We start from the raw sequence: 144179 nt of genomic DNA on the forward strand, positions 1-144179 counted from the left end.
TTTTTCTTTCTTATTTGCACCAGCAACAATTTCTATCAACACGGGAAGGAAACAAGTGGAAAATTAGATCCAAATCATGATCAACCCTGATTGTTCTAGCAATATCTTTGCATTTTAAACTCCCAGTTGTACTTATCATTGCAATTTGTTCTGCAGAACAGTTAGGTCTGTCTTCAGTTGGCTGGCCTGTATAAGTTTTTTGATGCTCTTGATACAACATAGATAGTATTCTCTGAAAAGTAAAAATGAGCTTTTCATCTTTATGCAAAAATTGCAGTCGGACATTCTTTGTAAGGCTGCAGCACATTTGCTTCTGGACTCCCCACGACTGATACGAATCTGTCACATTGACTATGAAGCATGACTCCAAGCCAGTGACCTGGATTTCCTGAAACTATGCTTCATTTTTTCCCGGGAAATGTAACTTTGACAAACATATCACCCTGTCCTAACAGGAGCATGCATTAAGCAGCACATGCATATGAAACATTGACAGCAGATTAAATCTGATTCTGCATATCAGCTTTCTTCACTTTTCTCTAGGGAGGAAATTCTCCAGGGAGAAAATGTTTCTCCAGGGAGCACATCAGAACAGAGATATGAAAACATACACGCAAAAGTTGCAGTGGGGGTAACTGCTATGATATTCCCGAGCCAGGTACTGATGTTGCTTCCCCACCCCATCAAAGGCTGCGAAGCCCAACCATCCTTGTTTGAGGTAGCTCACTGCTTGGAGAACCCCAATGAGCTGGCCAACATCAATGTGAAGCTGCTATTTTTTGAAACACTTTTCAGTTCATTATTTTTCAAGGAAATTTAGGGGTTATTTGGGTTTTTGTTCCAGCTCTTGTGCTTTAGAATGGTAATCTGTTTAATCTGTTGAAAAACCTGATTGCTACTAAGTACACCAGGTAGGCCTCTTCAAGGAAACAATTAAACAATTACAATGGATGATATGAAAATAAGGCTTTTGTGATACGTTAGGATTGATTTAAGAGGGTTACAGGAAGCTAAGGCCTGCTGTTCTATTATAAATGATTTCCCTGAGACAACTCAGTAAATGAAACATAATCACAAAATAGAATTGTTCTTGAAATATCACTAGCTCCAGGGTTTGGAATTCAGCAATCCCAAATGACCTTGTATTTAACATCTTTATTCATGATCTAGAGGGGGAAAAAAGTAAACAGCATAAAGAATATATCAGTAGACACAAAGGGATTTCAGCTAAAGTAGACACTGGCAATGCTGGGTTTGTTTAGTCTTCAGGGAACTCAAATGGAAAGAGATCTGATTACAGAATTCAAGCAAGATTTTGTAGGCTATTTTAACAATCAAGTTTGATGAGTTAAGGGCAGAAGAGAAGGGAGAATTAAGGAAAGGGAGAGCAAAGGCAAGCAGAATCAAAGGAAAAAAGGAGTTTACAGATGTGATTTAGGGCCACATGAAAAATGCCCATGGTACCTCAAACCCATCTGAAACTAGGAGGTCTACAAGCCCTTTATTCTGCACTCAGATACCAGCCCAGGCCACTGAGATCAGAAAAACAAGAGTAGGAGTGTGAATTGCGCCTTCACACCCCTTCACCTTGAAAAAGGAGAGCAGTCACTGTTCCCCTCACTAGCCTTTCTCTGGAGCCACTGGCAACGCCAGCCTCAGCCTTCAGATGAAGCCTTTAGGAAATCCTGCTTTCCTCTGTGAAAACCGAAGGCTACACAGGGCCCCAGAAAGCCTGGCAGTGGTTGTAGCTCCAGGGGGGATTAACATCATTCACAAATGAACACGAAGGCTAGGAAATGCCAGGAGCCTGTTCCCTAGGTCAGTCTCTTCATACAAAGAAAGCCATGCCCAGAAGATTGGCAAATCCAAGTGAGTTATGCTGAAATCTTAGGCTTGAATTCTGTAGCCAAAGCTGAAGGGATATCTACTGCACTTAAACCAACTACAAATCCTCTGTGGGTGCTGAATGGTACCCTAGCACACTCGTGCCTCCAAGAGGGAATATGGGCCAGAGTAGGAACCAGCTCTCCCATATGCAGCAGAACAGGGCAATGGTGGAGGAGACCACAGCCTTCCCAGCCATCAGGTCTCCATCTGCATCCCTCCTTGCCGGGGGAAGAACACTGCCCACAAACAGAAACTTCCACCAGGTGAGCAGTAGCCACGGTTTTACAGTGCTGGAGAGATGTCTCACTGGGGGATGCAGAGAGGCGGCTGTTCCCAGCTTTGGCATGTAGAAAAACCCAGACAGGGACAAAATAAATGAAGTCCAGCTGCTTTGGCTTTTCCTGCAAACCTTGCTGGCCTAAGAGCTGCTCCATATTCCCTGTGGAGTGAGACTGGCACCTGGTGGTCAGATCTCCCCATCACCAGTCACAAACTGATTTTTTTGAATGCTGGGTATGATGGAAGTACCTGGTGGCACTTTGCATAATGCAGTCCTGATTAACTAGATAAGTGACAACTGCTGGCTGCAATTATTAATGTTACTGACTCTTTTTTGGAGCCCCTCATCATGCTAGTGGCAACAATTTCAAGTCCCACTTTACAGATCTGAGTGTGAACACAATCTGTCCTTGCAGTATGCCCACTGCATGGTCATCCTTACCCACATCACTATGCTCCTGCCAGTGGGAAGAAAGGAATGAGGACTGGTCTTATCTTGCTGAGAAAAAGTATTATTTTTTCCTGTCTGCTTAAAAAATAATTACCAGGGCCTGCTATGAGGGCAGCAGAGGGGGGAAAAAAAAGCTTGTTTTCCAGTCAGTTACCAAATGCTCATCTCTAGAGATGCCTAGGGCCACCTAAGTCTTGGAAGAAAATGTTACTCCCCTTCTGCCTGTTTCTGCGACATTTGCTGCCTCAGCAGGATTTGATTTGGGTAACTCCGTGTGCTCTGCAGGTGCTGTGCATGCCACGGGTGCTCCAAGGGAGCTTTTCTGCCAGGGGTGCTCCTCACATCACTGCCTTCACTGGCAAACAGCAGTTCTGGTGCAGAAGGGCTCTGCTTGGTAGATGAAGAGAAAAACAAGTCCACACAAAGCACTGAACCTGAGACAATCTGTTTTCCACTGGAGTCGTATCTTGCAGCTAAGTGCTTTTCTTAACCAAGTTGTACACCGGCTGCAGTGTAAGTGCCCCTCTCATTACAGCTTAGAGACCAGGGTGTTGTCCTCTTAGTTTAATGTAAGATAAACATCTTTTAGAAGTTTTTCTGCAACTGGGCCACAGTCTCTGTCCTGGGCAAGGTCTTTGCTGTCTGAGGGGATCTGTCCTCATACTATTGCTCTTCCTGTTTGAGATCTACTTTTCCCAGCTGCCTCCTTTCTCAAAACTCCTGGGAACATATGGTATCAGAGAGCTCTTTCTCTCCACAGATTTGGTAGGAACTGGGCAAAAGGTTCAGAAGGCACCAGGATGGGCACCATGCACACAGTGGTACGGCACCAGTATACAACGTGATAGCATGAGCTGCGCTTCTGCAGGAAATCAGACGGCAAAGTCTGGGGCTGCATGACCCCCAGTCCAGCTTTCCATAGTGGTGTCCTCCCAGCGGAGGTACCTCACTGCGTTCTGCAAAGTGAGATGGACTCACTCGATTAAAAATTAATCTAAACACCATAAATCTAGGTTTTGCTTCAACAGCATTTGAATTAGCATTGCGTAATGTTCAGAATAGGCAAGGCACCCTGAGTTTTCCACAAAAAAACTCTCCTCCTGGAAACAGTAGCTATTGCACCATGACTGTGAAACAGGATCAGTATTCATTTACGTACTATACAAAAGGGAAGCCTTAACAAACTTTAATTTGAAAAAGCTTTTTTGAGTAATGAAATCTGTAGAAATGCAGCTGGCAGTGTTTTAAGTTGATTCACATTCCAGAAGTTTATCTGAGATCTTGCTAGCTGCTTCCTACACAGGCCTTCGTGCACACAAATCCAGGTATAAGACCAAGGACTCATTCTCCTAATTTCCCAGTCATCTGACTTTGTAATGCTTGAATCTAGATTTGAACTACATGAAAAAGGACGTAAGTTTTAGGAGAAAATTGTTTTCTCTACAATCAAAATGTGCCTGTTTCTGAATGAAAATCATCAAAATTGTTGTTAGGACTCAGTGCTGCGAAGAAGAATGGCCTTTCTTGGTGCAGAAATTGTGAAGTTTCCATGATTCAGAAAGTGTTAGGAAAGGCTGGTGTTTTTTCTTAGAAAAGGGTTATTCTGAGATCAAAAAGCAAAATTCTCACGTGCTTCATTACATTTTATACATAAGATTTTCTGTTGAGAAAAAAATGCCCATCTTGCCTCGCCAGGGATGGCTCACAGCGAAATGAGGCTTGTTCAGAAAGCACCAAAGGCAGGAGACACTGATCTTGTCCTCAAGGTGGCTGCTTTGGGGCATGCGAGGCTGCAGCCTCCTTCCGAGCCCCCTGGACAGGGGCGCCCAGCAGGTCTTTCCTGAGGGATTTCTGAATCTGCCCTGCAATCTCTTCCTAGGGAAGGGCATCACACAGGCATTCTCTGCTTATTTGCTTAAAACCAGTAGAAAAACAGTAGCTTTGAAACCTCCAGCTTTCTGTCACCTCCGTTTGAAATTAGCCGATGGTCTAGAAGCAACTGGAAGAGGCTAGAGATATACTTTCCCACACAGCGTGTGATTGCATAAGTATTTCCTTAGGGAAAACAGACTAAAGGCAAATACCAGAAACAGATTTTTAAAAGATGTGTTCATCTACTCGTTGTCAGAAGGAGTAAGACTGAGGAAGTCTTGCTGCATAATCCTATGACCCGTGTAGCAAAGGAACACGATGGTTCCTTCATGCTTAAAATATTTATTCATACAAAAGAGAAAACCTAAAAATAGAAAACTGCTGTTTGGAAGGGATCAGAACCACATTTGACACTTTACGCATGACTTTTTTGTAAAATTTGTCATTTTACGTCTTTTCTGATGAATATGAATTTGTCTATGCTTGTGTTAGGAAAACTAAAGCACTACTTCAAGCGAAGCGCTACACATGTAATTGTAAATGTAAAGGATGAGAGCTGTTTTATCTCACGCACTTGTTGTTGCTTTTCCCTCCAGGTTGCTCGTGGAGAGGCATGTAGCTGCCCTGCTAATGAGATATGGATATAGATATATTGCTTCAGTGGCTTACACATAGGGGAAGCTAGTAATAAGGCCTCCTCCTGTCCCATCTCAGTATTGCAAATATCAAGAGGAAAGAGAGGAAATGCCTCTGTACATGGGCCTGCCAGTCTGCTTGCCTTCATGTACGCATCTTCTCACCTATTATTTTTGTGACTGCTAAGCGTAAACTGCTCACAGCCTCAATGTGTGCCTGCGAGAAGTGTATGCATCCCCAGCATTGCCAGCTGCAGGAAGTTACACTATTTTACTTCTCACTGTCCATATTCAAAATTCATCACTGCTTGCATTTCTCTTGGACATGGCCAGGAGGCTTACAAGAAAAATGCATTAGCTTGAATTTAGCACAGGGACTCTAATCCCCTCAGTTTTAGTACAATAAATTGCAGAATCTACTCACTGAAAATGTCTTCTTCCCTGCAGAGGATGTCTTTTCCTAGGAAGTAACTGTTATTAAATGAAATGTATCCTGCGAGCATTAAAAGTACACGGTTGGCGGGAACCTGTTATCAGAAGCCCCATGGTTTCTGCAGTTTTGCAGAGTGATTCAGCCACAGAGTCCATTCCTGGCAGCTGGACTGCACTCCTGAGCCTCTCCTCGCAAAATGGAAATATATATCATTTCTAGTCTTTGCACTTGCAAGAACAACCTTGAAAATAAGAGCTTCATGTAATACAATGCAATTGCATCAAGCTGAGACTGCAGGGAATTGAAACAACCTTTCATTATAACTTGAAATAAGGAACATGGAAGAAAAAGAGGCCTATGGAGGGCCCGCTGAAATAGTAAGATTGTTTTAATAAAATGTAAAATTTGGAATGTGTTAAATGAACTATTTAAATATATATTTCTATAAATACATATAAATGAAAATTATTTTTATATATATATATAAATATATAAAACCAGGATAGCGCAAAGATAACCTCCCCAGGGACTCTCGCATGGTTTTCAGGGTTCATTGGGAAAGTGCTATAGGCACATGCACGTGAGTTCAACCAAGAGCTCCTCATTTTCGGCATGTGACGTAACACAACGCAATATAACACAACGTTAAAAAATGCACAGCAGTACAAATTATATATAGTACTAATTTATCGTGGACTATACAGATATCGCTGAAAATAATTAAAACCCGAGAGTGCCGCCGATTCCCCGAGGAACCCCCGCAGGCGCCAGCGGGGGGCGCCCCGCGAGCCCGCCGCCATTGTGGCGTCACAGCGCCCGCCGTCGCCACTGTGGCGTCACAGCGCCCCACGTCCGCCGCTACACCCACCGCCCCCACGTGGCGGCGGCCCAGGGCACCCGGCGGAAGTAGCCAACGAGGGCGCGGCCGCGCCCGGCGGGCAGCCAATGGCGGGCGCCTCCGCGCCCGAGGCCCCGCCCCGCGAGCGGGCGCCGGGGAGCGGAGTTAAAGGGGCCGCGGGGCGCGGGGCGGATGGAGCCGGGCGGCGGCGGCGCGGTGGCGGCGGGTGCCGGGGGCCTCCTGTACTTCGCCTATGGCAGCAACCTGCTGCGGGAGCGGCTGCTGCTGAGCAGCCCCTCGGCGGTGCGCGGCGCGGTCGCCCGCTTGCAGGTGCGTGCGCGGGGGAGGCGGCCGCAGGGTCTGTTGCATCCCGAATTCGTCTGCTGGAGGCGGGCTGCGGGCGCTCTCGAAAATGCGTGTACTGCTCCCCCCTCCCCCAGTTATTATTATTGTTATTTTATAGCCTCTGAGACTCTCAGCCAAGGACCTGCACATACAGAGTAATGAAAGTTTTGACTCTTAAAAAAAAAAAAAAAAAAGTAGCAGTTGGGTAAGTTTCCTGCAGTTTTATAACAAAGATGCTATATTAAAAAAAAAACAAATCTCCTTCCCCTGCCCCGCACTGGTTATGCAAAGGAAGCCACCCCAGTGCCGTGTTCCAGGCAGGACACAAGCTTTCTTACTGCACCGTGCAATCAAGATTTCAAAAGACTTGGCGAAATAAGCTGCTGCTTATTTTAATCCGCACTTGGGGGTACTTTGTATATTTACAGCGAAGTCGGGGCAGCGGAGCCAACGCAGTGCGACGGCCCGGCTACTTGTTTTCCCTGCCGCTGTGGCTGCACGCGTGTGGGGTGGCTGCGGACCCCCGGCCGTTCTCGGTGGGGAGATGCGAGGCCTCACTGCTTAACTGTTCAGCTTCTCCCTCAACCAGCCAATGACTTGAAGGAGGTTTGCACATGCATCGCGTAGGGAGCTATAGGTGCATCGTATGGTAGCTTTTTCTAGCTTCCTCCTTTTTCCTTATTTCCTGCTCAGAGGAAGCTTTTTTCCCCTCCTTTTCAGAGGAGAAGCGGCAGGCTTTTCCTTTGAATGAAAAAGCACAAGTGGATTTTTTAATTTTTTTTTTTTGCCTGTGCAGAAAGTCTTCAAGTTGCAGCTGATGCTGTCCTGCAGCCTGGCTGCTGCCATGGTGAGGGGGTTGTTTGCTTGTTTTTGAACAGTTATTAAATGCTACTATATCAATCTGGCTTTAATGTAGACTTGAAAATACAAGGTCCTCGTCATTAAGTAGTATATGTACAGATTTGTACTATTAGAATGATCTTTAGAGGAGCAGAACATTTATTGACACCACTTAAGGACTATTTGCAGGTTCTCTAGGGTAAAATGGGAAGAAAATGTTCAGCACTAGAGAGCAGATGACAAACCACCAAAACCACTTGTGTCTGGTAAACTCCAATGGCCTGATGTCAGGGGTCTCTTGAGACCACCTACCTGGCAATTAGGGCCTGCTCCCCTAAGTGCCTCACACTTTAGAGACACCACTGACAAGCTAAACATGCCAAATGCCCAGCACCCTGCAGGATCAGGCCTTAGAGGTGAAGAGGAAAGTAGCAGAATTGTGCTACTTATTCAAAGGTAAGTGCCTTTGAATAAAAGAGAGCCCCGTGAAGACTTTTGCCTTGCTGCAGCTTTCCTTTTGTTTTTCAGTTAAATTTTCAGGTTACACAGTACGTGTCTCCTCTCTCTCGCATGTTAGCTGTTGAACGAGCTCTGTCACTGGCTTCTCTTACAGACCTTTGAGCGCTTGCTGTGCTCTTTGCTAACACGTGGTGGCTTCAGTCCATTGCTTCAGGATGACTCTTAGAAAATCACAGATATCTGTGAGCAAAGAAGTGCACAAAGGCCGGAGTTGATTTCTATTAATTGCTCTATGGCAAATATGTGGCAGCCTGATAAAATAAAAAATAGCCTATGAATAGGGTATTTTGTATGCTAAACAGGAATAAGAATGTTTACAAGAATATATAATTTACAAGAATATATAATTTTTAAACATTTGTTAATTTTCAGTCCAAAACTGGAGGAAATGGCATGTATAACAAGCACAGAAATCTCATTTCATCAGCATTTAGAAAAAGGGCCGAAGTCCAAGCTCTTGATCTGAGCACCTAGTACGTTTGTTCCCTGTCACCTGCAGTGCTTGCTGAGGTTGCCCACGTGGCATAACACAGCGTTTCCTGCTTACAGTATCTGTGCTAATCTAGTTATTTCTATACAAATTCTGTTGCAGTTCTTGGGTGCTACTGGAAGGGTTTGTGCGCTTCCTTGCAGGTGTTAAATACAGGGCAGGTCCAAGAAAATAAAAATGGAGAAATTGACTAGTTATAATAATAATAGTTGTTATTATTATTATTATTATTAGACTGCTGTGAGTATACTTGGTTCTACAAGAGTGTTTCCTTGGGACAGCCCCCACGTCTATAGTTTCAGGCCTCTACTTGACTGGACTATTTACTTGCCTGCAAATTTTTCATGCTTGACCTGTCTACAGGGTCTAGTCCAGAGTCCTGATCAATGTGCAGTAACCCAGTGACCCAGACACTGCAAAGCCATTTTGCAGCAGCTTGTAGAATGAGTTGATGATTAGTGGGCCTAGGTTAACTTCTGGTTTTTTAGAGAAACTAGTCTAATGAGGGACTCCTTATGAAGAAGGAGGAAGGTGACTCTACTGATGGAGTGTGCTGTGCATCTTTGCCGAGGGGCTGATTATTCTCGTATCACTCACAGACAATCAAATGTGAAGTTCAGCTCTACACTAATGCAGATTATTTTTTAAGCCTCCAAGTGGTCAGCTTCTACAGTCTTTTCCAATCAATCCCATATCTGCTAAGACGCGTTTCAAGAAGGTAAAGCGTCTCAAATGTACACAGGCATATAAGGTAACTTTGACATGAAATATAGCTTATAAGAGATGGAGAACATGAGAAATAACCAAAGCTCTAGGATTTTTATTATTTTTTTAACACTTTGCCTTTCCATTTTTTTCTGTTGTCTTTCAACAGGTTGTCTTCCTCAAACTTCTTTTTCCTTCCCCTTGCCGTCTGTTAGGGAAAGGTCCACAAACTGCCTAACGAGTAGGAGAGGAAACTGAGTCTGTGCAGCATCAGCCATGTAAAGTTTCAGTAGAAAAAGTGCACGAAACTTTTATTGTGTTTTGCGTATTTAGTGGTATTTGGTATTACTTGTGAAAGAGATGATTGATTTTTAAAAGGATGTTTGTACTTGCAGAAGCTGAACAAACTCAGTCAAGGCGGCACATGCCTCGACTTATAAATACCCAGGAATGTTCCACTTGAGTGATTAGATTGCACAAAACACTGGAAAATACATAAGATGGTATTTTTTGCCTGGGCTGTTTCTATTGGCGCATGAGAAAAGAACCCAAACTCACCATCTTGGAGGCTTCTTTAACTTCATTATTTTCCTGGACCTTGCATGGTAGCATTTATGACTTCTGTTAGCACCAAAAGCTGCAAAGGAATGGCCATCAGGCAGGTACAACCTCCTGAGGAGAGAGAAGAAAGCCGCAGTGGGCTCCCTCCTTCACGGCACACCCCAGGCGACGGCCGTGCGTCGGTCCTGTCGCTCTGACTTGGACAGACGTAAAGCTGCCGTTCCCTGAGCGCGGCAGCGCTTCGTGCAGAGGTGGGCACGTGCGCTCGTCTGGGGAACGACCTACATACTCTGTATTCCGTTTTCTTCTCACCACTAGAAATTTTTAGCGAATGTTCAGGCCAGCCTAAGTGAGTTTGGAGGTGGATCCGGGTTTTTGCAGTCCAAGGCTTTTACCAACAGTGCTCTCTGCCAGACGTCTCTTTCCTTTTGTCCCAAGGCCGTTGTTTCTCTTGGGGAGGGTGGAGAAGGCTGACTTCACCCCTTGGCTGGGAACTGGGTCTGATCCTGCGGCTGTGACCTCCTTCTGGGGCGCCATGTGACTTCTTGTGGACTGCTTCATAGCTGCCCATTTCATGTTAAGAATAGTCAACAGCTCTTAAGTGGATACTGATTCTCTGCATTGGTTTCATTTGCAGGATTTTAAACTCGCTTTTGGCCATCATCAAGGCAGAATAAGTCCTCTGTGGCATGGAGGTACAGCTACCATTGTTCAGAGCCCTGGAGACGAAGTATGGGGAGTAGTGTGGAAAATGAACACTAGCAATTTAAGTTCTCTGGATAAGTAGGTGACTTAACTTTGCTGTCTTATATTACTTCAGAGAGCAATTCAAAAGTTAATTTTTAGTAAAAGCCCATGTGGAAGCTTTGGCTGGGATCAAGAAGATGCTTTTGATTTTAACATTTGAATTTTACTCCACAATACATGTGCTGGCTTCTAAAGGATTTGTTATTAAATGGCTTTGTTCTGCAAGCTAAAGCTACTTAGAGTTATTTTAATAAGGTATGAAGCTTGATTTGGAGCTATGTTGTTCAGGTTACATTTTTACCCGCTCCCCACAATGTCCTGTCCCGTATCTGACTCCAAACTCTGTGTTTGATCTGTGAGCTATTTTCCATTGCTCTAGGGAGAGTTTGCTTTGAGATCGACACCAATTTCTGTCTCAGTGCATCTAGACTCTAATTGGAGTGGAAGAGGGAAGGACTGAGAACCTGCCTTTGAGGAAGAGAAGCAGATCTTTAATGTCGGCAAAGAGACCTCTGAGGGAAGCTGCTTTTGCGTGTCTTCCCTTTTAAGGTTTTTAACCTTTGTAGACTTAAGGTAGATCCAAGCAGGGAGCTACGGCAGTCTTGTTTGCTCTTTTCAATGGGTTAGGGTAATAGAGTTAAAAAAATGCTCTGCCTGGGCCTGAGAGTGAAAACAAGTTGAAGACAACCTGAGCAAGTTGTTCCCAGCCTGTACACGGGCTGAAGAGCTCCGGGGGGGCCACCTGGGTAAACAAATCAAGAAGTGTGTAACTTCCTGCAGGGCCCAAGTGAGGACTTGAACCCTCATCTCCAAAACTTTAGCTGGTGTCCTGTGTTTACTGCACTGTGGGCACAGCATAGCGCTTCTGGTACTCAAAAATAGTTTGTTTGGAGCAGCTCAGCAATGTCAGTTAATTCCAGCGGATGTGAGGGCTCGCAACGCTAAGGCAAAAGGCCATATTAAACTAGTGCATTAAACTGGTGCAGTTCTGCTGCACCTGGTACCATAGCAATTTTGGTTATTGCTGCGCTGCGTTGTGCCAACGTGTCCTTATAACCCTGGCCATGAAACTTGAAATTCCAACTTGCTTTTCCTTGCCTGCAGCGAACCCGAAAGGTAACAGAATCTGTTGACCAAGTTGCCATTAGCAATCGTGGGAACGGACGTGTCCAGCACCCTCCCATCCTGGTTGGGAATGTTCGTCGTGAGCAGGAGGCCTCTAACTAGTACCCTTCTGGCTGGGGCGAGCATCACAGGTCCCTACCTTATCTCCTCAGGTCGCCCTCTTTCGCTTGCATGAACACTCAGCCCCTCACCCCCCACTTCTCTTTCTGCTGATTTCTACTAAGTGCTCCTCACTTACCAGGTCACGAAGCTTCAGACTTCACAAGTATAAAGATCCTTCTGACCTGTCAGGCAGCAGCTGCTTTGCTAATAGCACTTTTATTCCTCCATGGGATAGTATTTTGTATTTGACTGTTAGAAATGTAGTTTACATACTGTAGACTTGCAGATCCCTGGCATATTTATCCCCTGACAGGGGATAAACTCTAATGCTAGCTAGGATGCTGGACAGATAGGCTAGAGACCTGAGTGCTGTAACTTCTCCAAAAACTATAGGATGGATACGAGCATTAAAGGTTATTTTTTTCTTCTGAGCCGACTCACTGATGTCATGAAGGTGATCAAGCAACGGGAGGACGATGGATCTGACTTTTCTGTGCTCCTTTAGGATGTATTCTTACAGAAGCAAAACTACTTAATGTAGCGTGATTTGTGCTAAGCCTGAAGGAAGTAACTATGTGCTGAAGGGTTCTACAGGCCAAAAAGTGAAAAATCAGCTCAGTAAATATTTGAGTCCTCTCTGCCTCATCTTTTTATTGCACCAATGACTGGGCACCTGGCAGAATGGTTATAGAAAAACCTGTGAAGTGAGAAGGAATCAGAGGAAAACGTTCCTATAAATACATAAAGAAGTGGTTTCCTCATCTGCGTATGTTCCCTCTAAAACCCCTGGTGATAAATCATTTACCTGTCAACATTTTCCATTGGACTTTTTTAATACTAGTTGCTAGTGTTTTTTAAGGATTGCCTCTAAGTAGTTCCAATGAGCATACCAGTGTCACTGCTGAAGATGTTGAGATTCTTTGGTAGTGCACAAGCAGATTTATCTGGAAGTTCTCAACTGATTTTTTTCTAGTATTTCCACGCATCAGAATAAAGCCCTGTTACCCTGTTTTTCTGTCTGGGTAAAGAAATTGGTGCTGTGTTAATCAGAAACAGAAGTGGGAGTATGTAATTAATGATGTCCATAGTTCAAACACTAGCAAAACAATGTAATATTTAGAATGCAAATATGGAAGAGGAATCTTTGGGTTGGATGATTTTTTTTTATTATTTTTTTGCCTCTGATGGATTTTGTTGCTCTTTTTCACAACCAGACCTGAGGGTGGTTTTTTTTTCTGTCTCCTGTGCATCAGGAATCTATAGATCATCAACTAACGCAAGACTTTTCCTCTTGCGTCCCAGCAGACAGTATTACTTAACTGTAATTTTTTCTTGATCTTAAGCCTCCATGTGACTCTTTTTATTTTGTGTTCTTTTTGTTGGCCTTAATTGTGCACTTAGCTTCTGATTCCTGCCTGCACTTACCTAGTTACTCACGCAACATGGCCTGTGTTATGTACGTTAAGTAACTTGCAGTGGTATTAAGTCTTGAAAAAATGTGTCAAGCATTTGGATATCATTTTGATAAGCACTATTAGAACCCATTTTATCACTCTTATCTGTAGCACATTGAAGAAGTTAATTGTGATATAAAAAGTCTGTCTTGTGTTGCTTTAATTTCTTCTTTATTTCTTGCTATTTCCTCAGACTTTTTTTGCTGGTTAAATGTTGATAGTTAAAGACAGAAGGTAGCCTTTTTTTTCCCCTAAGGTAGCGTGATTTTGCTGTTAAAAGAACAAAGTTGCCCTAATCGAGCTCGTTGCTGCTGTACAAGATGCACAAATCTTGTGCAAATGAAAGGGTGTCCTGGATTACTCACTTGAATGTGCATTGCCAGAGTTATGCAAGCTTCCTCTTATTCAAATGTAACACAACGGGCAAGATAAAACTTTGCGATTGTTTCATTATCTGAGTGGAAGGTAGTGAATGATATGTGCCTGGCTGATTAATTCTGATAGTCTTGGTTGTGTTTCTGTTGCAGGTTATAAATCTTGCACAGTAGTTAACTAATTCACAAGCAACGTTCTCTCTCTAATTCTGAAAGTTAACCACTGGGCTTCTTCTTCATATTACTAAAATGATAAAAGTGAATGCTGCACATTCTTTAGAAGACTTATTTTTGGATTTGAAACCAGTTTTGACAAAAATTACAGGAATTTTTTTTGTTTTAATTTCGTCAATGGTGCAACCCAGTGTTCTGCTTTAAATTGTTATATTAAATGCATGTGTTTCCTTGCACGCTTTGTTTGAAAGATGTGATAGAGTTGTCACCTGTGCATCGGTTGTCTGGCATGAAAAGGTTCTCCTTCACAGGCAGGAGGGAGTCGAAGATGGCATTTATGCCCCAATAGAAGTTAATGTCCACACTCAAGCAGGAGAAGTGCTGACCTGTCGGAGCTACCAGATGCGTGACTGGGTCTGCGGTCCCCCTTCTCCCCAGTATAAAAAGGTGGGTGTTGCGTTGCTGTAGTTCGGGGAGCCTGGGCAGGAGGGCCTGGTGCAGCAGTGCCTCCGTTCAGCGTAAATCGAGCACTTACGTGACAGGGCAGGAGGCGCGAGCAAGTCTGATGTAAGGGCGCAGCTTAATCCTCGTGCGATGAACTAGTGCGGCGCTGCTTACAGACGATTCCTCGCTTCTTGAAGACCTACTAAATCGCTTTTGGCTTTGGCTTTAGTTCTGCTCAAATATGTGGGGGAAAATTACATAAAGGCTCTGTTGTAACACGTGAATTAGTTATAACTGACACGCAGGGATTTCCGAGGGTTGCCAGATGTTTCCATATATGCAGCGATTCTCTGTTTTGGTCTTAAAAAATGAATGTGCTCCAGTAAAAGGACGGAAGGAAGCTTCTGTGTCCTTGCCAGGCACGTGGCCTGGAGCCTCAAGGACACAGATTTTCTCTATCCTTTTATGAAACACTATCTTTAAAATGAGAGGCGTTTGTCACCCTCCGTTGCGCTGCCCGGCGTTTCGCAGGATTTCCAGCCCCGCTGCGGAGCGCTGCGCGTGCTGCCCGGGCAGGCAGAAGACTTTGGCCGCTGTTCGGCAGTCCGCTGGCTGCAGGGACGCGTGGGCCGCTCGCGCAGCGGGCCTGACCTGCGTAGCCCCTGAGATCTGATGGGCGCCTGGCCTCGGGCGGCGCGGCTGCGTGTCTGAAATCGTACGGTTACGAGGAGCTGCAGGTGGACAGCAGCGTCGGCGTGTGTCCGCTTTCTCTACCGACAGCAGGGAAACGGGAGCTTGAGCCTGTCAAATCGCACGGGTGCGTTGCTTCTCTTGACCGAGGGACTCACCCGCGTGGATCGGCTTCCAAGAGCATGGCTGAGGCCTGCTGCTGCAGGATTTGCTAAGAGAAAGCTCGCTTAGGAAGCAAGCTTCGCCACTTCACAAACCTCGTACCCTCCCCTTTCTGCCCAGACGGGTCTTTAAGGCTTTTTTGGGGGGTTAAGGCTACTACACTGACGGTGACTGCACTGCTGTGTGCGGCTCCCGCTAGAGCAGGCTTTCAATATTGGCAGCCTTATCTAGCTAACCGTTCCCTCCTGCTGTTGTCAGGCTCAGCTGTTAGGTTTGGGGTTTTACTTTGTTTTTTTTTCCTCCCTGCTCTTATTTGTTTAACCAAAGATAGCCGGGCAGGAGGGCCAGACTTTAGCTCCGGTGACTGCATCTGCACACAGTGATCCACATCCATCTCACGCTGTGTAGCTTGCTGGCAAAGGTCGTGCCGTTCGAGGCATCTCATCCTTGAATTTCCTGGCTGTTCGATGAATGAAATAATATTTGCAATAGTGTCAGCCTTTAAAATCTGCATATTGATCCGTTTGTTCATTCCTGTATGTGAACTTGCTGGTGTCCTTCCTAGGCTTGGCTCCTACAGCAGCCTCCTCTTTTCCTCTCGCTTTGCCAGTTAGCTCCTTTTGCACTAAAACTTCAGTTTATTTTGTGTAGAAGGAAAGCTGCAGTAACAAACGTTTTATCAGACAGATCTGATATTAGGGCTGGCTGAAGACATAGAAGTCCTCTTCCTCCCTGCAGGAAAGAGTGAAATGACTGAACGGGAGCTTAATCATGCCGCCTTGTGCATGCTAATAGCTTTTGAGGATCCTAGGGCATCTCTCTGGGTAGTACCTGGAATGAACCTCTTCACATTAGTTTTGTTGATAGAGTCTTCAGTAGCCATCCAGAAGCCTTTAGCTCTCTGTGGGTGCAAACAACATTGTTTGTGATTAAGTCTCTTGTTACTGTATGAGCAAAAACGCCTGTAGGGGTCTTTTCTTCCTGACATTATTATTGAGGGCTTTGTTTGTTTTTTCCTCTCCTTTTGACTGTAGGTTATCTGCATGGGTGCAAAACAGAATGGCTTGCCAATGGACTATCAGAAGAAATTAGAAGCTATAGAAACTAATAACTATGCCGGACCAGTGCCAGTCTTGGAAGAAATTGAAGCTGCTACTAAGGCAAAGAAAACAAATTCTGGATAGAATACTTCTGCATTTGCTTGGCCATTCACCATGATTTAGATACTTTTCCTCACTCTGTTGATCTGCAGTTCCTTTATTCCGCAGGAAAAGATGATTTTGGCATACATCTGCAGTAAGCCATTAGATGCAATGTGCATTTTGAAAACACACAGGCACTGGTAACTTCTTCACTTTGTGTGTCTAGTTTGCGTACTTACTCAAGTGTCTGCAGATTTGGAAATGATCTTTCTGTAATTCTCATGCAGTGCTGCATGTGAAATTTGTGCTTCATATTCTTCTGTTTACAGAGCTTTTTAAAAGAAGAAGGCCATCCTGCTAGGAACTTGTATCTATTGCTGTCTGAGGAATGAGGGCTGCAGGATCAGGCCCTTTGTTTTTGAATGCTGTATACACAATTATCAAGAATTTCAAAGGTTTCCTACAGTACAAAGTGGATTCAGAACTCTAATGTTTGTCTTTTCTTTCCTGCTATTCGTCTTCATGGTTTAAAACCCAACTGATCTGAAGCTATGGAGTTTTTGTCTTCATTTAAAAGGTTAATAAAGAAAGCAGAGGGATATGCTTTAAAAACCATTTGCATATTTTTGAGTGTTAGTCTAAAAGGCAACCCAGGCCTGAAACGTTCGGCAAAGCATCTCATGCAAAGCATCACAGCCTGCTCCTTTCCACGTCTAGTAATGCTGGTCTAGGTTAGGTACGACCAGCAGCTTTTAAAGAACTCATTTTAATTAGAGAATTCTAAGGATTTTTTTAATGACTTACTTGGATTTTTTTTTGACTTGGTGTGAAGCTGTGGGTTAGTTCGAGTGCATTTCTTTGGTGTTTGGGGTTTTTATGTGCCCCCGGCCAATGAACAGACCTGACCACCTTCCCCCCACCTCCCCAGCGTTGACAATCTCCTGCAGGACGGGAGGCTCCTGTAGGGTTTGCGATACTTCCCAGTCCGTTGCTGGTCTGGGGGGGGGGGGGGGGGATAGGGGGGGAGATCAGAAGGATTGCCAGCTAGAGGATGCAAAACAGATGAACTTTTGCGGTATCCTCCGTAATGCATGCTTTCCCCTCGACCTAATCAGTGGCACTGTGCGACTGCTCGAGTTGGGGGAAAAAAAATCACAAAGTAACAAAAAAAATCGCAAAGTAACAAACTTGCTTTGTTTTCGCCGCGTAAACTTTTTTTTTTTTTTTTTTTTTGCCCCCCCCCCGTAAGCTGCTGCGCGGTTGCCGCCGCGGCGCGGCGCGGCGCGGCCGCCCGCAGTGCTGCGCTCCGCGTCGGCCGGCGCAGCCGCTCGCCCGCAGTCCGGGCGAAGGAGGCGGCGGGGCGGCGGGGCGCGCCCGGAGCCCCTCGGCGGGAGCGCGGCTCGCCGCGGCGCAGGTACGGCGGGGGCGGCGGGGCGGGAGGTGCCCCCACACGCCTTTTTTTTTACTGTTTATTTATTGATTTGGTCTTGTTTCGGTTTGTTTTTCTGAAGGGGGGGGAGGGGTCGGCCCTTCCTGGGTGGTGGGGGGGGGGAGGGAAAACTGGTGGGTTGGGGGTTTCCGCAGCCGGCCCCCCCCCCTCGCCGGGGCGGCGGCCGGGCCAGCCCCGAGGCCGCGGGGATGTCGCCCGAGGGGCAGCGCGCAGCGCACAGGCGGCGGCCGGGGCCTTGCTCCGGCGGGGCGGGCGGCAGGAGAAAACGGGCAGAGGGCATCTGCGGGCGCTCGGGACGGCTCGGTCCTTCCCTTTCCTCCTTTTTTTTTCCCCCTCCTTCCTTTCCTTGCCGTACAGATTAAAAAAAAAGAAAAAGAAAAAAGGTAAAAAGCCAGGCAAGCAAATTTGTCTGTAAAGCGATGTATACGTAGCCTGGCTTGCACGGAGGTACCGTTTAGGCCACAGGGCTTTGCTTCCTAACATAAATGCGAGTCAGCAAATTACTTTTCCGGCTTTAGTTACAGAATTCAGTGCAAGTGGAAAGCTCAAATCGTAGAAAAGCAGCTCCGTTTTCAGATGCGGTGTTAAATTGTTCCCCTCTGCCTTCTTCTCCAGAAAAAAGCAGAGAGACCCGAGACCTCTCTGATTGAAGGCAGTTTCTTTGTTTTTCAGTAGGGGCTCCTTTCTGTTAAAGTTTTTCCTGAAACCAACAGGAAAGGAGTTATGAGGAAGACGCATGAAATCTTTTAACAGTGATTTGTTCACTTATCCAGATCTGGAACGCAAGGCTGCGTTTGTTCAGAAGTATTCTACTACGAAACGCGGCAGCAAAACCTGCCAGGGAGATGAGTATTTGCTTAAAAGCATGGGCCCTTTATACAAATGCTGCTCAGTCTACCAGGTGCAGGCAGAAAGAGTTTCTTCTGTGCTTTTTTTTTAATACCTGCTTCTCTTCAGACAACTAGGAAGGACTACAAAAGCTTCTGCTACAATCAAAGGAGAGAGAAAAAAAATCACAGCAAGATGCTGATCTGTGTGGCCCCACAGCAACGCAAAACCACGGGAGCTGTAATGGATTTACACTACCATGAAGTTAGTGTATGGCTCCCAGGGCATTTATTGACAGAAGTAGCATTGATTATAATAGTTACACTGAGATTGTAAACTGGGGTACCACTTTAACAGCAGGTACAGAATATTATTTAAGATCATTAAGACATAGAAGGACTCTGTGCAAACTCTACTAATGCACCATTTGTGTTATAAAAATAAAAGGCTATTTTTTTTCTTAGGAAATAGGAGGCTATTTCTCTGGGAAATACATTGCATCACTTCTCATCCAGACATGCGGACTTTTCATGTAGTTAAATGTACCCAATTGCCTCCAGTGTCGGTCTATCATTTTTCTGTTCTTGTGCTGTCTGAAATACTTAAAGTTCTTTTAAAAGTGAGATTACAGTGAGAAACAATAATTCTCAAACTAATGCTGTGGGTAAATACAGTCTCTCTTATTTATTTGCTGTATTAAAGGGCTGGCTGCTGTGGCACAATTTGAATTGGATGCAGAAAATCGGTCTCTCTTCCGTCTCTTCTAGCGATAGCAAAAAGTTGAGTTTAGGCTGGCCTGAGTTTAACCTGCTGTTATTGGTGGAAAAGCACGTCAGGATTTCCAGCTCTGCTCTTGCCGTAATGACCCTGCAGTGGGAGGGTCAGCACGGCAAAATAGCTCGTGTCAGGGAACTAACCTGACCCGGAGGCACGGAGGGCGCAGGATCCGACGCGAAGCGGCGCTGGCTCCGTGTAGCCGCCCCCTCGAGAGGGACGGCGCCTCGATCGCCGCGCCGGGCGCCCGCACCGACAGGCACGGCAGGGCCTCCGAGAGGCCCGCGGCTGGCGCCGAGGTCTGCGCCTCGCGAGAGCGGGCTACGAGGGGCTGCGCAAACCCCGAGGGTACACCAGCTTTAGGCCGATAGCTGGTTGTACGGCACGGGGCGTCTCTTCACCGGGACTCGGAGGAACGGTTTTGTCAGGGCAGAAAGGCAGAGAAGAAGTAATACGGGCTGCATTTTGAGCTTTTCAGAGATAACCTAGTTTGGTCTTAAATCGGATGCTTTAAAGGAGACTTGTTAATTAACTTGCACTTTTTATTGGCTTTGCTGCCTCATCTCACACAGTGTCCCTGGGAGCAGCCAACGCAGCGAGGACTTAATTCGGTAGTTTACCCAAATGCAGAAATATTTTTTAGCTGTCCTAAGATCCTTCTGCCTCTTTATCTGTAGCTTAAACAGTTAGGACCTCAGTAAGACCGCACTGTGATAAATATTAGCACTACCAGTAAATCGTGGTATTCTTCACTGCCAGAAGACTTGCGGCTCTGACAGTTGAACGGAGATAGGAGCCTTGATAGAAGGAGCAGCACAACGACCTTCGCAAAAAGAGGATGTGAGAAGGGCAGGGCCAGAAAGGGTGTGTGTGTGTGTGTATATGATTGCACAACGCTGAGGATTTTAAAATAGAGGGAAGTCAGCAGACCACCAAATAAAAGTGCCGTTGCCTTTTGCCTTCAATGCTTCTGCAGTTTATTGGCACGGATAATACAAAACTTTGCTGTAAGCACTGATACTTTTACAGTACCTCTTACTGTAACAAATTACATTTCCCTTTTTCATTTCCCTCCTTATCCCTGGCCTGATACCATCTTACTTCTTCTTCGTTATTCTCGGTTAGGCAGGCTTATCATATGCCTCTCTTGCCGGTCTTTCGATTGCTTCTCACGTCCTTCACATCCCCACTGACTCTTCACTTTTCCAAGACTTTCTTCTGTCTCCCCTTTGCCTTTACAGTTGCTGGGTGAGCACTCTGCTCTCTAGCTCCTTTTAATTCCTGGTGGTCTGTTTTCTTTCTTCTTCACTTGACTGAAACCGCCCTTCTCAAAGAGATAACCGTATTTCCTCTCCAACACCACTGGCAAGCCCTGGAGTAAGCCGTTATATCTTATTTCTCCCTACATGAACAACATATCTGTGCTGTTCCCAGAGTGGAAGGTTTTCACCATAAGTTTCTGTCCCCTTATCTCCTCATACTACCCTTCTGCTTCACCCAGGTATCGCTTCTCTAGTTCCTCCTTAGGTCTTCTTGCTGTTTCAGCTGCTGTATCACGCTTACGAAATTTTCCCTTTCTCCCCATGTTGCAGCCTGTCAGCTGCATACTCCTCATATGTACCTCAGCACTAATACTCATTTCTACAAATAGATGTATTAACAAGCTGTTGCTGTTAGAGCAGATGCTCTCCCTTTATCTTAACTTAGTGATGTCTTCAGAAGGATCCCCAAAGGCTCAAAATGGCATTTAAAACGTGATTTTATTCACTAGTCCTCTTACAAATGTAACAGTTATTTAAAGAGGCGGTGGTTCTCAACAGTAGATGTTTTTAGACTCCGGTCAGTGCACTTATCTCGCTTTAATGTATGCCCCAGTCTTTTCTACCAGCATTCCCATTACTGGTGTCACATCAAGCACAGGAATTGCACTGGAATTGAATCCAGCAACTGGAGTGGCCAGATAAGAGGAAGAGCATCACCTACACTTCATGGTCCACCAAACAGATGCTTTCAACATGTATTGCTAAGCTGCATAAGCATTTACAAAGCACAGCATGCGTGTAATGTAGCATTGCAAAACGGAGAGATCCTTGTAATAAGAGACTGAGTACATTGTAATCGTGTGATCCATCACTTAAAAGACTCGTGGTAAACCACTCTAGGACTCTTTCCAGAGAAAGAGATGGTGGACAGATGGCTAAGTTAGAGCCCTCGTGATATCAACACATCGGCCTCGTCTTTCGAAAAAAATGAAGCTAGCAAAACCGTATTGTGTGTGTCAGAATCTTCTAGACAATTGCTGCCTTTTTTCGGGCAAATAAGCAAAGCTATCCCTACAGCTTTCTTACACTGAGCGGGATGTTTAGGTGCTGTGGCACCTAGGGTTGCTACTGTAGGAAATTTTTGCATTACTTTAGTCTGAGGAGGACCTGAAGTTTCTTTGTGTGTTGATGCAACTTGCTACAAACATGCATGTACCTGCCTTGCTATTAACTGCAGGTGACGGGAAGTGTTTTTGTTCCAACCCTAGTTAATGTGTTAGACGCTTGTGCAATGTTACTTTTTCTCAGACTGTGGGTGGTGGAAATTTCCCATTTTTCTGTTAAATGAGTGTGAATTACTGTTATCTCCAATACTGAGTGTTCTTTTTTTTTCTCTCAAAGTTAATATTGCCACCGAAAATATCGCTGAGTACATCATTGTGCTCTGACTTCACATTGCCAGCTCTGACTTCCCTGCTCCGCATTTTTGCCCTTTATCCTTCTCTCTCTTGATGCTTAGCCTCACCTTATGTTCTTTTCTGATTCCGCTCTTATTTTGCCACTGTTTTCAGATCACACTGTGCAGAAGAGAACGTGCTCTCTTGCAGTGCGAGTATGCTGCCCCTTCCAAGAGCAACCAAGTTCTCTGCTGACTTGGACTTAGTTAGATGTGGTACAGGCATCTTTGAGACCTTCTGGTCGTCCAATGTTTTTCTTTTTTTTCCTTTTTCCTTTTTTCCTTTTTCCTTTTTCCTTTTCCTTTTTTCTTTTTTTTCCTGTTTGTAGATGGACCTGAAAGAGTAAAGAAAATATTTCCATTTATTTTGTACAGGTGACACCACTTTGGTTCAATACTATGGTTTCCTGGATGTTTGCCTCAGTTTTCCCCACAAACCAGGTAGAAAGAAAAGTATAGTGTGGTCCTAGACCAACAAAAGCAAGTAGGAAAATTGAGTAGACACAGTATCTTGGAAGAAAAGCTTTAATGTTTCTTTTGCATGTGTTTTAAGGTGACCATATCTCTTTAACTAAAAGCTTGCAAAAGCTTTAGAGTAAATGACATTTTCAACATTGTTTTGTCTTCATGATAGAGTTCATTTATGAAATGAGCTTTCTTGAACAAAGAGATGTCCCTGTGCGGCTTCTAGGAAGCTGAGTGACTCAGAAATCAGCCACTTCATCTGGTGGGTCATGTGAATAGCGCAATGAAAGATTGATTTGTCTGAGTACATGCAGTCACTTACTCATGTGATGAGAAAGTCAGGTCACTTGGTTACATTCCATTTGGTTAAAGGAGTTTTGCAGTTTTGGGGTTGGCACTGATCCAAACCGGTTGCACTGGGGATGTGCCTAGTCACAGCCATCTGAAGGCTCATCTCTCAATGCAGCTATCTGTATCTGTGCAGATCAGCAGCTGTGAGTTAGGACCTATTGGTTCCTTGAAATCAGAGGAGCTAGGCTGGTTTGCACTATGGTCATTTGTGTAGACAGGCCGTGTCGCTAAAATGCGATAGCACAAATTGTGTCTTCCTCCAGCTTCAAGCAGCACAAACTACACCGATGTGGACTGCAGCTCCTGGGGTGGAAACCCCATAGCAACGAGTTTGTGCTGCTAGCAGGGCCTCTGAGCTGGAAGGCCATAGCTAAACGTTGTCGGGGGAGTGCTGGAGAGGAGTTGGAAAGTTTGCCACCGCTGTAAATGTCTTGGGAAATTGCAAGCATTTTGAAGCAGCAGAGCTGGCAGCTTTACAGAGTTCTTGAAGAATGGTTTCCTTTTTTTCATATGACTGTAATGCAGAATCTAAGAACGTTCTTCCAAACCGCCCTGGACCTGTTGCGTCAACTGTGCTTTTCACCCTGTTACTGTAGGGAGCCAATAATTCATGTTAATCACGTAAATTTTCAGTTGCTATGTGGAGGTGATCCAGATCTTGTAAAAAGTCTCCTTTGTGCATGGGAAATCATATGTGCAGGGTCTGAACCTTAATAGTAACTAAGTGAACATCATTTTGAATTGTAATTACAATATAACTTCATGCCTACTCTGTGGTTATATTAACTGAAATTCAAAAACCCGTTCAGTAATACACTGATCCTTGTTCCTACTGCTTTATGCCTTCAAAAGAAAAATGACAATAAATGGCCGGCTAAAAAGAGCTCCCAAGAGCTGGTATAGAGAATGAGGGCATACACAGTATATGCATTTGTAGACAGGAAAGGAGCATCCATGCTAACGAGTACTATTTCTAAACAACATTTCTGCAGCTGTCTGCATTAATGATCATGTCGTGTCTCTAGGTGCGCACACATGGGCTGAGTCTAGGCATTCAGGCATAACTGGTTTATTGCACAGATTTCAGATTGATATCTTCATTACGGGCTGTATTGTACACAGTCTCTTGCCTCTATGAAGACTGAGGTGGGTTGGATGCCCAGTCCAGTAATGAACATGAATTGTCGTGCTGTCTTCCAGGCCCAGGTCATCACCAGCTATTCTGTGCAATTCCTGCTTAAGTAGAGGTCCTGATTTTTTTGTGAATCCCTAGAGATGAGACCTTACATATTTAAAATTACTAATTGCAGTCTTTGCCATAGCATTGTTATTCTTCAGATCCAGAAAAGCTGTATTTCTAGCTCTTACTTTGATAAAATTAACCAAATTAAACCATTGTGGGGGCATTTTCCCTGTTTTACATGCTGAGACAGTAGCCATAAGAAGTATGAAGTGCTCTGTGCCTGTAAGTGGCGTTTTAGTTCTGAAATCTACAGCAGTGTTTTCAGTGTTAGCATCATTTTACTCTTGGCCCCCTTAGGATCAGCATGTGATCAGTGGTTTTCCCACTGCTCAAACCTACTCTGAAGCTAAACACTCTTAGTTTAGCTAAAACAGTCTCAGAGTTCACAAGGCCTCACTTGCAGGGACAGTTATCCAGTTGGCAAAATTTGACACAGGCACTGTTGTAATAAACAGCAAAGTGAATTGCTACTATAAATTAGTTCCTACAAAATCAATTGCTAAGAAGTATAATTTTATTCCATGTATTTCCTTGTCCAGATATGTTTGGACAGATGCCCTGTTTTGTCTATTGAAACACGAAAAGCTAATAAAAAACATTCAATTATGCACTAAGAACAGGCAGCTAATAAAGCAGATGCCAATGTTGTTGTTTGAGGTAAGCTGAGCAAAGTATTTGTATTACAGAGGAGACTGCCTGCAGTAGGTATATTTTTTTCCAAAATCTGAAAAAATAAATGGAAGTACCTGAGGAAGAAATCAGATCTTTTTTGAATAAAGTTGGCAATGGTATTATGCAGGGACTGGAATTATCATCTGATTGCTAGTCAAAGGATGTATCTGCACAGGATAATGTCTAACTGAGGTTCCATGCAATTATTTTTTACAGTCTTGGTAATGTGAAGGACAAATTGCTGTTTCACTGGAATTAACTCCAAGCTGATTCCACACTGCAAATGGACAGTTTGTCAAAGATGAGGCTAGACAGAGCAACTTCTTCCTATCTCAGCTATGGAAGGCCAGCCCTGTGCTAACTTGGAGATTTCTGGGGTAAAACCTTCAGCGGCAAGTCCTCCATCCTGCATTGCTTTGCTGAAAGTACACCGAGAACTTCTGGTCGGTAAAATCCGAAACGCGCAGTGTTTGATTGACAACTTGGTTAAGAATGACTACTTCTCCACTGAAGATGCCGAGATCGTTGTGCAGTTTCCAACTCAAGCAGATAAGGTATTTTTGTTTCACCAGCTAGCTGGAGCTTTTTATTACTTTCAACTTGTTCCTGGGTTTTATGGGCTTACCTGGTAATTTGACCTCTAATGTCTTTTTCAGTCTGTGTTATATTGGAGTCTCCCCACCCCGTTCCTTCTGGCAAATGTCACCAGCACAGCTGGCACTGCCTGTAACGCCGGTGGCAGTTGTACTGACGAGCAGGGTGATAATCGCTCTTCTGTCCCCCCAGCTGCAGCTTGGTCCTCTGATAAGGAGGTGACCGTGGTGGCTGTTGGGGTGCAGCTTACTGCATGCATGATCATGCTAAGCGCTGCAAGGAAAGTCTGCTTCAGGATGCCGTGCGACAGATCATCCTGGTTTAGAGCAGGACGTGTTGTCCATCTGCACGCTCTCCATTCTCTTTAAAGACCTGTGTACATTGCAAATGTTTGTTTAGAAACTTGATATATCCTGGCACATTACGGTTTTTGATTTGTCTTCAGACATCATTTCCAGACAACGCTATTTCCTATTCTTCTGATAGGAGAAAATGATCAGATGTACTCAGTTGCTCGTTGCATCATGGCTTACACTCCTCACTGGTCTCCCTGACAAACCAGTTACGCAGCTTCAGAGTAGTGTCACAATTAGAAGCGGACAAACCATAAAAAATTCGAAGACCTTGGACTTTCCAAACAGAGCAGATTTTCATAAAATAATCATTCTTGCTGCTAAGTTGAAATGGCAACACAATACTTACTTTATGAGAGTCAAAGCTGAATTAATGCAAACTGTGTGATGATCTCTGTTTCCTTCTGTTCAGGATAATATAGCTGATTGTAGTAACAAAGCTGGTGGGAGGCCGTGCATTAGAAGTCTAAGCAGGGGCAGAGAGCAGGTCACAGTGATGTGAACTGGATTCTGTAGGAGCTTCTCTGGAAGGCATAAATTTGCTTTTGAGAGCATAGAAATTTTCCAGAAATACTTTCTTTCTTTTCCTGTGCCTTGGGCGCTTCGTCCTGCTTTAAGTTTCCAAGAGACCATAGGCTCTGGAAACCTTTGTCTGCTTCAGAAGTGAATTCTTGATTAATTTGCACCAAGAAGAGAATCCAGCCATTCAAAATAGGTCCCCTAGATGATTGAAATGTCCTGCAAAAGGTTGTCACGTACTAGCTGCACAGAGATCAGACTCTGCCTTGCCTCTAGAGGTAGGCTTGGAGTTAGCTCCAACCTGCTCCAACTACTGTCTGGAGCATTAGTTTTGGTAACGATGGCAAGAAGTAAGTCCATCTTGCTGTGTTAAAAAAAAAAATGTAGATCCAGATTAGGATCCAAGTTAGGATCTGGAGAAGGGACCTTTTGTCTATCCACTCTGGATCTGGGTGGACTCTGAGGTAAACCTGAATGTGACTGGGATACTCACAAGTCAGAGGATGAATTTAGGCTGGGGAAAACCTTTGGGATCCCTACTGAGGAGCAGTATTTTTATTTTATTTTATTTTTTTTTTTTGTGGTTAGCATATGCACTCAGCTACAAGTTCAGATCTTAATATGCAGAAATGACTTTCTTGCAACATTCAAACAAACAAACAGGAAGTGATTTTTATGATGGTTCAAATTCCAAACTAAATTTTGAATTCAATTTTTTTAAAGTGCCAGTTTTGATTCCAGTCCCCTGTTCCAGCCTGAAAATGATCCTAAAGCAGTCTGGAAGTGTAACCATGATAAAATGCTGTGCATCAATGACCTTTCACATGGTGTTTTTTCAGGTTCGCAAAATTCTAGACTTGGTTCAAAGCAAGGGAGAAGAAGTTTCAGAATATTTCATCTATGTCCTGCAGAAAGTCACCGATGCTTACTATGAACTTCAGCCTTGGTTGGATGAAATAGGTTACCAGCCTTCAGAGAATATTCATAGTAAACCTGTGGAAAATACAGATCCAGGTAAGGGCATGCAGCCATATCCCTTTCCTTTGAACTACCTTGCTATGCGGGAAACAGGAGGATAAGAGAGTCTAGACAGGCCCTGCCAGAGAAAATAAATGTGCTTATGCTCTGTCTGCTGACTTTCATAGCCAAATAATTAAAAGGCACATAATCTACTATATAACACAACACTCATGTTGAAATATTATCTTCTGTTTTGCTAAAGTCAAGCCCTTTCTTCATTTATTTGTGGACATAATGGTGTTTCCACTTCGTGCCTGTCATAGTATTGCCTAGAGCTTTACTATGGCATATTAGTGACCCTGTGATGGTTTGGCAACGGAATAGCCAATGTTTCCCCATGAGCACAGTCTAGCAATGAAGCAGGTTGCCCAGAGAGGCTGCGCAGTCTCCATTCTTGGAGGCTTTCAAGACCCGTCCACGTAAAGCCCTGAGTAACCTGATTTGATGTGATAGCTCAGCCTGCTTTGTGCAGGAGGTAGGACTAGAGACCTCTTGAAGTACCTTCCAGACTGAATTATTCTATGCTCCTAGAAGAGATTTTAGGAATTAAAATATTGCAGGAGTACATATCTTTCTCTCAAGAGGATTTTTCATGCTATATTGACACAAGAATCACTTTGCCCAGTCTGAAGTGAGGATTCAGTTGCAGTAAAAGCACATGCTAACATTGCACAATAATGATGACTTTTACTGTCATGCCGCCATAAAAAAAAATCTTTTGAAGGGTCTGGGGCCTGGATTCTAAAACACATGCCTTTTATTTGCAAAAATAAAAATTATCGAGCAAGCCAGGAATCAATAACCACCTACCTCTTAGAAACAGCAGGTAGGCTTTAGCTAGAGCAAGCAGGCAGATGCCACTAACCTGTGGTGCTAATCTGTGGTCTACCTTTGCAGAGAGTAAGACAGAGTCTTTAACAAGGAGGTCAGGGCCTCGGCTTTGAGTCTCATCTGGAACAGAGCAGCTCCTTAATGTAATTCAATGTCTTGAGGTTAGTACTGGCTTCCAGGAAATAGTGACTCACCGGTATCTCTTTCATTAGCACATGAATTTTCCCAGACACTCTCCTGTTAGAACACTTACCATACAAACTTATTTGGTGTATAAGGTTTAGTGATGGCAGGCCAAGTACATAGCAGTAATCTGCCAAAGAGCCAATTTTACATAAGGATTATTTTAGCTTATCATCCCTTTTAGTTTCCGAAGACATGGTCATATGGATAGGCTTTGGTCTCTTTTTAATAGCAGTTCACTGTCTTTTTAGTTAGCAGGTATTGTCAGAAGCTCAGATATGAACTGGGACGGGACTCGAAGTTTGTTATGTCGTATGGACAGAGGGAAGAGATGCTACTTGATGAAATCTACTCTAATAATATTATGGAGCTGGTCAGTTTTACCAATGAGAGTCTAGGCAACGTGTCTCAATTAGAAGCCCTTTTTGATGATACAATTGGGCTAATTAATGAAGATGGAGAAACCATTTATGTCTTCGGTGATGCAGGAATTGGAAAATCCATCTTAACGCAAAAGATACAAAGCCTTTGGGCCAGACAAGAGTTGGATATAGGGACGAAATTTTTTTTCCGTTTCCGATGCAGGATGTTTAGCTGCTTTAAAGAGAATGAGGCCATATGTTTGAAAGACCTGTTGTTCAAATATAACTGCTACCCAGACCAGGACCCCACAGAGGTGTTCCGTCACATCTTGCAGTTCCCTCATACAGTTCTGTTCACATTTGATGGCTTTGATGAGATCCATTCAAACTTTGATCTCAGTAGCATTCCCGAGATGTGCTCACCCAACGAACCGACCCACCCTCTGGTGCTGCTGGTAAGCCTGCTCAGGGGAAAGCTGCTTAAGGGATCCAGGAAAATTCTGACAGCGAGAACAGGAACTGAGATCCAAAGAAACATTATTAGAAAGAAAGTGTTGCTCCGCGGATTCTCCAGCAGTAACCTGAAGGAATACACTGCCATGTTTTTCAAAGATGAGGGGCAACGAACGCTGGTGTTGAACCAGCTGGAAGCTAACCCCAATCTCTGCAGTTTGTGCTCAGTGCCTTTATTTTGTTGGATTATCTTCAAATGCTATGAACACTCCCATTCCATGTTTGACAGCCATGAACTTCCAGACTGTTCTGTTACATTGACGGATGTATTTTTGGTCATGATTGAAGTCCATCTGAACCGATCTGTGAAAATGAGTTTGCTGAAGAACAACACCAGGAGCCAAGCAGAGACATTCAAATCAAGAAAGGACGCTCTTCTGGCGTTGGGTGAGATTGCATACAAAGGGATGGAGAACTCTTTGTTCATCTTCGAGCAGGAGGCGGTCTCATCTGCGAACATCCCTGAAGAGGATTTGCAATTGGGCTTTCTCAGAACAGTTCAAGGTTATAGTGGCTGTGAAGATCAGGCCACTTACGAGTTCTTGCACTTAACCCTTCAGTCTTTTTTCACAGCTTTGTTCCTGATTATTGAAGAGAAAGTGGGTACCAAGCAGTTGCTTAAGTTTTTCAACGAATGCTCTTCCACTGAGACTGCACAGCCTGCTTGCCTTCGTATTCCTTGGCTGAGAAAAAAAATGGCCGGGGAGGATCCTTTCCGAAATAATGAACATTTTCACTTTACCAACCTTTTTGTTTGTGGCCTGCTTTCTAGATCCAAGCAGAAGCTCCTCAGACATTTAGTTCTGCCTGCAGTCATTAAGAGGAAGAGAAAGGTGCTTCTCACATACCTTGGGGAGAGCATGAAATCCCACCTGAAAGGCATAGCCCGGTCCAGGCTTCCAAACTACAATCAGCTTCAGGTGCAGCCCAACTTTGTCTGGATGCTGCGTTACCTTTATGAGACGCAAAGCGAGAAAGTGGGCAAGTTGGCTGCCAGACACATGCATGCCAATTACCTCAAACTCACGTACTGCAATGCCTACTCCGCTGACTGCAGTGCTATTTCTTTTGTTTTGCATCACTTTCGAAAGCGCCTGGCTCTGGATTTGGACAACAACAACATCAATGACTACGGAGTAAAGCAGCTGCTACCCTGTTTCAGCACGCTCGCAGTGATCAGGTAGGATTCTGGGCAAGCAGGTCCTCGCTTGTCCTCGGTTTGTTCCACAGGCTGATTGCTGGACCAGAGGAAGTCAGCCTGAAGCATGAGAGAGATGAGGAGTCTCACTGCTGCTAGGAATTAAAGTGCATTTGGCCTTTAGAGCTGAAACCAAACACTGGAGATAATGATTTGGATTAGAGACTATCCCAGAATCTGCCAGCTTCAAATCTTTTGAAATATTAGTTCATCCAGTCACAGCAGCAGAGACAAGTTTTGAATTCTGAATCCCTGGTGGAGAGGGTGGTAAGACATCCTTAGATGCCTGAACTATTTAGACCTACAGATTTAGTTAGCTCCATTTCAAATTGCTTTGTCTCAAAAGAGGATTTTTATGGGAGAAAAAGCTTAAGGGAAAGGAAAAAACCAAAAATACTTCCTATTTTTCCTGAAGGCTGCCTGAGTCTATCTGTGGCTTTGGACATACAGAGTAAGAGAGGAGCTACCATTCACCGTAACTCCTGGCCAATTTCTTGCTTTTACCTCGTGCCTGGAGGTATGGCTTTGATGGAATAAGGATGCAGCTGAAGTATTAGTTGTGATACTTCCCTGGGCTGGTGTGGAGAGAAGACATGGCCTGGTGTAGTGAGGGAGAGCTAACTCCACTTCTCTTAGGTCAGATTCTTCCACCTACAGTCCTTTGGGGTTTTAGGCCATGTAGCTATACCCTGTTTGTCAAACATTCAAGTGCAAAAGTTCAGAAAATTCAAGTATCTTTTTTTAACTTTATTTTTGAAATACAAAATTTTAAATAAAAATATAATAAAAAACTAATTGTAATTAAAAATTAAAATAGAATTCTAAAATATGAATAAAAATATATTTATAAAAATTTTAAACTTTAAAATTTATTTATTTCATCTCCCTTCATCCTCCCTTTTTAAACTGGACTTAATCCTCCTAATTGGCTCTGCTCTGCTTTTTTTCCTCTACAAGCCTTTCATAAATCACAGCAAGTGACTGTTTTTTTTTCCAGCTGATTGCGAAAACTGACTTTCCGAGAGAGGAATATAGGAACTTGGGAATAAAAGGGCATAAGTATGTAAGATGAGAGAAGGAAAAAAATCATAATCTTTCATTCTCTGTCCATATTACATGATCATGGCATATGTATATGGGCTTAACACCATCTCCAGCACCAAACCAGTCTGTTCCTTTTTTGTCTTTGTCGTTCTTCCTGATGTTAGGACTTTCGTTTTCAAATGACCAATTTCTGCAGGACAGAAAATACTGTTTCTACCAGTTTAACCTAATTTCTCTATCCATCCCTTTCAAAGAAACAAGCTGCTCTGATCTGTGGAAGTTGCCTCTCATTCCTCCTATGTATTAGTGCTTTTCAGGGTGACCAAGTTACTAAACAGAGAGAGCCAGGGAAGTTGCTATTGATAAGGAACTCTCAACTGTGAATGTTCAGCTTTACAGCTTGTGTCAAAACTAAAGCTGGTCAAAATGTTTCCACTGGGACAATTTTTCCTAGAAAATGTGATTCATCAGACTGGAAATGTTTCATGGGAATGTGTCTGTTTAGCCAAGGCGAAAAATCTTTAGAAGTTCATTCTTTTTTTATGCACTCTGAAAAAGAAGTATTTTTATTCTGTGAATGACTGACACATTGATTTGTTTTGTGTCTGATTGGGACAATAAAACTAGAAACATTCAGCACGCCCTTGGGACTGCAGTTCCATTTCCTGGCCAGGGCTTTTTACAACCTTTATCCAGCGGAGCCTGAATGTGTTGTGACCTTCAAGACGCCTGGTTTTCACTAGGTACCCAGAGAGAGGATTGCAAGAAGAGAGGCTTGAAAAACTAGTTTTTGTTAGGATAGTGGTTAGAATTTCTTTCTGCAATCACAGAGGAGGAGCCTGGGAGGAGGATGGGGTTTGTGTCTCTGGTTTCTGACCTATTGCAGCATTTTGTTTTCAGTCCTACGGACGGCTTCCAGAACATTGCGTTGGAGATCTGGGGATTTCTGTTTTGCTTTTAAAGTGAACCATGTGAAACTGAATTCACATTTCCTTTAATGGCTTTTAACATGTGGCATAAGGACCTATTAAAACGTCAGAAGGAAATGCGTAGACGTCCAGTCATTCGTTAACTCACGGGTGATGAGCGCTTGTAATCTGTATTGATTCAAACTCTGTTTTCTTTCCTCTCATTTCAGGCTCAGTGTAAATCAAATCACAGATTCTGGAGTAAGGATCCTGTACGAAGAACTCTCCAAATACAAAATTTTGACCTTCTTGGGGTACGTGCCAATTAGGAACAAAACACTAGATACTATACTAGATGATAAACTACAACGCTAACGGTGCTGTCACAGCAGAGGCAGAGTGGAAACCAAAGTTTTCTGCTCATTTAGTGAGCACAAGCAAGGCAGCGTTTTGTGTCAGACGTGATTCAGCTGCCGCCCTGCAAGAGCTTATCAGGAGCAGGCCCCCAGCTCCCTCTCCCGCGACGCTGGCTCGCAGGATGGTATCCCACTGGCGCCGGGCCCTTCTCTAACACAGGGCAGATCCTTGTCAGGTTGCTGGACTGCGTGGGCATGCTCCGCTTTATAGCTCGAGCCTTCCACTTTCCCTGCTGTAAACTCATTTATTTCAAACTTGCAAAGTCGATACAGCTTGATAGAGACTGAGGATCCAAAACGTGATGTTTCAGGGTGTCATTTTCATGGTTCCCTTTTGTGCAGTCATGATTTTCATGCGTAAAGTAGCAGTTTTTTTGAGACCTGAATGAGCTCTTAATCAAGTAGAAGCTGGTAGGCCTGTTAGCTCTGAATTCTTGGTTAACTGGCTGCATAAAAATGACTTTTGGAAAATTTAGCATGAATGCCAAGAATCGTGTCCTTCTTCCAGTGACATACTGTAAGTGCATGTGCTGGGGTATCTGATCTTCAGTAATATTTACAAAGGGATTTTATGACTTTTAAAAGACTGGAAACATTTTTTTGGTGACTTCTCTCCTGACTTATGCAGTATTATTTCTGCTAACACAAGAATAAAGGAAGCTTTGTTTGCCTGAGGAGACTATTTATTATATATATATATATATATATATATTTTCCCATGAATTGCAGTCTAGTCTCCTTGTATTTTATATCTAGCCCCTCACAGTATTAATTCTGCATCAATATGGAAGTGCAAGCAATTGTGAATATGCACAGAGACATACAAAAAAGATAGATGCTGAGTGTGCATTATAAAAAATTCAGGATGTAAATATTAAAGTAACAGTGTGGATAACCTGCTTTTACCACTATGCTTTTTCTTCAAGCTTATACAACAATCAGATCACTGATGTTGGAGCCAAATACGTTGCAAAGCTAATTGAAGAATGTTCGAGCCTTGAATATGTTAAGTATGTTGGATTTTTTTTCTTTATGCTTCTACAGTATCATAATTAAGGTAAAGCAACTTAAAAGGGGGAGAGAGTGAAAAACGTTATATTTCAAATAAAATATAACATAGGTTGCAGTTACGTACTCTTTTACAGGTATGTGGCAGTGAGGGCCAGGAGTGAAACTCCTCAATCTATAATCTTTAGTAAAGATTGCTTGGACTACGAGTAGAATGCAGTTGTAAGCAAAAGGAGAGTGCGAGACCTGTTCTTCACTTAAATCCAGTCAGACCACTTGAGTGAGCTTTAAATGGTGCATGAACCTTGCAGGCCTTTGTAAAGAGTAGATACACTTGTAATTAATATCAGGCTTATTTATATCCAGCCTTTTGTGAGCAGTTGGAATCAAGCTTTGCCTGTGCAATATCTCACAGGAGATATTCATTTAGGAGTGCCCCAAATTCACTTGGTAACTTGTTCCCATTAATTCCTGGAACTTCCTCCGATTAAAGTGTCCAGCCGTGCACAACACTGGTTTGACATAAAGGTAGATCATTAACCAATGGTTTAATTATGACCACAGAGGTAACTACAGCAATGTCAATTGCTGGTGCAAATGCAGCACCAGCAGCCAGGGACTTTGGGGTTCTGGTCTTTGTATCACTGCTGACTTGCTCTGAAACCCCACGCTAGTCACATCTGTCCCACTTGAAGTATTCATACAGAGTTTTGAAACCCAAGAGTACTCTGGTGGCTCTTTAACTGCTTGGACACAATATTGATGCGTTGTTTAACGTCTCATAACTTTCACAAAAAAAGCCTTATTGGAGGATGGTTACTTTCAGGTTACATATTAAGCCTCAAGATTATTTTGAGACAGGGTGCCTGTGCATGCTTCTGTGGTCAGTTAGACAAGCCGGTTTTGATTTATGTAAAGGTAGTGAGTTGACTGTGGGGGGTTGGTTTTGGTTTGTTCTTTGCACCAACGCAAATGCAATTGAGACTTATCCCGTTCTTGAACATCAGTCATTTGATATCCCCACACAGGCCAAAAAAGAGAAGGTATTCTTCTATACCGTGCCAGCTGGAGACACCACTGCATTGACCTATGTCACCACCTATAGCCTATACGTTGAACAGAAGGACTTGAAATTATTGCAGTCTGTGCTTATCAGATGCAATCTCCTCTGGAGCCACTCTGCCAAAAAATGTTCTGTTCCCCGTGGCATCATGAAACGTGCTGTGTGTAGCTCATGTACTCTGAAGTGGCTGGTGATGTTATAATATAATATAAACGAGGCAGAGTTCCTTGTCCTGAGGATCAATTCCTAAGGCTCATTTCTGACATACTGAGAACCAAAAAACGAGACTCTGCAGTAATACTTCGGATTTGGAGGGCTAATGTGCGTGAAAGCAGATGCCACACAAAATGCATGAAAGGCACCATAAAAGGTCAGATGCCTGCAATGTTTTGTATTCTAGGTTAATATTGGATAACTGTAACTAGCCTCCAGGGCTAACTAGCCTGAAATATTCTGAGCTGGTGTCCTAACAATTGTGCTGTTACAAGTGAGGTACCTCATCAATTCATGTATTTTTTGCAGAATAGGAGCAAACAAAATAACCAGTGAAGGAGGGAAGTGCCTTGCCCAGGCCATACAGAAGAGCAAGAACATGTTTGAAATTGGGTAAGTTCAGTGCTAAGGGGCGGAGCTCAGGGCTTGGTTTTGGCAAGGTGCCTGTAAATCCTTTAGGATTACTTCTTTCATTCTTACCTTCCTTCCCTTTCCTGTTCCTTCCTGCCCACAGTGGCAGTAGAACAAACTGTTGCAGAAGCACAGCCAGATTTTTCACTCACAGGGGAAACTAGGGCTGTTTTACTGTTTTTCTCCAGTTCGCACTGTGATTTTTTTTCTCCTGTTCTGACAGAACATTAAAGGTGAGACAAGCTGCCAAGAGGAGAGAGTGTAAAGGCAGCTATTTTTCTTGAAACACAGCCATTTTAACGATATTTAATCAATTTTTAGAAGTCTGAGTGATTTTTATGACGTAATGTACCTAGTTACTCAGTGTGAGGATAGTCCGATCTCCCTAAGAAGGAATTCCCATTATCCTTCTCTCCAGTCTGCATCAGACTGGAAAGTCTGGTGGCAGAGTTGTTTGAGAGAGCTCTTAACGTCCTCTAAGCCTGTAATCCCTGTCCCCCTTCTTAGGAGAGATGCTGAACTTGAGCGCCTGATGATTTCTTTTTTTTCTCCTGGCAAATCCCTGTCCCTCTTTCTGCTATACATGAGAACATTTTCTCAGAATCTAATACTCAAATACATGTAATTAAAGCCTCTGTTTGGCCATTACGTGTATCACAGGAACCCTTCGACCCCAGAATCAGATTTGAACAATTGGATTTTTTTATCTTTAACTTTTTTTGTTCTATAGCGTTTCACAAGTGTCAAAAGCGTGCAAATTGTCATGCAGTTGGGTCTGCTCTTCCTTTATACTGTAAGCTGTAATTTCCGTGAAGAACTTCTGTTTTCTCCTTTGGAGGAAGCGATCATTCCAAATGGGTTTAGGATAGCTCGGACAGAAGTGTTTACACACACAATGTTCAGTTTTTCTGTAACAAACCGGGTTGGGTCTGAAGGAGAAGGAAATTCTGGGGGACTTACTGGAAATGGATGTTTAGATACCATAAAGCTCAATTGATTTTAGAACAGCTGCCAACTAATTATCCATCAAGCTGAGTGTGGCTCTGAGTCATCAAGACATGATCTCTGCTACCAAAAAAAAAAAAAAAGAAGGGATTTTTTTTTTTTTTCTGCGAATGCAATGCTGAGGGGCAGCAGGGCGCCGGACCTGATGCCTCCTGCTCTCCTCTCTTCACCAGGATGTGGGGTAACCGGGTCGGAGACGAGGGAGCAAAGGCGTTTGCGGAGGCGCTGAGGAACCACCCCAGGTTAACGAACGTGAGGTAAAGCACCGGGCGAGCTGGCCGCGCGCCCTGGAGCGGTGGCGGCTCCTTCGGACGCGGGCCCGCTTGGCACGCCGGCCGGCGTCGCAGCAGCCTTCGCGCGCTCCAGGCCGGGGGTAGATCTGCTTCGAAACGCGGCCGTGAAGCCGGCCAGCGCCGCTCGTCCTCTATGCCGGTGGAGCGGCTCTGCCGCAAACCCAATGGCAACGAGACGTGGTCGGCGCCGGAGTTCAGAGCAGTCGCCTGAAAGCCCTAGAGTGGGTGAAGGCGGCCGCACAGCCCGGGGAGAAGCCAGCGGTGTAACACAAACCATCTCCTGCCAGTTTTTCAAGTCCTGCCTAGGGATTTAAAGACGCGTGCCGCGGCCGCGGCTGTGGAGTCCCTCCACGCAGCGGGAGCGCTGGGCTCACGGTGCTCCTCGCGTTTCGTCTCCCGGTTCCGCTGGACCCCGTCGGGAGGGAGCGGACAGGGCGGCTTGGTTTCCCCGCGAGGTGGCACGTGGCACTAGCTTCTTTAGAAATACGGTGTTTAGGGAGTTTGGGGAATCTCTGGAGACCTTATTGCTGCTGCTTCAGATCCCGGGATTTCAGAGCTGCTGCCTTGTCTTCCGTTCTGCAAGCAGATAACCGGGCTTAAAAAAATAAAAACTGAGCAGGTGCAGTGACCTAGATTTGTTAAAATGTAAAAGCTATCTGAAATAGCCATCCTCCCCTAATTGCAGAATCCAGCTAGATGCATCAGACTTGAAAGAAAATAGTTTGAACCTGAATCAGAGCTGGGTTATGCCTGGGATTTTCAGCCTGCAAAATATGCTGATGAATGTATTTGTAAAAATAAGGAGGGGTAACTGTGCTAGCTAGAGCCAGGTTTTGCTGATGCCTGTGCGGGGCGAATCTTCTTCTGCTCTGCAGCGTACTTGCACTTGAGTTCACCCCTTATCTTCTGCTGGTTCATCTTGCTTCATGATTTGAATGCATAGTTTGCACCAGTGGTAGCTTTATGCAAAGATTAAGGAAAGATAGTCACTGCTCTGTCAGTTTATTTTAGCATGTTTGCCATTTTTAGGCCCAATCACGAGGGACAGAGAATCTCTAGTTTCTGCTGAGGTTTGCAGAGACTTGTGCTAACACATCCTTGTGCCATAGTTAGACAAGCCTTTGTCCCACTCAATTCCCCCCTTTCTGCTTTTTTTCTGAGGCCCTGCACTATTTTCAGGCTCTGGCCTCTTTCCTTCTAAAGGAGAGGTTGCTTTTTGAACTCTCAAAGCCTGGAGTATAACTGGAGGTTTTTGCCACTGCCAATTCAAAGAATGAAGGGCAGACTAGGAAGTGTTTGTGATTTGCAATGGAAGCATGCATTTGCAAGCTCGTCTCCCCATATGCTACAGCGGGGGTTATGGTGGGAAGACGAATGAGGTATTTAGGAGTCTGAACACCCCATCTGAAGGACAAAGTGCTCAGTTTGTATGGGGAGACGGGATGATCAATGCGTGTGCAAACCTGTATACTGATGAACACAACTGCCTCTCCTCATTAAAAGCCAACCGCTTTCAAAATCCCTGGCGGCAACTCTGCTTTCAGTCCCGTGAGCACGACTCATCGATGGCAAACCTTACAGCCTGTGTGGTAGGCTCAGGCTGCAGCCTGTGAACCGTTCTCACTCGTAAAACTCACAAGGACTTAACTGGTTTGCGAAGTATGTGAGCCTTTGAAACACCCAAATGCTGAACCATACAACTGTGGTAGAGATTGTCCCAGATATTCATTAGTATTTGAAACCATGGAAGGACCAAGTCACGCTGGCTATTTCTTACAATTTCCTGTCTGCTGTTTGCTTCACAGTCTCGCATTCAATGGCATCACAACAGAGGGGGGCAGAAGCATTGCTGAAGCTATGCAGCACAACAACTCCGTGAAAATATTCTGGTAATCGCTCTCGGTACCTCCTGCTTCTCCTCTTCTCCTCTAAAGCTGCAGCCTAATTTTACTTCCTCTAAACCCACGTCATCCTCCTCTCCCCTCCTCTTTCTCTCCTTCCCTCCATTCCCTATGCTTTTGCTAGCAGCAGGGCACAAGATATATCCCTTTGGAAGAATGTGGACATGACTAATAGACCAGCAGCACATGTCCCTTAGGACACATCCCCACCTCCCAGCCCAAAAGGAAGAGGGTGTAACACAGAAGCTTTAACTCAGAGCGTCATCACAGCTAATGCAGCAGCACAGATTTCAAGGTAATCAGCACCCTGCACCTTCCTAGGGTCCGTGGAGATTCTGTACAGTAAAGCACCCATTCTCCATGCACTTGGTACTCAGTCACTGCGCTATAACCCCTTGGTTTTGCTGAGGACATCAAGAAGTACCTGATTCGTTCTGAAGGGAAACTGGCAGAGGGCTGGGGTGATTTCCACTTTGGCTGCATCAGGAAGAAAGAGGGTGAAATCAGAAAAGGCAGTAAGCAGGGGGTCCCCAGAGGGGAGAGGAGGAGAAGGTGCTCTTAATTTATTTCTCTCCTTATGGAGCAGGAGTTGGGCAGATCTGGGATGACCCCACATGCTGGAAACTCATAGGTACCAGGGAGCTGCATCTCTCTCAAGAGAGGAGCAGGAGGTGAGCAGATTCTCAGCCAGCAAAGCTGATAGCTTTCCTACTGGTAGGATTAGGGGTACATTTGCTAGCAATGCTGTGGGAAGGTGCATCTGTAACATGGTCTCCTTACATTCCTAGAGGCCTTGTTACGCTGCTGTGGGATACCTTACCATCTGCACTGAGTGTGTTCAGGTGCAGCCAGCTGTAGCTTTGGTGTGCTCCAGTATTGGCAGGGGAGCAGACCATGCACTTCACACAGCGGCTTACAAACTTTACAGCTGCAGACCTTAAGCCTGTGCCCAGTGAGGGTGCAGAGGTCTGGAGAGGGAATTTATGACTCCTGATGATAGCTTATACTTCTCAGTGCTGTTCATAGACCTCTTGATAGGGGTCTGCCTTGCATTTCGAACCTACTTTCCTGTGGCAACCAGAAAAATATACACAGTGGGTTCTGCATATCGCACATACCTTTGGAAAGATTGGTTGATTTTAGACTAATAGGGACAGGGAGTCTCTTAGTGCCTCTGCAGACAGTTGGCTGAAAGCAATGATTTAATCTGTCTGACTCCTCTGCTTTTGTCTTGCACAATATTGCATTTGGGCTTCTCAAATCCCTTTCTGCAGCCCTACCTGTATTTCTGGTTCATGCTTCTTTCTACTCCCTACACCTTGTGTTCCCCATCTTCCCTGACTTCCATCATGTAAAATCAAGTTCTTTGTCCACACAGTTTTTCCACCTCTTTCTTTAGTGCTGTCTCTACCATTGAACACCCTTTCCACCACATTCTGTCCACTTTTAGTCATCTTAACATTGTGGAAAAAGTGTCATTAGATCACTGCTCTGAGAAATAAAGATCTAAAACTCTTGTCTCTCTTACCTCCAGGGCTTCTCTTTAGTGCTTCTTTGTGTCCAGCCTTTAGAAATTGCTCAGGGCAGAAACAGCACATCCCTTTTTGGCTATCTAAAGTTAAGTCACAGACAAGCTGGAAAAATACAGAGCTGTAAAATAATGATAACATCCTAACTGAACATATTCTCTCTCACCTAGGTTGACGAAAAATGACTTGGATGATGAGGCAGCAATGAGTTTTGCAGAGATGCTGAAGGTCAACAAGAAACTGGTGCATTTATGGTGAGTTACGTTCCACAGAGGCACAAGGCTCTTTGGCAGTCACTGCATTAAAACTTCACCTTCCAAGTCTATGTAGGTCACAGTAAGCTTTTTGTGCATGCTCTGGATGCAGCTGACAGTTCAAATGGAAAGTTAATAAAGCTACTCTCTAGCATTTTGAACCTATTTTCATAAAGGGAAAGAGTTTTAAGCTGTTTGTGTGTCCTGGTGACATTTGAACTGCTAGCTGATTTTATCCTCAAAGACACACTTTTCAAAAATGCAAGCAACCAGCTAGAATAGAATAACCTTATTATCACACTTACTACTTATTATCATACCATCAAAGCAGCAAGCTCAACTCTTACTACACAACCAAGAACCTACACATGATGGGCATTTACATACCTGTCCCATTCACAGGAAGTTTTCTTCCAGAGCTAGCACTTTCATTCATGCAAGACACTCAGCTGTGAGGCACAGACCTCAGGAAATCAGACATTATTTCTGGCCTTCACGAAGGGACTTGTTAAACTTTTAAGGAGGCAGCATGGGCTGTTCTAATCCAGAGATTCACAAGCATTTGTCTGTTGACAGGGCTGGGCAGATGCAGGATGTGAAACAACTATCTGTCCATTCATTCCAAGTGACCAGGAAACATAAAAATCGGAGTCCCTTTACGGTTTGCTAACCACATGTTAGCGTTCTCTGTATGGGTCATGTCCCTTAAGCAGCATGCTGGTTGTCAGAGGTGCTGAGTACATGTAGCTTCTTTTGAAAGCAATAGACGCTGTGGTGCCCATCACCCTGAAAATATAAGGTGGGAGTCTTGACTTCTTTGTGCACAGCTGCAGGCATGCTTCACTGGACAATTTGACCTGAGCCCATAATAAACCTTTCCCTATCCAAAGCAGACATAGCACCCTAGATACATGTCTTTTTCTTTACAGTGGCTCAGTGTTGCCCAAGGGTTTCTGGTAGTAGGCAAATTTATATCCTCTTTTCTTGCTTACACCAGTAGGTATCCCCAAAAGGTGATAACCTGTATAGATATTTGCACTTGAGGTAGAGCCAAATATTTTTTCAGTAGGTGAAAGAGCTCACTAGGTCCCTTTGCATTTTGATCTGTTTACCAAGTGCAGAAAGTCCTTTAATGGGAATGCCTCCTTGCCTCCTTCCTTCCCTCCCTTTGTAAGAGCTCATTCAGTTCACTCCAATCTTCAGCCACATCCTGAAGCCTATGGGATTCATCCAGCTGGTCACAGGGAATAGTAAAGATATGGGACACATCATGATAGACTGCAAGGTACATACTGAAGTAGGGTAGGCTGATGAGTATTTTTATACTCATGTAGATGACAGAATGTTCATTTTTTTTTTAGTTAGGGGGATGCTCTACAGTAGTTAATATGAATTACCTACTGATTCCTCAATTGTGCTACTTGAGGATCTTTTGTATCTTTTTTTCTTTAAGCTCGGATTGGGTGTACTTTATAGTTGCTAAATTATCCTCACGGGGACTTGCACCTGCTCATACTAGAGCCAAATTAAATGCATTATTTTTTTCAAAGATCTTGCTGGTCTGATAAACAAGACAGGAGGATTTGGCAGCCTCTGAATCATAACTGCTGAACATTAGGCCTGCACAGGTTCTGTACTCAGAGTTTTCTCTGCATCACTTAGAACTCACTGCTATTCCTCAGTAAGCAGAAATCTGTCAGCTATATCAGTATAAGCTGTATGAGTGTAAGTAAGTCAGCCAGCTATGACCAGTGTCACCAGGATGTAACCACATGGGAGCTTGAAAGGAAGAGGCTGATACTCCAGGCTCTGCCTGGGAAAGTGCGTGTGTGCGGCATTTGTCCAATGCTATGGCCCACCCTCAGAGAGAGCCACCAGACCCATCTTCTCTCGGCAAACAGGCCGCTTTGCTCCTTGTTGTCAGGCTGAACTTAGGTCATGTGCGCGCTGAGTATGCAGTGAAGGGGATGCTGTAAGTAAGATCCAGCATGTTAGTTAGTTTGACATGAAGTGCCTTCTTTCTAGGCTTATCCAGAATCAAATTACAGCCAGAGGGGTGAAGTACCTCTGCGAAGCTCTCAAGGAGAACACAGCCATTAAAGAAGTCTGGTAAGGATCCCCTCCTCGGGGGCTCACTTTGTAAACTTTATTGCCCTTTAAAATGCTTGTGGCATTATTACTTTCCATCGTAAAAAGGAAATCGGAACTAGTTTATGTGAGGCAGGGGTTGTAGTTCAGCTGTGGGTTTCGAACAGGTAAAAACCCTCTGTCATTAAAACACTTCTGTTACGAATGTCGGGCAGTTTTGTTAATTCACATCCATCTTCTGTACCACTGTGTGACTTGCAGAGCATACGTGTTTGCAGAATTGGGCCCTAATTTTACAGACCAAGTTTTGCTTGCCCTGATTTATTTTCAAATTTCTAAACATGTTCATGCTTCTAAGGAGCTAAATCCCAACAAGTAGGAGGTGGTTACATTTAATTAACATTACTAATTTGGTTCATAGAATTTGGGCTTGGGTTTTCTTTAGGCAACGCTCCAAACACCCTGAACGTGCTAAGCTACAAGAAGATTAACTTTCTGTAAGATTTGCTTGTTTTAGATTAGGTAGACATCACATAGTCGTGCATGGGCGTTAGGTGGCACAAAGCCAAATACCACGTTCCTTCCCTCACCTCAGGGAGCATGGGAGTCAGTACAGCTAGGCTGGTTTTAGCACTGCTGCTTCCATTTTATAGATCTTGAAAAAAAAATTTTTTTTAATGTGTTTGTTTTAGTGAAAGGACATTGAATTCTTGCTTAGAAAGATGGTGACTCACTGTCTGACTGCTGTGCTCCCAGGGGATGTGGAAGAGAGGTTTTTTTCAAAGGCCACTGTCTGCAGTCCTCTGTACGGGAGGCATACATCCCCGCTCGGGTCCTTCTGAGCGTTCAGGCCTAGGTCTGTCCTTCGGTTCTTCTTGGCCGGGTTTTCAGAGGTGTTTATGAACTCCTAACAACTTCATAAGTCTGAATGTTTCAATAGTATTCAGCATTTCTGAAAGCTGCATTTATTGGGCTGCTTGAATTTAGGGCTGTAAATATCAGTGTAGTTTAGCTTTATTTAGCCAAGCTTGAAAACTTCGCCTTAAGTCATTTCATATTAATAACGCCCAAGTACGTAACACAATTTTTCTCCCTTGTTGCTATGGAAGACAAAAAACCACTCTGAAGACAGTTTAAATTTCTTTAAATTAGCCTATTACGTGTTCAGAAACTTCGTCTGCTATATGCTGCTTTTCATATTGATCCCATCAGATTTGGCTCCAGGCAGCGCAAGGTTTTTGCACCCCAGTTGCGTATGGCCAAGACTTCCAACACACAGAGGTCAACCCCTCCGCCCATCGGCTTTCAGACATGCTCAAAGCCAGCGTGCAAGCAGCTGGGCACCCGGCACAGCTAGGGAAACGACTTTAGTTTAATGAAGTTTAGGTTGCAGTTCTTTTTTTGGTCTTTAAAGAAGCAGGCTCTTTCGTTACATGCGGAGTGGAAACAGCAGTGCTGCAGCCTGCCCCTTTGAGACTTCTTCCCAAGTTGTGCGCTTGCAAAGGAAGTGTGTAGTTCATGTGGGTTTGGAAAGCTTTGATCTCTGCTCCAAAACCTTGGAAAAACAGAAACTGGGAAGCAGTCACTACCTCACTTTCATATATCTTTTTTTTTTTTTTTTTCCTTCTCCAATAGTTTGAATGGGAACCCAATAAGCCAAGAAGAGGCCAAAGCCTTTGAAAATGAAGCCCGGATCATTTGCTTTTGAACAAGGACTTTTCCATTTTGACAGGCTTTGTGTTACAAAGGTTACTCCTCCACTTGGACTGCAGAGTTTATAACGGCGTAAATCTGCAGTGCTCATGACAGGAGAGAGCTATACGATAAGCTGCCTTTGGGTGAACGTGCTGCACTCCCTCAGCTCCATCCCTTACCCTGCCTGTTACTCTTAATCCTTTTGGTGAGTGGGAAGTTGCCTTGGTAAATAATTCATGTTTGTGTGGTGCTTTGAAGATGAAATGCAAAGTGTGACCAGACCAAACCCGCTGGCAGGTGTATGCATTCTGATAAGCGGGTTTAGGTTTATTCTGTACAGTGATGTAAATAATCTCTAACTTATTTATATATATATGTATGTACAAGAAAGGGTGCAAGATGCACAAACTCCAAAGCTCATAGTATTGTATTTCTCATAACTGAAAAATGAGCGCATATTGCCTTATTAGAAACATAAACTATTTATCTACAATAACGTGTAGCTTTCAATACGAGTACTTTTCTAGTACCTAGAAATTAGGCCCTCATTTCCCCCCTGACTAAAGGCAGACTGTAGGCACTGCATTTATGGAGAAATGAATACCTCGGGCACAGATTACTTTCAGTAATCTTTTTTTCTACACTGAAGCCACTACATTTACTTCTATACCATCAGAAGGCCTCACTCCCGTCACTGTAAAACCATAATATTGGCAGTAAAGCACCTTGGCTTAAAATTTCCTGAGGGCTGCATAGAAACTGCCACCTCCTGTTATCACAGTGTTTATTCTGGGAATGGTCTGGAGACAAATGAGAAAAATTAATTAGCAGGCTGTTCACTGCCTTGGCGCTTGGCCTAGACGCTGTGCTGGTGGCAATACAGCGATACGAAGTTGCCTAGCTTCCGTGGGGAGAAAGGACAAGTGAAAATCTATTGCGCTGAGTTGAAATCCCTTCTCCCAGCAACATGTAAGCACACAGAAACACAAGATTTGCTTGGGAAGCTTTTACTCTGTACTTGAATTAATGGAAAGTGCAAGGCAACATGTAGGTAGCAATGGTAAGAACTGGCAAGGAAGCATTATCCTCCTCAAATAATTAGTTTGGAGACTATAATTTTAGGTGCCTCTAAAAAGAAATCAACTTCTGGAGGAGCGGGGTGTTTGATTTTTTTTCCTGCAAATTAGGCATTCTTCATAAAGGGTAGCTCAAATTCTACCCCACTGCCTACATACAAATAACCCAGAATGGAAAAGCGCAATCCGTTTTCCTTCCTTTACCCACGTTACCCACCAGCTTTGAGAAACGATTCTCCAGTTACTGACCAGCCTATAAAAATCATGGTAGGCTGGAAGAAGAATCTCCCAATAAAAGGCCAAACCAGCAAATCCCCACCTTTCCTCATCCCCAAATTTTCCCAGAAAAGGAAGGAAAGAAAAAAAAAAAAAAAAGAGAGAGAGAGAGAGAGAGAGAAAGGCCTTCTTTGTAGTTTCAGGGACCTCACCTGCCAAAGTGTTTGTCGAAACCAGGCCTTAGAAAATAAATAAATTGGAAAAAAAAAAAAAAAACAGCAACAGCAAAAACTTTTAGTGACTTGAAAAACAGCCCCCCCCCCCCAGACATTCTCTGTATGCAGTATTGTTCGCTCTAATTTTTTTTTCCACTTGTCCACAGTGGTAATAAACAGCTTTTTAAAGCGCTTTTAACAGACTCCCTGCAATTCCTTCGGCGTTGCCGAAGCGCCGCCAAGCCGCCCGCGGGCTCGGGCCGGCCGCGCACGCGCCAGCCCGGCTCGCTCTGGCTGCGGGAGCCGGGGCCGCGCGCGCTCACCGCCGGGGAGGGGGAGCCCACGGCCGCCGCCACCCGCCGGGGCTCCCGCGGCTCCCCGCGTCGCCTCCGGCTGCTAGTTTAAAATCCCGCACGGGAAATGCTCTACCTGCTCGACCGGAATAATTTCCAGCGGGTTTTTCCTGATGCGAAGCCAAGCGCGGGTCTAACCAACTATCGGCTGCTTCCGTAATGCAGCTCTCGTTTCACGTGCCCGAGACGGAAAAGGAAAAAAAAAACATGGGAATTTTTGGCAAGGAAGGAATTCAGGCTTCCCAGAAGCCAAGCCGGGGAAAAAGAGTAAAAAGTCACACTGCCCGAAGATAGGGACGTGTTCCGCAGTAATTATACCCAAATGTCTGTCGGCGCAGACGTAATTCAGCAATTAAAACCGTCTGCTCCCAAGGAGAGCCTTGCAAGGGTTGTAACTGTCCCTGTGCTGTAACGACTGGCTTCGCTACCCGGGGCCCCTGCGAAAGGCTTCTCTCGGAAGAGGAGCGTGCGAGGAAGGCCCTCCCGCCCCGGAGGAAGTCGCGGCGAGCCCCCGCGCGGCAGAGCGCTGGGAGCGGCGCCCCGCTCGCTCGGCTGAGGAGCGGCAGAGGCGGCGGGTCCTGCCTGACGAGCCACAGAGAAGCAAAAGCTTTTCACGGCCCGTGCGCGGCCTTGGCGCGAGGCCCGTCCGCTCCCACTCCGCTCGGAGCGCCGCAGGGGGCGCGCGGAGCGTTGCCCTGCGCGGGCTGGGGGTGGCGACGGCGAAGGGAAGGCTCCAGCTCCCAGCTCTCCTCCCAGCAGGTTTGCCCCATACTTTTGGCCACAAATCTGCACGTGCTCAACAGCGCAGGGCTGGCTTGAGCCACTGCTTTCATCTCACTTGTTTTTAACACAACGGTGCCGGTCCCCCACCACTGCCAGAGCGAACAGGCAGATTTGGAGTAGTAACAAACACTCTCAGGTTTCTGAAGCCCACAGCTACCTACAGCGCTGGTGGGCAACCTGATGAGTTTATCAGCTGCAGCTGCTATCCAGAAGGTATGTTTTCAGGCAGACACCTGTACAAACCCTCCATGCCCTTGCCAGAGAGCTCATTTGTAGGCTGCTTTAACATCACTTGTGGCCCTGGGCAGCAATTAACTCCCTGAGGAGCAAAGGCATCTCTGTAGAAGCTTGTAGAGTAGCCTTCTCCCAGCTTTTCAGGATGAGATGGGAGAGCTTTGGTAACCATCAGGGATGGGGAAATCCACTTGCTGACAAGCCTTGGGTACGCTTTCAGAGAGTCAGTTTTCGAGAGGCAACCACCAAGTGTGTTAGGGCAAACTAGAAGGGTATTTGGGTAGAGACAGAACAAACAAGCAGGATATTAAGCTTATCAGCTTGATGCTTTGATCTGGCTGAGCCTCCTGCTCCTCATCTCTAGAGGACGGGGAAGGAGGTGGTTTGCCTTGTTCAGACCACTCACATGAACTTCCCACCTCTGGATCTGACTGATCATGTATTGACTCTAAATTATGCTAATCCTGAAGGTCATTATATCTGCAAAGGATCCGGAGAGGACACATCAGCCAGCCCCAACCCTCCTCCAACCACCATCTACCCTGGCAAAACAGCAGTGACATCGGCTCTGCTCCGCCAAGACAACCTTTAGCCAGCTGGATAAAAGCCTGTCACATATCTCCTTTGCAGGATATGCAAAGAGCTAAAGGGGCTGTGACAGGGTCCAGAAGCTGGCGTGGAAGTCTGGATTCTTACCTGCAGAATTGCAGACAGCCTAGAGGTCAAGTTGCTTTTACGGCTGTGGCTATAAACCATACACTGCTTTTCCTCTCGCTTAGTTTTGACTTTGGTCTGTAGCATAGATACACAGCATTTTTGCCCCACAGCTGTGCCTCTTTCACCAATACTAATGGAAAAACATACAAACAACAAAACCTCCTGGAGGTGTGATAGAAACTGTGCTTCAAAAGATTTATTACATATATTTGTACATATTTTACAGGAATGGAATGTTAAACATACAACCTAAAAAAAAATCAATAAAAAAATATTTTCATTCATGATTATGTACTGGCAAACCATCGAAAAAAGTACCTTAGAACAACTTAAGTCAACTTGCAATCATACTGCTCAATTAAAAACAAAAAAAATTACAAATGTTTTATATTAGACATTGCAAATTACATTCTGATTTCTGCTTAAAGGGTAATGAAGGAAGACATCTTGTCCATTACCACTACACGTAAATGTAGCATTTCATACGCGATCGCGGAGTTCCAGCTAACGCTTTGTGAGCAGGGTTAGGTTGGTGGAAAGAGGCTGATAAAAAGGGAGATGCACGCGGTGCCCTCTACCAGCAGGTGCACCTGCTAAATGGTACAGAGAGACAAGCCAAGTTAATGCTGGATCACCACTTGTTAAATGTGATGCTGCAGCTTTTAAAAGTAAGTAGTTCATTAAAATGTCCCCTCTACGCCTAAGTTGCCTCCTTTCTTCCTTTAAAGTTACAGGACTTTGGCAATATCAGCTAGAAGAGAATTTTTTAATGTACAATAATGAATACTTGAGCTTCATCTTAATGTATACAGGAAGAACACAGAGTCATGCTTTGATGCCTCTTCCTGTTACGTTTCACTCCTTGAGAGCTTGTGACCACTTCTGCTGAGAAGTGTTTACCATTAAAAATAACAAATTAGGAAAAAAAAATAAAGAAAAAAAAAAGGACAGATCTGAGGGAAAACAAGAGCAACAGGATTCAGCAACTGATTAGGTACTTGCAACATCACGGTACTTACATTTGAAACTCTGCCAGAATCAAGCAAATCCTACTTATCATTGCAAAATCTTTGCCAAAGCACACCCAAGGGCAAAAGTCTCTCAAACAAACATACCTAGATTAACGGCTGCCAGAAAGATCAGCGGGTAGTGGGCTTGCTGCCTGCTAATTACTGTACACTGGCAATTTATTAGGTCAGAGACAGACCCAAGTCCAATCTTCAGGTGCAGCACAATTCTACGATAGTTTATCTGAGCAAGTCTTCAGCGACTAGTAGTGCCCCACAATTAGGTCATGTTACGAGGTATCTCATCATCAGCTCTGATGGACTCATTGAGAAATTACTTTACAGAACACTATGCAGTGCCCTGGGAAGCAAATCAAATCGTAGCACAGGGCTCACAAGATAACCAAATGCAACTGGAGAGAGTCGCCCGACTCTTCTTTTTCAGCAGGCTAAACCACCTTCAATCTGATTTTAGGAGCAAACAGTGCTTCCGTTAATTTACACAGAAAAACACCGCAGAAGGTTTGCATTTAGGAAGCAGACACTGGCTGCAGTTCTGGTGTGAATTTCTCAAATGGAGTATTTGGGATGACAAAAACCTAAGTGGTGGAAGTTGATGACACTGCTACCAGAAAGAAAAGAAAAAAGAAAAAAAAAAAAAATTTTGGCTGGGTGGTAGCAAAACAAGCCCTCCTCTTCCAACTACATTCTTGTACTTTTTTCTTAATGATGCCAATGGAAAACATTTCCAAAGATTAAGGGGATGAGGCCCTAAAAAAGCATCCTTTCTTCAGATGGGAAGAAGCTGATAATAAAATGAGTGTTAAGCTTTGAGGGGTGGAAACTGAAGCACAAAATGTAGCACTAATCAGAAAAACATGAGCTAATCCCCCCCGGCAAAGGTTAAGTTGCAAGATCCTGCAGTGGCATTTCTGCATTCCAGGATATTTGGTAGTTTCTTCTCTGGAAATTCCACTATACATCAGAATCAGCAGATGATACAAAACAGCAATACCAAATTTACACACAAATATTATTTTTTCAGTATGACAAAGCAGCTAAAATTCACAGAAACTCAGAGATATCAGGACCTGCACCAGAACCAATATATGCTTTGTTACTGTTTACTTAAAGATAGCAAGAATATTCAAGTGCCAAGTTCCCTGGTTTTGCTGGAACACAGAAAAAAAATGGAGTGAGTTTCTGAAGCCCTCAAATGGAAAAGAAGGCATACTAAAAACGTCCATAAACACATTTTGTGTATTAGATACTATCCACCTATAAACACCAAGATCCATATTTCTGACTAAAAATGATCTTTTCCACATTCACTGAGATTTTAGTCTTCTGGGAGTCAGGTTTACTAGCTCTCCAGTCTTTCAGCAAAAATTTAATTAAAAAGCCTGTATTCCTAACATTAAGAACCAGGATAAATATATAAATATCAAGATTGTTTAAGTCATAAAACCCCCTTTACATCATAAAGAGGGGGAGCAGAGAGAGAAAAGGTCACAAGTATCCACCCACATCTTTGTACATTACCTACAAATTTTCCATTTAAAAATACTGCAGTACACTTACTCTTGAATATGAAAATTAAGTTGATTACAAACAAGACCATCTGTCTTACACTGTACCCTTCCCAAAAATAAGATACTGCAAGTTTGCAGTGTGCTTCATATTCTTCCTATGTCCCATTGAACTCACCATCTAATGTACATGTTGAAAAAAAATTAGCTGACCACTTCAAAAGAAAAATGTTATTATAGATGTACTGATTTGTAAAAGACAGGATAATCAGTGCCCTGTACTGACAGTAGCATGGCTCTCTTGGTATTATACGGAGTACAGTTATATACAACCCAAATCACAGCCACTTCCACTATTAACTTCAGAACAAAAAAGTTGCTACTCAACATACACAGTTATGTTACAAGCTCAGAAACACCTCACATTTCAAGACAGTGTTGTGGCTACTCTTCCCCTCCTGGCAAGCAGCATGTTAATGGCAGACCTGAGTATGGAAATTGCTTCACACCCTTACATACTTCAAGAAGATATAGGCCAGATGACAGAAAATATTCTGAAACAACACAGAATTGGCAATCTCAATATATTTACAGGCAAAGAAGCATATCGCACCCTAATTTAACTTATTGCTTCTCGTGAACAAGTGTGGTATTTCTCGACTGCAACACAGGACTTGTTTGCTGTTCTTTCCCCCTTTCGAAGTACAATCATTACAGTACAAGGCTCTTTTTAAAATGAAGGTGTTGCCGATGACTAGAGCTACGTATACAGTGTGTTCAGCTCCAACTGAGCAACAGAGCTGGTGATAGAAAGCTTAATGCAGGTGACTTTCCACAGGAGGTTTCAAACCTAAGCACTAGTCTTAGGCATCCAGGATCATTCTAGGCTTGGTCCATATTACAGGTTTTGGTACAAGCCAACTTTCCATAGGCTTCGAAAGGAGATTCATGTATATTGAGAATGCGAAAGTAGGCTCTAAGGCTGACCTTGTATCAAACAATCCAAAGTATTGCTGCTCAGCTGGGCCCGACTCTCGTCTACAAAACTGCAGATTAGAGCAATTGCTAGTGGCACACTTCAAACACTGGCCCTAAGCATAGGACAGCAGTGAGGACTGTTAGGTCTCTGAACCATCTACTTGCATCTGACTGCAGAAAAATCGAGGTTTACAAACCAAAAAAAAAAAAAAAAAAAAAAAAAAAAAAAAAAAAAAAAGAAAGGACCTCCCCCAGCAAATCTACTAAAATATGAACTACTGAAACTGAGCTTAAGTTGTAAACAAATTTATGTTTATAAATATTTATCTACTTAATCCCCAAGCCAAAGATTATCTATGGCCTTGGAGCACGGACACCAAAACACTAACCTACCTCCTTTACACACTACAGATCAGTTCCTGAAGGCATGAAGCCAACAGTAAACATTAAATCAATGCAAATGCTTTACTTTTGGAAGATAGAAAGAATTCAAAACATCAGAAAAGTGGACCTCCAGGCAACATGCCTATTAAAATACCAGAGGTGCTGTAATTTTTCCCCTCTTAATGGTAATACAAGGCAGCACAATGATTCTCTGCTAAAAAGGAACCTGTACAGGAAACTTCTGCACCTTTGATATGACTACAGAATTCAAAGTTTGACAAAATGGTTCTGCTCCCACTGAAAAAGGGAATACGATAGGACCCCATAGTTATAGGTTCAGCTGAAACAAGTTATGCAAGCCAAAAAAAAATGCAGAAACCGCACCATTGATCTTGACTGTTATCTAGATTGGATTCCTTCAGATTTGCAGCACAACAAAGGCATTTCACAGAACAACATTCAGGGGAAAATGTTATCCAGGCAAGAATCACTCTGCAAGCAAGACAGGAGTCTAATAACATGCAATGCACTTGTTTTCCTGGATAGCAGCAGTTGCCACTGTTCTTTGCCCTTTTTGATATGAATCACAGTAGCAACAGAAAAAAAACATGTACTAAACAAAAAAGGAAAATAGAATTATGTATGCACAAAAGAGACATTTAAAATGCTGTGCGATTTATTTTAACTACTGAAACCACTAAAATTTGTCACTAATAAATATTCATAAACTCTTCTCTGTACTGTGAAATTCAGAAACTATGACTTAATTTTTGATATAAAAGGTATCCTTCAAAGACCTGATATTTGTTCCAGTTTTTCCTTTTTTTTTTTCCCTTCGGATTTTGATACTTTATTGGAACTAATACTTATCCACAGTTTGACTTGGTGTACTCTTCCACATACATCCTACATTTCATGGAGCTCTGGTTATACCAATATAACATAGCAAAATACTAATAAATTAAACAAATGCAGGTGCCTTTTTAAAAAAACAAACAAACCACACTGTCAAATGCCAGTCTTCACACGAAGAGATCAATGATTTAGATAAAAACTATTACAGATCCTGCCATGAAAAAATATTAAAATAAGAAAACAAAAAAAAGTTTGTGCATAAGTGTTTTAAAAATTAAACACAAATCCCACCTCGATGTTACCTCACCCATGCCTACAAAAAACTCTTGCTGTGCCCACATTTGCAGTTACTCATTTACACCTCAGGAGGCAGCCTGGAGATGAGAGTAGTACAACAAAATAATTACCTGAAACACTTTTTAAAAAAATACCCGTTAAACAAATTACCTTAACTGGCAGCACTTAAAATTGGTAATTCTTTTTTTTTTTTTCCTATCAAAAAAAAAAAAGTTGCATAGCTGTTAAGATTTTGCTTTGCTGCATTTCTTTTCGGTTTTACTCACAAGCAGTAAAAGAGAAGTTTTAGTTACTTAAATAGCAATACAATGTGCAGATTTCAACAGTCCCTATAGTTTGAGCAATATAAATTAGTTACCTGTCTTGGTTTTACTCTTTGGACTGCATTGTGACAAAGGTTCATTTACAAAACTTTGAAATATAGTATTCCTATGCAGAGAAGTTTATGTTTTCTGTTCTTGAAAAAAGTGAAGAACATACAATAGGGTGTGAATTCAGTAAATAAGGTCACACTGTTATATTATATTATATTTAGTTTGCCATTTACTCTTCTTCAGATAATAAGAAGGTGAAAACGTTCCCTCTCAAAAATGGGGCCATCCTCCTGTACAGGTCTCAGCATGTAGCGAACATCTCAGCTTCCACTTGAGGCAGTAGGAAACGCATCCAATAATCTGCTTCTTCACAGAACCAGAAGTTAGGCTGAAATCAGGAACTTTGGCCTTCCAACACAAATAGCATCAATAACGTCCGTGGGGAGTAGATTGTTAAAGAATGTGCAGCATTTTCAAAATCCCTGTGTGTCCTTTGCATGAGTGTTTGGTATACTGAGCACTACCAGCAAGTTACTGGTCTCTGCAATGCTTATTCCATGTCACTGTCCATATTTGCCTTTTTCAGCCACAAAGAACCTAAGTCTCAAGCCAGGCACGCTGTGTTCAGCGAGGGAACCTCAGGTCTCCTGTGTTTTCTGATCAGTGGAAGCAGCTGTTGAAAAGGCAGAAGACAAAATATCATCGTTTCAGCTATTTCAGTATACAACACTGAGAAACAACACAAAGATGATCACTGTGTTTTCCTTCCCCTTTTCCCTAAGCCTCCGATTATCACTGTCTCTGCTGTGATAAAAAAACAAATTGGATTTAATATGATGTTAGACACCCATGAGCATTTACAGCGACAAATGTATTTCTAAACAGCATATGGACTTCTTCCACAAAGCAGTTGTTGGATACAATAAAGGAAGCGTGACATTTATTTGTTTGCTTATTAGTTTACGCTAACACTGCTCTGTGGTTAAAACAGTCACCCTTGTAGCAGGGTATTTTCCTTTAGGCTTCTCTGCTGCTCCTGCAACAGTCGTATCTACTATCACTGCAATGCAACCCATAGATTCATGAAGCAAAATAAAACAAATTAACAAACAAATTCTAACAATGATTTTTTTTTGAAATTCAACCCACAACAATAAAACACAAACCTCCATCTACTAGCAATGAATGCAGATATCTCTATTGCTATAAGAATTATTATGACTGCTGGTGTGTTTTGCAATGTTTGGGGCCAGTCGTTTAACGCAAGATAAAAGATTTAAAACTTGGCAACCAAAAGAATAAACCTATCCTTTAAACCTTTGACACTGATTGCAGATCTGAAATCATTAACACAAAACATAAGCTGGAAAAATGTGAAACTCTATAGGATGGGATGGATAGGCACAGGTTAGCATTTTTCTTTTCATTCTGGAATGCATTAACATGAAAGTGGTTTTGAAAATACATGGTTTTTAATAAGATTCCAAAAGCTTTCTGTCAAAAAAAAAATACTAGTGCTTATGGAACTATCCAAAGTTACGCAATTACATTATTTTAATTTTGTTTCATTCCCATAGCAAAAATAATCTTTAAAAGTTAATGCTGAAGATTTACTGGCATTGAATTGGTGCTTTCCACTGCTTAGCCTGGAATACATCATTTCAGATCATGTTATACAAGGATGCAGAAGCCTTTTACATATTTAATATACTTCAATATTTATTAATTGATATTGCAATTCTGACACATAGTAGCAAACTCACAAATAACAAAAAAAGGATGACTTATTTCCCATAATCAAAATATTTATTCTAGAAATGTACTTGCCTAAAAATATTACCTAAAAACATGAATCTCGTCTTAATCTGATGGATGCTCAGGGCAAGATCTATTTACTTCAAACCATTCGTCTATGCAGCTGTCGGATGAAAGACAAAAATTAAAAGAATTGCTGGATTAATCTCTTGGTAACATTTAGCAATATGATATGCATATTAATTGATCCATCATTATTTAAATAATTGGAAGGATTTTATGCTATACAAAGAAATACAGGCAGACACAGCATACACACACACATACACACTACAAATCTTTAAATATTCAGATACAAGCAGAAAAGAATGTACTTAAACATCCACTGGTAATTTAAAAACTCTAAGCCACAGTACTATATGGATATTAAATATTATTGAAGACTAAATATCTTAAGTATTAACATTTCCTCTAAGCAACCATTTTACAAATTCCTATCTAGCTTTTACACAGAGGTTACTTGACTACTGACACCATTATCTTGCTTACATCTTTTAACTACAGGAAGTAGAACATTAAACACAAGTGAAAACAAATATGAAACGTGTTTAAGAAGTGAGCAGAATTTTTTCCTAGTCTACCAGAACTTAACAAAACTTTTATTATCTTAGTATACACAATCTAAGATCCATAGCTACGACATTCACTCTTTTCCCACATAGGTGATTACCACTTTTGTTCCTGTAAGGTTTTTCATGCAAGTGTGAGAGACTTCATATACATTAATGGAGACACAAAGATGCTATTTTTAAAATTCTTTTTAGTTGTTTCTTTTAATATAAGAAGTAACTAAGTTTTAGTGCTTCTTTAAGCACCCCTTAGAGGTGATATCCAATAAATACAACCTTCCAAAATCATATATGCAGCATGAGGAATACTTGCCCTTTATGATATATGCAGAGGCAAGGCAGCCGTGCTATAGTATCTCCTTGCTGCAGCTCTTCCAGGCATATTGCACACTCCCCAGCATCTTTACTCAGTACATCCTCTGAAGAAAGAGAAGAAAGTTATTAGTTAGAAGGCAGATCACTCAAAGCAAAACCTTCTTTATTCAGAACATCATGGATGAATCAGAAGATGGTTCTTGTCCTGCGGAAAGCCTTGTCATGGTCACACTCAGTCACACTTGTGCAGGTGACTAAAGATTCCTGATGGGAGACATCTTAGCAGCTCAAATTAAAATACGCTTGTGACTCAGTCTTTTGCCTAAACACAACTGTATCTCCAAACGAAATCCTGTAGGAACACAGCTTTCCACAGTATGTATGGAGAAGATAGGTAGCCCTAATCAACAGCCAGTAACCATTTGAATTAATTTTAATTAACTGATCTCTCCCAGCAGATCACATCCCATCACATTGGCTACTCTGGTCTGAACTGTGAAACCTGTGCTCTGAACTGTGCAACTGCAGCATACACAAGCTGTGCTGCTGATCCTGGAGAAGCTGGACTGGAGAAGTTGGGATTTTCATACAGGTGGTACCTAATGTCACTTGAGTTTCACTAGATGCATGCTTAAGAAAGCATTCAAATTTTGTACCACCCCTAGGGAAAAGCTTCCCTTTCTTAATCAAAAGAAGCCCAAAGGACTGTATATGAGGAGTATGATTCCCAGCTCAGACTTTGAAAGACCATCAGCTCTAAGCAATTTGCCCTCAAAACTCATCACTATGGTACTCAAAACATGCAGCAAGTGACAAGAATACAACTGAAAAGCTTTGTTGTAGAAAAAAGTGAAGTGAAGATGCATAAAATTAAGTCCATCTTGTTTTCCTTACAAGTACAGCAAGCTCTCTTGCAGGTGCTTCAGTTTCCAAGAAAATACTCACTCCAGTCCCTACTACATAGGTTGGTTATGCTAAAAATACTGTGTAATGCCATGTGCATAGCATCTTCATGAGGATACGTGAAGAACATCCAACGTAGATGAACTAATATAAGGTAAAATATTCAAAAAATTAAGGAACAATATACCACAATTAAGAAAATTAAATTTTTAAATTTTACACACGGTAACATTATTTTTAGAGAGCATATTAAGAAATTGCTCCTGATGTTCTATCAGAATTTGGAAGCTTCCATAAATATTAGAGGCATCTATGTGAAAGAGCAGTTTAAAACAATACAAAAGATCTTAGGAACTCCTGTGCATGTCACTGAAACTTCCAGACACTAAGAACTTGCCCAGAAGAGGGTGCTAAGGATAAATACTTCCTTGACCACTTTTGTATAAAAAGATATTTTAATACCTGACACCAGGAGGCAAAGACTCTACAGACAGTATTGTCCTGTTACAGAGATATTGCACTTTTCCTGAGGCTTTCAAGACACTGCTCTCTTAGATTCCCTCTTCGCACAAGCACTCTACTACAAGACCTAAGAACAGATCTACTCTCTTCCCACAGTTGAGTCACAGGAAGAAGTGCCATTAATAATCCAAGCATGTATCATATACACAGAGCACACTTAATAAAAATTATTTTTTCCAGTGAGTTATTTTATCAGGTGAGTAACTGATATCCAAGACAAAATGGCACTAGGATATAATGCACGTAATAAGGATAATGTATAATGTATACGGCAATGTATGTAATTCTCAGATTTTCAACACTCTCTAGAGGGAAGCATTTAATCGAGCTTTGAAGACAAATATTAAGAAGTTGCCAATAAAAATAAAATTCATAAAAGAAAACATTCCTGTGAGCTGCTTTCACATCATTCTTTATTGTATATGTCTGGCTTATCGTGTGCTCCACAGACTGCACAGCACTTGGGTCAAAACTCCCGACAGAGCATTTTTGCAAGATTCTGCACCTTTTGGCTAGCATTAGGGCAAGGTGCCAGCTGAAACGTTTTTATCTCTAACCAGCCCTGGCGTAAGTGTCTGAGACTCTTTTTGTTTTCTCCAATACTCTTTGAATGCAGTTAGTCTCCCTTTGGCCAATGCCTAGGCATCCCCTCTCTCCTTCCTACCACGCAGGTCTTGAGCAAACACCTTGCCTCTCCCTCGACTTCCTCCTAGATTTTCCTCCAGGGATGACAGGGTCAGGTATCCTGTGCTTCGGCTAGCCGTGTCCAAAGGGGCAGGTGGGAACACTGAACATGCCCTCAAAAATACAACAGAGGTCTACTACTACTGAAGTAGGCAGAAAAGATTCTGCACCCTCTTCTGGGCAAGATTCAGTGCTCTTGATCTTCTTTTTAAATAACAAGGAGTTAGCATTCCCTTCTTCTTGTAGCACCTTAACATAGTCTACGCAGGCTCTCATACAAGAGAAAAGTGCAAGCACTAAAGAAATTAGTGGAAAATACCCTACTCCTTGAAATGTCCAAGTGCAATTTGGCACCACTTGTTGCTAGATCCCAAACTGATGCAACCATTCTTACAACTGATCGCATGCGTGGACTGACGACAGCAAAACCAAATGTTGTCAAGGACCTACGACACTTCAGGTTTGATTATATTTTGACCCTTTTTGTGCGATTCAGATTATCGGTCCCAGATAAAGAAAAAGAAGTGAAAAAAAACCTGTTACACCTGCATCTAGTTGGAATTTCTCCTGTACTTGTTTTACACAGCCCTCTCCCATACCAACACTGGCTTATACCAGATGAAAGTCAGTTTAAGGGTCATTTAACAATGACTTTCAAATGTATCTGTTATGGAAAAATGTGTAAACCATTTCATGTTGAACCACTGCAGTCTGAACCATGCTTTTGTTTCTCATATTTTCCGGCAGTGGAGTGATTCAGCAGCTACATATTAAAACAGTTAAAAAAAAAAAAAAAAAAAAAAAAAGAACAGTTGGAGATTTTATCAATGTTTTAATCATAACATTTATATTGGTATATTAGCTAAATGGAAGTGGAGAGAAAGAGGAAATAAGCAGAGGCATCATTTTTTCACTTCGCCCACACGTGCATATATATACAAAGCACGCCACCACACCCCCACATCCATCTGCCTCGCACCAAATAGGAGGTAAACACTCCTCCACCTTCCCGGCTCTGTGAACAAGTACTTACTAGCCAAAGACTGGTGTCAAAGATGAAATCTGGCAAAGCAGCAGAGTATTTCCCTCCTATGTCTGCTCCAATGTTTCCTCCTCCTCTACCTCTGGCTAATGACGTCAGTATTTTAACTATTGGCTGTCAGTCATTTTGCCACCTAAAATCCTGCTTTTATGCTTAATGAAAAGCAAATTCTATTCCAATCCTGTGTTTGTAACAAAATAGGTAGCACTGAATTAAATAGATTTACCCTTATAATTTTGCACATACTTTATCAACTAAAAATAAGAAGTTTTTCTACAACTTTTGAAAAATACTCACAACAACTATCAAAGCCAGAAATTCAGCCACAGTTAAAATTAAAGGCAACACTTGTGCTGGCATAGTCTGTTTTTAAATTAAGAACTGCAAAAGCACATGCAGTTTAGACGATGCAGACCCTATGGATGAAGTCATTAAAGTCTTTGCTGCTCTTTTTTTGTTTTTCCTTTTAAAATGCTGATAAATAATGCCCCGGGCTCAGGAAACCCCTGTGTCATAGATCACGGAGGCTGTGACAGTACTTGTGGAGATACCATTTTAGTGCTGTGATATTTTATTTCTGTCTAGACATTTAGTGGAAACAAACACCAGGCTAGACAGACCTTTGAGTTGATCCGTTATGACATTGTTTTTAAATATCTGTATCGTTTCAAAAATTTAAATGCTTAAATATATGTGGAAGTTGCCATTGCAACTCACTTAGAGAAGAACAACACTAAAACTCACTGTTCTAGGAATACGGCTAAAACTTATCAGAATACATTTTCTGAACAGTATTTTATCAGCATTAAAACTGACCAAATACCACAAAATGAGAGTTGTAAAAGGTTTAAAAATATTGATGGAACTTCATTAAATAGTATGTATTATCATGCATCTGTTCCACATTATTTCTGTATAAAGTACTAACAACTATCATAGGTAAGCACTAGGGACTTGACTCTGTTTGTTTAGAACCCAAAGTATTTTTTCACACGTATGGCATCCATTTATCCACACCACATAACCTATTCTACACTTTCACTGATACTTTGCCTAGGGTAAGCTGAAATTTTTCCTTACATTGTTACAAAAACAAGTAGACAAAGAAAAATATTTACCTTCAGAAAGTGCAAGTTATTAGCCTGCTACTAATTTAATAATTAGTATTAAATACTATTATTACATGTTATTGATTTGATTTATTACATCTTTCTACCTTCTACTTTTCTCCCTCACCATTTCTTCTCAGCTATTTTCTAATATATCTTCCTCTTCTCCTTGTCTTCAGCTCATTTGTCCTCAAAATATCATTCTCTCTAGACCAACTTTTTCTACCCTCTTCCCCATCATCTGATTTCATTTACTGATAAATTTGCAGGTCTATCCGTACCCAATGCAGGTATTTGAGAGATGGAGATTAATGTTATTAGCCACCATCTGATACAAATAATGTGGACAGGCTTCTTATTCAGGGTTAAAATCCTTGTGAGAAATGAACAGGGGAATGGAGGGAAAAGGGAGCAGTTTTTGTAAGGGATGTTTCTTGCATGCTCAGTAACTGTCTTTGTAACTTTGTATCAGCTGCAAGCAAAAGCCTTCTCTCCTAATGCATCCTAAGCACTAGAAAAGCAAGACGTTTCTTTTGATAATCCACCCATACCTCGGTATTCTGGCTGTGACGAGAGGAATACCCTCAATTCAGCTTTCTGCAGCTACAGATCATTTTGGAGTGACTAGGTCAACCCTGCACTACTGCCCACAAGTTGAACCAGGAAGACAAGTAGCAGGACACCTGATTCTTTACTGCCCAAAGGGTCCTAAATAGCAGGAGAAAACTTGAAAAGATCATTCAGTTGTCACTGCAGAAGATGTGGGGTTTTTTGTTTGTTTTTTTTTTTTACTGCTTAGAGCTTTTCCAACTGCTGCTGTCTGCCAAGAGCTTTTGAAAGGCAGAGCTAAAGCTGTAGCTTGGTTCCCCCCCCCATGTGCAGAATGTTCTTCACAGCCACAAGTTAAACTCTGCACTGCCCTCAGTGACGAATGTTCCTTCTGAAGAAACAGTCGGCTCCTGACTAGAAATATTTCTCATTGATCAAAGGCAAGCAACCTTCTGCAGCTCAGATACCAGAGTTAAGGTTTTTAAAGTCCGCTGCTCTTCTTGAACCTCAACTAAGTTGTTGTCAGGATTCACAACACAAGCTGTGCACGTGGAAATTTAAAATTCTGCTTCCTTGAGCACTCTCAGTTCACACTTCCTCCCATATTGCTGAAAAAAAACTAATATCCTAATGCTATTCAAACATGCGCACATTGCACTTTTTATGCATTTCTAATGAGCACAATAGCCCCAAGCACCACTACACAGCTTGTACAATAATACCTAGAATTTACCAAACTAAAACCACCTTCCCACCACAATACACAAACACACAATCTTTCCAAAACAAACTACAACAGATGTGACACCTCCTCATCGAATACTGACATGGTGTTTTGTGGGGGACGAAGGCGGAAGGCTTAGATTTTCTTTCCTTCTTGGCAAGGCATCTCACTCTTCATCCCCTAGCAACACAGTGGCCTGTTACAACTTCCCTTGCAGAGTCCAAACTCTACCCTTGCTCTCCCCTTCCCTCTCACCTTTTGCAGTGTTGGTCCAAGACTGAGATATCTATGTGCAAACAGATACCCATCATGAAAGCCCTCTTGTACAAACACTGCCTCCTCTTCAGCTCTCCCATCTCTTAAAAGAAGTAACACGGAGGCAGCACACGAAAAGGAGAAAGTGAAAGTCACCAGAAAAACATCTGCAACAGCAAATTTGGCCAGTACGCGTGATTTGCAATGTTTGTATTGGAAACTCCTCACTGAGAGAAAAGGAAGTGGCTGTGGAAGTTTTTCATTCTGTTTTTAAGCTAACCAAAATTTTTAAGAAGAATCAGACTTAAAATTCTTGTGCAAGAGTCATCTTTCAGAAGCTAATTCTGAGAAATAACAAGATAGCTCCTCTTCAGTCAGATACTGATGAATGAAAAAATACTTTTCACTGAATAAAGACAAAAAGAGAAACAGTAATGATAAAAATACTTTTTGGAGGAACGAGATGCCTATAGAGTCTATACCTTCCTAGCTCTCTTGACACAATTCTAATTAAGCTATACTAAACAATTTAGAGAGGAGATGTATTTGTACACTCAGGGAAACTATTCTTTGGAAAAAAAAGTTTACCTCAGTGGCTACATTCAAAAGCTACCCGCAACTTTAAGATCCATGTTTTTTAAGATCAAAAAACAGGAGAGTAAAGCTAGTGGCACTATGGAGCAAGCAAAAGGAACAAGATGAGAGGGACTTAAAAAGAGTTGTAGAAGAATTAAGACCCACACAGGTCAACCCAGCAACATTCAGTAATTGTATCCGAAGCCAATGTGTACAGAAAGTCACTTGGGATACACTCCATTCTCCTGATGCCGCCTCTTGCTAGTTCATATGGTAATATATGTTCTTTGTAACGGACACGAAGCTTATCTAGGTAGGTAAGATATTCAGGTTAGTATAGGCAGCCTCTCATTATAAAACAGCATATTCAAAGCAAACTAGTGACTTTCCGTGCCAATGGTCTTCGTAAGAAAACTGACTTTCTAAATTCTTGTGAATTATCCAAATATATTTTTAAGGCTGTGTACCTCTGAAGACCAAATAGCATTTGTTCTCATTCAAGATCAAAGAATAGCCTGGGAAAAAAATCTCTTAGGCCGCAGTCCTACCAAGCAAGCCAGTACTGCTACCAAAAACCTCTTTTTTTTCCTGGTTTAGTTTTAAGCTGGTTCTGTTCCAGTTTGACATATAAACCACTTGCATGGATGTGGGGGAGGACAAGATGAAGGAGAAGACACAACTCATTAGAGGCTGAAGGGCAGATTTTCCTTCTGTAACAAAATGGTAGCTTAAGTCATACCTTAAATTACAGCTTTTCTGGAAGTGAAGAGCACGGAAACAATGCAGAATATAGCCGTAGAAAACTACTTCTTGTAAGTAAAGATAAGAGCAAAGGATCCATATAGCCTTGTATGCCAAAAATACAGTGACTCCTTCCTTATGGTACGGGAGGTAGTACCTGATGTACTTCTTATATGAAGTATTTAGTTAGTTAGAGTAGGAAGGCTATGAATTCAAATGGCATACACATGCAGTTTGGCATGTAGTTATGCGATCTTCCTCTTCTCTCCAGGATCTGACTTGGAATCTCAAACAAAAGCTTGCTTAAGAAACACAAAAATACCAACAGTCACTAGAAAGCATGTAGCTATGTGGTGTCTGTCAATGTCAGTCTGAAGAATGCTCAGGGTAGCTTCTTGCACACTGAAAGGAGTAAGCAAAAGATTTCGGAAATTTACGGTAAGAATAGCTTTTTACTTCATACAACTCCCTCTTAAGAGGTCTGCATTTTGCATGAGTACAAGTTTTACAACAGGATCCAAGGATTGTTGTTGAAGAGGTTACTTACCATCCTTTTCTGAGCCACAAAGCTCAATTAAGACACCTTGCTCACAAAGCCAAGTTTGCATACTAGGGCTTACAATGATGAGCGAGGCTTTGAAAAAGGCCAGGCAGTCACAGCTCCTCACCTCTCAAAAACAACATCCACAGTCACACCTGTGCTATCATGATTAGTGTACCAACCTTCTCAATCAGTATTTACAGTTTTGGTAGAAAGTGCTGGGGTGAAACAGGTATTATACAAGGTTCATTTTATCAGCCCAAATGAACATGAAAAACCTTTTGCTCCTGTTTTGAGTTTTCACTGCCAGATGACTGTGTTTCTCAGTGATTCAAGATTTGCTCTGGACACAAAGGAGACAATTATCTGACTAAGCTACAGTTGTTTCCAACTTCAGTTTAAAATAATCAGTCTGCTCAATTTGTCATGCCCTTGAACATTAAATCTTCTCAGAGTAGTTAAGTAATTTTCTCCTGTTGTACTGACTTGTAAAGATAAGCTCTGTCCACCACATTTCTAAGTATCATGCCTTTAAATCACCAACTTTTAGCCTAGATATTGCCCGAAGAATTGGATCTGTTCACAACAGAACCACAAGTCAACACTCTTGTCCTACAGAACATGATGCAAAGAGATTTTGTCCCAGCCCTATTCATCTGATACAAAGTCCCCATTCCAACTGAACTGATGCATATTTATGTTTTCAATGACTCCAGGGGTAAGCACTTCTTGAGCAGTCTCCTGGGAATACTGTTTGTCCCAAGGCTTTCCCTTCCCTTCAGAAACATTATTACTGAGACAGACTCTTGGCTACTGATGAGAAAACTTCTAAGTATTTTCTCATCAGTAAGAGACTGGATGAAAAGGCCTTGAATGCACCAGTACCAAACTAGCGCTCCACAGTACAGCTCCATCACGAGTAGTGGGCCCAAGCACGTGCTGGGCTGAAAAAGAAGCTTCTCATTGCTATGCACGGAACAAGAAAGCCGTCTGTGGTAGGTTTTTGTTTGTTTGTTTTTAAAAAATCAGTATCATAGGACGTCATAGGTTGTCAGATATTAATCTTGAATTATCAAGAGCTTAATCAAGAACAGCATGTAAACGGGCAAACCCACAGGAAATAAAGCTGCAGCAAAATTAGACTCCTCAAGGAAACAGTGTAAGGAACTATCACTTGGGGAACAACCCCTGCTTTGCTCCTTCGGGTAAGAATGATTTACATTTCTCAAAGCCAAATTTACCATCAAAGAGGATCTTATTCTGCAAATCTGCACAAGTGGTTGAGTAATTGACTAGAGGCAACCAGCACACGTATTGCTGACAAAGAGGCAGTGGCAGCTGGAAAGGACTGTTTCTTATAGAGTTGGATTTCCTTTGTAGAAGTGGTCAAGAAAGTAAGAACAACATTAGTGCAAGATCCGTGCATGCAGATCTTCCATAATTTTTATTATTTCCTATGCAGTGCTTTATATCTTTGAAGAATAAATCAAAGCAAAATATTTAAGCGTTGCTTACATATCCTCGTCAGTTTGCACCAGCATTAAGAAACTTATGACAGATGCCAAAATTGGTTTAGGCCTGTTGACAACTTGGGAGTACAACCCAGAAATCCATTCCAAAAAGCAGCTGGACCATACGGCTCCGCTCAGATCAAGGAGCAGAAAGCTAGCCCTGTTGCGAAGGACGGCACACTCAAGAGAAACAACAGAGGCCTAAAGTGCACTTTGCCTTGTGTTTCAGGTGACTTCTTTACCAAAGGTTAAAACAAAACAAAACAAAACAAACCCATAAGTGTGTGTACCTACAGCAGAAGTTGCTTTTGGTAGTAAATCACTCGGGAATCTTGGTTAATGATTTGATGAGGAAAAGGTATCATTTTGGTCAGGAGGAGAGCAGAAATTTTTTTTCATATAGTATGCATAGACAGTTCTCTTCAATTAAGTCTTGTTCTGACCAAGTTAACTAGGATGCTGTACTTCACTAAAATGAGCATCTTTACCAAATCAAGAATGGATGCTGTTGACAACAATATTTGCAAAGACTGGGAATGGGAAGCAGAGAGTGGATGTAGTGGAGTGAGTAGGATAAAAGATGGTTGTCTCTGACCAAGCTGAAGGAAAGATCTGAGCTGGGAAATAAAACAAATTCTTGCAAGTGTGAAACGTTGTTCTGACCGTGCAAAAGGAGTTCCACCGATGCTAGGAAACCCATTTTTCTTTGGCAGCTTCCCTAAGTGACATTAAGCTTACTATATACCCCCAAAGAAAGGAGACCAAAGGGACTGCAGAAGAGTTTTTCAAATGGTAAGACTTCAATCATTCACTGCTATGAAAACTATGGTCAGAAGTCCACAAAAATTACTTTGAAATTATTCTCAGTTAAGAACTTTCATCCTAGTAATGGTCTGCAAAAAACTTGGAGCATTGATGAGCACGTACTGGCCTAATGAAAATTATCTGTGACAACTCTCATTTAACACAATGCAAGTAAAGCAGGCAGATTAGAAATCTTCATGGAAGGAAAGGGTAGGGAAAAGTACCTCTGAGAATGGGGAGAAAGGGAATGAGTAGAGGTGGTTCGAAAGCGGATAGCTATCTTATTACTCCTGGGCGACATGGGTTACTTCAAGGGTGCCTTACTCTGAAGTTATATGTAGGATTTCAGTCACTCTTCTCTTCACTTTGCCCTTTTTCAATTACCTATTCCAGTCTTCTTACAGGTGCCCTAAGCACAGTGAGTTTTTCCAGGTCTTTTTTCCTGTCTTTTTAACATTTAACATGACTGACTCATTTCTTTGCAAGTTTGGAGCGGAGTTGGGTAGGATCAGATGCAAAACAAGTGCACAGGCAACACTAAGAAAGATGGCATGAAGGATGAGACTATCAGTCTGAGATTAAAATAGGAGCAGGAGAGGAAGAAGAAGAAAAAAAAGTGCATCTGCTTGAGATGTTTTTCTTTGGGAAGGTAAGAGGCATTAGTGAGAAACACATAATGAAAACACTGGTGCCAAAACTCAGTGTGCATAAATTCTCTTATTAACCACAGTACCAGGTGCTAGGCCCATAGGGGGCTTTACTCAGCAGGATTTAAAGCAGTCTTCTCCAAGTAAAAATTGACTGCCTAGTGCCAATGTGTGCACAGAGGACAGAGATGTAAATCACTACACAATGTTTTCTTGGATTTTTTTTCACTGTTCCCAGCAGACAGGCTGTTTTTATAAACGATTTGTATTTTAAATGCTATTTTAATCTTTTCTATATAGATGAAATTCAAAACACACTTGAATGCAAAAAGTCTTAATAACATCAAATACTGACTCAGAGTTTTCAAAGTTCTCTCATTTTTTTCTTCTTCACATTAACCCATAATCCAGAATGATTTATTCCAGTAAGCACTTAGAATATAGTATTTCTGATGCTAACATGTATCTATAGGTTTCTATCATCCCAACAAGACACAGCATATGGGTCTTTGTTTAAGAGAAAAAATTTTTCTTGCATTAGTTTGCATTTTAAAGCAAACTCTCAATTTCAAGATCTTAGCATTTAAGTAGTATAGAAAGAACCCATGCAATTTCAACAGCATTCATGAATCATGAACCACTCATAAATAATAATACAAAGATTAATACATGAGATGTGTTCAGAAAACTTCCCAAAGGCAAAGTCTCCAATAACTGCTCAAAGATTTATTTACATAACCTGGCAATATATTTCTACAATCATATTAAAGTTGCATTTCTCTCTTTACTTGTAAATCTACAAGCAACCAAAACTACCGAACACTATTTTGACAATGAGGTGTTTCAGCTGATAAAGCCATAGATTGACATAGGCTTGCACAGAACTGCAGGAAAAAAAGATAAAAATCTAAACCAAACAATTCTCTCTCCCTTCTCCCCACCTCTCAAAACAAATAAGCACTGTTTATGGGCTGAAGAAATCATTCAATGCTACAGTATAAATGGTTTGCTTTGCTATTCAACATACATGAAGGCTACCTAACTAAACTTTACACAAGAAAAGCAGGGATGAGGAACGTGGTCAAAATGAACAAAATTTGACAAAGCTTTAAAACAGAGATAGCAGGGTTAAAATGCCAGCTATTCTAGGTCACTATAAGGAAACTTTAACAAGGTTTCATAAATGTCCACACAGTTCAGCACCAAATCTAGTAATAATGAAATATTTCATTTATTTCATTACTACCTAGAACTGTGGGTTCAGTGGTGCAGCTGCAGAGATCAATAGCCACCTGAGATGAAGTTATGCCAACTTCAGCGAGGCGAGTTCTTCCAGCGGAGATACAATAGGCCAGTCTAGTACTTCGCAGCTCTGTCACTGTATAATCAGTAGACGCTGTTAGTAGACAATTTACAAGCTGTTCTAGAATCAAACAATTTAACTACAAATACTCATGGTTAAAAAATTTCCTACGTAAACACTGCTGATAATCCCCAATTTAGACGGGAGGCTACCCCGCCACATTAACAGTGTTTTCACTGAGCTTGTTTTGGAAGCAAGAGTTACTCAACCACTGAAATACCCTGCAAAAATTGTACTAATTTCTATTATTGTTGAAGGCTTGAGTCTGCAATTCAGAAGTGTGAGACTACTTAATTAAACAAAAAGTAGCAAGTCTTAAAGCAAGATTTTAATCTGAAGAAAAGTAACACTAATGACATTTCAGACAATGCTCTTCAACTATCTGCTCCAGAGCAGTTTCTCAGCAAGAAGTGCTGCTTATTGCTTTATATTTCTTTAGGATAAAATTCTTGATCTGAGACTAAACTGTTTCAGCGCATTTCCTACAAAACTATGTGGAATTTAGGGAAGGAAATCCCTACACAGGTCACTCAATCTCAATGAGATGCAGTTTGGCATTCATTTTTTAAAAGTCTAACATTTCAAGTATCTTTATTTTGAAATCCAGCCTGTGAAATATATTCTCTAAGACTAGGAAAAGATGTGTATTTTCAAGGATATTGTTTCCACAGAGCAACTACAAAAAATAAGTCAGTTTTTCAGCTAACAAATGAGTATAATCTCAAGGTTTTAGAGATACGAGATTTAAAGACTGTGGAATTACCATACAAGACTAGGGACATCATCTTCCCTGAAGGTAAATTCCCGGCAGTCACAAGACTGCAGCAATTGCAGACACAATTTATGACATCCTCTGAATGACCTCGCAGAGCTAAAGACTGATTAAGTGTAAGACATGGAAGGTAGTTCCTATCTGCCCAGATCACATGATGCAGAATCACAGCATTATGAGTATTTGCTGTTGAGCTAATGATACTGTACTTTGGGTTTCCACTGCATACAGCACTGCACTTCCATTATATAACAGAAGCACAGTGATATACAGCAGGATATCTATGGTTCTCTTCTTACCTCATCTGAATTACTCTGCTCTTCACGTGCAGATACTCTTCGCAGCATTGGTGCATCTACAATTTTCTAGGACACAAATTGTTATTTGACTTTAGCGCTGTTGTCATTACCAAAGCAAGACAATGCCCTGTTTGAGATTAGAAGTAGTTCATAAGGAGAAGAACGAACTTGAGCTATTCAGCACATGAATGATCCTGTTTTCTCTAACGCTTTCAGAAACAACTAGGCCCTTTTTATAATCTGTCAATAGCTTTAATGTATTTGCCCAGCATTGTAGATAAAGTATTCCTGTGGCACATGTGCATGTATAGAAAGGTGATTCCAATATATAGACAAAAAAATTGTTGTCCCATCCTCAAGAATCTAGCGGTAAAATAAGTACAAAGTGGTGTTATAGCTATGTTGACCAAGAGTGACCTTTGATGGCTTCACCACAGGAGGAGCAAGTGGATGTTGGCCTAGATCAAGGGAAAGTATGCAGAGAATCACCCACCAAATATTTTCCTTCCCAAAGGTTCATTAAAGAGAGTCAGTCCCACTCACAACAAATCAAGGAGAGGTGCCAAATATGAGTGGATATGATCTCTGATGTTCCTCAGGGTCTCTGGACTTGTATCCACCTCAGTGGATGGGATGCAAACATGTGGGTTCTCCTTCATTACAGAAATAAAATAGAGTATAATCTATTGAGCATCTTTACAAATCTATGCCTCCCCTTCTCTTACATGAAGAGTAAAATAACAAGCAATGTGGTATTTAAACTACCACCACCGAGCCTCTGAGATGACATCTTACCAGGAATAAATGGAGTAGTCTACAGTCTGTGGAACTCTTGTTCCAGATGTTTGAGGTACTTCCCTCCCAGTTACACTATGTTTCCATTACAGCCGAACTGTTAGAAATATACAACCTTTCCCCCCCCTCTTCTCTTAGCAACAGTAAACAGTTTGTGGTGGAGGGAGAAGGATTAAAGACTGCAGCCTCTAAAAATGCTGCAACTCCACAATGTCACAGACTGACCCAGTTCCTTCACTGACTGGGGCTGAAATGGGGTCACAGAAGCAGGGGTCCCATTAGTACATAGGTCCACACTGCACCACTGCAACTTAGTATGGGCTTATTTAGTAACACTTGTCACCACCATTCTTTAAAATGAAAAATAAAACAAACAAATCCAAAAATCCTCCATCCAAAAATCATATGAAAGGTTAAAATCTTAACAGTCTGTTTTTGCAGCACTGCTCTTCCATGAGGCACCAAAGCTGTTTAAAAGGAGTTTGGCCAGGTTGGAAGGAAATACAGCTTTACTGGACAAAAGAGGGAAGAGTTAGAGTTTGTCAGCCATTCCTCTTGGCAGTCAGCTTTGGACTAACAGCTACCCAAGGCTGACACTGGTGAAAACCAGTGAAAGTTCCCTCCCTGCTCAAATGTCATCAATTCCCAAAGGGAGGAAATATAAACTAATCAAAATACCTGAATCAAGTTCTTCAAACACAATTTTCCCCCTTAAAATTGTAACAATGATTTGCAGGACAAGGTAGGAAAAGACTGAGCTGATATTACAGCAATTCATTGGAATAACAGCTGTGCAAGTAACTGGGATTAAAATTTTATTTACTGTAGCAATGTTCTTCTGTTGTCACCACATTAAAAAAAATCTCCAAGTTCAACAGATGTTGAACAGTTGTTCTAATTATTTTTAAGAAATGCAGAAGAAAATGGTTTTAAAGCATTAGGAAAATTGAGTGAACCTCCTATATACTCTGAAGGGGCATTCACGGATATACAAGATCAAAACAAGAGGAAATGTTACTATTTGAATTGGAAGGACTGGGCAATTGTCTGTCTACTTGTGCATTAAATTATTTTACAGAGTATACTCTTTTTTTCATGAGGACAATGTGAAGCATCAACTAAACCAGAGTGCGAAGCTAGACCTCATAGCCAATAATGTTGTTAAAACTCCAAAATGGAAGAATTAAGAAATTCTATGGAGAATTTTCTCTCTCAGATAAATTGGAACAAAAGAACTGATTTCACTTAGCAAGACTACGTGCTGCTTTGCTGAAAGTCTAGTCCTATTAAAGGATGAGGACAGGGAGCAAGGCTTAAGGTTTTCCAGGCAGACTGGCAAGATGCCCTTTTGCAAGGTCTTTTAGGGTTTGATCTCAGGAATCCCGGTAGAGAAATGAACTTGAAGTTGGCAATTCTCATTCCAGACTGCAGTTCTGAGCGCATCTGTCAGAGCAGTTAGTTAACAGCATCAGCCCTGCTGCTTTCCTCTCCTGGGGTTTTCTGTGTATAGAGAAGCAACCCTAGGAAGCTAAGAAGCAACTCTAAGGAAATCAAGTCACTGCAGTGGACAGCGCTACTGGAATTACGGTCTGGGTCGTCCAAACACTAGGTTAAGGTGCACTCCTGTGCAGTATAAACTGAACATTAATGTTCTCACATAAGTAACTTCCCCTAAGGTCTTACAACAGCCACAAATCAATAATGTTTACACCTTATGTTAGAGAAATACAGGTGAAAGACAAAGAATGTTTTTAAAATATCTTAATTTAGTCCTTTAGGACACTTATGCCATTCTTCAAATCTCTACTGCTGATTAAAATATATACGTTATAATTTTCATATAGATGCTGATAACCTACTTAGCGCGATTATTGCTCATACAGATTCCAGATAGGCTCCTGAAACTCACTACCACGCAGGCCCCAGTGCAACCAAGCATGCAGTACTACTATTTCTCTTTTCTCACAGGGGAAAACTAAGCCTCATACTTTGTACTAATATTAACAGTATGTTTACATCCTCATGCCAGAGCCCTACTCTGCCTCCTTGCTAGTCTAGACCAGTTGCATTGCTGGGCAGAGGCTGCTTCTAATTCTGTTATACAGTGCTGGAATACTGGATTAGCTGCGCACTATACAGCACTCAAGCATCCCCAAAATCAAAGTATATTGCTGGACAGGAAGAACACACCAAGTTTCACTCTTATTTTCCTTCCAGTATATTTTGTTAGTCTTCTACCTTAATTTTCAATATTCTGCCTATAATAGTCTTGCCACATACCAATCCTATTTTCAAAACAGAGCTGAATAAATCCTAAATACAAAACCATATACATAATCACTATTATCTACAAAGTTTGCTCCCCTATCCTTTTTGCTGATAGGATGCAAATTTCATAACTTACAGTAATAATAACAATAATAGCAGCAGAATAGTTACTTTGAATAAGAAAAAAGCCCCAACAGCTCATCCACTAGATATCTTGAGATTTTCTCTTTGAAATTACACTAGCAAAAGCTTTCCCCCTTAAAAGGAATCTCAATCAGTATGTTGGCCAATAATCAGACCCACTGCCATATTTGAATTAAATGCAGTTACAAGGTAGTGTTACCCCTGAGCAAGCAGCTTTAAGGAGAGATGGTTAAAAAGTTTCCAGTAGAACAACGTTCCAACACAAAGTGCTGAGTTGATGAAACCCAAAATATTCCACAGGAATGTGCTAATTCAATCAAAACTTTTGAAAGAGGACGGGCCAGCTTGCCAAGCCAGCTAACCAGTCTAGTGAGCTGACTGGCTCTCTGGGGTCAATGGCTTCCCTACCTGGAGAGGTGCCAGGCTACCAGTTTCTGTTGTCAGAGAGGCCCTTTAATAATATTAATAATAATAGTAATAATAATAATAATGCCTTACAAAGTGTTTTGAGAAACAAAAAAATTCTAAAAGGAAAAAAAGAATTACTTCAGACTGAACCAACTGAACGGTTTAGCCAAAAATGAGCAGGCCGCAAAACATCTAAAATTAGTTCCCCTTAAATCACAGCCAACCCTCCTTTCCTCTCTCTTTCCTGTGCCTTTCTAATTTTTATAAAACATCTTCTTGCAATAAAATATACTCTAAGACTATAAAGAAAAGTGAACACTTACCCTCCCCATCACCAATAATTCAAAATCTAAATTTCACCAGGTAAGTCCGATCTGCTTTTCAGTAGCTATCATTTATGCAAATTAACTTTATACCAAGGAGTTAAATAAAAGCTGCTTCCAAAGTACTAGTGTTATTTAAGTAAATGCCTCTGCTTAATCAAAATAAGGGCTATTTTGTAAACCATGTCTTTCTTTCGTGGAGTAGTCACTAAATGGGCTCTGTGTTTAACTTACCATAGCAAACTTGAAAGACATGGTGCAAGGGACCTCATTAAACACTCTAGAGAAGATAAAAGAAATAGGTAGGGCTACATAATATTTCAGCAGTATTTTTCCAAGAAATCAGTCAACTGGTAAGTAAACCACTTTCTTCATAAAACTGCCTTTTAACACTCTATGGCATGAATGCTAGCAAGGGCATGGGACCTATTCTGGCTTCTCAGCAAGTAACAGCATGAAAAGAGTTTTTAATTGCTAAAAAAAGCAAGTCTATTTAAGACAGCAACACCAAACAACGAAGTGTTTTTGCACAATTTGATTCATTTAAACAGCTTTTGTGTCAAAATGACTAGATACTGGTTCATGTCTGAGCACAAGTAGTTTAAGAGATACTTGGAACAAAGTCCTACAGAAATAAGGAAGAGCTCTTTTTATGTGCCAAAATGAGTAAGCAATGAGATCTCTGTGGGAGGCAAGTCACATGATTTTGAAAGAATAAGGCCAATAAAATGTACCGATTTATTTATATGAAACTCAGCACAGCTTCCAGCATAGAACTGGGGCAAATCTGTGACCAGTCTCTTTCAGAAAACACATGTAAATCAGACAGCTGCCAGAGTTTGCAGTTCACTGAACCTTCCTATTGCCAAATGCAATGCACAAAGGTAGCTCAGAAAGCAATTAGAGATTGGATGTAAGTGAGGACTCATTATTTTTTGTTAAATTTCAGATCACAACTGAATAGTCTTATAAAATTTTCTGGGGAAGACTATATGCTTCAGACTCTTATAAAAAAGAAAGTGCATTTGTCTTCCCAGAACAATATGCAAAAATTGTTCCCAGACATTTCCTAGAAAAAGCAACTAATCTTCATACATTTATAGTATGGGGAAATATATCTAAAACTGAATGAGATGGTCACACAGTTCACTAACTGCACAATTTTTAAACAGTTTACCTCCTGCAAGACTAAGGCCATCTTCAACTACTTGCAGTGTAAGATTCAGAGAGAAAACAAGGAAAAATTGATGTTTTTCCTGTCACTGGTAATAGGACTGGGAAACCACCAGGGACCAACACAAACAAATGGTGTCTGTTCAGCTCTAGTTGACTGTAATTGGCTTAAAGCCAAGACAACAATGAGAAAGTAAAGAAAGCATAGAGAGCTACCTTCCATTTGGGAAAAAGATATCAGAAGTTGTTGGTGGGATCTCTTTTGCCCCTCATGAAAAACCTGAGATACACTTAAGATAACATTCTTCTGGCTTATGGCAAAAAAGCAGATCCATCAGCATTGCAAACAGCACGCATATAGTCATTCGTATCCAATTCTGGGCACATTGTCGCAACAACATTAAGTCGAGTTATCAATCTGCTAGTTAAGTCTCCTGCATTAGCCTGGTTGAAGAGATCACAATCACATCACACAGTAACGACTGAGCACTACTCAACTCTGAAGCTGTATCCTAGATATCTCTGTGCTGTAGTAACTTAAACAACCCTAAAAAAATTCTCATTGAGTTCTATGAGACCTTATTGGCTTTTTCTGAGTACAGAAAAGTTTCAGAAGATGCTGGCAGACTGGCAGCATTTAGATGGGTCTACTCTGCTGAATGTTTACTTCAGCACCTAACTACATGCTATTATTCAAATTTCAATCCACAACTCTAAGAGCTAACCAAGCAGAGTTAAAAGGATCAATGCACACTTTTATTAAGGGTTTATGAGAGTAAGGCCATACTTCTAAGTAAGTGTCTCTCAAGTCAATTTAGTAGTTTTTGCCTTTCAAGCCTTGTAACCACTCCCTAGAATAAGCACCTGAGATTCTGTACTGTACACATACTTCTAAATAAGAGAAATTACATGAGTCAGGTAATACCACATATTGCATTTTCCATGACTGCTTGTGTCCTGCTGTTGATTATCAAGAGTGGCCTCAGCTATCACATTTTTACTTGCTCATTTATATGAAAGTTTTTTTGACTCAAGAGACTGCACAAAGGTTAAAAAAAAAAATGGTGCCCCCAAACTGGTGCTCCACCTAGCAGTGTGCCAGCTGAGAGAAATAATCCAGAGAAAGATTAAACAGGACTCTGCTGTGATAGAGTGATACAGTGAACATCACCATGCTGGAAGGCTATGTTATGTAACCACTGTTTCTTTGAAAAAAGTCAGCCATCTGCGTGTGTACATAGGTACACATGGGAAGCAACAGCAGCGAAAGATTTCACATAGTTAATTTCTGATTTGTGCCCATCCCATCAGCTGGATTACCGCCAGAGCTTCTCTGCCAGCTTGCCTCCTGTTTCCTCTTAAACCAAGTGCGTTATTCCTCCTTGACTGGGGAACTAGCCTACTTCTCCCTGATGTTCAGCATTTCCAAGTACTCAGATTTCTAACAACATGCATTGGAAATTGCTCAGTCCTAATCAACAAAACAAAACAACCTTCTGTTAGACGAAGTCAGCCCTCTTAAAAATATGTGATAATACCAAGAGAAATATATTTTCTTATTTTGATTCCTACAATTCAAAATGAATCTCATATCTAGATGCATACAATTTCAAATTATTTTGGTCACTAAGGCTGTGCCTATAGCCACGCTGTCTTATTGTTCCCAAAACAAATAAGGTGGGCCCAATCATCCTTCAGGACTTGCCCACTATAAAATTCAGACAGCTTAAAATACCATAACAGCAAGGAAGCCAGGAGGGTCAAAGAGTCCATAAGACTACAGGTTATTTACACAACAATTTGTGTTAGAAGGTCTGGAGGACCTCTGAAGGTCAAGTCTTCTGGTCCAGGCTCTCACTCAAAGAAGGGCCAGCTTAGTCTCGGCTTCTCAGGGCCTAATTCCTGATTATCTCCAAGAATGGAGACTGCAGAACCTCTCTGTGCCACTGTTTCCATGTTTCACCACACTCATGAAGTTCTTTATACTGAATCAGAATTTTCCTTGCTACTACTTGTGTTCATTGCCACTGATCCTTTCACTGTGCACCTCCAAAGACACTCTGACTCCACCTTCTCTGTAACTTCTTTCTAACTGTATTCTTTTTTTCATGTATTATATATCTGATGACTGGCGAGCAATAAACTCATTCAGGAGGCACTTACAAGATTTTAACAGCAGGGCAGCTACCAACACAGGCACTAAGATTTCAGTAAAATTTTCTAATTCCTAATTTTATGATTTTTTTCTGTGTGCTTCTGTTAGAACTGAGTGTCAGCCTAAGCAATACTGGCAGAAAGGTTTGATCTCAATAGTGGCAAAAGTCCTGTTTGTCTTGCATCAAAGGATACTTAGGAGGAGAGCTTAGTGTTATGAGAAAAAAGATAAATAAAAAAGAACTACCACAGGTGACTCCTTTGACATTGGTAAAAGTGTCATTAAGAACACAAAAACTAACATACATCTCTACCAGTCTTTTTGAAACATCACATATGCCATCAGCTTGAGAAAGGAGAAATTATTTAGCCCTTCCCTTCCCCCCAAACCACTTTCTTGAATAAGGTGCAAACACACATTTACACTGACCAATATCTGTTCTTGTGGTCCAAAAACGGAATGAACAGACTCTCAGAATCACTTTATATCTGTAGGATGAGTCAACAGTGTAAATTACACTGGCATGCAGTATGTATAAAATAAGTTAATTAGAAATTACTCAGAAAAAACTATAAGCAAAAAGCATACAGAATTTCTCAGTCCAGTCACAAACACTAGATTTAATTACCAGAGCATCTTATTAATAAAGAGTTATTATCATGTTACTGCTTAAAATGGAGAAATACTTATCAGCTTACTTCTTTCTTACCATTGTAGGTTATCCTTGGTTTTGTCAAACACATCACAAGATGTAAATCCATTTCATCAGAAGATACAAATTTCGAACATACTGGGCACTTGAATCCTATGAAAGATAAAAACATATAAGTGTGACTTCACATGATCATGTTGCAAATCTGTATATTTATATTCAAGCCTAAAAACACTTGTTTTGCACACATTAAAAGCCAAAAAAAGCCATAAGGCAGCATTTCAGTTTTGATCTGGCATTTCTTACATAAATATAATTCCCTTGATTTCAAAAGATTTCAAAATGCAAGAATGTTCACATGGACCATTGCATCTGCAAATGAATCTGCTGCCTATCACAAACATGTCTACTGCTGGAAGGCAAACACTTCAACAACAACTCTAAGAACAGCTTAAGACAGAAGCAGGAGGAGAGTATGACTCTACTAAAATAGAAATTAGAAATGTAGAGAGAACATAGCCATTAAAATCTGAACTTGGGCAGGAGCTCTGAATTAACATCTTCACTTTTTCCAAGAATACTACTGAAACTTTAATGAAGGAGCTCAAATTTACATCTCATCCTGCAAGCTGCAGCATCCCTTACCAGTTTGGGGCACAGGGATAACATTAACTCGTGGGTGCCACCTCACCTACTCATTCAGTAATATTTCCTGAAGCACTGAGTTTTTGCTTGGCTTCCCTCATTCTAGCCGTGCATGGCCTTGTCTAGCTTGTGAGGTCACTGCTGGAGGCAATATGGGGTAAAGAATAATTAGAGAGTCTGGATCATGATGCAACTTTGTAACAGTCCATGACAAAACTCTTAATACTTTAATTTCAGTCATTACAAATGACAGTAGCCTTCCAGTTAAAAGACAAGATTGGTTGGATAAGCTTTACAATCCACAGGGAACTCTGAGTGGTAGACTGATTTTGATCTGCTGAATAATTAACACACCAGGAGGAGACAAAAAGCCACTAACAGTGATCTTTATATAACAGTTGTTAAGGATTGTACCTATAGGATAACATACAGCAAAAAGATCTACATGAACATATTCAAAATCCATCCTTAGTCGCAAAGAGAAAAGGTCCTTTTTCTTTGATGTTATTTAAGAGTAATTATGCAGGCATGTACTAGTGGCCATTGCACCTCTGCACCAGCATCCACACGCATGGGCCTGCTCCCATGCTGGTTTGCTTTCTGCCCCTTGGCATTGCACAGCTAACCCTGGGAGCCCGCGGCACAGCTGAGTCAGTCAAGCGACACGATGCCACACTTCAAAGTTACTGATGCTTGAGAGTTTGGGGTTTTGTTGTTAATTATTACGCAGATGTGGATCAAGCAATGTGGATCAAGCAACTGTGGATCAAGCAACTAACTTGAAGCAGTAGCACTTGATAGAAGTAATACACTTCATTTATTGAGACGAATTTCTTGGTCTTTTTATTTTTTATTTATTTGTTTCTATTGATTTATTTATTTGGGGTGCAGCTAGTAGGAAACAGGTCAAAACAAGATAACTGGAGGAACTCCAAATAGCAACTGAATATGTATGCTGAAAACCACTTCCTGGCTTACAGCACCGTTCTGATTCTTCTCATTTTAGTCATAAGCAGTTGGTACCTATTTGTTCTTGTGCCAATGTTACATTTAAGCTTAAACCTCCCTCCTTATTTCTTCCTTATTTTTCCGCCTCTCCCCGTACCCACATATTCACAAACAAGTTACATATACAGGTTAATAAGTATAAAACAAGCAAATATATCTTTGGAAAAACAGGTTGGGAGGATTAATATACTTGTAAAAAGATTTGTCAGCTCATCACTCCACACAAAGTTTCTCTGTCATGCAATTTATAAATAGGTATAAAGCTCACTTCTTCAACCAGTGAACAGTCTGCAAAGGTAGTGTTTCTCTTTCCCTCTTCCCCTCAAACAAACGAACTCATTTCTCTCTCTCTCTCTCTCTTTTTTTTTTTTTTTTTTTTTTTTTGCTGTTATTTTCAAATTCTTCAAATCTTAGTCAACTACTACTAACCTTTCAGCCTCTACACAGCCTTTTTTCCCCAGGCTGCATCTCAACATGACTAAGATCTAGAAACCACTATCTCAGCTCTCCAACCCCTCTAAAAGCCATCCATAACTGTCTTGTATTATTTTGTTATGGTTTTCTTCAAAAACTGACTTAAGGGTGAATTCTCTCTCAACCTTTATCAGCCCAAAGCAGCTAATTACTCTTAAGTCCAGTCATAATCCAAAGCTACTAAGACCCCTGCATTATTCTCATTTATACGCTTCTGTAACTAACAAAATATTTTGTTTTATAAAATAGCACATAGTTTCCTTGTAGACTGCAGACTGGGGAGTGTTGGCATCACAGCAAGTTAACGATTATGTTTATACCTAGTTAAGCAGCAGGACATTAACAGGTTGCCTCTGCTTTTTGGGCAGAAGCCTTTTAGTCTATCTAATAGGGAGCTATGGGAGCAACAGGGAAACGCTTGCTAGGTCTGTAGGACCATTACTAAAGGTAACAGTGAGATTACATAGCCCAGAAAACCTTGGAGAGAGGACCTGAATCGAAATGAAACACTAGGGAGAGTTTGAGTATATATTAAAAATATATATAATAATAATTACAGTCCTCATCAGTGAAAGCAATAAAGCTTTTGCTTAAAACCATGCATATACGTAGGACAGCTATGAGATATCTTTCTGGTTATCCAGTCAGAGTATTCAGCTCACCATGCCTATACTACCATGGGACAGACATCCATTTTTGTATCTGTACTCCTCCCCTAAATCTAGGGAACAATTAACATTTTAACTATATAGTATCTAGTAGTATACTAATACAAAGTATCTTGTAGTTTGCCCAGAATTAAAGGGAATCTGGAGGTAACTAGTGAAAAAATATAAATATCCTTCTAGCACAGTAAATCTGGGGTATTTGACTGTGGCAGCTCTGCTCAGCAACATAACAATGCTCTAAGAAACCCAAGAGGCAGGGGCAACTACTTTGCTAAGCCTTATGCACCAATTTATTAGCTTGGGAGTGAAGGCATCTTTGTGGAAAAGATGTTTTTGCAATTAGCATTAGCTGTATACCTGAGACTAGTAAAACAGCAGAAAAATGCCTTAAAACCTCATACTTGCTGGGGGAAAAGAAAAAGAGATTGAAATACAAGTGAAATCTCACTTCTTATTCCTTTGCAATACTCTGCTGCAGTAACCAGTTTCTGGATTTAGTTATCTTCCCCAACAGATGCACATGCATGTTTTGCAGAAAGGATATTATCATTTCCAACTCCTTTACCATCCCCAAATGACAAATTATTTTGAATATAGGCACAATATTGTTATTTTTAATTGTATTTGAAAAAGATTAATATGTGAGCACTCAACACTGTCCATAAGACAGTTAAAGGTCCTTTAAAAAAAGCTGGTATTTTCCCACCTTTCCTCAAATCAGAGGGCAATAGTTTTATGACCTAGTTTACGATTAAATACTCCAAAAGAACAAAGACTCCATTGTGCTACTGCCCAGCAGGCTAAAAATATTTATAGCATATGTTTGTTCTTACCACCGAACTCAAGGAACAATTTTGATAACTTCACGTTTCACATGACTTCAACAGTCAGTGACAAGTCAACAATAACTTGGTCTCTACAGGACTACAGTTTTGCAGATAAATAATGGATTGGCAGACATTTGGACAACAAAGCTGAAACAGTCATTGCAGGAGGTGGCGTCAGGTGAAGAGTCCTGCAAAAACTGTGAATCCCCATTAACTACTTTCTTACAGAATCGATCAAGCACACGCTGCTAGCTGACTACAAGCGCATGCCTAGGAGACCCTGAGAAACTATTTCTCACATATGCCCATTACTTAGTTTCATAAGCTTGGGTACAATACTGAAAGTAACTTATTACTTAAAACCACAAGCCTGGAAAAAAAGTACAACTACCAGACAAGAAAGACAGAATAGAAAGTAAGGGTAAAGCAACTAGAAAATAACAAGATGGCACAGAAAGCCTGAAATAACTAAATCTGCATAAGTAGTGGGACTTAAGTATTGAGAGGTAAACTAACTTTCCCTGTTCTCTCTTGAATGTATCACTTTTCCCCAGACTCTACTGCAATCTTTTGCAAATGAGTCTTAAGGTAGCCAAGAAATCTCATCTTCTCTCACATCCATTTACAGAATAACTGTTTCATTTCTGATAGGTTTGGAAACTATCTAGAGGAATAAGTTGATTGCTGGCCACCCACCCTATTCATACCAACTTCAACCTTCTTTTTGTTGATATTTTGCTGTGTTTGCTTTGCTTTGCAAACATCAGATTGCTTAACTTGCAATTCAGTTCACAGCAAAGCTAACAATAAAAAAAAATCCAACAAAAATCATAAACTCCCGGACTCTGCATTTTTTGCAGAAACATTTTGGTGATACTCCTGGAATATGTGTATTGCAGTGGGAAGAAAAAGAGCAAAGTACTTGCACACAATACAGTGAAGAGCATCACAGAAAGCACATAAAGGAACATATGAAAGCTTTATTAGAACTGCACAGAATGGATGTTCCTCCCACTACTACTGCTTAACGTTAACCAAACACTGATCAAAACGTAACCCTGAAAAAAATCTGCACTAATTCAAAAGACTGCCTCAGCCTGATCAGAGTAACCTTTCAGCACAAAAAGCCTCAACTAGAACTTCACCAAAACCAAACTAAAAGGATATCAAGACCAAATGTCATTTTAAAAATAATAAAAAAATACATATTAGTACTTCAAGCTTATGCATACTTGTATTATCAAGTAAGATGGATAAATCCAGCTTAGTTTACATTTAAAGAAATCATATACAAGAAGAAAACATTATATACATGTATATTTGTAAAATGTATTTGACAAAAATAAGCTTGACAAAAGTTACTACATAAAGATCCTACTTACACGTGTTCTTTGGTACTTGGAAAAATAAGTAATACAGTCTGAAAGTTCAATATCCAGTCAGTAAATGTGGTATGCAAGATCACTATCACACAAACAAAGTCTGCATAATGATACTAAAAAAATACATATATATATATATATATATATATATAAAGAAACCACAGAAAAGACCTTATAGAGTCAGGAGAAAAGGGTTCAAAGGAACCTCAATAGGTCATTGTGTTTTTCCTATATTGGGAAACTGGGTAAATATACTTAGAGGACTTAAACTGTCCTCAAAAATCGACTAGTGAAAGATTTTACAGCCATCCTAGACAACCTGCTGATCAGCTGCTCCCAGAGAGACTGAAAAATCTTCCCTTATCTCTGATCTAATAGCTTTCACTTAAAAAAAAAAAAAAAAAAAAAAAAAAAAAAGGTTCATATCTTCTTGTATCTTCAGTGGACATAGAAAACAGTTAATAATTGGACTAGTTAATCTTTCCTCACAGGCCCTGATGTCTAAAACTTTTATTCCTATTACTGCCCTCTGCACTGCCTCCAACCTTACTATACTGTATCACCAAAAACTGGACAGAGCTTTCAGACTAAGACTTCAGAAATCCTAGCCAGAAATGAATAGTTACCTATCACATCCTTCCATACACTAGATGTTGCATGAAAAAGATACCTATTACATATACATGTGTGTCTTTCAGTGCACATACACTTAAAACAAAGCAACAGTCTCTTAGCTCATTCCACTTGTGATCTATAACAATCCCCAAATCCTCAGCAAAACTGTGACTAACCAGGTCCCATCTTGTAGTAGTGTGTTTTACTTCTCCTTCTCAAATTTAGTACTTTTCACTTTCATTTTTTCTTCTGTTTCGAACACTCTTCTAACGTGTCACAAGACAATGATGAATTTCAACTTTGCCCTCCACCACGCTTTCAGAACTTTCAAGTTTCGCATTATATCTCCTTCTCTAAAGGGTACTTAAAAAAGACTGCAACCAGACCCAAGGCAGACCACTATGGTACTCCATTTGAATTTGAATTACTCTCCTAGAACAACTACAGGATTTCTTCCAACTATTTCTGCATTCACCTACTTATTCACCTACTTTTTCACCTAGACCATATTTTCCAAACTGGCTAATGTCAAGTGAAATAGCAGGAAAAAAATATTACAGTGAAAATATAATGCCTCTAGTCCTTTTATATTCACTGTGTAGAGGACTATGAAGTGAGATTTTAAGAACAGCAGAAAAAAAGAAGGAAGTATTTCAGGTTCTTGCTGAAGTAACAACATCCTGGTCAAGTTAAACTTCTATTACCCCCTTCTTCTGAAAAGTAATTTGTAAAGCAAAAAAAAACCCCAAAACAAAAACAAACAAACAAAATCAGTAAAGACTACATGGTCTACCAGAGTTATCTAGCCAAACAGTTCAGTTCTTTTTTTCCCATCAGCCAACCGAAATGGAACAACAGAATGAGTAATTCCTTAAAAACAAAACCCCAAAGATTAGCCTGTGAAAGTGAATTTCTTTAATAAAGCTAGCACCTTACCTGGCAACTTTGCCCTTACTATCCAAGGCAATGTGAAGATTAAATTACACTAGATTCAAGAACAGAGAACTGACAATTTTTTAAATGTCTTTAAGAAGTTGGAAGGTCCAAAAAATGTTTTTGGCATTATCAATTTATCGATAGTCTAGAAACAATCTAAATGAGAAATTTTAAATGCTGCAACTCCAAATAAGAAGAAAATTGGAGAAAGGCTTCTGTTGTATATAGAGAAGTTCTTTATTCAAGTAGAAGGATCTCAGTGAAATGATTAGTCTGGTTTCCTCATTGCTATCCTTTCTTATGCTGTCAGAGGTCTAAGCCAGGAGAATACAGCACCATCTGGAAAGACTTCTGGAGACAAAAGAAATACTTCCCTCAATTTGGGAGAGAATAGCAAATCACAAGAACTGAAGAAACAACATAAGCACAAATTATTTCTTCTTCCTTTCTAGACTACAGGGTCTTTTTCCTCCTTTTGTATGTAAACACACATTGAGGGGAGCAAGGGATGCTCTCTTGCATTTTCTCATTCTAAGATTCCCTGGCACTCAGCAGAAAAGCCAGGAAAATAAACAGAATAAAGAAAAACTACTGAAACTTATTTTATGTAAGGACTGAGGACCCCTCAAAGGAGTCCACAGAACAATTAGAGGAGACGTGTTTGGATAATACTTCCTTGCCTAAGCAAAAACTTATAAAAGACAACAGCATTTTACTCTGTAACTTCTTTAACTCCTGTCCTCTGGTTAAATGGGAAAGTGAGATCTTCAGTAGCAATCACTTAAAAGTAATGCAATACAATATCAAGAAGAAAGAGAAGCTGAACATGACACAGTTTCTTATTCAGAAGTAAGCCTTTATCGCTCCACAACTTCAAGTGTCTAATACCAAAGTAATGTGACAAAGATTTTAACCAACAGTGGGACATTTTTAGAAACTGAAGAACAATAAATATAGCTATTAAAAGAGAAGGGGGCAGGGGGAAAAGCTCCACACTAAAATATCCTGCAAGCCAGAAGAGGAAACTGCAGGTGGGAAAGAGCTGTGGAAAGACTGATTTCATCTCTTCATACACAATGAAGAGCAGCTGAAAGAATGATATTTTAGATCAATGCAAGCACCTAAGAAAAAGAAGAAAGACCTTCTTAGCTCCGCATGTGTGCCCGCACACGCATGCACAGGGATCTGTAATAAAGTAGGCAGCTGTTCAAGTCTTTCTTCCATCCAACTCCTGTGGAGTCTATGCACTTTCAAATTGACAAGCACAACGACAAGCATAGTGTTCAAACTGACCTGTAAGCTGTCAATTCACTCTAACTTACTATTTTATTAACTGCACTTCAGACATGCCACATCCCCTATCATAGATCTATAATTTTCAATGACCACAAACTTCTCAATGGAACAGTAACAGCTGATGTCAGTAATTAAAATAAATGTGAAGATCCAGTTTTGCTGGGATTAACATTTGATAGATTTAAAGGTAAGAGCAGGCCTTGGTTTTCTTGTAAAAAAGCTTTCACATGCACTCTAGTCAAAATTATTTCAGATTTTAGCCTACTACGTATGAGAAATATACTTTCAATCAGAAGCTGAAAACTCCATCTATCCACAATAAGTAAACACCTTCCCCAGATGCATATTTTATTTCTATAGCCTATTTCCTAAGGTGGGCACGAAGAACACCCAAAAATCCTCTCTCTTTCTTCCGGGGTGAGGACTCCCTCCCAAAATCTGAGTCAAGCGGAACAAAGGAAGGAAACTCGCCCGGTTCCTCATGTGCACTCATCACCAGATCTTTGGGAGAGAGACAAGCTCAAATAGGTGTAAGGTCCCCAAACAACCACACCGGCAGAGCGAGTGTTACCACTAGCATGAGGGGAAACGGAGAAACTAGCCTGTCATCTTTTAAGAAGCTCCTGTGCAGAAGCTGCATTCTCGCCACTTTGGAGAAATCTTGTGAGAGACATGCGGAGGCTGACGAAGTTATCTAAATATGCAGCTAAGCCAGCTAGACACATTTTTGGAGCTCAGTAAACCATGTTATTAAAAAAGCAGGTAGCCAGAAAGCACGATCAGTGATTTTGGGCACTAATCTATTTACAAATGGCAAGCAGGATTAACTTGGCAAACAAGCTTAGCTCTTGCACTACCAGATGATGCCAAAAAATTCAGAGCAAGTCAGCTTGGAGGTCTGAAAATGCTATACAAATGCCTTATGCTTTTCTTCGGAAAGACATTACACATTTCTGTCACTTTTTTTCTTCTTAACTTACCTATTGTAGTATAAGAAGAGAGAATTCTTCTCTCTCATTACCAGTTTCTCCCAATCCTACAAATTTAATTTTTTCCTTTATTCCTTGGTTTCTCTACTCCCTCAATTTTCTCTCATTTTCAAGAGCAGTATTTCCTCAAACACCTGAAAAAGAAGGTTTCTTTCCAATCATAATTTCATAGGGAAAGTGGCTGGAAGGAAGGAGAGAAGACAGACAGCGTAACACTCTCCTACTGCTAGACATATGCCCTTTTGGAATAACTGACTAATTCGGCAAGACAATTACCTATTTTCGTATAAAGGGAACCAGTTTGTCTATATCTCCCATTCCTCACAGTGTCAATAATGTCAAAAATATACTAGAGTTAAAGAAAACTTTTCCATTAGAAATCACATAATTTACAAGAAAGTACAGAAAGAGCTGCTCCCAGAGCAGAAGAAAGGAGGAAGTCCTACTTTTTAAAAATGCGCAGATGTAAATATCTTGAAAAGTAAACTGTATAAGGCAACAAATCTGATTAAAGTTACATGAAGCATGATAATAAGAGAGGGGAGGGTAGAAATAACATGCTGAGAGTCTAATGATAGCTAAAAGGGAAGAGGTTATGATGTGAAAACAGCTGAATAATGGTTCACAAAGATGATTAAATTGAACATGTGGAACAGACAGCATCTTGCTGGACGTGAAGGAATCTTCAGAGCAAACTGGCCAAATGTTTTAAGGTCTTATGAAAAAAAATAAATAAATGAGAGAGACAAAGAGGACACTGCACTTGAAACTGAGCGGACGGAAACAAGGGAGCGAGCTCCAGGAGAAAGCAGCATCTCCAAAGACAGCACAGATATGGATGCTGCTTGAAGGCATGCAGAAGACAGTCTCTCAGAGAATCTGAAAACTATTATTCTACTACACAAACAAGGCAATAATGAAGACCTGAGAAAGCACAGCATTTATAGACAATTTGTCTGTTGTCTACAAAGTTTTTACCAAAGTAAGTGAGGGTTTAAAAAAAAAGTCCTCACTAGGGCAAAACTTTGTAAAGTCTGATGTAGTTAAAATACTTACCAACAACCTACTTGTTCCTGCAGAAATAGAGGTAGCAGTGATAAAGAAAAAAGGGGAAAACCAATCAATGACAAAAAAGTCAAGAGTACAAAATATTAAAGTGTACAACTAGGAAGAATATATGTAAACAAAAGTTAAATGATTATATAAGATGTTCTCAGGAGTTTAAATATTAATTCTAAATATAACTTCTAGTATTTTAACAGCATCATTAAATTTTATATATATAGTAAGTAGTTATAGTTACATTTACCATTTAGTGTAATAGAAAATTATACCTGTTAAAATACAGTTTCAAGAGAGTCAAGGAAAAATGTTTTAAAGTATACTTATTGTGTTTTTCATCTCTCTTTTTTTTTTACCCACACATATAAGAATTATAGTATCTAAACACAGCAGCAGACTTTTCTGCATTATTATGTATTATATTTTTCCTCTCCACTTCTCAAAATAGCAGTCCTCCCTAGAAGGTACAGTTTCTTAAATCTGCAGGGAAGCCTCTGCCGTAGACTAATTTACTTTCATTCACTTCAAATTGTTGAGAATAACCCGCCTTTTTTCCCCCCCTTCCTTTTCCCCCCTCCTTCCCAAACAAAGCAAAAGTATGATTTATGAGTAAGAGCTGAACTTAGTAGAAAGGTCTGGGTTGGAAAATATCATTCATCCTCAGACCAAAGGAATTTTGCTTTGGAAGTAACTTATTAGAAGTTTTAATGTCTCTACTTATCACAAAGCAACCTTTTTTCTTCCCTTTTTTTTAATGGAAAATTCACCTAACAGAAGTATTGACCTCTCTATTTTCCCAACTTGGAAAATATTTATCTTAGACTATTATATAATAACTATGTGGGTTCATAGGCTGCCAGATTTCAAACAGAATCATTAAGAATCTTACAAAGTAGGGAGAAAGGCAAAGGTAACAAAAAGTCTAACTTCAGAAAGGTGTATATTAGAATTAAATCATTAAATCCCTAAGTTTTAACAGAATTTGAGTGTTTAACATGAGTCATGCACAATTTGTAGCACAACGAGAGAACAGTTTAAGTCTTTAAGTCTGAATGATATGGCATTTATTGTTCTATATTACAAGTTCTGCAAAATTCCTATTTCTAAAACAGAATCCTTTTATAACATTTGTGGAATTATGACAGCGAAGAAAGCATACAAAATGCCTAGTAGAAGAAATAGTAAAGAAGTTACATAACTGATTCAGAACTGAATCAATAAATAACCTCCCCCCAACAAAATTTTCCTATCGTCAAAAAAGCTAAAAAAAAAATCAAGTTGTTGACTGACATGCTGTAAACATCTCAGTCATCATAGATTTGTCTGTATTTCCCATCATTTACCCATTAAGAGAGCGAACATAACACCCCCCGAAGCATATTCTGCAATCTTATGCTAACAGAACATCCATGTATCACAAACCCACTTGCAAATGACATGCCGTATCATTCCTACCTCAGCCACCAAGTCAACAACATAATTCTTGTTTTTCTCATGATGAAGATACCACTATTTGAACAAACCTTGAAGAAATATTTTGTGCATCATTCACATTTTAAGACGACCTTTGCGGAGATCTCTACTGAAAATTTTCTATTTTTCTCCATTTATAACTGCAGCATTGGTCTACCAGTTGAAATTGTCTGATGAGAAATTTGCTATTTTATACACCTATTCTTAGAAAATAAACATCTTGTTTACATTAACTGGATTGTGCTAATAATAAAAAGATGTGCATATGTATCCATATACCATAGACTAAAGTTTTAATAGGAACGTGTACATTTGGAACACATTACTTCAAAAGATGGATATTTTGACTTTTTACCAGTTTGAAAAATGGTATGGTAGCTAAAAGTCTTTTACTTATCCAGTTACGGCTTCTATTTAAATAAATAGATGCTTTCAGTGCTTCACTCATCCATCACACTACCGAGGGTAAGAGAAGCTGTAACTATTTAAGTACAGTTCTGTCTTCATTGTTGAAACAGAATCATGAGCTGTCAACTGATACATACAAGGTTTATACATAAAAAATGGAGACTGTCTTGAGTTTACATTTGAATATTGAGATAAGATTAATTTAAGCATGCTAAAAATCTGCATTTTTAATTTTAAATAACTGATTGAAGACTTACCATAGTTAGTATTTCTATTTCTGGAATGCCCTTATAAGATTAGGGTTACAGTGTGCCAAGTGCTGCAAATATACTTGCAAGTATTGCAACACAAGTAAATACTTGTTTGCATATATGTACTAGTCCCTCCTCTGAAGAGGCAAAAAAAAAGCAAAGGAGAAGATGGGAGCAATGTCTCCGTTACATACTGGAGAAAGGCAATGCCTTTTCTTGCCTTAGCTTACACAGAAAGTCAGACAATTCTCATAAGTCTCTGGGTGTTACTGTTTATAAAAATGCCCACAATGGGCAAGTGTCCCTTGTGACAAGGGTCACAGAAAAAGTAAATGACAACATAAAATTGAACTGCCATCCCTGGCAATTCAGCCTTCTTATCCAGGACCTTATTATACCTAGTGAGGTAGCCAGGCTCTACCAGAAATCTCTAAAACCAGTGATGAGCAGTTAAAGTACAAAGAATAAAAAGCTTGAACAAAAAATGCTATTTTTAAAGACAAAGAAAGCTCTCAAGGACAACTTAAAGAATGTGAAAGTTAGAGCCTGCATTCCTCATGCCTCTTTCACATGTTCACCCCTTCACTTTACTTTTGTCTCTCAACCTTACTATTTCATCTCATATTGCTGTCCTTTCCTGTAGGTTGAACTACTACCATTAGTTTTGACACAGGATAAGCAAGCATGAAGTTAAAATTTTCCAGGGGTACATGAGAGCAGCCTGCAGCACACTGCTGCGTTAGCAGGCCTGCCAACAGCCCTGGATAGAAAAATTCAGAAACCGATAGGATCAAATTGGCAGCTGGAGGGCAAGACACACGGGTTTACTTTTTTTACTCCAGTCAGCCTCTGAGCCTAGGCTAAAAAAAATTCACAGCTTCCCAAAATCTTCTGTGAAAGACACAATTGCTCTGGACAGACACTGCTAATTAAATAAGACATCCTATAAACCAAACAGATTTTGTACTTTGTCAAGTATTTGGCTACAGGATTGTTACACTGTTACTTTTCACAGGCCAGATTTTAAGAATTGCATAGGATGACACTCTTGATGAATAAATATTGCATGTTTAAACTTTGTTACCAATTTTCTAAAAAGTTTTCTTATTTTTGTTTTTAGGGGAAGGAAAGGTCAAAGTAATTTTTCTGCACCAGCTGAAATCCACTCCTTCTGTTGTAGGAAAAGCCCTCAGAAGGCAAGTCAACTCATTGCAATAGCAGCAGTTTTGCTAAACTTCACAGTACAGCCATCAATAAGTTAGTGAGGCTAAGCCAGACATCAGTCACTCAAGTCTGGTGAAAAGACAGACTTGCTCCAATTCTTCCATATTAAGCCCTGTTCAGAAATAAGCCAGAGGTATGCAAGCACAGCCTCTGCCATTTTTGTTCAGCAAGTATCTTGTTTTTTAAATTTGTCCATAACTAACATTTTCAGGAACACCTAATAAAAGTTCACAAAGAAAGTGTAACACTCCTGTAGATTATCACAAAAGCGCACTCCTTCTCTTTCTAGTGGAGGTCTAGGAGATCTGGCCATACCTGCCTTTTACAGCAGTTGTATCAAGTCAGAAATCAGTAAACTGGGAGATCTGCCAATAAAATAAACCTACTTCTATTGTTTTCCTTGAGAAAAGCACAATTCCTGGCTTACATAGGGAGAGTGCCATTTGAACATTTAAAACATTGCACCATTCATTCTTCTAATTCTATAATCTACAACAGCAGTTTCTGTTTTGGAAGACATGTCCCCAGGACAGTATACAGGCTACAGAAGACTAACAGCTGTCTGATTTTTCAGGGACATTCTCCAGCTAAAGTCTGAAGAATAAGTGAATACTGAACTTGTTCTGTGAATAAAAAGACTTTAATCTGAACATACTATCTGCCTGGTACTTTCCACAGACCATGGTAGGATAGATTGAAAGTTTGTTCTTGGTTTAGAACCAGTCTCTAAGTAAAAATTCATCAAAGATGTCAAGAAGGTGGACCAAATATCACCAAAGTAAAAATGGATGCAGTTTGAAGGGTTGTATCACACATACACACACACTTTGAAATACCTTTTCATGTAGAAGTCAATATAAACATGCAAATTGCCCTCCTTCACTGTTGGGTACATAGGACAATTTTTGTCTTGTTATCAGAGACATTCAAAATAACATTAAAAATTAAGCTTTCACTTCAACAAAGTTAGTTCACAGCATTTAACACTGTCTATACAACGACTTTCAGAAAAAAAGAAAAAAACTTCAACTCACTTACTGCTTTCCTATGTGCAAAAAAAAAATCTTTAAAGTTATGAAGTCATCTACAACATAGATGAGATTACAAATCCAGCAGTACGCTATTGCTGTTCTTGACCTACCCTGCTATCTGACAAAGTTGGAAGGATCCAGCAAAATAAGCTAATAAGCCTTTTGGAATAAATTCAAAGTATTAAAAGGACAACACAGTCTTGTATTCTACAAATATTCTGGCAACAAAATGTATACACAAGCCAGAGTCTTTAAGAGTAATTTAGACAAAAGCTCTGATATCAAATGCATTAAAATAGACTGCTACATTTTTTTTTTTAATAGGCAAGCTGCTTGTATACAAGAAATGTATAAAACATATAAAACATACAGGAATGTCTTTTAAAGCCCCAGTTGTGACAACTTTTATGAGTGTTGCAGAGGAAAATTGAAAGAGAGACAAGGAAATAAACCTTCCTATAAAACTACCACTTTTGTCTTCTACCAACTAATCTTTTAAAATAATTTATAATTTAAATAATTTTACATTTATATGGTGGATTCCTCCTTCATCCAAGCAAATGTGAGAAGCATTTCATTCACTATCCCATTATGTATTTCCTCAACTAATCAGTGAGTTGACTGAAACCTAAAAAATCAGAATGCCAGGGAAATAGCTTTTAAAATATGACTTCAATAAAAACCTTAGAGATTTATAAATAAAATCATATTACATATTCATCTCTCCAAATTGAAGTGCAATGAAGCGAGATTAAGGAAAAAAAATCAGAAGAAAAAACCAAAAAAGTGGAAGTCAAGCTCTGCAATTACCCAAAAGCTTGCCACAGTTCGCAAAGATATGTGGCAGATACCCAACCAAAACAAAGCAAAGCTATCCAGGAATTAGAGACAACTGATTTGGAAACGTAACACTTTCAGGACAATGAGATATTCTAATACTAATTTTGTTTAATAATAGTATTTTCATTTTCCATATAAGTTGAAATGTGTATTTGCCAACAACTGAAATAGTAAAATTAGAGTTTCCTTCCCCCTCCCCCCAAAATTGACTGTATTTATTCCAATGAGGAGGGAGAGGAAGAAATGAAAATAGTTGTTTATATATATATATATATATATATATTATAAAAATAATATATTCATAAGATATATTTATATGTATATAATTATACATTACTATATATATTTATATATCATGTATTTTTATATCTGTATGTATATTTTTTTATATATATATATATGTATGTATGTATTTAGGACTAAATAGAATAAAGCTCCCCATGTTCTTTCAGAAGCTAGTGTAGTGACACAGAAATAGACTAAAAGGTCTTCAGCTTAAGAAAAGGATAATATTTACATTAGGATTCCCATCCCCAAAGAAAACCTTGCAAGACATTTGTAAAAAGATAACAGTAAGTAGGGGGAAAAAAGCACACATTATCTTAAATAAACTGCACTTAACAATAGGAAAAAAATATTCAAGCCACATAGCTCTCTGCAGGCAAGGTCAAAAAAAGAAAGGGAAAAGGTCACTGAACTATTTACAAACTCCGTTTCCACACATGAATCCAAGTATTACCGTTTTCCATCTTGGCTTTGAAAGCTATTAAGAGAAATTAAATATTTACATGTTTTTTTCTCTTTCTTCTACACAAGAGATGGAACTTATCTTATTACCTCTGCATTACTGGATGTGAAAACTGTCTTTCTTCATAAGTAAATATTTCAGCTTCTAGATTTTAGCTTGTTGTTAAGATAAACTGATGTTATTTCAAAAGGTTAATCTTTTAGAGAGCTTCTTACTGCTCAAAACTTCTTTCTAACGTTACTTCAAAATGTATCAGATTAATGCTCACCAAAGTTTCTCTAGATTTAGTTTTTGAGGTCTAATATTTTAACCATCTCATTTAAAAAGCTGGCGTCACACAGTGTCAAAGAAAACTGAGCAGATCATGTGATGCAGAAAGATCCTATATAACTTGCTTTTTCTCTTTGTCCTTCCACTTTCTAGGATAAACCAGGCAGAAAAGTCCAATTGAAAGCATAAGATTAACAAAACTGTGGCAGAAAATAACTCACTCCAGAAAATCTTTAAAATACACAAAGAATTAATTAAAAAAAAAAAAAAAAGAGATAAAACTTGGAACAAGAAAGCTAGCATGCCACTATTTTGGAAAGCTATGACAAGGGAATCTATGAATTGGAGACAGAACAAGTAGAAGCAGCCTTTCAGGGAAAGTCCATCCAGTCTACTCTCAGAACTGTCAATGCTGCTTTCTGTACCACACAGAACTGGGGGAAATCAGTCCATTGAAAATTCTTAGTATTTTAAACAACATTCAGAAGTCAAATAAGAATTCTGGGGGAAGAATAGAACATCTTATTCTTAAAGGGCATTTTATTTTTCCTCCAAGCTAACAAATCCAGCGCATCTCCGGCAGCAGCAGTTGGAAGGGCGAGAGACGCCTGCAATAGGCACTTGACTTGAGCTGTCCAGAGCCCGGGTGCTGAATGGGTCTCAGACCTGGGGGGTTACCGGAAGCTTTTTTTTTTTTTTTGGGGGGGGGGGGGAGTTTAACACGTGTGTTAAATGCTGAACAATTTATCTGACAAAGTGAGATTCATTATTAGGCTTTTGTTAATCCTGTTATTAAGTGCAGTTATCCACATACCACAATGATGAGACAAATAGAGATACTAATACATGGTGTAAGTGCTCTGCAGCCTGGCCACAACGAAGTCCTTGTAACGGTTTTTTCTCTCAGTTCCTAGACAGGACTCATGGCTTAAAGATGCAGAGGTAGTACTTTTCTTTCATTTTACAAAAAGGACAATGAGGTATACGCAACTAAAGTCGTTGAGAATCACCTCCATTTGTACTGCACTAGTGCCAGTTTGCATACACACAATCACAATTTTAACTTTTGTCTGTGCTGTGGAAAGTTTTTTGACAGTCCAGCCAGGTGCTCTGAGTTATAAAGAATAATCATGGCTGGCTTCTTTGTTTATACAGGAAGAAGCAGTTTCAAGTTTACTAACACAAATAGTAATGCCAGACAACTCTCCAAGTAAGTCTATTTTAACAAATTCTGTTATCAATCTATCCTCTTGACTCTGGCTAGGCAGACAGCCACTGACAGAAACAGCAACCATGACATGTATTTTAAGACAATTACTTCATTGTTAAATGTTGTCTGCCTCATTGCCACCCTGGTACTTCTTTGTCAGACACACTTAGTAAACAAGTGGATTTGAAAACTGAGATACTAAATCCTAACACAGCAATAAATGCCTTTTCAGTTGTATTTTAAGGCTATATAAATGATTGAAATTCTATTTATTCCAATAGCTAGAAAGAGTCAAGTACAATCAAAAGGAAAACCAGAGACCTTGATACTTGCAATGAAGTTAATACAATGCATCATTTGCAAATTTATGAACTCAAAATTAGGAATCAGTTTTGAAACAGTGAAAGTAATTTGCTTATTAGGAAAAGTCTTCCAATAGTAAAGTTAGTTGCCTAATAAAATACCCAGGGAATGAGTTATAGTTCTATTAAGAAAAAGCAGGTAAACATTATCTGTTTGTAATGGGCTAAATTTAGCTGAATCTGCCTCTCAGTACTTGGATGCAACAGTTACCTTAAGGTTCCATCCAGCCCCATGATCATCAGCAAAAAGATTTTCACCCACTCACATCACTGCTTAGACTTAAATCTACTTTTTTTCCCCAGAGTTTTACACAAAAGGGGTTGCAAGATATAGTATGTCTACTAAGCTAAAAATGAACAGGAAAATTCATTCATAATATCCAGAGCAAGTCCCAAGAAAGTAAACTTGTTTTCCAGCACAAGGTGTGAGAAGAGAGGATGCAATGTTTTAAGTATTGCATACTTGGGGAAACTGACTGTAATAGCTGGCAAAGATTATTTTCACTGTATATTTACCCCTCTACAATCAAGCACTTATAGTGATATTCCTCAGCCTTGATTAGAAGGCTCCTTTTTCTGATCTGCCACTTTTTTGCCACTGACTTTCAGGGTTAGGAAGGCACCACTACAATTTGTTTAGGAGTTTCTACCAAGGACTGTAAATAGAACAATTTAAATTAAGATGTGACTCCTGCGATTACATGGAGAGCGGCTTTCCTCCAGCAAAGGAAGGAATTCTTGGCAGTTCCATATGACAATTTTTGACAAACAGGATTACACTCTTCAGGGCAGATTTGTGAAGAGAGCAGAAGTTTTGCAGGCACAAGACTCGCTGACTTGAGTAAATCCATCCTGATAGTGTTTTAGCTGTTCAGATAGCTTAAAAACATTGTACCAAGTACATTTACCATCATTGACTGAAGGAGCACAAGGCTAAATACCTCAGAGAGAAGCTGTAACAGTAAGGAAAATGCACAAAAAACAAGGTAATGACTTGATGATCTTCTCTCTCCTATTTCTAGATTGTTTAACATTTCTGAAATTCAATTACAGTTATGCAAATCCATAAGCTTACAAATCTGTAAAGCATAGAAAAAAAATGAAAGCTTTAATATATTGACATTTGAATTGAAAGTTTCAATGCTTTGGGCTATATGTACAGCACATTTACTCAGAAAGGTCTTCAAGGAAGTAAGTTTAATCAAAACAGATTGTGCACGGGAAGATCGGCTTCAAAATACTGGTCAAGCAAATAAAAAAGTTACATGTCAATTTTCAGGTTTAGGGAAACGCAAATTAGAAATACTGAAGAGAAAAAAAATCAGATAATTATTAAAAACAGATTCCTAAAAATAACGAATTCCATCAAAAATGACCTCTCTTCTCTTTGATACATAACCAGTTACCTATTTCAGTGCACTTCTCTTCAGCTTTCCTCCTCCAACTATCCTTACAGATATAATTACTACCAGTCAAAACCGGGGGACAAAGTTACAAAATAAATTAAATCTAACAGCCAGAATCCTGTTTTTCTAGGGGAAAAAAATCATGAATTTTAAACATAGGAGTATTTTTAAGATCCAGCTAAATCAGTATTTCTGCAGATTTATTTTTGTTTCCAATAACACTTCAGTTAGTAGTTTTAGTGTTGCGAATGAGATGACTCATCCATGCAGAAAATAGCAATAGGGCAAAGAAGGGAAAGAAAAAATAAAAAATAATTAAAGGGGGAGATTCTCATATACTCAGCTTTAGAGTGCTATAAGATGACAGTTTAAGAGATCAGAAAATATTTATATCAGCACACTCACATCTGTTCATCTTGATTACCTCTAAGAGTAACGTAACAAACAACATTTCCATAGGGACTTTTCTCCCCTCCTCTTGCTTGCTTAAATTATCGGTGCACTTTTTATAGAATTTCCTTTGAGGCTAACATTTATGTTAAAAAACATAAAACATTATGTTTTTTACTCATTTTAATTCTGAATCTTCCTGTACAGCATCAGGCCAGACACACGTTCAATAAAAATGTTTGATCTGAAAAATATTTAAAGAATGCTTGCACACTACAGCTAACAATTTTACAGTTAAGAATAGGTTACTACAGGACACAGCTGTTAAGTAGCATAGAAATAGTTCAAATCCATAAGGGGACAAGGAAAAAAAAACATAAAGTGTCCTTAGAGTTACATCCTACAATTAGCATTTTGCAAAATTTATCATTCTCAAAGCATTTTACAAACTTTACAGCTAAATCAAGCAGAGACGTTTGAAAGTATTAGTCAGCCTTCCTAATGTGGGCAAATTATGTATCACTTCTGCGCACTTAACCTGCATGTTAAGGTATTAGTTGAGCAAAACAAAGTGAAAAACGGAATAACCCCCTAATTTACATCAACTCATCTAGAACAGATTATTTCAGCTTTCCCATTCTCAGCTCAGTATCTTAGAGCTGTCTCTAGAGTAAACTCTGGTAATAACCAAACCAACATGTCTGTACAGCTTTTCAGACAAGAAAAGCCAACACCACTCAAAACCATGCTACACCCTGTGGATATACCTGCCATTTCACCAGTCAACTAATGAACAGCAGAGATGGAGGGAACAACCCGTGGATAACAAACTAGGAGAACCACTTCTCTAATACACTTCAGCAAAGATTCACTTTACTTTTGTTTACTTTTGGCTACTCCTAGTTTTGCTGTTGAGTGCACATTTGTGCCAATAAAATATCAAGATAAAATACGAATTCTGTATGCCAGTATTTTCATCAATAATTTAAAGCTTACCTAAAAGTAGGTCACTGTCATCAACCCACTATTAATCTATCATACTTGCACAAAAAAAAATGCTTTAACCACCTTATTTTTTTTGTTTGTTTGTTTCCAGCAGAACTAGCCCCATCTTTGCAAGGAACATTTCCTCCACTCTCTAGTTTTATGTTGTCACTGGATTTTGGTCTTATCAAGTGTATGAAAACCAAAGTTTATTTTAGCACACGGGGTTTTGCGTGTTGTGTTTTTGTTTGTTTGGTCAACAATGTAGTCTGTATTTCCTTCAAACTGAAAACTGTTTCAGTACTGAAAGGATTTAGACACATTTTCATATCCATAGTTAGAAAGAAGCCTGGTATCATCTAATCTCTAAATGTTACCATTTGTAATATACAAATTCATGGATATGAGACATTATGAGCATATCTAAGGCTGAAACAAAGCAAACAAATAAAACTAATTGAAGAATAATATAGTTTGGTACATAAGAAGTCAAGCAATGCCACTACACTTGTCATCTAATATCTAAATGTTAGGGCAGAAAAATTAGGTATTCAAAGGGTACTTTTTTGATAGCATACAGCCATTTTACACGTGTGAATTTCATGCTATTTTCATTCTCCTACAGTTCCAGTGGATCATTTCTCTTAAACAAACAACAACCTTGTAGTTGTGTTGTGAGAGTGGACTATAGCTTTTGTTGCTTTACAGATGGAAAAGAATGTTAAAAATACGAAAGTGGCTTCACAATTATTTTTAGGTTTTTTTTGAACTGTAATTTGTTTCTAGATTCATTCAGTTTTCATAAAAGTTTTATTTTGTTATTTTAACTCAGGCAAACAATTTATGTGCATTTAGTACTATCGCCAATATAAAAATTAAACATGTACCTATACATTGATTTGACTATAATAACTATATCCTCATATAAAGCACATGGATAAGAAAAAAAAATAAAACAAAACACCCAAGAACCCAGCCTTAATCGGTCATTAAGTCTGCAAAATCAGAATACTGAAAAATTAAAAAACTATAAAAGAAAGTTGCATAGGCAACCTTATGTTCAACCACTTCACACCTAATGCTGTAATACTATCTTTGATGACAGTTCTTCCAATTCTGTTTTGAAAATGAATCACGGTTATCCAGTGCAAGAGACTGCAGGACTCCGGAGGCACTTGCTGCACATGCTTAATGTGCTTTCCAGTATCTGGAATGCAGATATGTGATTTTAAATCCATTCTTTTCAAAGGAAGCAAAATGCCTGTTCTGAGCATCTGCAGAAAGCATTTCCAGGCAAACCTCTTTTGTTGCACATGAAAACCTTTACCAGGTTCAGGAAAGCCACATCTATTGCTGTACACTATGACACGGATTTTATTTTAGCAGTATAGAAAAACTACATTTAGGTTACACTCAATACAGTTCAGCAAGAATCTCTCCTTCAGTTTTATGTCAAATTCAGTACCCTAAGACAGATGCACCTATGTTTTTATGAGGCATGTATACCTCCTACTTTCCCATTGAGCATCTGTAACTCAGTGTGGTAACGATTTAATTCCACTTAATGTAGTAACTACCTTAACCGTATTTCAATTCAAGCTATAGGAAAAACTTCTAGGAGTATTGTAAGCAAAGCACAAGATAGCCTTCATCTATGTTCAGGCAATGTGCTAGCACTAACATAAGAAAGAATGTCATTTACTATCATTAATAATGCTCCAGGTGCTAAACTAACCTCTAAAAATATCTAAAAATTCCATCTTCTTAATCTATAAAATTGTAATGAAATCACAATAAATCTGACACAGGGACTAATAACAATAATCTGACTAGGAATACTAGTGGAATAGTACTAGTTTTAAAAGCCATTTACAAGTTAAGTGCTGTTAAACAATTGCTTTATGTAAACAGTATCTCATATGTAAAAACAAATAAATTGTTACATTTTTTTTCTTGTCACTTTCTTAGGTGAATGTGTTACATGTTACTAGAAGACATGAAAGGTGCATGCCAGATGAGAACTCTGTATTTATAGCACACTAAGTCCATCAGCAAACACAATCTACTAAAAATATCAACAATGGTATGCAGCACACCCGCTCTTTGGGGACTATTCAGTCTATGGTGGTCTGATTTTTAGAGATAACAAACAAGAAAGAAGAAAACGCCCAGGCAGGTCAATCCTTAAAGAAGACTAAGGGTAACACAGTCAGATCTCATGGAGGACTTTGTACTCTGTTTGGCAGGCAGGTAAACATGCCAGGCAGTACAAGATTTGCCTGTGCGCTTCCTGCTCTCTCCACATTAATCCTACGCAATTTCCACAAAGGGAACAGAAGTGTGTGCTGAGTGAGGCTGAGAATAAGCCTCATACTTACCATGGCTTGCCCTCCCATTTTTGAAAGCATCAGGAATTCAAAGCCTGTTAAACAAGAGGCACTGGAGAGCTCTAGGGGACACCAAGCCATCCCATGAAGTCATTATGATTATTTACAGAGGAAAGACTCCCTTGGGAACTTAGGCACTGCTTTAGGAAATAGCTAACATGGACACTCGCAATAAGGGCAGACAACAAAACCCATTTCCTTTATACTTGCATAGTTACCCAAGGTAACTTGGGTTCTCATAAGTTCTAAATAAAACCTCTGAGTGCAGCAATCAAAGGTTTTTCACTCCTTTTCACAGGTTAAACATCTGCAAGAACAACCTGTGCCTTTACCACAGTAAAAGAACACTCTCTGTAGAAATTAATATAGGTCTGTTCTAAAAGAAATTAAACCATTAATGAGAAGTGGAGATATTGAAAAAACTGTTGAAAATAACATAAATTTGGTACACGCATCTGCAAATTGCTGGGAAAACCTGCTTAAAAAATTCACCACTTTGTAACACTAGTCAAAACCTAGAAGTTTCATGCAAGGCTAAGATAACAGACCAAGAACACTTACACGATGAAGTTTTCCGTAAGTAGCTGACAAGAACAGGAGAGGAGAACTTACCTAAATGGATAGGTTGGCAGTGTTTTTTTAAAAAGTAGGTTTGCATTTCTAGCAGCGACAAAAGGCTTTCTTTATAAGACAAAGAAATGACTTGGAAAGTTGTTGGAGACTAGTCTACAATTGTGTGAGAACACAAGGGGAGATACACAGTCAGGATATCAGAGCTGGATGAGGTATTCACCAGAAGTTAAAGAAAGAGGAAGGCCTTGTTTGGACTGGCAGTCTGACAGCTCAATCAGGTATTATCACTGCCTCCACAGCCAAAAGAAATATTTATGTATGCCATTATAATTAAGTTCTTTTCTTCTCTTCAGACTATAAATATTTAAGTTTCTCCAGTAAATGCAGTACTGCCTCTTTTACTATTTGACTTTCCTAACCCCTTGCTTTTATCAGGCGAGAGGAAGAGAAGGGAAAAAAGCCCTCCTAAGATTCTCTGTCACTTGCCTCAATCTCTACTCTGGTGCCACCAGCCTCTTGTCAGCCAGGAGCCCAGGCTCCTCCTTCATCTGAGGGGAACAGCATGTGGCTCCCAGGGACTGTGCTAGCACCACTGGAAGAGCCAGACAGTTCTCCTCTTTTTTCTTTTTCTTTTTTTTTTAAGCCTGTCTGTCCAAACATATTAAGACTAAGATTATTCTCCTGATTGAGCCAATGTTCTTTTCCTTTTTCCTTTCTCCCTTCCACTCCTTTGGAGTGTTTATGTCTCTGTTGCCAGTCAGACTGCCCACTATGTGCAGGAGCAACAGAAGAGCTTGCTATATACAGGAGCAGCAAGACCCTGAACACGAATCAAATTCCTCAAATTCATCTGTCAGAACAGTTCTTCTGAAACTCCTTATCAGATGATTTATCCTTGAAATGCTATCCCAGCATACTGGAGTTTTTATCTGTATTTGGGTAATGCGATGCTAATTCATTTCCAAAGCCTCCTGAATCTGCAGTGAATATTAAAGTGACTCTTCTATTTACACCTCTGTGAGTTGACTGCAAGGTGAACTACAGAGAACCTAAGGCACTCATCTATCTCCCCCTCAATGTGCAGCTGCTGCGAAGGTAGCTGTATGTGTACAGACATGTTAGTATTTCTCTCCACTTCCAAACTAATCTCCATTTTAACCTTCTTCCACAACCAGCAGAATTCAGCCAATCTCTCACTGTTATTACCAACACTCTTCCAAAGCAGAGGAGCATGGATACAGTTGTGTTGCACTGCTGCAGCCAACTGAATTTAAACAAACCAAAACCCCAAAGCACAGAGAGACTCTTAGTTCCCACTGTTCTGCATCACAGAAGACTTATGAGCAGCAACAGCAAAAGTGTCTGAAAACTACTACTGTGTTCATGACCACAAATAACTGTGTTATTGTAGCTCTAATTGTCCAACATAGGCAAGATTCATAAGGAGAAGCAAGTTTCTTTTAGACTAACTCCTCGCAACCTTTCCTCATTCTCAACAGTTAGGAACTAATTTAGAAAAGTTTGGCTTGTATTGAAGATTTATTGATGTCTTCAAGCATCAAGAAAACCTTCCAACTGACGGGAAAAGAAGGTATGCTGAGCTGTATCAAGCTGCTTGCAATGTGTTTTTCACGCACACAAATACTTAGGATATCCCAGTAGTCTCACTGCAAAGTGTACTTTCCAATCCCTTCCCAAATTAGAGGGCAAAGTTCCTTCAGCTACCAACTTTGGCTGCCAGAACAGGAAGACAACTGAATCTGAAGTCTTGAGGACTGTCACACTCTCCATTCCATGAAGTAACAGCACTTGCATGACATTGGGAGAAGGGCAGGAAGTGACCAAAAGATCCCCACAAACACAAAAAAGAAAAGTGGGAGAAAGATCAAGAGACTCTCAAGAGCATATTCAAATGGACCACAGAACTGAACAGGACAGGAAAGTAAAACAAAACGTGACATTCTGTGCAGCAGTGACAGATCCCTAAAAAATTACCTTCCTGAGACTTCACAGCATTCTTCTAATGACATTTGCTTCCTTCAATCCAACAAATAATTCAAATTATAACCTGAGTCTTTCAAGAACTTTTCTCTGTAGAATGCAGAATTCATTCAGCACTTCTACCAGCTATTCTTACAAACAAATGCTACTATGAAATACCTGTAAAGCTTCTATCCATTCAGTGTTACACACGTTCAGTGGCTAGCAATAAATCCTGCATTGTAAGGAACTTTTGCAGAAAAAAAGCAGCCAGACAAATTCTCTCATTATGCAGCTTCAGAAGAATGTAATGAACTTCTTTCTCCTGGAAAAGTTGCATGGAAGCAATTTAATCTCTGAGTTATTACTCCAAGACTTGAAAGTAGGCCTGAAACCTGTCAATAGTCATAGCTGAAAACACTACATATTTAAAGCCTGTCAATACAGACAGTAAATAAAATGTTACATGGCTGTATATAGCACAATCTCAGATTCTGTATAGTATTTATAAATTCTCTGCTAAATCAACCTGATTAAAGAAGTAGGAAAAAAAAGGTAACATTTTCTGTTATCTATAGTTTGATTGTCACATAAATTTTCCTCTAAGACATTTAAAGACAAAACTGTTTTTATGGACATTATTATGGAATAAACCCTGCTTACAACAACATTCTCATGAAGAGATTTCAATCTGAACACTAGTAAGGTATTTCTACTAGGTGCTTTCACCTAGAATTTTCCCAGTGGCGACCACAAGTTCAGCTCCTGAAATAGAATCACAAGCATAAAGTGGGTTCTAAGTGACCGTCAACATCTTAAGCGACAGATGTAACACGCCAGCAGGTATCCAAAGCAGAGAAAATTCTGAAAGACTGTTCATTTTTATAGCTAAACCAGTTGTGGCAGTAAAGGAATATTACTGGCAAAAACAGATAGGCTATATGGCAACTACAGCAGCAGCTTCGCTACAACAGAATATAGGGACGGTCCATGCAAAAATACTTACTGAATAAAAAACAGTGCAAAAATGAAACTGTGGACCTTAAGGCCAACTCATTTTGAGGCTGTTCTTAATAGAAGGTTAATAGAATATTTATTTAGGTGAGGCAAGAGAGGGCAAACCCCATTCATTGAGGGGCAGAATTGGAAACTCCTGCCCCAAAATTCTAAGTCTTATCACCTTGATGGAAACTGGAACTCAGTGCTGTGCTGCAATAAACTGTTTGAACATTACACACACGTTTCGACTCTACTACTGGGACAGCTGCAAGATTTTTACGGAATTTGGACTTCCTTCTGCATAATGCTCCAAGCTACTCCAGGAATGCTCACAACAAAGTCAAAGAAGTATGCATTGTCCATGAATTAAATTCTCTTTCTCAGATCAGACATAAGGACACATAGCAGTATTTATTCAATTATACTTAGATCATGAAAGTGCACAAGCCTGAATTCAGACAGGACCACGCTTAAACAGGAAAGTCTATTGATGCTAAGAAGAAATACAGCAATTAACTGATCATACTTTCCAATATGTTAACGCATGGTAACGTTAATTTTCAGATGATCTAGTTTAAATGGCATATTACTAAGTACTCTCAGGATTTATATAAATGACAGAGTTAATATTTATGCATTACTTCAGTATGCAAAGCTGCTCAGTAAAAGTAATTACTGTAATTACTTTACATTACAGTAATCTAATGAATGCAACACTTGTGTGTCACTGATTGATGAAGCCAAGCAAAATATGTCTAAAAAACATATATGCTTGAAGATTCAGTTCAATGTATGAGAATTTTAAAAAAGTAATAACTTTCATAGAACTGATATACTAATTCTCAAAATTAATTTCAGTAGATTTCAACATAAAAAGAAACAATTCATTTAATTTTTAGGTTGCAAAATAAGCGACAGTACTTCAAACATGCTCATAACATGTAAGATAAATGCCAGATACCACACCTAGACAAGCTTGAGCTAGTTACCATCCAGACAGGAACAATCCTTCAAGTTATTTTTCACCATAGTGAGTGCTACTAATTCATAATCTTCAGCAGTCTACTTGTTCCAAACATCTCGTTATTATGCGGAATCAAGAAAATACAAATCATGTACGTTTGGATTCCCCCATTCAATATGATGAAGAGTTACATATCACAGAATATTTAAATAGCAAAAGAGAATAATATATCAGGTAAGGCCTTCCTCATAAATATTGCAGTATTAGGATTAAACAGCTGCTCATCTCAATAGGAAATACTAAGATTTTTAGAATAGAAAAGCAAATTAGATTCATGATCATCTTGTGACCACATAAAGAGAGTGTATTTTGCAAGCTGCTACTCATAACCCTAACATAGGAAATCCCACATTTAAGTCAGCAGATAAGAGTACTGCACCAGTAAAACCAATAAACTCTTCATCATTTCAGTCTATATTCTTTTTATCACTTTAATTTGAAAGATTATGAAAAGACAAAGTATACTATAGAACAACAACTAACACACTGATTATCACCTGACATAGTAAAGTATGATCAAGTTCAGAGTCATTCTGAAGAGATCTTACTGCAGCTGAATAAACAGTTTCCTAGATTATTGCTCCTCATCCCTGTCACTGCATCTACATTTAATCCAGTCCCCCTTCACAACAACGCAGGTTGCAACACTATGCTTACATAGGGAGATAAAAGAAAGGTCTTACCTTTGAGCAACAACTGGCTACATGCTTTAACAATTCCCTTGTGCTTAGTACAAACTGCACAATTCTGATTTGTATGGCATCCTTTCATATCTAAAAAGCACATGCACTTCTTCCCCACAAGCTACTGTGATGGCATAGCAAGTATCCTTGAATCAAAGCAGTGCTATTCAGCAGCTTGGGACTATGAACATAGCTATGTTTTCTTTCTTAAGAGCAAGTATTCCTTTAATAAGACAGGGCTTGACAGCTTTCTGTTACATTCAACCACAGCATTGGGAGGAGACAGTTTTATACCTAGGAAATAACAGATAATGCCATCTTCAGGTTAAGACACCAAGAACGTATGAGTAGCTCGTCATGTGACAGAAACCTCAAGCAGCACATGAGGGTCAGGCTAGAGTCTTGCTTTGACTAAAAACCGTACACATTACAGAAAAGAAAACTCTCATCTTTTACAAATAATATTTATGAAAGGATTAATCAGAATATAGAAACATAGTAATTTTATATTAGCCTCCCCTTCCCCAAAAGAAAGCTTCTTTGGAAGTTAGTTCATATTCTGCCAAGTTTAACACTTGTATATATTGTGTATATATATACATAAGTTTATAAGTTTAACATTTCATATTCAAATTTGGAAGAGGATGAAACCATTAAAGAGGTCACATTGCACCTTAATGTTTGTCTTAGATGAACAATGACCTTTAGAGTAGGCAGCACTGAAAACAGTCAGCAATTTATATGTAGCTTTTCAACCTTACGGTAAAGGACACCTTCAGTAAAATGCAAGTCCTACACCTGCACTCTTCATCTAAATATCACTGAAAAGACAAAACTTAATGCAACTTGCCCCACGTTTAACATGCCTCCTAAACGGCCTTTGCTTCTTGGTTAATGCAAGGTTTTACTTAACCTCTTTTTATCCTTTTGCCTCAAGAAAACGTGGCCATCTTCAAGACCACACAGTATTGTTTCTGCAGAGGCTTCTTCAGAGGCACAGCCAGCTATTCAACTATTCTCATCTCTTAGGGGAAAATAAACAAACTTACTTGCACTTCTGTTTTTCAGAATTGAGAACCCGAGGACTTACAAACAGGAACAAGCAGCAGCCACATACTAATCAGTATCTAAAGAGGGTTTTGGTCCGATTTTAAAATAAACGGCAGAGACACATGATCCAATTAAACTCTAATTATGTAAGTAGTAGCCAAGAGTATTTACACAGGCACCGATTACAGCTATTAAAAGTCTGAAGTTGGCGGCTTGAGAGGCTCGCCGCTCCCTCGCAGCCCTCCTAGACAGCACCGCTGCGGGGTTTGTTTCGTTTTTAGGCGTCGTACCCGCCCCCCCCCCGGCAAAACTCTCGTCGGGACGCAGCGCAGACACGGGCCCAAAGCCCCCGCCCGCCAAGCGCGAACCCCCCGCAAGGCGGCGATGCCCCGCCACCCTTGCCGGCCCCGCGCGGCGCCCGCCCCGCCGGGTGGCCCTTTACCTCCGAACAGGTGCGGCGAGAGGTGCGCGGGCAGCGAGCCGATCACCAGCCGGGGCCCGCCGCCGCCGCCGCCCGCCGCCCGCTCCCGGCCGCCCTCCTCCGGGGTGCTGTTGACCGAGTCCTGCGAGCCGTAGGGGCCGCTGCTGTGGGGGATGTTGAAGGCGGACTGCGCGGCCCGGGCCCCGGAGGAGGTCGCCCCCAGGAGGGACCTGCTGCGGGGTGCCGACCCCGCGGCACCCCCCGCCGCCGCCGCCGCTCCTCCTGCCGCCGCAGAGCCGCCGGGAGCGGCGTGAGACGCCGCGGCCGCCAAGTGCGCGTAGCGCCCGCCAGCGCCCGCCGAGCGCCCGCCGGTCCCGTTAGCGCCGCCGCCGCTGGAGGAAGGCAGATCCCCGCCCGAGTACGCCCGGGTGCGGCCGTTGGCGGCGGCCGGGCCGCTCTGCTTCGCGCCCATGGTCCCGCCGCCGCCTGGCGCTGCCCGGTGCCCTTCGCCGCCGCCTTGCCCGCGGCGCCTGGGGGCGGCGGCAGTCCGGCCCCGGCGGGGGCGATCCGAGGCGAGGGTCGCGCCGGGCGAGGGGAGAGGGAAACGGGTCGCTCGGTGGGTCGGTTTCGAGAGGGGAGAGCCGCCCGCCGGGATCCGGCTCAGCTCGCGGCCCCGGCGCGGCCGCTGCTCGCGGGTCTGGGGCGCCACCATGAGCCGCTCGGGACGGTGCTGGCTCCCGCTGCGCGGCGGCTCGGCCCCGGCGCTGCTGCTGCTGCTTCTGCTGCTGCTGCTGTGACCGCCGCCGCCGCCGCCATCCTCTTCCTCCTCCGCCGCCGCGGAGCTGTGTGGGTGGCAGCGGCGGCAGCGGCGCCGCCGAGGCCGCTCGCTCGCCCGCGGCGCGCCGTGCCTGTGCGGGAGGCGGGAGGGGGCGGTCACCGCGGCGCAGCCGCTCCTCTACCGTGTCGCCATAATGGGGGCGGCACCAGCGCACGGCACGGGGAGCGGTTACGGCCGCCGCGACCGCTGCCGCCGCCGCCGCTCCTCCTCCCTCCCGGCGAGCTACCGGCGCCGAAACGCGGGCCGGCGCTGCCCCTCGTCCCGCCGCGGGGCGGAGAGCTGCGCCACCACCCCCCTCGCAGAGCGGGAGAGGTGAGGCCGCCGCCCGCCTTCCCCTCAGGTAGCCGGGGAAGGGGCGCTGAAGCCGCCGAATCCGACGCTGCCCTCGTGTCTCCCTCAGCGGGTTCCCTCCGCTCGGGCTGGCGCCCTCGGCGAGTTCCCGGCGCGGCGGGCTGAAGCGAGCACCACCTCGGGGGCAGGCGGGGGTCGCCCCTGCGCCGCCGAGCTCGCGGGAGCTGCCAAGTTTGGCAGCGGGTTTTTACGGCGCTGCCAGCGAGAGGAGAGAATAAAAAAAAAAAAAAAAAAAGGAAAGGAAAGAAAAGAAAAAAACTGCCTCCAGGAGACGCAGAACTGGTGTTTGCGTGCGGCGCGGCCGGGCGCGCGCGGCGGATGGCGCCCGTTGGTGGCGGCCGTTGGTGGCCGTTAGCGGCCGTTGGCGGCGGCGGCTCCCCCGGCGCTCCGCGGGCAGGGTTCGGCCTCGCCAGGTGTCTTCCGGCCGCAGCGTCGGGCAGGAGCGAGGGGCGTTGCTAAAATGTGTCACTTTAACATAAAAAAAAAAAAAAAAAAAAAAAAAGCAGCTGAAGTGGCAGCGTGCGCCCTTCTGATAAGCTGCTTCACAGCACGCCGTTACAGTTTTAATAACGCCTACCGATGCCAAGCGTCTCTCTCCTCAGAATTTGCAGGGAGGAGTTGCTTTGCTCACTCGACCCCCCCCAACAGCAAAAGAAGAAAAATCTCCTGCTCTATCTGTGGTTCTTAGGCAAAGTAGAAAAATCCTGCAGTCCTTAGCCTTTCATTCGCAGGAAACTCCCATTATTACTGATAAGAGCTTTACAAAAACAACGGTTGACTAATAGCCAGAAGTTTTGGCCCTATGAATTATACCCATGTGGATAACAGGCTCAATTTGCTCATGGCGTACTGAATTAAGACGTATTTTGTTCTTTAACAGGAAGTGGTATGATTGAATATCTTATACCTTGAAAGTATATGAGCATGATTCCTACAATCAATCATCCAAATAAATTGTTTGTTTATATGGATTATTATCTGCTCTGTCACTGTGAAGTAGTTCTATATAGCATCTCAGGACTCTCTGTTGTTCTGTCTAAGTAAGGATCCCAGCTGGCTATATTCATGCCTTTATCGCAATAGCATAGTACTCAAGTTACTTTACAATTAATAAAATATATCAGAACCTTATTTTTTTTACAAACTTACTTCAGTGATGGCAACTGTTATAATACGCAGATGTGAACAGATGCAAATGCCTCCCACTTTCCTCTTCTTTTCCCATTTTTGTTAAAACTTCATGCAATCCGTTTCTGTCACCAGTGCAGCTCAGTTTGATTTGCAAGTGTAAGTAGTTTTGGATGGCAGAAGAGGTTACCAGCCCTACGTACTCCTTCCCGCACCTGTTTCATGGCTAACTGAGCCACTCTGAATAATCTGATGAACCACTCCATTTACAGGATGCTGCTGTAGAGTAAGCTGGTGCTGGTTTCAATAAGAGGCAGCAGTGATTCCACAGCTGTCTCATGAACAGCTTGGTCTTTTGTGTGCTGGGTGCTGGGCAGACAGCTGGGGTCGATAATCTGCCGTCCCAAGCTATGCCATCCCCATTTGTGAATCATAGGCTGCAGTTAACGCTAGTCGTGGTAGATACCCTAAGGTGGATCAAGCATGGGCATTTTATAGCTCAGTTTTCTAAAGAAAGAAAATCAATGTGATTATGCTGTTTGTCTGCTCCATCACTAATTCCTTTTGACCCTTTGGACAGCTTCAGCCAAATATCTCAAAGAAACTAACAGCACAGAAAATAGGCAGATATGTAGAAGATGGAGATCCTATTAATGTTCACACAGAAGGGAAAGCTTCAGTAGGAATTCATTTTTTAATAGATTCCAAGAATTCACATAGGCAAAGGATATTGCAGACATGACTCATAGCTTCTGCTCCTCATGGAATGATTGCTACATGTTTCTATTCTCTCCCTATGAGAGCAGGTTTAGAGGACAGCATCCTAAGAGTTTTATGGAGTTTTTAAAATTTCTGCTACCGAGTATTAGTGGAGCTGGTCAGCTGCTAGAATAAACAGTAAAAGTATTTTGAAAATAATACACTGCTACACAGTACCACAGTACTTTCTGTAATTTCTCCACAGTAGATTTAAGAGTTGAGCAGTCATTAATATAGATTATATTTGGCTGTGAATAATATTTTATTCAATTTAGAATTAAAAGACAAAATCTATGAAAAAACCCTTAAGATATGTGGACAGTTAGTCAGTGTTACAATCAGAAGATTAACTCCAACAGCATAGAATGAATCGTATTTCACAGAAAGTAAGTCACAGAAAAGAAGTATGTCACGGCAACCTTCGTTCCTGTTCCCTCCTCAGAGGGAGTGGATATTCCCAAGAAGTTGTGCTTTCTTTTGTTTTGCATGTAGAGCATCCAATTGTAATATTTGCATGTCTCTTGCTATCAAGATATGTGAATCTAACCAGGGCATATATCTCAAAGAACACCTGCATCTTCAGAAAAGCAATTTGACATGCTTCTGAGCCAACTTTGTTCCCTCCCTCACTTCCAAACCCTCTCATAAATAGTTAAATAGAAATTTTTCAGTGTATAGAAATTTGCTCAGTTTAGCAAATAGTATAGTAAGGTTTTCAAACCAACATTTTTTCTGTCTGCCAGCAATAGGACTTGTAGAGGCAAGTACCTGACACTTTATCTTCTACTTGCTCATTATGACACTCCAGAAATAGTTTGCATAAAAATTTCAATTTCATACCTAGCATAGAAAATAACCAGTGACAAGAGCAAACAGTGCAGAGAGAAAGTAGAACATCTTGTTGCAGACCACATTTCCCCTGATCTCTAGAGCTCAGTGGAAAGTATATAGTTACATTAAAAAAAATTAACTTCTCTAGGCCTGCATGGATGAGTGCTGTTTCTACTCTTGGAGAAACATATCTAGAGAATCTTATTCATAATTAATTAAGCACCAAATAGGAACTAACCCTCTTGTTCCTTGTCCAGGACAGCCAAAGAAGCTGGTTTAGACAAGCAGAATATACTTGCTGTTCTTTGTTATAATCTGCATACCTCCAGTTCTGGCTACAGTACCTTGTCTATCAATGAGTGAAAAAAGGAAACTTGCTTCTTGACCTTTTTTTTTTTTTTTTTTTTTTTGAAAATATTGTTGGTGGCTACTCTGCCCTAAAGGATACAAAATTAGCTATAAGTGCATAATATTACACTTCTTGTTAAATGTGTGCAGATAAACAGAATACGGGGGGTGAATTTTGCCAATCAGTGACTTATGCAGAGAACTCACCCTCTGTCTCTTCCTCTTCTTTCATGACTTATATGGCAAACTAAATCAGATTTTCAAGCAAAGTTTCATTTTTGGTAAAAGTATCTGACCTTGAACTAACAAAGCCAGACAGAGGTTTACATTCTGTTCAATTTTCTAAAGGAGAAAGATTCAGAAAACAACAGCAAACACATAACAAACAGGTTAATTTTATAATAGCTAATGAGAGCCCTTAGTAGGGTTTGAGCAACTAGATTTTCTGATCAGATGCCAAATTAGAGGTGCGAGTGGCATTTGGGAAAAATGTAGCGTTACTACAGTGATTTTTTTTGCATTTTTATATATTTCAGATGTTTAAAATAAATAGCACTGCAAAACACCTCTGCCCAGATACTGAAAACAGGGACTTTCGAAGTGTTGGGTGCTCATAGAGGAAAGCAACACAGAACAGTTTTATCCCTCTAAAATAAGATGTGTAAAATACACACCTTACATATTTGTAACTAGATTAAACCATCAAGCTAGCCAAACTGTTTTAAGATACGTTTTTATCTGTAAGTTAAAGGAAAAAGCCCATATTATCACTGGGGATATGACTATGAACAATATATAAACCTATAGTACCGTCTTTTTTAGACAACTTTTGGTATCAGTGCGTCTCCAGCTGGTAACTGATATTTCAGGAAATGTAAAAGATCCTACCCAGTATCTGAAATTTACATTTGCACTGATTATCTCTTTGCGCACTTTGGCTTTAATCCTATAAAGATATTCATATGCTTATACTGATGCAGTGAAAACAGTCCTACAGTACGCTCTGATCACTCCTCATGGAATAAAAACATCAAGCACATCTGAAAATCGTCTCAGGTTTAGGTCCTAAATTTATTCTGGAAATGTGTGGTTACTGATGGTTTTAGTTTAAGAAAGTCTATCCTTGTTTCATAAAAATTCTATTAAAAACAGTATATCTTTTGTCTGAAGTTTTTGCTTTTCTGCAGTTTCTATCATTCTGTAAACAGTATGCAGTATTTTAGATACTAGACTTACCCATACAGAAAACCGGTGTTCTCAGAAAAGATAACATAGTCTTAAAAATAAACTGTTATTTTAAGTTGACTTACTGATTAGCTGCTTTGTATGAGAAGAAATACTTTGAAATAACTTGTTTGACGAAATGTCTGTTTTTGCTGTGCATTACCAAGGGCTATTAAGTAGTGCTGTAAGAAATATACTTTAATCTAACAACTGTAATTAAAGTTATTATGGTGAATACATTTTCCTAAGCTATTTTACCTTCAGAGTTGTTTCATTGTAGCCACTGAGTGCCTTAGTAGGCAACCTGACACAAATGCCACTCATATGAATTTGCTCTTCTAGTAGATAATTACTACAGTGTTGTTACTGGTTCTGTAATAAACTACATTTGATTTACTTGTTTGATGCTTTTTTCTGTTCCTATCTTTGCATGTAGCCTCCCCTTGTGTAACTTTCTTTCCTGACCTTTCATGCATCTATAGTCCATCTCCCTGTGCTATTTTTCTTCAGAAACTACTGTGCCAATCACTATTATACACTCAAGGAATAACAGAAGACAAGTAGTAGTTCTGGCTCTATCTAGTCTAAAGACTTTTGAATCAATTCATCAATGAAGTTACATAATACAAGTTTCCTTGGGCAAGGTCTCATACACAAATCTGTGTGTGTAGGGATAGATTATCTGACCTGTAAAGCTCCCATCCAGCTGATTTTTCTATTTTTGTGATTTCTAGAAAGAGCGCAAACTAACAGATGAGAAGTATGTTTACTCTCTTGTTTTCAGTTCTCAGGTATCAGCACTCAGCAATGCCAACTGAATGTGAATTTGGGAGTGGGAGGACTGTTGATCAGCTCAACTCCCTTTACTTCTGCAGGAGATAATGATAACCTTTCAAAGTCTATTCCTTAATCACACTGTTTTGTCTAGCAGTTCGGACTGCTAGACCATGAATCCCTTACACACCTTGAGAGGTAGTTGGCTTTAACAGAGCGCCCGTTAAATTCACAACAGTTAATAAAGAAAGCACTTAAAGTCTTGAGGCAGTGAATATTACTCAGGTAAATCAGCCTTCAGAAACTGGTTGCAGACAAGTTCTTTCACAAGATATATCTTTCATTAGCAGCACTAATTGTTTGAATGCTAGATATCTATAGAAAGAGGTGAGTAAATGGAAAACAGTGTTACAGAAACAATAACAAAGTGAAATATGTAGGAATGACTGCAGCTGGTAGAACCATGTGACATTGCCAAGTACAATTTGTGTTCTCTGAGGTTCTTCATTATCTGCCAAACATTACCTTAACTCAACTTCACTGAATCCAAGAGGAAAAAAAAAAAAAAAAAAAAAAAAAAAAAAAAAGACTTTACCCTATTTTTTCCGAAGTATTTGTTAATATTTTGAATCAGTATTTTAGGCATTATTCTTTTAATATTCTATAGCCTCCTACCTACAATTGATAAGCCTAATAATTAGAAATGAAAACGTAGTAGGTAGCTACTCATATGGCTTTTAATCACAGCTGCTTGGGCAGTCACACATATGTTACAGTGACTTCTTGCAACAGAAGTCAAGGGAGTACCCACAACCTTGAAGTGAAACAAAAGCAAGATGTATGTATCAGGGCTATACTTTATTAACTAGTGCATGGTGAAGAGTTCAAAAGCATGTAACAATTTTCTTGAAGGCCTAGATCATGGCTGGAGCTAAACTGAGTCAGGAGGAATGTCAGAGAGCTCAGATTCATATTCTCTCCCAAAAGTATGTTTTCTATCTAGGCTTCTGTGCATTTTGCACCAAGCATGAAGATGGTGTAAAAGGCCCCGTCTGCTGCATTCTGATCCACTGGACAGTGGACAGAAACCATGAAAGTAAGAGATGAGAAAACCGCACTGTAAATCCTCTTCCTCCTCTCCCTGCTTTGTCCTTCCCCAATATTTACTTCCCCAGGAGCAGGAGCAGTGGTCTCCTGTAGATTGTTGCTTATAAAATAAATGAAGTTGGGGGTGTTTCATGCATCTTTTTTCAGCTCTCCCGTAGTAGCACAGGGACCACTCACAATTTAGACTAGGAGGTTTACAGTTCTTAAAGAAACAAAATGTTTTCTGAGACTGATAGAAAACAAAGAAGTCATTTTAGCACTTCACTCAGCACATACTTCCTGGTTGGTTGCTCAGTCCCAAGCTGGTTTCAGTTCAGTTTTCAAAAAATGCCAGGCAAATAATAAATCAGGTTCAAGTTAGAACATTGCTTGCAACAGTGTGAGTTGTAGCAAGACAACGAAATGTCTTTCTAGACAGTGAAACTGCATGGACCCTTATCACCAGTAGAGTCTCATCGAGGTGAGTTACATGATTAACAAGCCTTTCAGAACACCTATACAACACTACCTTAGCAGAGTCACAACTTATCAAGATGATTCAGAACCTCTTGTTTTTTTCCATCAATCTTGTAAACAAAGCTTTTCCTCCAGAGATACGGTAGCTTCTCTTTAATGCAAATGTGATATGATACTCAAAGTGAATAGGCCCTTTCTACAGCTTTATTAATCCAAATCAGGGATATAATACAGTTTCATTCCGTTTGGAGGTTGAACAGTAAGCAAAAGATCAGTTTGGCAGAAAGCACATCATGAAGCTGGACAGACGATTTTATTCTGGATGGCAACTCTTTCTCTTGTGAAAGGAAAAAAAAACAGAGTACTTTGGTATCATGAATTCACACTGACATCTAGCGATGAAAAAAGTACACTAGCTAGTGAGAAAACAAAGAACAAAAAAGGTGGCTGACAGGAATGAAAATCTAAAAATATGGTAACTGATGGCTCAGAGCATCTCTCTTGCTTTATAAAGGGGATTGACAGTTTGTGGATCTCTCCAGCGGCAAGGAGTTGTGGCCTCATGGCCTTGGGTGCTGTGGTGGCACCCTTTGAAGAATGGCACAGGGTACTGGGTTTAGCAGTTGGACACGGAGTGTAACGATCCCTGGCAGCCTGTGCAGAGGGACACAAAAAATCAAGATGGAACAGTTATTAATTATTTTGTTTGTTAGCTGCTGCTCCATGGGGGCCGCTGACCAGAGGCAGCCTAACTGACAGACTTCTAATGCTAACGGCACAGTAATCTTAATTTCATAAACTGAGATTTCACGGGAATAATATGTTATCTTCCAATCCAAGGAGACAATTCCCCGGTAAATCAAAAATATTTTCTCTCTCTGTAAGCTTTTTCCAGAGAAATGGATCATTTGTTTAGTCAGGGTTTTAGGTTCAATAGTCTCTTACCTCTCATTTTGATACAAAACAAGCTCATCAAACTAAAAAAAAATGTTTTTAGTATTTTATTTGCCTTTAAGGGCAGGCAAAGACTGCAAAACAAAATATTTGTGATTTTTCATTGTAATTTCTATCTTACAGGAGGAAGTAAAAAATAATAATAAGGTACAGAATAATGAGTATTTTTCACTATCTTGACTACCAGCACACTTCCTTTCCTGTCACCAGGAAAATTGTAAGATTAAAACCATGTGCTTGGTGTGCTTCAGAAGTGATATATGCATGTCAGTGTTCTATAAATCATCAAAGGGGGAGAGCAGGACAGCTCCAAAGCCACTAAGATCAATGAACTTTTTTTCCATAGAATCCCATGAGCCTTGGATGAGGTCCCAGGCGAATGTCAGAGCTCTGCCAGCCTCACTGAGAAACTGTAGTCCAAATGCTAACATGCAGCTTGGCAAGTCACAACAGTAAGGTTACGCAGAGGTTGCCAGATGTATCCTTCCTATAGAGAATCTTGCAGTTTGAGAGCAGTGGGATCCAGCACAGGATACTTCTGATTTCTCTACACGGAGGCAAAGTAGGTGCTAATCTACCATGCGATGCCTAGTCTGGCGGACAGACATCCTCTTCCTCCAGAAGCCCTATACTGTGTGCTATAGCACATTGGCCAGCTGTATCTCTGACTGTTTGGTGCTACCTCAAAAGAGCTCTTACCTCTGCTTCTTTAACTGTGCAGCAAGCAGCAAATGGCAGGATTTAGCCATTAGAGAAAGCCTCCAAAGGAAGTGTGGCTTTCACCATGTCAGTCGTACCCTTCCTGCCCTTATAGTCTGAAAGCCCTAGTATAAGGATGTAATTTTTTCCTTTAATGTTTGCAATTCTGCATTTTTTCCGAGTAATAAGCACACAGAGATAAGCGTATCATCACATCTAAACTGTATTTTTTTTCCACCTCATAATCAACAACCATATGCAGATTTTAAAAACATTTCAGACTCTTGGGTCTGGACTGGACAGATTGGGACAGACAGGGAGGATTGGCAGGCCCAATTAAACCATGAATAGCATAAGCTGCTGTCAAAAAATAAGGATAGAGCAAGAGAAAGCATGTGGCATCTCTCACTAGATAAGCTATAATGATTGGCATGCTCAGTCGGAAACATCCTGTTTCTGATTTAATGGGGGCTTACAGTATTCTCAACACAAATTGTCTCATAGTTGAGACTATGCAAATCAATCATTAAAACCTAAGGTTAGATCCTGATATCAGTTTCAAATCCATTAATATCAGTAGAATTACACCGAATTAACACTGATGGACCAAGGTGCAAAACTTGACCCACAACTGTCATTAGGAGCGAAAGCATACAAAACTGTATCACATGTCTAGAAGATGTAACATTTAGGATTTTTTATGTTCTTGAAATAAAAATAATAGAATAGTAAAAAACAAAAATAAAGAATATAATAAAGTTGAACAGAATAACGTAGAGTAGAATAGCGTAGGGTAAGGTAAGGTAAGGTAGGGTAGGGTAGGATAGGACCTAATCAAATAGAGACCCAACGAAACGAAACGAAACGAATATAATAGAATAGAATAGAATTAAAATATCAGTGGTTAATTTAGGAAAATTCCTTTATGAAATTTAAAAACCTGGAAAATTTTCTCCAGATCTTTGTATCATTGAATTAAATCGCTTAAGTGTAGGTGTCATCATATCATGTTCTTATTCATCCCTTCCTTTCCAACTTTTAAGAAGACCCAAAGGGCATGCCGTCTGACAGTAACAAATTATTCAAGAAGGTGCTACTAACATATTAAAGCTGACTAGTCTGCAGATCATATTCCTTGCAGTAAATGCATATTCAACATAAATATATTCTGCTAGCACTAGTTCCTAAGCTTTTAGAAATGTTGCAGAGTATCTTAAAAGCAATGTTTTTTCAGTACAGGGCTAGACAATAATGGACATAATCAAAGCTGTAAGCACCGAGTTGCTTTGTGCAGACTACAATCTATTTTATGAAATTTCGAATATATTTGGGGGAACAGCGATTTAGGTTGAATGGTAATAAATTAGCATTTTGTGGTTATTATTAAATCAATGGCTGTATCCTTTGCCTTGTGTTTAGAAGTGAGATTCAGTAAAGAGGACAGACCTATTCATATAAACAGCATGAGCAAGGGCTACTTGTCAGTAAGAGCTGTGGGATCATAACCTAGGCTGGAGAGCATGCGTGTGGCCTTTTGTTTACTCCATGACTCAGGGCTTTTACAGATCCCTAAGCTGGGGTGAAGGAATAACTTCTGTAAAGGAGTCAGTGCTATGGGTAGGCTGTTTTTACAAACTATTATTACCCGTGAGACAAAAATGACAGAATTTTGGCGGTGTACAGTCTCATGCGGTAGCAGATTAAACAGGGCTGGCCGACACAACTACTGCCCTTGCCTGCTCATGTTGCCCTTATCCTAGAGGCTGGCATCCTTGCCTAGAGCTGCCAGAGGGACATGGACAGCTTGACATGTTAAAGTAAAGCAGCAAGGATGTCAACTGCAGACAATGGCACTTCAGGAGCTGCTGCATGTCGCTTCAACCCCCTCTCCTGAGGCTCAGAGAAAAGGTGGAGCAGACGGTTGTGAGTGGCCCCGCTTTAATCCGTCGCCACACTTGAGATAATACACTGATACTTCAGAATTTGGCTATGAATAGCCTCTAATTCAAGCTGTCTCTCTTCAGAGACAAAGAAACAATTTTAACGCATAGTGATAGTTATGGAGTACAGTGTTTTAGACAGTGCTGAAGGAAGAAAATAATGCACAAATACCAAGTCATATCTCTTTTTGCAGCTTCCTCCTTATATTTTGAGGAATTCGTCTTTCTTTCATTTGAAAATTATTCTTCCAGAACCCTTTTAGAACCATTACACTTTGAATAAAATCATATTTGATCATCTGATAGTTTGTTCTGTCAAGCAGAAGATATTGTGCAGTTTTCATAAGCTGAAATAAATTCACCTGAATTGATGTGCCTCTATTGATAGCACTTGAACCAACTCAACATATATTTGACTTCAGGTTCCTATTTACAATGGAGAATGAAGGAGAGATCTTACCCAATTCCATCTTTATCAAAATCCTTTTGCAATGGGAAAAGAAAAAGCTGAGTAAGGATGCTGAAAGCTATTAAAAACATGTTAAATCTAAAATTATTCAAATGAAGAACTCTTTCCCCATGAAAGAAACTGGAAAGAGGATGCAGTGCTTGGAGGGAAGCAGCACAGGTCACAATGAAACCTGTCGCTGTTTTTCATCTGTCTGGCTTGATTATTTGAGCTATTTATAAGTCACTTTGTCTTTTGTTGATTCAGTTCCTCTCTTTGTATTATCTACCTCTTTATAGTTTTGTCAGGACAAAACATGTTACAAATTGCAAGAAGCTCAAGCAATAAGTAAAAAGGGTCTTAATAAGCTCAGAAGGCCAATACATTTTATTTTATTTTATTTATATCCTTAGATGCCTAAGGAAAGATGTGCTTTGGAAATACAACACTGCTCACAGAAGTCATGTTATCCAAGTTATGCAAATGCCAATTAGAAAAAAAAATCTCAATGATGCTAAGCAGAGCCACAAAACACAGAACATGCTATAAACATTTTTATAAAAATACTGTGCAAGTTCACTTACAGTAGGGTAAATCTTAAAAATGAGTCACAAGAATACTTAATTATGTGGATGTTATAATGGCTAAAGCAGCCACTTCTGAATTTGCTTGCGAACTTTTATGACCTATATTGGAATATAATAGGTAAGTATTTGGTCAATTAGCAGCTGACATAAAATAAATATGCTTGACTGTTAATGCTGCCACCACAATTAATCACAAAACTCCCAGAAGTCAGCTATTGCAGCATTTACTGTTTTTGTTAACATCACTGTGCAGTGCATATTAGGGCTTTCTCAGGTAGGAAATTAATTCGTATTAAAATGCCTTGCAGGCATCAAAACTGAAGTAATGAGACAGGAATGAGCTGGGAGTCCAGCAGCAAACTGGAGGGTTTTATATAAAACAGCTCCTTAATAATCAGTTGGAAGAGACTCATGAGAAAGAAAAGGAGGAGTACGCCAGATGGAGACGGCTTTGCCTATAGCCCGAACAGAGCCTTTCACCCCATTTTAAACCACTAGGGTGAAACATTGTTCAGGCTGATCAGTTCCAGAGACAGACAATAAAGAATTTGGACTCTCTCTCTCTTCTGCTGTTTGTTGACTTAGTTGACTGCCAACTCATAGACCACTGGTAGAAGTTTAATTATGAGTGCTTTTGTTTTCATTATAAACTGCCGTTCCTCAGAGTTTTATTATTTCAGTTCTTAAGGCCTTTTCTATGTTCAGTTTGCTCATGGAGTTAGCAGAACTGCATCGATTTAGAAACAGATTTAACCAGATTGGTAATAAAGTTGTGTTTAAACCAGCCTGATATACCTCTTCACCTCCTTTTGTGATCCACACACTAAAAATCCTACCATTACATTTACTAGCTCAATAGTCTTTGTAGAAAAAAATCACTAAGATTCCTTTCTAAGAGGCATATGATTAACCTGGAATCTCTTAATGAGGCTGCAGCATGGCATGCATCCAATGGGCAGGTCAACTGGTCAACATTTGCAAGAAATCCTGGATTATATCCCAAATTTTGGTTCTTGCAGATCTTTTCCCCAGCCCCTTGTCCAGCCCTAGGATACATGCCAACTTCTAGGTTCTACTGCTTAATAAAGGTCTGAAAACATAACTATTATAGTTATGTTATTATAGGGAGGTTCAGTGTGTTTTATATAGCAGAAAATGACTGTGTCTGAAAAGTAAGCACCTGAAAGGACAGAAAGCAGATTTCTACAGACAGTACTGCCTTATGCTGATTTTCAAAGAAACAAGTGGAGATTTTTTTCCACAAGTCTGAGAGGATCTAGAACCGGTAATTAATTTCTCTTTTCCAAAGGAGGCAATAATTTTGAAGCCCATCCAGAGTACTTGTTACTAGAGTGTGTGTTGCCTACCTGTAAAGGTATTTAGAAGGCTACAATGTATATTTTGGAAGGTGTAATGATATGGCTGTGAATCCTACATGTTGTATGGTTTTTGGTGTAGGTAGATACTATATAATGCTTCTGGAAAGCTTTTCCGTGGTGGCAAAGAGCAAGTTGGAATCGATTAACCAAGTTTTACTAGGGCAAACACAGCCCTTGTTGAGGTTTAGCACCTCAGGATCTATATTCACTGGAGGTTTAATGCAAGCGAGCAGCAGACCCAGCTAGAGCTTGCGCGGTCATACTGCAGTCATTCACTTATGTCCCCTGTCCCCTTCCCCGTGAGAGAAGGGTAAGAATGAACAGAGGTAGGAGCACTTTGGATGACATTTCTATGTGGTCTTAGAGCTGTTGTGGGCATATCCTGCAGCTTTCAGCATTGCAGTAGTCCAAGCAGCTCTGTGCTCCTTTTCCAATGAAGCATGGGGTCCATAAGAAAACTGGAAACGCCAGAAATTCAATGGTTGGCCTGCAATATGGTTCCCCTGAGATTAGCAATGTGACTGCAAGCAAGACAAGGATTTAAGGTTTCAATCCAAACTAGTCCTAGTGCAAAGCAGAACTATTCTCTCAGATGAGCTGGTCCATATCCCTGGACAAATCAGAGACTTGAGCATAGCACCCAGCCGAGATCATGAGTTAATCCTCAAGGTAGACAGGCCGTTGAGTCATACATACACAGACAAATGGGGATCATCTCGAGTTCCCTGTTGTCATCTATCTTCTTGTCACACTCAAAGGGCTTACTGATTTGTTACCGTGCAAATATGTCTACCATGCCCCAGGCAATGCCCCTATCTCAGGAAAAATCTATAAACCATTTGCGGATACTAAATGAATGCATTTTAGCTTACCAGGATATGTGTTATCCAGCCTGTCCAGTGTGAATTTTAACTGGTGCGTAAGCACTGTGTAATCATTGTTTTGTGTGGTATTTACACATGCTTTTTAAAGATACAGCGCTCTGCCTGGAGCTGCATAGCTAGCAGGCATTATCATTTGTATGATAATGAAGGAGTATTCAAGGGGCCCATTCTATTCTGCTCCTTACCCAGCCCTGTTCACTGTGATATCTGAGCAAGAGCCCAACAGCAGAGCTGCTAATGAACATAGGGGAAGATTAGGACAAAGAGACCCACCATACCTATTCAGGGAGAAATCTGCATCTGAAAGTGACTGCTGGAAATGGGCTAGATGCCAAACAGCTTGGAGAAGGGTGCAGCTATAGAATATAAACGAGGGAACACTATTATATTTTCCTGTCTTTAACTCACTGGTTATTTGTTAAAAAGGGGAAACAAACAAATGGAACCATTTGACCTGGCAGCAGTGCAGGTTATATTCAGACCCAAGCGAATGCAACACCCTATCTCTCCCACAGACCTGCCAGTCTCTGAGACTCTTTCCTTCCTTCTCTCTCATAAACCTAGTCTCATCCTACAACTCTCCTGTTTCACCTCTCCCACTGTCATCCATAACAGAATCTCTACCAACAGCTGATGAATATGTCGGATCTGTAATTGCCGAGGAGGCAGCAGTCAAGGTAATGTTAGATATCTGAGGATGTGGGTGATGTGAGTACTTGTTTTCCAGGACCAGTGCTTTTATAGGCGTGTAGGTTATGAAGCTGAAAATATGATGCCTACAGCTCAGATCACAAAACCCACTATTGCTCAGCAGCCATCAATACTCCTGTTGAATGGATTTTAACTTACTGTTTCTGGGCAGTTATACTACTGTCCTGCTTGTGCAGTTCTTCTGTCTTCATCCATTCTTACCCCTTTCTTGTGGGGAAGCTGCCTAGGCCTTTCCCACCGTACTGCCTGTGCATGCCCTGCTTCCTCTAAGGAAAGAACAGCCTCTTCCAAGAGACTTGCAGTCTTCAGGTCTCAGGTTTTAGTATGAAGGTATGTTAAGTCTTGCAGCTGACCTCACAAGAAATATAGAGGAGCATCTCAGCAGCAGCAAGATACAATAGCAGCAAGGCTCAGTTCTTCACTGTTCACATGTAGAGAGGACAAACTGCAGCAGGAGCTGGCTAACATGTAGAAACACCGAGCCTAGCCAGCACTGGTAGGTACTATAATGCTGAACCACGCCCCTGCAGTCTTCCTCCTTTAATCCTTGTCCAGTAGCTAGACTGGCTAATAGATGGCAGTCGTTCTTCTGGGAAAAAAAGGGATTATACGTAGGCCCAAAATAAAAGAATCCATCTGAGAAAGACAATCTTCTCCCAGCAACCCGTAAGACGTGCTATAGCTCTAGACCAGATTCTCAGAATGATAGGAGGAAACCTTCAAGTCCTGCAGTGAAGTTTGATAACAGTATGTGAATCACTTGCCAGTGGACCTGGGCTGAGAATTCAGTATCTAAATCTGAGCCTTCCCAGTGTCAGAATCATTCCAGCTGGGGCTCATCCAGGATTAATTTACAAAGACTTTTGAGAAAGAGGAGGAGTAATGACTGACATGGTAATACAGCATCTCCCATGCAAAAATGCGTTCACTCCCTCCAGCATTTTCATAACCAAATACACACCTTGTTTGCACTATAAAGAGTATGGTAATGAGATGTGATAATGAGACATAGGGAGATGTATGTAAAAGACAAGCTGTGGACAGGCAGTGAACATAAAAAAAGACAGGTACATGTTAAAGCACACAGACAGCAAGTGAAATATATGCACTTTCTTATAATTTAGCAACAATAATCACAATGATAATTCAGTGCATTTGCAATTTTCTATCTCTGTGCACCACTATATATCTTTAGAAAGTCAGAATAACCTGACTTTCTGTTCAGAATCTTATAACCAGACTCCCGTGAGTACTGTTAAAAATTTCCACTTAATTCCATTTAAATCATTAAGCAAGTTTTCTTTAGCTGTCTTCCTGCTCCTTGTGCTCTACTTTTTTTCCCCTGTATTAGCAACAAAAATACTGCATGAAATGCCTACAAGAATGCATTGTACACAGAATATTAAAGAAGTATCAGCTTAGAGTTTGCTTTCCAGAGTCTATGGCACACCCAGTACTAAAAATTTCTTTCATCTTATCAGGAATCAGAAGAAACACCAGACCTACCTTTACTTCTAACACTTGCAAAATGAAAATGAGCAAGCTTCAGATCAGAAAGGACTTGAAGAGATTGCTTGGCAAATATTTTCAAATGATAAATAGTAGGGGAAAAATAAAACTGTCTGGACAGTGTACTAGCAGAAAAAAGAGACAATATTTGTTCAATAAACTATCTTCTAATTATTGACATACTGCAACTAATCAGCATTTAGGGCAAAAAGAAGCTGTGATGTACCCATGTCCTTGTCTTTTTGAAATGTTTCCAGTACTAATCACACCAGAGGAGCATTTGTACTGGAATCCTCTTGCTTTTCCAGTCATTACTCAGCGGAACTCCACGCCTGCACAAAAAGTTTCAGTCTTTCTGATTTTTGTAGCAACACTCTCTCCTTTTTCTTTCTGTATGGCCATGGATCCACAGCAATAACCCTTTAGCTGAAAGCCTGCCATAAACTAAACGAATGGTAGCAGATGCACAAACAGATTTCCCTTGGGAAAGAATGCCAAATCAGTCTGACAACGGTAGTGGCAAGTGCTAGCAATGTTCATTGTCACTGTACCTCTTTTGGTATAAATGTCCCGAAAATGTCAATGACTGATGGTAGCTATTGAGTAGAGTATAAATGTTGTAGTGCACAGTGTACATTTCTGTGCTCTCATTGCTAAAAATGGCAATGAACCATGATTTCTATTTGGTAGGATGTAACCTACACTGTGGCATGGAGCTCTTGAGCAGGCAGTGCTGGGGGTGAGTGAGGACAATTCTACTTGAACATGGTATGATGATCAGAGTTCGTTGATTATTTTATTTCTTTACATTTAATATGGTCCAGGTGGATGTTTCCTCTTATTGAAGCAGAAATGTTTTAGTATAAAACAAAATGACAAGAGCTATGCAAAAATGAAAATGTGGATAAGATCCATTCCTGCTGATGCTAGCAGACCTCAGCATAATAGGAGCAAATTATCTCCTCTCTCCCTACTGTGTCATGGAGGTATCAATAACAGACTTTGGTTTTCTCGTCCCTTTTGGTTTCCTATCTGAAAGAAATGTTTACTTTGCTCCCTATGTTTTAGTCTTACAGGAGACATTGTGCTGTCTGCACACCCTCTATTGGACTGAGAATTGTGGCTGCCATAAGACACTGAAGTTTCTCTCTAGGCAAACTGTTGCCCTCAGCAATCTTTCAAGACACGATCTTTTTGCCCTTTTCACCCCAGGGTGTAAAGAAATTATTGGTGCAACATAAACAATGAGGGGAATTTCACTCACAAAAGCACCAGGATGCTTGCTTACCTTTGCTACTTTTTACTCATGCCTGGATCATCTTGCACTGGTTTCTATGACAACAGAAAAATAATTTCTTAACATAAATCAAGTTTGTCAGACTTATGCCTTTTGCATACCACTCGCTGAAGGCTAGATAAGCAATTCTGAAACTGATAGCAGACAAACTGATCTGCTCTGTTTATAAAAAATGAAGCTGACAAGGTTCTGAAACAGAAAAAGTCCCGTGTTTCCCAGAGGAATCTACTTTGAGTATTGGATTTTGATTTTCTTTTACAATTTGGGAAAGGAAAAAAACAGGTATGGTATACACCATAAGTAAATACACTAATCTTTTACATAGGAAAACTTAGGGACAATCTATTTCTAAGAAAAGAAGTGTGAGTATTCAGCCCACAAATAACATAAGAAGAGGAAGAAAAGAGAAAATACATAGAAGTACCTCTTCAGAAAATGTCAAAGAATTTCTGAAAATCACATGTTATGCCTGTCTGATATATGGAGAGGCATAATAATTCTTGATAACCTGGTCCCTGGAGCACAAAATCTTAAATTTACCTTTTACTTGCACATTTATTCTCATCCTTGTACTCCGACATCTTTTTATTAAGCCCTAGAAGTATAATCATCATTTTTACATTGGAACGATTATTTTACGGACTGCTTATCCCTACTACATGTGTTTCTGCTGCATAACCACGAGCCTTTTAAAGGCATTCATGTCTTTACAGTCTCAGTGATGAATGGTAGCATTCAATGTCTGTTTAATCTGTGATGATCACTGCTTCTAGTTATGACAAGACCCTTTCAGTAGTTTAGCGAAATTTTGTGGCTCCAATATCGCAATAAATTTTATGCAGAGGACTGTTTTTGTTAATCCACAGTAGGTGTCAATAGGTTGTTTTGGTTGTGCTGTCTCTCACACAGGGCATATCCTTTTCTTTCTGTGGAGAACAGACGTTATGCCAGAAGATGGACAATGGGCTATGATATGAGTGTGGGTGAGCATATTGCCTTCTGTCCACAGCACAACCCCTGCCGGTCTCAAAGGAAGCTTTACACAATGAGCAAAAGCAGAATCTCATCTTTTGCTGTGGGAGCTAAAGCTTTGTTTATTATTCTTTCACTCCTTAGTACTCAGTTCTGCAGAACTCAGTAGGAGTGATTTCTCTTCCTTTCCCATCTTCCTTTCTCTGTTTCTGCTCCACTTCCTTCTTGGCATCTCTCCTTTCTTCATTCTCCTTCTTCCAGCAATTCTAAACCCAGCCTCAGCTGCATGTTGGCTTCATTTCCATTCCATCTGCTAAAATGCTTTCATGTATTATGTATCAAATGTTGACATTTATAATGGTGTCAATAGGGTTTTGAGTCAAACTCCCAATGGAAATGAGCAGTTTGCACAGAGTTTACCTGTCTCATCAGTATCATTTCAGGCTGTTTGCAAACTCAGGAAAGGAAATACTACACATTTGGTCATATCTAGAAGATTTCCTGAACAATCATGAGAGATAAGAGCATTTTTTGTTTTTTAATGCTAAGCTTAGATTCTAAAGAGTGTGCCTTAACTTCACTGCTCAGAGCATCCCTGAAAAACTTTACCATGACGCATCTGCTTCCTACTTTTGCTGCTTGCTAACCATCAGTTTATAGTTACAAATAACAGCAATGTATTTCTTAAAATACTACCCAAAGGAGAAAGAGTTCAGCACTTTTTCATATGTAGCACATTTTATTATTATATTTTCTCTCTCCTCAGCTGTATCTATAAGAAAAAGTGAATCTGTTCCTGTAGTTCTAAGTGATGTGGGAGCCAATTAAGAGTTGTCTATTGATTCACTACTCTGTAGTGGGACACTCTGTGCCTAGAGACGGAGCTGTGGTGTTTCATCCGTCTTCCAAGGGGTCAGAAGTCAGTCAAAAAGCAGACAAGATCAGATAGGGAATTGCAAGCACTAGTGATTGAAACTGGAAGCAAATGACCTCTTTCAGAAGACTGCTATACCTAAGGTGGAACATGGTATAGCCACACCAGCAAAACCTGTCTACATTCGAGGGGATAATTACCTTGTTCCCAAGTCCTTCATGATGGCAGGAAACACTGTCTGTTCCTGGAACAATAAATGATCTTTGGCAAAAGAGATCAGTTTTTAGGGGATTGTCTTAAATCATCTTTCTCTCAGCCTCGAAATCATTAGCTGACATGTTTTTTCTAGGCAATTTTTTAATCTCTGATCAAAGTAAAGCTCTCTAAACTCAATGCTTGAAGACTTCAGAATCAGGTCCTGGTCTATTCTTTCCTTCCGCTCTAAATTCCTCTCCAGAATTGTGCACAGGATCATGGGACCCATGAATACAAAGCCGTGAAGGCTGACTAGTGAAGTCTTCTTACAAGTCCTGTCAGCTTTAGTGGGATAGGTAGTCTGTACAGAACTGGTGATGTCAGGGGGACCACACGTGGATCAAGTTATTATTCATTCTAAGGGAGGTGGACTATAATCTAGTGTTTTATCAGTCTGAAAGTCCGAAGCTTGGACTGACTCTCGAAAGGGGTGAATAATCACAAGTATTCCTGAAATCAGTGAGAAGTGAGGGTGGAGAGCAAGCCCAGGAGACTTCTTGGAGTTTTGAGTCCATTTCTTCAGGGACTGCCTTCCATAGCTATCTAGTCAAATGAACAAAAACCATGAGATTTTTTTTGTAGAATTCCTAATTTCATCCCTCATGAGAGCAGCATAGGCCTCCGTGGAATGGAGGGAACTGGAAGCAACTCTGGGAAACTGTGTTTTGCATCAGTTGCAAGAGTTTTCAACTACAATATTACAACTCAGTTATAGTATTTTAGTTACTATTCAATAAGCATCCCGTTCTAGGACATGTGACATCCATGACTTTTCATATCTACAATATGATCCTGACATTTCATTATAGGATGACATGTGTCTGTCTTACAATGGAGGCAAAGTTCTTTTTTCAGCAGGTGAATTCAGAGGTGCAGTCAACCTACCTGTCACTCTCACAGAAGAGTGTATTATTTAGTTTTTCTTTATTATGTATATTCCCTGAGACTCATTAAAGCTGTGAAGCTGCATAAGTATTTGCAAAACTAGATCTGAATTCTTTTAACCTGTATTTTACCTGGAAACACATTAAAGCATTACATGGTAGAAATCTGAGGGTGACACATGGAAGAAAAAAGTAACGTTGTAAAGATATTTCAAAAGGAATAAAAAGAAGTATTCAGTCATAAAGCTAGTATTTGGCAAGGGGAAATGAAATGTCCACAGATAACACACACAAGACATTTTCAGAGGACAGTGAATGGAGAAAGATACAAGAAGACTGTGCAGGATGGCAGAACCAACAAATAAGAAAAACTGTACCACTCACAGGCATTTTAACATGGCAATGCCTAATCTAGTGGGCGGTATTCTCGGTTAGTGTAGGCTGGAATAACTCTATTAAAGTCTGTGAAGCCAGCACATCCAGCTGAGGACTCAAAGAAAGATGCTTTTTATTAAGTCTATTTGTATAAGCCGCACTTCGGTGCTTCCCATGCTGTTTGTTTCCCCCTGCAACGCACTGTCTAAGGGCCAAATTTGGCTTACAAGTTAGGGGGTTATAAACTGCCTGACAAACTAACTGTATCAACATCACTGCTGTCACTTTTAGGACTGACGTGTGGAGAAATGCTGCAATGTGCAGCCAACAGCACTCCAGGAACCAAAACAAGTCGTCAGTGCTGGGCAGTATTGACAAATGGTAAACAGACATGAATAGACTGCTGCCTTGAAAACAGCCTCTGAGCCTGCCGGCTCTCACCAGCATACACACCGGGACAGGCAGGACCCGAGGTGCTTGGGCAGCCAGCACTCCTGCATGGGTACTACGCTTTGTCTCCTCTGCATATCAGCTCCCTTCATGTTTCCAGAGGAAGCAGGAACAAGTAATCACAAATATATGCATATACTGCCCAAGCTGGTGTCCCATTATTTCCCTACGTCTGCCTTGACTATATCTAATGCAGCAATGCAGTCAGCCACAGGGCACTTTGCACACAAGTACGAAGCCTATGAGCAATTTTAAAGAAAAGGCAAAGCCTTCCTCAGGAAGTATCGTTTGAGGGAACTAAAAATTGTATTCTAGAGCATACATAATGTATGTAGCTGCTTGTGACAAAATGACTAGGTCATGTACAAGAGATGATTTGCAGAAAAGCACCAGTTCTAAGCACAAAGACATTTCTAGGGAACCAGGGGGCTCCCGTGAATTTTGGCAAGTCTCTCCCATATTTTCCTTTGGCAGCAGCATTCCTCCTGAATGCAGGAGGAGATGACACCATCTGATGTATTTTTCCCTCCAACTCATTGTCTTGTTCCACCGCAAGTCAAAATCCATCTGTGGTCAAAGCATTGTAGCACTGACCAGCTACATCAGATCTACAGGTAAGTGGATAGATTGAGTCTTGTAGAGGCTCAGAAAGTTCACTGCTCTCAAAGTGAGTCACTCTGTTATTTCTTCTCTGAGATTGCACCTGGCATCTCTGAATTTTTCTCTCTACTTTCATCTACCATCAAATGCCTTTTCACCTTGTATACACACCAAATAAATATGACACTGTGGCATATCAAGGGTTAAGAGGAAGAGCCTAGAGGAGAAGACAGGGTTTGAAGTAAGCACTTCACTGAACATCTCAGTGAATTCATCAGCTAACCTCAGACAAGCCTTCTAAGATATGTAGCAAGTGAAATGCTTAGGTTTTTTTTCCTTTTTTCTTTTTTTCTTTTTTTCCTGTCTTTGGATTTTTTACCTGTTTAGAATAGTCATTCATTCTACTTTTCAGTAGATAGCAGTACTTGGAACCAACTTTTTTTCTGGGTGATTTTTCCTGAACTGAGCATTCAAATTCAGTAGCAAAACATTATGAGTTATAGCTTCACAATTCCATTATGCAACTCTAGATGTGAGATGTCTTGATTTCTGAACCACGTGGACAGTTATTGAGTTCTTGGACATCTTCAGAACCTGTCAGGTCCTCCTCACTATGGATGTAGCCACAAGAGCACAAATATTAAAGGACCTGTTAGTCTTCCAGCATGTTCCTGCAGCCCTCTCAGACCTCTGCTGTATGATCTTGGCAGGCATCTATTCCCTAATCAGAACTCACTTGTTGCTATAGGTGGGACACCACTAATGAATTAATTCTATGATTGGGCAGTGAAAAGAGCACAGGGATAATTTTAAAAGCCTGTTCAGGTATTTTTATCAGTGTTGTTAGTGCAGCCTATGTCCTCTACAGGTTGGCCATACTGGTTCATGTTCATGCTGGAACAGCTAAAGCAGCTGAGCTTGTATATGCAAGCCATTATTTAACCACTGAGAAAATATGGATGAAGAGCCTCTACTGTCAAGTTGTAGCCTGAGCCTTCAGCAGTCTGCCTGTAACTGCTGCACCAGTAATAACATCAGGGAGAGGATGGAAGGCAAATGGTTTTCAAGAAACCAATTTCCTGCCTACAGGAGAATTCAAGGTAGAGCAGGCTGATCAGCTCTTTTTCCTCACTCCAGAGACCTTTGGGGACCTCATACATACTTGGAAGTTTGAGCAGAAGTCCTATTGGAGAACCTGCAGCTCTTGTAGTTCAGATGTTTTTTAAAGGCTCCAGAGAAGGAAGTCTCCTTGTCAATGTACTCTTTTGTTTATTTGGGCATCCATTCATGCGGTACAGGCTGAACTACAAAGCACAGTCAAGAATACAGTCTTGTGAGAGAGCACCAATCCTAGGATTAAGAAGGAAAAGGCTGGCATCCTCCACCTATACAGCTGGTCAGGCTCTGCTTACAGTCCATGATTGGTGATAGGTATTTCCCAAGACTCATTCAGCCCACCAAGCTTACACTCCTTAGGATGTGATAACTGCCCCCCACAGCTGCTGATCTCCACTGACTATCGAGATAGGCTCTTTATCAAGGTTAGCCTAGATGCTTAGTATCTAGAAGATTAGATTTTGGTGAAATGAATGCCACCCTACATTACTAGATCTTGTTAATACTTTATGCATGATCACCACAGACTTCAACCAGCTGGACTACTGTAGCCCCTCATTTGGGTATTTCGGCCTCTGCTTCTCAGGCACTACTTTTCTCCACTGACAGTGTAAGGAGCCAAAACTTGGCGATTCTAAATCCCAGCAATCAAAACTTTCTCCCCTCTGAATAGCAGGGATGTCAAACTGAATGCAGCCTCAAATTCCTGTAGTTCAATATCCCTCAGAAAGCCTTATGTCTGGGATAGCATTTAAACTAATTTGCTGAACTCCAGATGAGCTTTCGTTTCTTATTTATACATATCTTTGCCTCTGCTCAGCTGCCTGAATGTCAAATACTGGCAAGCAAGGCACAGAAGAACCAGGTGAGACAGGCTGGAAGAGGCTGTTGTCTCGCAAGAGAGTCAGGGAATGTTTTAGGAACAAGTTGTGTTCCTTGAAGGCCATAAGGAGGTTAGATGAACCAAATTCTGACAGAACATGGTGAAGTGGCGCTGGGTGTTCTTGGTACTCAGAGCTAGATTTGCAGTGTAAGTGCAGTTGCAAGATGCTTGAGCTATAGCAGTTCTTCCTCTGCCATTGAGGCCCTTCACAGAGGGGAGACTCTCAGCACACGAATTTTAAAGACTGTTTTAAAGACTGTATCAGTCTATATTATTTGAGGGTTTGATCTTTATGGACTAATTCTCAGAGACAGTGCTCATCTTAGCCCGAGTAACTAGATTTGGGAGGATTTGAACTTGCAATTAAAAAAAGTTAAGGCCTCATGACTTGATCCTATAAATTCTTAACTACCGTGAATTGTCTTGTTCATTATGCAAGGGAAAAGGTATTACTTCTACATACAAGAGCTGCAGGATTGGACCCTTGAGAGTTAAGATTCTCCTAGTTATGATCAGCTTCCCTAGTTGGGCAACCTCCAACAAACTGAAGACAAGCAGAGCATCAGTGTACAATATACAGTTACATTTCTGACATGTTACATCTTGCTACGCCATCTCTTCTTAAATTAGAATCTGTTTTCTCTCTTATAATTTAATAGAGTGTGATATGAGGCATCAAATAGAAGCCATTTCTTTTGAACTTGACTAAAAATAGTTTTCCTAGCACAGTGAGCTCATATCTTTTTTCTTTATCTTATGGTCAGTTAGCTCTCTCTTCACACATACACGTATTTTATGAAGTGGATTCATACAGCTGAGGTCTCTAAATTATTCATTTACTTCGTGTTTTATTTTAATAGTTTCCTGTTATAAGAGTTCTCAGAAAAGTAGCTGGCTTTTATGCAAATGCACATTTTGCAGACATAATGTCTATTCTTGTACGTGCAAGTATACACTCTTTTACCTTTCATTTAAAAAGCAGTAGCTTCACTAGTTGCTGAGAAAAAGTTTAATTTGCAAAGCTTTGTCATCTGGGTTTTGTTAATCTCTGTGACCACAAATTTGCGAAACAACTTGTAGACTTGTACTGGTCAGGCTTAATACAGGGCCCAATTCTGATTGAAAACTGGGCCCCGTGCTTACTGAGTCAGGTCCTGGGCATGAGGTCATGGGAAGGGCAGAGAGCAAAGATCAACATTTGCATTTCCAAGCCCTCCAAGGCAAGACAGAGTGGCTTCAAGGCTGTGGTAAATTATCTTCTGCTTTCCAAGATTTTCTGTTAAATCTGGGAAGCAGAGATCCACTGGAAATGCTCTGTACCATTCCTGTCTAGCTGGCTGTCCGCTTTAGGCTCTATTTACATTTTCAATCCATTCATTCCCATTGCCAGTGTAACTGCCAGGAATGACAATGGAGTTTTCAAAAAGGATAGGCAGAGAAACTAAATTCTGCATTTTAGTGAATTAGCTTTGCATAAGTATTAAGAAGTTCAGTCTTCTCTAATCCACCACTGACCAAAAAAAAAAAAAAAAAAAAAAAAAAAAGAAAAAAAACTTCCGTATGATACAATCCTAATTATTTAGCCTAGTGGCACCATTAATACTGATGCAGATCATTCTTTCAGTTTATTGTACGTTTTCTCTTCAGCATTTCTAGTGACAGCAACACTAGGCATAAGAAATCCGTCAGCCACATTTCATGGTAGCACTTCAGCTTTTCTTTACTCTGTATAAACTATGTCAGAATTAGATAGCCAGAAATATTTATTATTTGTGGTAACTTTTGCTCATTTCCCAATAGATGCAGGAAACAAAGTTGTCCTTAAAAACAAACAAACAAACAAACAAAAATGGTAATTTTGAAAGAGTACTAAGCCCTGGGTAGTTTACATTCCTTCCTATCTAGAACATGAGTTAGGATGTGCTTACCTCTTGGCAACTTCACCCTCACTTAGAAGTGTGCTTGGGTGCTTTTGTTGTACACAGTACAGTCAGGCCTCTTGTCCTTGTACGAATTGTCCAATTTTTATACTTGCACATGACACCATAAAATTTGGGCATTCTGGTGTAAAAGCATTTGTGATATTATAACTTCAGGTACGGTGAGTATTTTAAGGTGAGCTGTACTTCTGGGCCAAGTTGCTTAAGGATGATGAGAAGGGAATTAACACTCCCCAAGTTCAATCAAGTGAGAAAGCCCTTCTTGGACTCCCTCATTAGCCCAGTATTATTTTGTGGGACCATGAGCCACCACAGCCTGTTTGCTGAGGAAAGCTGTGACTGATTACTGAGAGTGGCACGACTGATTACTCAGAAGACCTGAAGAGACTTGCCAGGGGATTAACACTGAAGAACAGAAATTGCTCTTGGCACAAATGACCCAATTAGAATAGATTTATTTATGGAAATAAGATAAGTTTAAAGGTGCCAGGTGCATTTCTATCCTCCCATGTGGCCCTGATGGGATGGATCAATTTCATAGATGATTTGAGTCAAACAAACAAACAAACAAGACAGAAAATACTCATGGATGTTTGTGTTACTGAAATAGGACCCAATCCTGCCATCTTTAGTCAGGTAAAAATCAATTCTGCTTCAGTGAGGAGTTTTGCCTGAGGATTATGCAGAAAGGCCACTGCTCTGCTTCGAAATGACTGCATCCACAGCCAAGGGATTCCAGATCCCATTCGTTGATGAGACAATTCAGACTTACAACAGCAACTTGTTTTTCTAGAGGTGACACAGATGGGCAAATCAAAGGTAGAGGAAATGTGCAACACCCAGACAGCCTCCTACCACCAAGCTCTTAGTTCAAAGTTGTAGGAGCTGACAGCTGAAGACCTGAAACATTTTTGATTCAATGCTCCTTCAAACTGGCATTCTTAAGGATTTTATTCCTTCTGCGAAGCATGCTATGCCTAGTTGGAACAACGTCAGCCATTTCTAATCCATAATCATGCTGTAGGTGTCCATTAGCACCAAAGAGCTACATTAACCACAGAAATTCTGTATGATCTCATCTCCAAGTGTTAGTGTACAAGTGTGTCTTGGTTCTAAATAAAGAAGGTTCACAGTTCTCATTTATGTTTCAAGGAAAGCCTGCTTTGTAATTGGTTACTTCAAGAGCACAACACACTTAACATGTTTATGCTGTTAAGGATATGCAGGACTAATGCATTAAATATTCAGGTGGTGGTGCAGAAAATTAATAAGGAAATCTGAAAAAAGATTAAGACAGACCAGCAAGAGCCAAGGCTAGACTACATGGATATTATAAACTGTGCCTGTCGATTCAAAGGCCTGTAACATCGGGATTAAAAGGATTCTGAGCTTGTTTACAGGAAGACAAAATTTAAACAGATTTGCAGAAATCTGAGAAATTAGAGCGACACCAACACAACTCGACAAATTGTGTTACGGGGTCAATGCCATTTTTTGAAAATTCATTTGTTATGATTTCTGGAAAACAACTACATTCAAGTGCATTCTTCCACTATTAGCTCCTTGAAAAAAGAAGGAAATCCAAATAGTGTCCTTTGTAGTTTATCAAGGTAACCTAAAAGACATCTAACAAGAGGCAGAAATTCAGCCATGGATTTCACAGTCTCTTAGTTAAAGTGGAAATAATGGGAGAAGATGTCCTGTTGCACTGCTGTGCAGTAGCTTGTTTTTGTACTTGAAACAAGAAATCTGATCTTGATCTCCAGTGTAAACATGATCTCCAAAGAGGCACCCCCACTCTACCCCCACCCCCGAGAAAGGAAGAGCACCAAATACTTCAAAAATGTCAGTCCTTCAAGACAATTAATCTCATGTCTAATTTTGTAATATAGTGATAGAGCTAGCCTGTCAGCCCCACAGTTATCAATATATATATGCAAATACAAGAGAGTTTCAATTCTGCTAAGCAATCCCTCAACACAGACATAGTCCAAAATATTTCAGGAGAAGAGCGCCTTGCCGTTGACTCAACAGCATGAAGCTTGCCTCATGCCAGGAGGGAATTCAGAGGATACTGAAGTTCTGGGTCTACTGAAGAACCATTAGTAAGACTATGACCATAACTTAACAGCTGTTCCATAGGAACATCCAGCATTACATTAAGAAAATTTTACAGGATGTCATGATGAAGCATCATAAATGTCACCATTACAGCCTTAACTCTGTCCCTTTGTCTATCACAGTACCAAGCTATTTTTCTGTCAGGACAAGTGACTGGCTGAAAGCAAATCCTAGAAGCTTAGCTTCCATTAACACATATCTTAAGATATCTCTCTCTGCACCTCCAACATGCCTCCCAAGCCGGTGATCCCTCACCCCCTCTAAATAAGAAGTCTTCCTTCTGATACTCCTTCTCTGAGAAAGACTTATTGAATTTACTGTTGGCTAAGCATTACCTGGCACAGGTAATACCTGGAGGCTATGGAAGGTGCTATTTCAGAGTCTAGCCATGCCTCTACCAGCATGAGGCCATATTTTTTTGCTGCTCTAATAGTTAGCAGGAATGTGACACAAATATTCTCCTTTCACTGTTGTGTTGTGTTTCTAAACTGTGACTAAGGAAATGCATCAAGTGAAAATGTATTTCAATATTAACAGTAATTGAAAGAAAAGTTTTAATAGATTAAATAAGATGTTTTCACTTCAGACAAAGGTTAACACTTCAGCTATAAATGTTGATGTCATTTAATTGTTCATCAATCTGTCATATTATAATTCTTTGTTATATTATAATTTTCCTGAAGGGAAACAAAACCAAACTTGAAAGTTCCCTTGTTCTTAGTGATAAATATTTTGCAATATGGCTCATGAAATTGAAACATTCTTGTAGCCTACTTGAGCAGTAAGAGCCTTAACAGGAGAACTGTTTGCAATTCCTAATCATCTATTAATAATTTTATAGTTAACCAATATCTGAGCTCTGTATCATAAAATATGTGCTGAGTTGGACTCTTTGTGGCCTTGTAAATTATAATTTACATCTTTAGACAATTAGTATAAAATCTATTTAAATCCAATTAGCTTTATCCAGAGGGTGCTTTATCTTTTGCAGGTCTCTCAACTTAAACAATAAAACAAACAAGCAAAACCCACAAATGCACTCTCACCTTTCTCAGCGTCGCAGTGGATAAACTGCCTGCTCCCCAGCAAGTGCACAGTGATGCTAATGTTTCTAGTCAGGTGTGCTCTTTGCCTTCATCTAAGGGAGAGGAGTCACTTTGATGTTCGTTAGAGACAGTCATCACTGTCACAAGAGAAGGGCAAGTCTATGCACTACTGTACCTGCACCCCAGGACCCATGACTTGCAGTGGTCTTCTTATTTCTGCAGCAAGAACTTCTGAGTGTAACTTGCCATTGCAGACGGTCACAAGCCTGGCTACTGTATCTGCAAGAACAGCTTAAGCTCTGCTCTTGACTCAAACAGCACTGCCCATGTGCTAAATGTTTAGCATATGAGTATATGCAGGACCCAGGCCCAGCATAATTGTTTCCCACACAGGACTTGAATCCAGACATTAGAAATGCAATGCTACCACACATTAACCTGTTGGGCCATCTGCACACTGCTGGAAGCATTTTGTTTCCTGTAATCAAACTGAAATTCTGTTATCTCTTTATCTAGACCACTGAATTTTAAACCAGTTTAGCATGCCATGTTATAACATGCAAACTTCAATGTTTAATCAGTTGTGACCCTATCCTTCAAATTGCAAAACTAAGGGTAGTCTGCATATCTTTAATTTTCTTTGTTGAAGCACACCTGATACTCAGACTCAACGTTAGCTGGCAATGTGAATCAGCTTCAGGTCATTTACTCAACGGTGATACTGAGTAGCAGCCCTAAGAGAAACACCCAGATGTTCCTGTTCATTTCTTACCACCTTGAAGTGCTCTGACGGACAACTGCAATCCAAGAGAAGACTTGTAAAACTAGAAAGAGAGAGAAATAAACGCCAGACACTGTAGAAAGCCCAGGAGGCCAGAGAACAAGCTGTTCTGCTAGTGACTCAGAAGCAACCCCCTCCCTTAGGAGGCATTATATGCTTTTTGTTAGAGGGCAGGATTTCAGAATAATGAGAGACTAGCTGGATATAAATAATAATATCACTATTTAGGAACTTGTGTAGTCAATAAAAATGATCTGAACAATCTGGCTGTGAGTGTTCATAAAAATTTATTGCCCCTGAACTGAGGCAATGAGAACTTGGAGTATCAGATCTCTATCCCTTCTTTCTGTAGCAGGTGCAGATGCTGGAACCCAAGTGGGACTCAATAGTTGCGAGGGATGGAGCAAACTAAGAATTGATTTCAAAACTAAATATCACCAACAAACCTGAAAGACAAAAACCAAGCTTGCCAAAGTGGCTTTAAATGAGTTCAAAATACTTGTCAGTGACATTTAAAAAGACAATTTAACATGCAACTTCTCCTCTCCTCTAGTCTCTGATGCAAAGCCTTTCTAGTTTCAGTCTTATGTTGGATTCTACTGAAAGGGTAGTGAAAAATCCATATCATGCCTCTTCTCTTTGTCCTGCCATGTTTCCACAGCTGGTGGAATTTTAACCTAAAGGAGTAAACAGTGATTAGAGATCAGATCTATGCAATCCTGGTTCCATCAGTGCATGGAATCAGAGGGAACAGCACTGTGGGTATGATTAATAGATGGCCTAGATGGAAGCTGGAAATATTGTGGAGGGCATAGCTGAAGGCAGCAGAAGGGAAATAGTACACATATCTGTAGGAATTCAATATTAATTTGTTTTGTTGTTCATAGAGCAATGTGTCTACCTGACACAGTGCCTGCTATAAGCTTTGGCATCAGGTTCTGCCTTGTGATAATGGAGAGAGCTATCAACAGAAATTTCCCAGTAGAATTTGAATGGTTAAATGGATTCTGTGTAAGAAACCAGGGGAAATATGACAAGTATTATGGTTATTAATGGATGCTATCATAATGCCCATTTATTCTGTGTGAGGTAGCTGATTTTAACCATTGCACCAACTCTTTTTGCACTCGCATGAAAATGCACCAATCTCTAAGGAACATGCACAGCTACCAGCTGAGCACATGAATTTTAGATGTCTGGGAATGTGAATAACTGATTCTCTTTAAGCCCCCTCTTTTTTCTCCAGGCTTCCAGGTTGGCTGTACCCTCTCCCTCAAAAGCTGTGGTCAAAGATTTGTCTCCAGCATCTCTGTCCAAAGCTTTTTCCTTCCAGTTATTCATACTGACTGCCTAGCTCTACAGGACGATTTCTGGGTATCCTTAAAGCACTTATATTGAACAATAGTTGTTCTATGCTAGAAGCAAGCTAGCTGTAAAAGTACCACTGAAGAATCCCAGAGTCATCCGACCTCACTGAATCCGTGATCCAATGCTGAGAGATTTTATCAGCCCAGTCATACCATGAGGGAAACTATTTCAAGACAGCATCACTGTGTCTACTGTGTGTCCCTGCAGTGCCCATCCAGAATCCAGTACTGGCAGTATTTACAGAATTGTTCAGTAGGATTAGGCAGCTCTACCAAGTCCAAAATTAACATCCAGAGAAGAAAGCAGAAATTACAACAGTCAGATATGCAATCATTTTTGTTGAGCTTTGGATCCCTCATTCATTCCAAAGACAACTTTGTGGATAACTAAATGACTGGCTTGCTTTTGAAATGCAGAAATTACTACTGTTTTGAAGGAATGCTACCAAGATAGATAAACTTGCCAGCCACTATTTGGCTGCCCTCTGAGAGGGATTGTAACACTGGCCTTGGGGAAAAACCATTTTTAATACTAACAGCTAGGCTAAGCTTCTGAGTGATACTACAAAGATTGCCTCCCAAGTATGCAGCAATTCTGTAATCATCAACAAATTCAGGATGACGTCTTCCAGTGATGACAGTGGCCATTTGTCCATCCATAGATCCATATGGATCCGTCTATGGATCTATGGATGGACAAATGGCCACTGTCATCATTTGTCACAATATGAGAAGCATGAGGCCAGATGACTGAGAACAAGAGTTTGAACAATGTTGGTGATTGCCTAGCTCTCCTGGTGATGCTGAATACCTTCTGTTTTGCTGAAGTTCATGTTCCTGCATCAATCTTGCTGTGTCACTTGGCATAATTCTCCCAGATGCTCAACCTAGACATGAGAGCTACAACTGTCCAGTCTGAACAACCACATAACTGTGGCCACAAGGTTTAACCCACCATGTTTCTTCTGCTAATCTGATCCAGGCTGTCACGTCTTGTGGAATGGGGGAATACCCAGGTCTAATATACAGTTCTGAATGAATGGTGACTTTCTTCTCCAGATGACAGATAGGAGAAAACAATCAGACACAAGGTTTCTCCTGAAGCCACCAAGGGTAGCACATATCAGATAGGCGCTGAGCAGTCTGCCTGTGGTGTCCTTTGTCTAACTTTGTATTTTATATCTTAGAGTAGTTTGGCCAGTCAAGGTGGGAGTCATCTCACTCGACAACAGAAGTCTTTATCTGAGCTGGCCTTTGTAATCAGTGGAGAGAAGTAGGAACTTAAAAAAGATGAGTCATCTGTCCTCTTTTAGATGTCTGCATTAGGGTGAGATGACTCATGTCCTTCCTAATGACTACAAAGGGAGTACAAACAGCAAGCTCAGAAATAGACATTTATATTGTAATGTCTAAAGGTAGATGAGTTGAGTACTACTCAATATCTTGAAGCGTTTCACTGGCCCAGTCTCACTACCTGCTGTGTCATTTCTAAATAAAACAATGTATTTGTTCTGGGAATCACTTTATCTAATGCCTACCTATTTCCACCACTGCAAATCTGAGGATTTGGAAGAAGTTCCCTGAGGACAGCATGAGTATGTGATATAAATGAGAAGATGTTGCTTCATGAACCTAAACTTAAGACTGGATAAGAACATTAGGACTTCAGTCTTGTTCCTGATTCCATATGTGCAAATCTCAAAGTCTCCAGACAACCTTGCTGCTGCTGTTGTTGGAATCCTAGAAAAGTACAATTGTAGGTACAGGTTTGAGTTTGCATTTAAAAAGCAGGAGTTAAAGCAAGACATTTTGGAGCACCAGCTTTCCTTTTCCCCCTAATTCTTTCTCTTCTCCCTGCCTAAACGGGGTTTTTCCAACCATCTTCCCCATTGCCCCCTGCTAATCTCACTACTGCAGACCCACAGCCTTATGTCTGGCTAGCTCTAGAGGCAACAACTGCCACAGTGAGCCCCTTCTTACCAGTTACCATCTCCTACTTTTGCCACTTTTGCCACCTCCTCAGGTGAGTGCTTTCAAACTGAAAATAGCCCATTTTCAAATAAAGTATTTAAAATATCTTCTGGAAATCCCTTTTGTCCCTGGTTTCTCTGTAGTCAGCTTCTATCTTTTGCTGTTGTTTTACAGTCATGTCTTCCTATTATTTTTTAAATTATATTTCTCCTTCCCTCTCCTTCCCCTAGAGAGCCACTAGGAGACCAAACAGAACATACAAAGAGTAGGCACAGCAAAGAAAGAACATAAGACCACACTCCAGATTCTGCCAGCTGCATAAAATAAACTGATGTCCCAAAGAATTTTTCTACTCTAATCTCTTCTGGTTTTTTCATAAAATTAGAGGTTACTTATGACATCAATACAAACTTCTCCAATAAAGTGATTTTCAGTGGGCTATATCCCTTTAAATTAGATTTTTCTAATCCAATAACTAACTTCATCAAGCAGCCAAAATCAGTGTTGTGAATTAGACATGGAACTAAACCCATTAAAGCCTTATTATTCAAGCACGCACCTCCCTTCAGCTTTTATCTCCCCTCAAGGGTTTTCATAGTAAAGCAGGCTTTTGTTTTTGGCTTTTTGTTTTTTTTTTGTTTTTTTTTTTAATTAGCCCTTTTGCCCTGGAGTCTTCTGTTTGATTTTCCAGTGTCCAGGGAAGTATTTTTTAACTACTCGATACTTAAATAGAAAATTTTGCCTCTTAGTTCATTACCAGTGATAATAAAGCTATGTGAAAGACATGCTGATAATGTAGAGACAGGAAAGCACAAAGGCAAAGCAACACTTCAAAGGGACATTAGCTCTGATATTAGAATCTTACTCATCTGGCTCACTCATAAAGGACAAGTTAGTAATTCAGTGGGGTGCAATTCACACATATACATTAAGGGGCATGAGAGGGCCTTCAGTTCAGTAGAGCTACCAGAGCTGTCTGATTGCAGTGCCCTTGAGCATGTGGAGCTTTGAGAGAGATATCGGATTTTTATTTTTTCCTTAACTTGTTCAGTTTCGTATGGAGAACAAACCATCTTCTTAGCTATTTTTTGTGGTACTAAACTGCTTCAAATAGGAACATCTTTATCTATTCTCGTAGCTAACTTGTGCACCTGTCTCTTTTGCTTTACAAAAGGGATTGCAGTTTTCTGCACCCAGCTAACAGTTGCCAAAGTCTCTATAGCTTGTTGAAAAACTGGGGTGCAGAGTCTACAGCTTTCCTCAAGAGAGAATTTCAGGAGCTTAAGAGCCAGTGTAAGTGAAAGGGATCTGGGTACTTTGTGAAGACTTACCTTCGTTGGTTTAAAACTAGACATCATTGTGTGAAGAAAAGCCAGAGTGACTTGCCAGTGTGCTATCTTCCAGAGTCCAAGGCAGTTTGATACAGTAATTTCCAAGGGAGACTTCTCTCCTTGTCTTAGTGAAAGGAGAGCTCTGCAGCCTACATGCAGCCACTTAAATGTCAACACAAATTATTTCATTCACTGATCATTTTACTCTGAATGCCCAGCTAATGAGTTCATCTTTCCATCTCAAAACTTTATCTTCCCAAGTCCCAGCAACTACCAAAGCCAGACAACTAAAAGTTGTTGTGCATTCTTCTGGTGAAAATCATAGTAATAGCAGATGAAAAATGGAATATGTTGGAACACTGTAAAAGAATGGAAACTGGCAGGAATGGCTGTCAAACAGGCCACTTTCAAGGGTCATTTTCAAGCTCAAATGATTCTTAGAGTAAGCATGTCAGAAGTGGGCCTTAGATCAGTAACGAGGGCTCTGAATTGTGTATGAATTTTCATATTTATTCTGTACATTTTCATATTTAAATTGGGTTGCCACAGAATTCCTATTCCATCCCATCAGAGCACTCCATACAAAAAGAGACTTACACAAGAGCTCAGCACCATTTTAGTCATCATATGGACTTGGAGATACATGGGTTTTTTTTTCAATCTGTGACACAAGCAGCTGAGACAGTTTTCACTACAATTGCACGTGCTTCTCTTGCTAGCACTGCTGCGGGATCCGCACACTCAGGGGAGCAGGCTGGCACCACAAGCAGGTTGCTGACTTTGCAGTACCCCACAAACACCTATTTCTCTTGCAACTCTCTGATGGGATTCTAAGAGCAGGGTTCATGGCTGGGAAGAGGAGGAGTGTAGACCAGCTGCCCTCTGCTTTAGCCTGCTGTAGGGTTGTCCATGACAGCTGCTTAGCAGGGAGCCTGGCCATCTCTTCCCTGAATTTGAATAATCCTTCTGGTACAGATAACCAGAGCCTACAGGTTCGCTCTTGAAATCCTCAGATCTCTTCCACAGCAAGTAGCAACCTTCAGCAAACCACTCTGCTTTTTGACCTCCTCTCATAAGTTTTTCCACAGAAAGATAATTTGAATAAATGTTTGTATTTGGCAGGAGATAAGGTGCCAGCTGATAAGTCAAGGAATGTGGACTGAAGTGCTGGTCTTTGTGGCCATATCTGCTTTGCCTTAAGGCAACCCTCCAATTCAAATTCACCATCAAATGATGGGACTTAGCCATCCAAAGCTTGTGACAAGCTTCAGCATCCTGATATGCTGAGCTATGTGGGCAGCACGGGCTGTTCACAAGCAACCAAATGGTCAGGAGCTAGGCAGGACTGTGTTTCGAGCTGGGTTTTAGCAGTGTAGACAAAATGGAAATTTTGATTCTGCCATGTAACCTGCTATGTAACTCTGGACAACTCTCTTCCTAGCTCCCTACCCTACTCTTCCCACCTTGTAAATGATGCTGGAGTTGGAACAGTCAAGGAAGGAAATGTGAACTGTACAATGTTAATATCTATAGAGGATATGTGAGAAATAAGGGTAATTAAGAGCCTTTAGATGGCAATTCCCCACCTATTTAGTGACAAGGTTTTCCTAGCAGATTTTGCTCTGTAGAGACCTTAATCCCAGCACTTCAAGGATTAATAGAAAGCTGTTTTTTCATTTTTGTTTTTTAGCTTGCCTCAAGAACTGATTGATAGCAGCTCTGTATGTAGGCTCCTCAGTCATCCATGGGTGAGCACGCCATCTGAGCTTGTGATAAGCTCTATCCTCAGAAAGAAGGTAACTTTTTATTCTCCATTTTTCAACTGATGTTGGGTTAACAGTTGGTTTCAGTATGTTGCCTCATCTGGACCTGTGCATTTCCTGTGAGTACAGTAGATCAAGTCAGGCTAGCTCACACTGTGCTGGAAAGTAAATGAAAATCCACATGGCAAAATGTCCCTGGCTACTTGTCCCTGCCCTGTGCTGGGAGTTCCTAACCCCTATGACCTGATAGCTTATCTGCTCATGTGAGCACGTTCTACTCCAGTCAAGTCCAAACAAGCTATTTTATTATCATAAATCACAGTCTTTGCTAACTTGAGGACATGGGAACACAAGTTTCATAAATGCACGAGTCAGGGATTTTGCATGCTTCATACTCTGAAGCTGAGTAGCTGGGAATCTGATGAATAGCTGTTGTTAAAATGTACGATAAATGGCATTTTTAATGATTTGCTTGGGATATTGCTAGTTGACTGAAAGAGAAATTTCACTTCATAGCCAGACCATGGTTAAGAAAATGCCAAGCATGCAAATTTGTTATTAAAAACAAATACATAGCTCTTCTAAACTGTTTAGATAATTAATATATCTAAAAGCACGTCAGGAAATAGGACTGCCTCAGGCCTTTAGTGGCCATCTAGTCCATCCTTCTGCTCCAAAGCAGGATCGATTAGATATAAACCATTTTTGACAGATGTTTGCCTAGTCTGTTCTTGAAAATTTCCGATGACAGAGATTCAATAATCACCCTAGGCAATCTCATCCGGTGTCTCACAATGCCTATTGTTTGAAAACTTATCCAAC

At 40.7% G+C, this 144179-nt stretch overlaps 3 protein-coding genes across 8 annotated transcripts; 2 read left to right on the forward strand and 1 right to left on the reverse strand.

Annotated features, from left to right (window-relative positions):
• Positions 1–6586: 6586 nt before the first annotated feature.
• Positions 6587–16884, forward strand: GGCT (gamma-glutamylcyclotransferase). Of its 4 annotated transcripts, none has more exons than XM_062567854.1 (5): positions 6587–6725; positions 7537–7587; positions 10493–10638; positions 14083–14278; positions 16162–16884. In XM_062567854.1, exons 1-5 carry the CDS (start codon positions 6588–6590, stop codon positions 16309–16311), a joined length of 681 nt encoding a protein of 226 aa, XP_062423838.1. In that variant the 5' UTR covers position 6587; the 3' UTR covers positions 16312–16884. The 4 variants fall into 4 exon arrangements, with proteins under 4 accessions (XP_062423838.1, XP_062423840.1, XP_062423839.1 ...); XM_062567856.1 differs by having other exon boundaries at positions 14143–14278; XM_062567855.1 differs by lacking the exon at positions 7537–7587.
• A 718-nt stretch (positions 16885–17602) lies between these two features.
• NOD1 (nucleotide binding oligomerization domain containing 1) lies at positions 17603–45877 on the forward strand. 3 transcript variants are annotated; one of them, XM_062569391.1, is made up of 12 exons: positions 17603–17683; positions 24987–25324; positions 27076–27250; positions 28522–30325; positions 32526–32609; positions 33638–33721; positions 35305–35388; positions 36585–36668; positions 38510–38593; positions 40305–40388; positions 42414–42497; positions 44112–45877. In XM_062569391.1, exons 2-12 carry the CDS (start codon positions 25109–25111, stop codon positions 44182–44184), a joined length of 2856 nt encoding a protein of 951 aa, XP_062425375.1. In that variant the 5' UTR covers positions 17603–17683; positions 24987–25108; the 3' UTR covers positions 44185–45877. The 3 variants fall into 3 exon arrangements, 2 of the variants coding, with proteins under 2 accessions (XP_062425375.1, XP_062425376.1); XM_062569392.1 differs by lacking the exons at positions 17603–17683; positions 24987–25324 and having other exon boundaries at positions 27191–27250; positions 28526–30325; XR_009957604.1 differs by lacking the exons at positions 38510–38593; positions 40305–40388; positions 42414–42497; positions 44112–45877 and having other exon boundaries at positions 35310–35388.
• Positions 45878–53039: 7162 nt separating this feature from the next.
• On the reverse strand, positions 53040–106876 carry ZNRF2 (zinc and ring finger 2). Its single transcript, XM_062567860.1, has 5 exons — positions 106426–106876; positions 76846–76941; positions 55827–55932; positions 54970–55047; positions 53040–53802 (listed from the first exon to the last, which is right to left on the reverse strand). Exons 1-4 carry the CDS (start codon positions 106874–106876, stop codon positions 54990–54992), a joined length of 711 nt encoding a protein of 236 aa, XP_062423844.1. The 3' UTR covers positions 53040–53802; positions 54970–54989.
• Between the last annotated feature and the right edge of the window lie 37303 nt (positions 106877–144179).

This window comes from Rhea pennata, chromosome 2 (assembly GCF_028389875.1).
Source record: "Rhea pennata isolate bPtePen1 chromosome 2, bPtePen1.pri, whole genome shotgun sequence".
Lineage (NCBI taxonomy): Eukaryota > Metazoa > Chordata > Aves > Rheiformes > Rheidae > Rhea > Rhea pennata.

Coding starts and splice junctions, on each gene's coding strand:
- NOD1 (XM_062569391.1), top strand. CDS start 25,109: ATGGAAGGCCAGCCCTGTGCTAACTTGGAGATTTCTGGGGTAAAACCT. Junction 25,325..27,075: donor TTCCAACTCAAGCAGATAAG/GTATTTTTGTTT, acceptor GTGTTTTTTCAG/GTTCGCAAAATTCTAGACTT. Junction 32,610..33,637: donor AAAATTTTGACCTTCTTGGG/GTACGTGCCAAT, acceptor TTTTTCTTCAAG/CTTATACAACAATCAGATCA.
- GGCT (XM_062567854.1), top strand. CDS start 6,588: ATGGAGCCGGGCGGCGGCGGCGCGGTGGCGGCGGGTGCCGGGGGCCTC. Junction 7,588..10,492: donor GCAGCCTGGCTGCTGCCATG/GTGAGGGGGTTG, acceptor TTTCATTTGCAG/GATTTTAAACTCGCTTTTGG. Junction 14,279..16,161: donor CTTCTCCCCAGTATAAAAAG/GTGGGTGTTGCG, acceptor TTTTGACTGTAG/GTTATCTGCATGGGTGCAAA.
- ZNRF2 (XM_062567860.1), bottom strand. CDS start 106,876: ATGGGCGCGAAGCAGAGCGGCCCGGCCGCCGCCAACGGCCGCACCCGG. Junction 55,933..76,845: donor ACCAAGGATAACCTACAATG/GTAAGAAAGAAG, acceptor CTCTTTCTTCAG/AGGATGTACTGAGTAAAGAT. Junction 55,048..55,826: donor CTCTGCATATATCATAAAGG/GCAAGTATTCCT, acceptor TTCATCCGACAG/CTGCATAGACGAATGGTTTG.